General features: G+C 40.8%; 4 protein-coding genes and 2 long non-coding RNA genes across 13 annotated transcripts in view; 3 read left to right on the forward strand and 3 right to left on the reverse strand.

Moving 5' to 3' along the window:
* Positions 1-2,083: 2,083 nt before the first annotated feature.
* LOC135416530 (5E5 antigen-like) lies at positions 2,084-16,995 on the reverse strand. Its single transcript, XM_064659744.1, has 2 exons — positions 15,766-16,995; positions 2,084-14,258 (listed from the first exon to the last, which is right to left on the reverse strand). The coding sequence occupies exon 1, from the start codon at positions 16,993-16,995 to the stop codon at positions 15,805-15,807; it is 1,191 nt and encodes a 396-aa protein (XP_064515814.1). The 3' UTR covers positions 2,084-14,258; positions 15,766-15,804.
* On the forward strand, positions 11,078-91,417 carry PPP2R5E (protein phosphatase 2 regulatory subunit B'epsilon). Of its 8 annotated transcripts, XM_064659417.1 has the most exons (16): positions 11,078-11,224; positions 12,917-13,014; positions 19,290-19,453; positions 58,555-58,751; positions 70,713-70,814; positions 73,466-73,558; positions 77,957-78,087; positions 78,172-78,231; positions 78,864-78,972; positions 79,933-79,986; positions 80,088-80,138; positions 81,005-81,124; positions 82,206-82,333; positions 84,111-84,212; positions 86,139-86,204; positions 86,847-86,971. In XM_064659417.1, the coding sequence occupies exons 2-15, from the start codon at positions 12,917-12,919 to the stop codon at positions 86,161-86,163; spliced, it is 1,434 nt and encodes a 477-aa protein (XP_064515487.1). In that variant the 5' UTR covers positions 11,078-11,224; the 3' UTR covers positions 86,164-86,204; positions 86,847-86,971. The 8 variants fall into 8 exon arrangements, with proteins under 8 accessions (XP_064515487.1, XP_064515486.1, XP_064515481.1 ...); XM_064659416.1 differs by lacking the exon at positions 86,139-86,204 and having other exon boundaries at positions 11,079-11,224; positions 84,111-84,197; positions 86,847-91,417; XM_064659411.1 differs by lacking the exon at positions 86,139-86,204 and having other exon boundaries at positions 11,080-11,224; positions 86,847-91,417.
* A 3,768-nt stretch (positions 91,418-95,185) lies between these two features.
* Positions 95,186-97,057, reverse strand: LOC135416807 (uncharacterized). Its single transcript, XR_010431746.1, has 3 exons — positions 96,914-97,057; positions 96,244-96,384; positions 95,186-95,409 (listed from the first exon to the last, which is right to left on the reverse strand). It is a non-coding gene; the product is annotated as an uncharacterized LOC135416807 (long non-coding RNA).
* Positions 97,058-100,772: 3,715 nt separating this feature from the next.
* On the forward strand, positions 100,773-107,762 carry LOC135416808 (uncharacterized). Its single transcript, XR_010431747.1, has 2 exons — positions 100,773-100,839; positions 107,289-107,762. It is a non-coding gene; the product is annotated as an uncharacterized LOC135416808 (long non-coding RNA).
* A 993-nt stretch (positions 107,763-108,755) lies between these two features.
* Positions 108,756-112,084, forward strand: GPHB5 (glycoprotein hormone subunit beta 5). The gene is made up of 3 exons (XM_064660096.1): positions 108,756-108,775; positions 109,593-109,797; positions 111,671-112,084. Exons 1-3 carry the CDS (start codon positions 108,756-108,758, stop codon positions 111,857-111,859), a joined length of 414 nt encoding a protein of 137 aa, XP_064516166.1. The 3' UTR covers positions 111,860-112,084.
* A 4,957-nt stretch (positions 112,085-117,041) lies between these two features.
* The window catches only part of RHOJ (ras homolog family member J), a 62,113-nt gene continuing 35,530 nt past the window's right edge, over positions 117,042-143,624 (reverse strand). The window contains exons 2-5 of the mRNA XM_064659420.1: positions 133,820-133,878; positions 128,352-128,516; positions 127,168-127,263; positions 117,042-125,817 (exon numbers count right to left, since the gene is read on the reverse strand). Coding sequence (XP_064515490.1) covers positions 125,671-125,817; positions 127,168-127,263; positions 128,352-128,516; positions 133,820-133,878 — 467 coding nt within the window. The 3' untranslated portion in view covers positions 117,042-125,670. The remainder of the gene's footprint in view (positions 125,818-127,167; positions 127,264-128,351; positions 128,517-133,819; positions 133,879-143,624) is intronic.

Consider the following 143,624-nt stretch of genomic DNA (forward strand, 5'->3'; position numbering starts at 1 on the left):
GGCACCTTGCTGGGGCAACTGGTAGGAGTCTCACCTCTGGGAGAAGGTGGTGGTGGTGTTACTGTACTACATGTACCATGAACCTGCTTCAGACTGTGCTCACTGAAAAGGATTCCCTTAGTCCTGGGCTGCTGGAAATGAAATAATGAGGATTTCCAGAAATAAATCAGAGTTGGTCAAGCTGGCAGCTCTCACAGTGAGGCACAAATGATTTTGACTCAAAAGCCATCTCATCACTAGCTTATTGTGACAATTATACTCTCATTTTGAGGGCAGTTTCAGTGTTCAGTGAATGGAGTGGTGGTACCAGTGGCTGCATTTTACACTTACAGACCATGCAAAAGAATCTTACCTACTGTCATTTTCATCTGGGACTAAGAATTTCTCAGTTTCTTCCCCATCCTTAGCTAATGTAGCCTGACTTAGATCTAGACTTCTCTCCATAAGACAACATTTTCATAAATTTCAACATTGTCTAAATGTTTGGAGTAAACATGTACATTTCAGTGTCTTCTCTGTGTTTGTTTTACCCTTGTTTCATTCCTGTTGAAGTTTTGCATTTGTTGCTTCCTCCATAAGGAAACAGAGAGCGAGTGCCAATATCATTACATACCTGCAAGTTTGTCAATCCCGAGTTGGCTTGGAGTGTGCACACATGGCAACACAGCCAGCATTAGTAATATAAAAATATACACAACAGACTGAATTCTGCAGATAACTGTCCTTTCCCTAACTTATGGTGCTTTAACTGAAGTACAGTATATAGTACAGCCTTGTGTGCCACTGAAACCTACTTACATCCGAGAAACAGGAAACACTAAAATTAAGATTGCATTTTCTTCACAAGAAATGACAGCTATGCATTTACTGAAGCACCATAAATATTTTCATACTCATATACACTTGTCATATATTTAATATATTTGAGTATATTTTCATATGCTTATAAATATTTTCTTTTTTTTTTCCTCCTTAAAATAATTTCCCTGACAAAATGCAGAATGGGTCTTTTAACTCTTTGGCCAGGAGCATTAACTTGCATTGAATTCTCCTACTTTCTTTCCCCCCCAGTTAAGAAATAGTCGCTCTTGTTAATTCAGTTTAATAATTCTCTTAAAGGCATCATGCCTTCCTCACTCCCATAAATTCTTGGCTTTCCTTAACTTGAAAGATTAAATGTTAAAACTTCAAATACTTTAAAAAATGAAGCTATTTCCCTTAAAATGCCTGTGCTGGCCTGACCTTTCTAAATCTAGCTCTGAGAGGAAACTTGAGCTGCCAGATTGTTTCGGGACTGTGTGGGTGTGGTCCACGCTGCAGGTGCATCTCTGTTGCACTTGTTTAGTGTCTCTGTCATAGTTTTTGAGTACTTTCCATGATAAATCTACAGACAAGAGCTCTTCTGCCCAAAGGAAGGAGCCAAAGGAGCAAGTGGCTTCTGCAGCCACTTCCCTGTTGACTTGGTTGCCTTGATGGCAGCACGTCAGGGAAGCACCAACCACTCTGAGCAGATGCCGGAGGGATTTGGTGAGGACCAAAAGAGCAACTTGTGTAACCAAGGAGGGGAGCAACTACCAATGCAATGGCTGAGGAAGATGCCAGAACTGTTAGCAGAGAATCTCCACATGGAGTTCAGCGTGACCCTAAGCAAGAACACTCTGGGTTTCACCTTCCAGAGGAGAACCAGATGCTCCATCTGGAGAGAAAAGAAGATACATTATCATTTAGACAACTGCTCCAGAGATATCTTAATGTCACTGCCTCCAGCTGTCTATTGCCACCCTGGGAGAGGGTCAGCATTAGATAAGGAACTGCAGGAAAGGTAACACCTCAAATTTGGCTTTCAGAAGACATCTGTCTGTGCTCATGGTGAATTTTCCATTTGTTTAGCTCAGGTGTATCATTTACCAATTTTCAGGAAAAATCTGCAGTAAGTTTGTGCATCCTGGAACACAGGAGTGACCAGAAGCTGCTAAAGGACAATATAAGGGGCAGTTCTTTCCTCCCCAGAATGATGCATAAATACCCTGAAGGTTTTTAACTTGCATTTGTAACACAGATGAAAGCAGCAGGAACAAAGATATACTTAAATACATACTTATATATTTCATAACTGTTTTAAAAAGGTGCTAAAGAACAATAAAGTTAAGGGAGAAAATGGTTCTGAGAAAGAAAGAGAAATCAACAAATCATAGGAAGAGGAGAACAAGGAGGTGGTAGAAACTTGCCTGATAAATTGTGTATGACACAGTGAGGCACTGAGTGGTGTGGTTTTATAGTCTTGTACATGTATGTTTGACTGTGCTATTTTTGCCCCAATTTCCTCATAGGTTAAAAGCTGCAAAGAAATCGTTCTAAGCTAAAGAGAATGGAGAAATGGCTGGTATTTCTAGAGGAGAGGTATTTTCCACTTACTGGGAAGGCCTGAGAATTCTGCTTGCAACACCATTGGCCCTGGTTCCTCTCTCTTGTTTATATTTTGAATTTTCAAGTCACATACTGAATTATGCCAAGTGACAGAAGGGAAAATGTCTGCGTGGAGCAGAGTCATTGATCCCACAAGGAATTGGCTTCCTTGGCATATCAGTGTTTTCAGTGACCCTCTGAGTGAGAAATAGAAAGAGGAATGATGAGCCAGATTTTCAGACAGGCACACACAATTAAACACATTTGAATGTGCCTTATTTGCTCTCGTAGGGAGTTGTGTTTCTCTCCTGAACAGTTTGAGGCTTCTGTAACCTTCTTTAATAATCACACAGGTTGCTTCCATCTGCAAGGGCTGGATCAGCTGGACCTTGCTGTCCTCCTTTGTAGCTGTGGCGTAGCCCCTGCCTGGGTAGGATATATTTTGGGCAGCTATGAGGCACACACAGCAGTTATGGGGGGGGAAACATGAGCTAGATGTGGGATATACATGTGATGCAAGATTGTGTATGAGTAGGGAGCAAGAAGGTGAGAGGCTGAGTGTGTTCACTAAAGGCTTCTGGCAGTGTGTGTTCTAGGCTGTGACTCCAGTTAGCATTTTCTCCCACTTAAGATTTGCAGGGCTGTACACATGGGCCACTGCTTCTGAATACAGCAAAGATCAAGAGAAGATATGTATGGTATCACAGAATCATAGAATGGTCTGTGTTGGAAGGGACCTTAAAGATCATCTCATTCCAACCCCCTGCCGTGGGGAGGGGCAGCTTCCACTAGAACAGGTTGCTCCATCCAACCTGGCCTTGGACACTTCCAGGGATGGGGCATCCACAGCTTCTCTGGGCAACCTGTGCCAGTGCCTCACCACCCTCACAGGCAAGAATCTTCTTCCTAATATCCAATTTAAATCTACCCTCTTTTGGTTTGAAGCCATTCCCCCTTGTTCTGTCACTACCTGCCCTTGCAATAAGTCCTTCTCCAGCTTTTGTGTAGGCTCCTTTCAGGTACTGGAAGGTTTACACTTGAATCCAGTGTTCTTGGTGATTTTGGATGCCTCATTTGACCCCTGGTATCATTCACTGCAATTTTACTCAAGCCCACTTGTGCAGAACCATAATTTTTTGTACAGATGGAAAAGTATTAGGAAAAATTACTTTACTGAAAGGGTTGTCAGGCACTGGAACAGGCTGCCCAAGGAAGTGGTTGAGTCACCATCCCTGGATGTGCTCAAAAAATATGTGGATGTGGCACTTGGGGACTTGGGTTAGTGGTGGGCTTGGCAGTGCTGGGTTAAAGGTTGGACTCGATGATCTTAGAGGTCTTTTCCAACCTAAATGATTCTGTGATTCTAAGTTCATCTGGTTTTGTAGTACAAGGGCTTATATTGTTGTCCATCTTCCCAGATGAGAAGGGAAGTCTACATGCATAAACAGGTGTCCTACTGTAGCAGGCAAAATGGTTCACAGATGCTTTTGCTGAGTTTGAAAAACTCCGCGGAAAAGCCAAAGAGGCACCGCTGGGGGAAACAAAATGCAAAAAAAAAAGGGCAAGAAACAGATACAGCTTTGTGGTTCATACTTTATTTACAAACACCTCTGAGGGGGTCAGCACAAGCAGTTTTAATATCTTTCTTCTGGATTAAAGAACCAAACCAAGATCAGGAATATTGCAATTCGCAAAATATAATGAATTATTGGCAGAGTTCCATGACTGCAGGTAATCCACCTGATTTCAGTGCCCATCCTTCTGTGGCCAGGAAATATAATAATACAAAGCAAATGGAAACTCGTCTCTGTATAAGGGAAAATGTTGATAGGTTGTTTTTTTCTGTAATATTGATTTTTTTCTGAGCACAAGCTTTTGTAAAAAAAAGCATCTCAAGAAGGTCTTTGGCTGTGTACACCAGTCAATGACACTTAGTCCCATTAGTGGGAAAATGGACATAGCCACCTAGGGAGTCTCTCTTCAAGGAAACAGAAGCAGCTGTTGGAAGACAGGATGAACAGTTTCATCTCTTACTCCACCTAGTTAGAGATTTTGACCAACAGTGTGTTCTGTTTAGCCACAGAAATACCTGACCAAGAGGATGCTGCCCTTATGCAATATTACACAAAAAATATCATCACTGTGAAGAGAATGCTGGCCAGAGACCTGTAAAATCTCTGGTTTCAAAGTTCCTGCCTCCTGGGTTGCTCTGAAATGACCAAATAGTGAATGAAAGGGCAGGATGGCTAATGAGGAAGTGACTGAGCTCAATGGGCACAGTACAAAATGTCTTAAAATAAAATGAAATTGGGCTTAATAGCAGATGGTTAAAAAAAAACAAACCAATGAATTGTAAACAAAATTGGAAGTGTAAGAAACTTTGATTTAGGAAATAATACAGACTTCATGGGTTTTGGAGTGTGATCAGTCTACTGAATCCTTAATGGAAATATGCACTCAAGAGCCACTGGGAGCCTTCTACATTGGTGTGATAGAGGAAAATATCCCATGATTAACCATGTATTGGGTTTGCATCACCAGTGAGGTTCTGGCTGATGAAGGCACACAAGGATAGGTAATGCTAGACTAGACCAGCTTGCACTCAGCCTTTTTGTAACAAGTATATTTGGAGCAGAAACACCAGAAATTTCTTAGTTCTTTAGAAATATTTCCTGAATTTGATGACCTTGGAGGTATTTTCCAACCTTATTGATTCTATGATTCTAAACAAATGGCAGCATTTTTAGGGCCTCTGAATGCAACAGAACAGACATGTAGCCCATTGAAGATCATCTATGCCAAGAGGTTGTAGACAAGTTCTAGAAGAACGCAGGTGGTCTTTCAAAAGCCTTCTCCTTTGATGCTTAATACTCTTGACATGTGATGGAAAGCCTGTTACTCAGTGGAGGAAAGTTTTAAACAAGAAAAGATGAAGCCCACTCCCAAGCTGCCTTTCTCTCAGGACACATCCCCAACAGTGTTTTTAAGACCTAATAGAGGCTATTTGCTTGGACTTGCAGCCAAAATAACTCCCTTGTTGCTTCCTTTTAGGAAATCAAATGAGATGGAAATGGGTTCCTGAACACACACACACACACACAGGGTCAAGTCTAAGGCTGGGAACACGTTGCCCAGAGAAGCTGTGGATGTCCCATCCCTGGAAGTGTTCAAGGCCAGGCTGGATGGAGCTCTGAGCAACCTGGTCTAGTGGAAGGTGTCCCTGCCCATGGCAGAGGGTTGGAACTGGAGGGTCTTTAAGGTGCCTTCCAACCCAAACCACTCTATGATTCTGTGATTGCTGGACATTGAAATGCCTTTGATTCCAGACACAGGGTAAGCACAGCCGCACCAGTGAACTGTTGCTGCAGGGAACCAGGATAAGACATATGTCTGTGGCACACATCTCCTGAGTGCTACCTGAGGTGTAGAAAATATACATCACCTCCTGCAGATTCTGCCAGTATCCTGAGCAGGGACTGTCTCTGAGCATTAAGGAAAAATCCAGTCAGTTCTAAGAAATACCATTTCTCTCCAGGAGATACTTAATCACAGGGGACAAAAAAACATACGCAGGTTCTAACAAGGAGAGGTATTACACAAAGGACCTCGAGGTTGATGAACAAGGACCTGCAGGTGAAAGCTGCTACCAGTCCTCCTGCAACTTTGTGTGAATCAGCAATTTAGGGTATCCCCCACTGTACATCCAGTCCAAAAAGCAAGGGGGTCTGAGCTACGAAGAGTCGCCACATAGGACTGATTTGGGCTAAACCACTTTGTGGTTAGATCCACGCTGCCACCTTCAAGAATTATACTGGGTTTGGATTTCCAGAAATAAGTCTGTTGCATGGGAAATGTGATCCACCCTATTCCACACAGTTTGTCAAAGCAGCAGCCATCTGCTGGGGTTTATAGAAGGCTGAGGAACACAGGATGTTTACTTTCATTCAGATGTGCCGTGGATGTGCCTTGTATGAGCAGACTTGTCACAGTCCTAACGAAACAACTGGGACATTGAGCTCAAGAGAAAAGCTTGTTTCAGGGAGTAAAATTAAACTTGAACAAGACAGAAAGCATTACAAATATACATGCACACATGCATATACATAATCATTTAAGTAAAGGTCAGCAGAAAACAGGCCAGACAGAAATGCCAACAAATACAGTACCAACTTTGAGACTAAATTTAATGCTTTCCGAGGTGTTTTACTGAAACCACTCCCAAGAGAAAGAATCTACAAAAGGAAAGATAAGGAAGGGTCCAGCTGCAAAATAAAGCTACATGGCAAAATTACAAGATGAGATTAATTCAGATAAACGCTCTAAAAGGGGATTTGGGATTAATGACAGAACTGAAACATGGGTGTGCACAATGTGAATCCGAGACTTCTGAAGATGAGACAGAGGCATTTCCCTTATCAGTGGCAGTGATCACCAAGGCCATGTAAGAGGCTCGAGAGGGAACTGGGCTCAGGTGTCTTCAACTGCAGGAAAATGTCATCCACAATGAAAGTAACTTCAAGCTGCTGTGAATGTTGGCCACAAAGGGGAAAAATTCCCACGAGAGTCCAGAGGATGCAAGCAGAATTCTGCAAATGCAGAAAGAGAACAAATCCAAGAAGTAACCAAAGATGCAGATGGAGACACTGGCAACAGCATTAGCAGCCGCTAAGGTTGTTTTTGCCAACAAAGGAAAAAGTTAAGTATAGTAAATCAAATAAAATTAAACATGCAGCAGCAATAGATGCCCTACTTCTTTTCCTTCAAATGTCTTTTGCCATTTCTTTTTTTCCCAGGAGGTAATGAGGATTTTTGTAAATCTCAGTTGAAAGCAGAGAACCTTACTTGTATTTCTGTCTAATGGCTCGAATAAGCAGACAACACTTCAGACGGCAAATATTTTTGCAAACTAAAGTAAAATCAAGAATTCTGCATACATGGCATTCTGGTTGAAATATCCTGCAGATGATAACCAGCAGGACTAACACTACTGGCAATTTCCTTGAAGAAACCATTTGAATGGGATGATAGGCAACGGCACCGTATGACAGCTTTGGAGTGTCTCTTTGTTAGGATTCTGCCAATTTGTTAAAAGCAGAGCACTGAGTTGCAGTGGGGAGCAGGAGGAGAGTTAAATTGCTTACACAGATGTATCAAAACAGTTTGCTGAGTTGCAGTGCTACCAGGAATTATGAAAAAAACCCCCTCGAAGCGTATTCACTGTCGTGTATCAGAATGGTAGTGTGTAGCTTCCTGTAACATCCCAAAGAAAAATAGCTGGATCACACTGGGAAAAGGCCTGAGGTGGGTTTCAGTGGGGGTGGAATTACATTTGGTGCAATCAGAACAGTCTGAATGTCACAGAATGATATTCTGGATCAAAACCAGTGTACTTTGGAAGAAAGTTTAGTAACTCAGAAAGGATGTTTTATGTAGAAGATGAAGAAAATCTATTTTCACATTTTCCAGGATGTGACTTACATCATATTTTAAGATCTTGAATGAAGCTGCAGTGAGTTTTCAAGAAGGAACCCAAGACAATAATATGAATTTGACCTAGGTATAAATCAGAGAAAAGAAAAACAATTACATTTTAAAATTGTACTCAAGCAGGCATTGAACACCATTGCCCTGGAGTATCTCACACTCATGCGATGAGATCGTGATAAAATTTCAAGAACTAAACTCTACAAAGATAATGGAACTAAAAAAAAATCTCAAGAGCCCATCATTAAAAGCCAGTAACTGCAAGAAACTATAATTATTCTAAAACAAACTTGCAGGGAAGAGTTTGTCTGAAGGGCTCTTGTTAGCCATTTGTGTACTAAAAGCTTTCAATATTAGCATTTCACTGTCTAGTGTATTTTTGATGGACTTTAACACGTGAAGTACAGGTGCACACCTATAGAATTGAAGCTAGAGATTAATCTGCTCCGAGGTAGGAGCTCACCTAGACAGACACATATTAGAACTAAACATGACTCAGAAGCACACAATTCTCTTAAATATTTATTTATTTATTTATATTTGAGCTGAAATGGCTCAAGTGGGAGCCACAATTTCTGTGAATGTACTAAATATAGCTTAAGATGAATTTTCCAGGAGTGTCCTATGGCGCCGCTCGGTGCCTTAGCAAATCGTGGGTTTAACTTCTCCTCGTGCCTTCTTAGAAATGAAAATCTCAGTTCTGGTTTTGATCAGCTCTCACTGAAGTCTCGGCTCTTGATTCTTGCTACAAATTCTTCCAGGTCCTACCTGACACTGGATAATGTTGAAAATTCTCTTAAGTGTGGGGGCTGGACAGCATGTCAAAGAAGCCATCCAATAATGATAATATGCTAAGTATTATCATATCACACATTTTATATTGGCTCAAATTATTCTGTATTTACTCAGATATCTTACCCTAAATCTGGTGTCTAGACTTCTCTATAAAACCGATTTTTGAAGTTGATAGTGGTGCATTTTTATTTAGTGGTAAATAAGCTTCTACAGTCATTAATATATTGCATATGTAATGTATGTTGCAATTATGTTAAAGTACAAGGACAATTTAATCTCCTTGATGCCCTTGAGCATCTGGTTTGTAAAACTTTCTTTTACTGAACCTGTTCACACTTTTTGCCTTCCTAACAGGATGTGAGAGCTTGTAATATTCCATCTTGCCAGAGAACACAAGATCAAATAATACAAAGCAGTTTTGATAAATAAGTCACTCGTTCACCCATCTCCATTCCATCAAAGATCTTGACAAACCTCTAGCAAATTCAGCATGTTTTTTCTTCTGACCTCAAGATCCCCAGTGTATTAATCCTCTTCTTTTGTGAGAATTGTACCCAGCCATCTTATTTTTTGGCTTTCTCTGTATTCTCTAAATACAGTCCATACCAAATTACCCAGCATTAAAGATAAGGAAGGATGCACAATGGATTTGTACAATGGTATGATGACATTTTCTGCTTTATTTGCTATTTCTATCCTAACCTTGGCATCCTCTTCTCTTTCTGCCATGAGGTGCTGGAGAGGCTTTAATGCCATTCCTTCGCAGAATTTCCTAAAAATCAGTTCTATCAGTGCTCCTTTAAAGTGAGACAACCTCATCTCTTCAGCCAAGTTTTTCAACTTCTAGCACTTCCAGCACTTGCACAGAACACCAGTTTTGTTCCTGTTCCAGTCATCTATTTTTGTGTGGTCTGCTTAGTCAGGAGATTATTTAGGTGTTTCTTTGCTATTTTCTGTCTAAATCGAATCAATTTCTGTCTTCTTCTAAGATTTATAGCTTTTGGTTTTCAACTCCAGTTCCTCTCTCATGTGAAGTTCTTTCTTACTAGCCATTTATAGGGCATCTGTAATTCTTTTACAGGGTCATGACAGAACTACAACCTCCTTATTCATGTAATTATCTCAGTGGCAAAATTATCATATTTGTTTAACCCTGATAGTAGATCTGGGAAGGCTTTAGAAAATGCTCTTATAACCCTTCTTTTCCTGTCCTTCCCATTTTGGCAGTATTCATACATATTCATTCATTTGTACTGCAAAATCTGGAACCCATTAAAACTTATATTTTAAACTTGTTTAAGTGCTGTTAGACCCCCCCTGATGTTAAGCATTCCCTACAATGCTGAGCTTAGCTACTGACTACAGAAGACTCTCCCTTGCCATAATTTGAAAACTTTAAAAGTATCCAATAGGTTAAAGTTGTACCATGAGACAGAGATAAAGCAGGTTGAAAAATACAACACGAGTACTTGCTTGTTCTCTTTCATAACAAAGGGAACAAGATATCTCTGTCTCAGCCTACTCCAGCCTCAGGGACTCTGAACTTGGGGAAAATCTCAAGAGTTTTATCAACTGCTATAACCATGAGAGCTGCACCAAGCTTGGGAGGGAGCTGGTAGGTGCCTCACTGGAGATGTGGGAAGTGCTACAGTTCACACACTTAAAGCACTGCTGGGCACTTTCAACAGACATAGGTATTTTTTACTCATTAGCTCTTTTCAAGGTGTGATGTTGTAGGTAGGAACTTGAGCCTCAGTAAAACGTGCTCACATGAAGAGGATGGTTTTATAGCAGTGTATATACTGGCTTGTAATGCATTAAATGCAGAGATAACTGAGGAGACTTAGAATCACAGAATCATAGAATGGTTTGGGTTGGAAGGGACTTTAAAGATCATCTCATTCCAACCTGCCATGGGCAGGGACACCTTCCACTAGACCAGGTTGCTCCAAGCCCCATCCAACCTGCCCTGGAACACTTCCAGGGATGGGGCAGCCACAGCTTCTCTGGGCAACCCGTGCCAGTGCCTCACCACCCTCACAGCAAAGAACTTCCTCCTAATACACAATCTAAACCCTCTTTCAATTTGAAGCCATTCCCCCTTGTCATGTCACTCCATTCTCTTGTAAGAAGTCGCTCCCCATCTTTCTTGCAGACTCCCTTCAGCTACTGGAAGGAAGCTGGATCACAAAGCAAAGGAACAGAAGCAGAGCTCGTTTCACCTGGGACTCAGAAACACCCCAGTGGCACAGGGGGACCACGTCACACACGTGGCTGTGTTTCCAGGCAGCTTCAGGCACCAGAGGCAGCCCTGCGGGCACTGCCCCAGGAGAGAAGGGGGAGCACTAGAACCTTCCGAGGCAGTTGGGGGGTGACAGCTGGGGAGTGACAGTTGGGGAGGGCAGGGACAGTTGGGGAGGGCAGGTTGGCCGAGGAGGGCACTGCAAAGCCCAGGGAAGGCGGAGGTAAACAGGCAGCAAAGGAAATCCGAACAGAAAATTCAGAAAACTCGGCTTAAAGGAGTGCCTGGGGCCTGAAGGCAAGTTAAGACACTGGGGGAGGGGAGCAAAGTAGGAACAAAACCGTGAATTGGGAATCAGTGAGAGCAGTGTGGTGCTGGGAGGAGGCAGCTCTCCAGCTGCCAAGGCGAGCAAGCTCCTACTTATCTTGCCATGTTGACTAGAGAAACAGACTTCAGATGACGCAGTGTCTATAAACAGAGAGGAAGAATTAGTTCCCATTCTGGTAGTTGTGTCTATGACCCTAAAACGCTTACCCCCCCCCCCAACCAGGAATTCAGTTCCTGAAGGCACTGACAGTGTTATCACTGAGCTGATACGAGGAGGAGCGGGAGGCAAGGAGGAACAAGCACTTGGTTATTATGGCAGAAACTTGGTACAGCGATTACAAATGTCACCCAAAAGCCGGACATGCCACTCCTCCCCAGAACGTAGAACGTAGGAATCAGGAGTCAAGTGCAGGGTAAACAGACTGAGTAGAAATGCTTTCTTGTTACGTGTGAATTTCATTCAAAAGTAAACAAAAAAATCACAGATTGTGCCGTTTCAATCACGCTGATGGAGCAGGACAGTTACTTTGATGTGGTGTTCCACTGTGTTCATTTTTGTTAAAAGATGTATCAGAAAAGCCTTGTTCACATGCTGATTTGCCTCTTCAAACAGCTCTGCTGCTTCCTCCATAACGCTTTCTCTTTCTGGTCTTTTTCTTGCCGGTCTGAATAATTAGTTCTCTGGGGAGAGCAAGTCTTTTCTTGCTTACTAGTATTGGAACAGGGAATATCTGAACTAATCCCATGGTACCCCCGATAATGCTCCTTTTGACATATCGGAGATCCTTTGTGGAGCATTATGTGACCCCTCCTGTAGACAAATACATGTCAGATGTGCCATGGGAGACATTTACAAGCTCCAGCTAGGTCCATTTATGTTTATCACTCAACGGAGCAGGACTTCCATAGGGGTATCTCTGTAGCAATCCCGTTTGATAAGCTGCTATGTAGAGAGCAGAATGCCAATGTGGATGAGAGCTCCGTACTCCTGCCTGGGTGGCCATAACAGATGGTCTATAGTGGAACTTCAACCACACAAAATAACGTGAAGTGGCACAAATCTGAGTCACTGGTACAAAAATCTCTGTTTCGGAGGACTCTTGACTGCTGTTCTGACTGGGTGCTAAAAAGCACAGTGCTGAACTGGCAAGGAGCTAGCCCTGAAAATTCCTCTCCTGTCATTTTTTAAAAAGCCCTTTTGTAGGGGAGTAAGGCAATGCCACTTATGAAAAGGATAGGCTTGTCTTGTACCTTTGACAGCAGTGGAGAAACACTGATCAAAAGAACTTATTATTGCTTGTAAATCTCCAGGAAGGGCTGCAGGTACTGACTGTGCCTATATTTTCATATATATGCCCACACACTTGTACAGGAGATGTTGGTCATGTGAACTTTATCTGATGAAAGTCAATTTTTATTCTTGCAAATTGGTATTTATACAAACACATATATAAACATATACAGATACACATCTATGTAAAACACCTGTAGTACTTAGTTCTTCTCCATCTCTGCTTGGAATTCACTTATCCATTTTTTTTAAAAGTAACAATTTTTACAAAATGCAGAGTAAACAGAGAATAGGAGAAGGTCAAGTGCCCCTTCAAAATACCAGCAGTTTTACATTCATATCTTATATCATGCTCTTAAATCTTCTCACAGATGAGGACTTCACAGATTAAAGGAGGAAAAAGAAAGCGATCTGGAAATAAGTGGGAAGCCTACTCTGCAAAATCTAATGGCCAAGCGAAACAGAAAAGGTAAGATTTCTGTTTATTCACTGATAAAGCCTGTATTTGTCTTGAATTGTTACCATCCAAACATCACCTGATATAAAACACATCATAAAAATATTTTACACAATCAAAATGGACCAAACATACCACATGATGACCATCTAAGAAATAAACTAGCTGAATGCATTATTTACCAGCTTGTTCAGCTGTACTGAAGAACTAATTCGATAACTGTTACACAAAGGCAGAATGAGGAGTAAAAACCTCTGTGTGCACAGGACTTGGACAGCAGTGTTGGTTTTTATCCCTTCTATGGCACTTATTTTAATAGATACCTACATCAGAGGCTTCAATTTTAGATTTTTAGTGTTTTACAAAGATGGATTTCTTCTCATACTGGGAAGACTGAAGTACAATCATGTAAAATGACTTGCTCAACTGCACCTGAAGTGCCAGTGTAGCCATCAGGCTGTGCTAGAACTTCCCTTCTGCAGAGTATGCTGGCAATAACTTTCTGAGCTGCTCATTGCACTGTTCAGATCAAAAGCAGCACACAGGACAGTGACCAAAACTGAGAATGAAAGTATGTCACTGACAAACACAACTAACAGAATTAAGTACATAACAGCAAAACATGTTTTGTCCCTCACTGATGGGAAGCTACACTGTTTCTATCATATTTTACCTTATATTGGTATAACACCACCCTCTCCTTGACCTACATTCTTTGTTATCAATCCTTGCTTACAGTTACATTATTTTAGCTGCTTTAGTTCAAGTGAATTTAAAGTTTAAAATATTTACAAATATGTACAAATCTCTCTTCTAAATTTAGTTACACAACCTTTCTGTAACCGTGGCACAGTTCAATCTAAGTTTTGCTTTTTCAAATACAATTCTTGCGAGAAATGCAGTCAATTTACAAAGGATGACAAATTCTACAGTTTTCTGACTTAACATCATGTGGAATTTTATTTCAAAATGTGTTCTGACTGCTTGATTATCCAGCAATAAAAATGAGGGCATAGCATTAGGGCTGCTGCAGGAAGTAATTTCTCAAGTAGCATTACTGTCTACTTGAGGGAGAAATAACTGGCTTGGTAGGTCAGCAGAAATGGATGCGGGGGTAAGACAGGTCAGCAAGATTGTGGATAGATCAGACTGACTCCAAAGTATTTGTATTGGCACATGTACACAGGAATGTGGTCTGTGACAAGCAGGACAGCAGATGTTGAGGCCTCAACTGTAGCAGTGTCCAGTCTTGGGTGCTACAGTTGAAAAAAAGATGTGAATGATTTTGAGACAACACAGAGCCAAGAAATAAGCACTTTAAGAGGTTTAAAACTGTGTCACACAATGAATGATTGAAATGAACTGAAAACACTCTGTCTATGGGTAAAAAAATTTAGGGGAGGCCTATTTCTTAACATATGAAGAGGCATTTTGAGAGATGAGAGGGAAAACTGCTCACATCCATGAGTTACACTTCAGTAGCCATGAGCTTTTAACTAGTGTTCCAGGTTCCTCAACGTGAACTGGACCAGGGAACTTAGCTGCCTGAAAATTACCAATTTTGAAAGTTGTTTGACAACAGCTTACATCACTTTAAATCGAGTCTGACACAGTCCCACGCCCTCTGTTATGCCAAAAGCTGAGTCAAGAAGCTGAGTGGGACCACAACTAGGTATCCTTCGCAGGATTAGTAATGTTGAGAGGGTTCTGTACCTGCACTAAAAGGAGGGATGTGACTGATCCACCAAAGCAACCAGCTCTCAAACTACCCTTCTCTGTACCTCAGAGGGATTTGGTGATATCAATGCAGGAGGGCTGCTGCTCATATAAGTCACCTTTTTTTCTTTGCCAGAAATACAGGAGAAACAGTGGAGAGTATTTTCAAATGTAATAGCCATATTAACACTATTACAGAATCACAGAATCAATTATGCTGGAAAAGAACCTCTGAAATCATCCTCTGAGTCCAATCTATGACCTAATACCACTGTGTTAACACCACCTGAGTGCCAGGTCCAGTCTTTCCTTAAACACCTCCAGGGATGGTGACTCCACCATCGCCTTGGGCAGCCCATTCCAATGTCTAATCACCCCTTCTGTGAAGAAACGCTTCCTAATGTCCAACCTAAACCTCACCTGGTGCAGCTTAAGACTGTCCTCTTGTCCTGTCACCTATTACCTGTCAACTCTCACCTGGCTACATCCTCCTTTCAAGGAGTTGTAGAGAGCAATAAGGTTCCCCCTGAGCCTCCTTTTCTCCAGGCTTAACAACCCCAGCTTAACAACCTCAGCCGCTCCTCAAAGACATGTTCTCCAGTCCCTTCACCAGCTCCATTGCCCTATAGCCGTTTGCTGTATTTTGGGGAAAACAAACAAACAAACCAACCAGGACCCAAAACAAAACCATCAAACACCAAAGCCATCGGGTAGATAAGTTTAAACAAAAATTTATGACATTTAACCATACTATCTACAAGCAGTCGTTGTGCTGGTCTCTGGTTCCAAGTATATAAAAATACACTTAAGGGGGTGAAAAAAATAAAAAAGGGTGGTGCAGACAGCGATCACACACTGGGCTAAGAAACCCAAGGGTGCAGAGAGGAGAGGGAGGCTGCAGCCGCTGCTTCCCACTGCGGACAAAGAAGGAATTGCGGCCGTTCCCGCAGCGGGTCCCTCCGGCCGGACCCGGCGCGGCCCCTCGCCCGCTGCCCTCCCCGGGAAGGGGCTCTGCGCCCCGCGAGGGGCTCCGACGGGGGGCTTTACCTCAGCCTTAGCGGGGTTTTCCCTCAGCAGCGCCGGGTTTTACCGCTCAGCCGAGGGGACCCCGCCGCTCCCCCGGGCGAAGGATGCGAGGGACCCGCGGGATGCGACGGATCCGCGGGGCTGCGGGAGCGGCGGGGCCGCGCCGCTGCCGGGGGAGGGGGCGGCCCTTTCCCGGCGGTCCCGGCGGCCAAGGCGGCTCCGGGCGCCACTGAGGCGGCGCGTCCCGGCGGCGGCTCCGGTGGGCGGTCGGGGGCGGTCCGCGGTCGGGGGGCGGTGGCAGCAGCGCGCTCGGTTGTGAGCGAGCGAGTGTGTGCGAGCGAGTGCCATGGCCGGAGCCCGCTGAGAGCCACAATAGGACCGCGACCCCGACGCCCACCGGGACCCTCCACTCGCTCTTCTTCCCCCGCGCCAGCGCCGCCGGCGGAACCCGCGCTCCCCGCCCTGCCCGGCACTGCCCCCCCTCTCCGCGCCCGCCGCTCCCCCTCGGCTCGACTCGGCTCGGCTGTGCTCGGCGGCTCCCCCCCCCACACCACCCCGCCTCGCAGGGCCCTTCTCCGGGAATGTGAAGAGGCAGCGGCACCGCAGGCAGCGGGGAGTGCACGGGACTGAGCGGAGCCGCCCGCGCCTGAACCCGCCGCCGACGCCGCCCTGCGCCGGGGAGGCCCCGCCGCCGCCGAGGCCGAGGCCTACAGGGCTCCTGCGCCGCCGCGGCAGCGACCGAGCCCGGCGAGAACCGCACTCGGGCCGCCGCCGCCGCCGCCAGGCATCGGCCGCGCTCCGCCAAGGCCGCCGCCGCCTCCCTCCGTCTCCGGCTTCTCTACCCAGGAGCGTCAAGGTAACTCCATGGCCGGCCCGGCGGTGCGGGAGGAGGGCTGCGGGAGGACATGTTCCAGCTGCGGAGATCCCGTCTGGAAATGACAGCCGGGAGCGGATAATTGCGCCTCTGCTCCCTTTTCCCCGCCGATATCCGTCGGTATTTTCGCGTCTTCCACCATCCCCCCCTTCCCCGGGGCTGAGGGATCTGATGAGCGTGGCTTCGTATTTACCAAAATACTCGGGGAATAAAGCGGAGGAAGCGGGGAGCGGGTGGCCGGGTTTGCAGCTTTTCCCCCTCGCACACAATAAATAATCTCGGGCTTTATTCCCCCCCTCCTCCCTCCTCCCCCCCCGACTCTTGGTGGAAACAGAGTATTTCCCTGTGATAGTGTATGCAGGGCAGCGAATGTTCATTTGGGGAGACGAAAAGAAAGATCAGTGTTTACTGTAACGTTGTTAGGCTGGATGGAGTCTTGTTGAATTAGAATTAGATTTTAATAATTTATAAAGCAGGTTAGGGAAACTGTTACTAAATTTACAGCGGGGAAGTGTCAGTAAAGCTCCTTGCTGACACAATGATCCTGCAGTTTAAGTGATCTACTTTAGTCCCTGTCCATTATTATTATTTCTTTTTTTTTTTTTTTGTAATTTAATTTGGAGGGAGCGTGCAAACATTTCTGCAGGGATGGTTACACTTTAATGATGCACGTGATGAGGAGGGGAAGCTTTCTGATGAGATGAAATAGGGCCAAACCGATTCAGGTTTAGGGAATGTATTTTTTGCTGATATTTCCAGAATTTGGTTTATGTAACAGGTAACTTCGTGTTTGTATGTTTTTTGGCGGACTGTTGAAATCTTAGAAGTGGGTTACTAAAGTACAGGCCATTCTATTTCAGTTTATCTGACTTTTTTATTTATTAATCTTGGCTGGGGCCTGAATGCCCTGGTGATGGTGGCATTTTTTTTTTCCGCCCAGATGATAAACAAGACCAGTTTAAGGTACGGGTTCATGTTGCTGATAGTATATTATATTTAGAAAGCCTAAGCTGGTAGTGAGAGAATACCTCAGGAGAAATCAAAAAGATGGAATGAGATTTTTTCATTATTGTAATGCCAGCTGCACAGTTCACCTTCTGAGTGCTGCACATGCTTCCTCGAAGAAGCTATGGAGTTTATACTCCCATTTTTGATAGATTTAGTGCACCTATATGTGATTCTGCATTAAACAGTTCTTATCTTTCGGAGCTTGTTTACACTGTTGCAACAAATCATGCTTTCGAAAGCTTTTCTTACAAAAGACAAACCCAAATAATGTCTGTTTCAGGGGATTTAGTAATTTATGAAGCCTATGAGTAATCAAATATTTTAATAAAAATAAGTACTCGAAAGTGTTCTCTGTGTCGTGGAATCAACTTCTTGTAGCAAAGGAGTCACTTTGGTAATTGAAGTCAACAGACATTGAGGATGAGTAATGCTTTCCAAGGACATGTTCTAAGACCCTGATCCTGCAAATGCTTACGCCGATGCTTAACTTTGCACGAGTGTGTGGCCTGGCTGAAATCAACGGAGCTGCTCTCGCTAATGATCGTGTCATTAATGCAGATGGGGCTGCTGATTTCAGGGGAGCTGCACACGCTGGCGAAGTTAACTGTGCACAGAGCTGCTTGAAACATGTAGGCCTGAATTCCTCCTGTCTCGTTTCTGTTGAGTATTGCTCACGTATTTCATCAAGATCTGATGAGCCTTTATAACACGCAGGACAAGACTGGTAGATACAATAGGTGAATGCATTAATTCACTGTTTAAATGTTTCCTAGTAGCATGGAATCAGCTACAGGAGTACTACCAAGGCCGGTTTTATAGGAAGATGCAGTGCTTGTTGCTTACACCAGCTGAAGTTGGGAAACAAACAAACTTTTGCTTGCAGAAGCCTTTTTTGGCTCTCTGCCTCTCCCTGCAAACCTTGTCTGGCTTGTGCCCTTAGAACAGTTACAGCTACCACACTGCTGGTCCTACAGAAATGCCAGAATGTGGAATAACTACGTGTAAAGAGACTCACAGGAAAGTAACTGAGTATTTCTAAAATGGAGAATAAAGAAGCATTATGTAGAATTTGTCAGTGCTAGCGAAATTGTGAAGTATAACAGTACTTTCTGCTATACCTTCTTACATGTCTATAAAATCTGGTATGCAGGTATGGTAAGCAAATGGAATTTTTCTGCTGTCCTATATTTTTTTTTTTTTTGGTCATGCATATTGGTGACTTGAATGCCAAAAAAACATTTGTACCTTTTTGTGTATCCATTCTTTAGCATACATGGTCTCTTGCAGAGTGAGTTGAAATTACTTCATCCCAAAGAATACATAGTTTAAAGCAACAATCCTATGTCAGGTCTACAGGTGTATGAATTCTGTTGACATAATGATGTCAGCATTAGGTCTGAATTTTTCCCGTTGCAGGATTTTTGGCAAATGGGAGACACAGATAAAAAGGTGAGCAAGAGGAGTTATTACATTAAGGATTAAGCTCCATTAAGTTTATTCCATACAATGTGTAAATGTATCGATGGGCTAAATCTCTTAACAGTTTATGTGGGTGAGTTGTCAACAGGAGAGTGGTGCAGAAAGAAGATATTTGGGAAGTTTAGGCTAATCTTTACCCATTTCACTCATTTGGAATATATTTGTAACCTTTGTTTTCCTTCAGTAGGGATATGTCCTCAGCACCAACTACTCCTCCATCAGTGGATAAAGTAGACGGATTTTCTCGGAAGTCCGTCAGAAAAGCCAGACAGAAGAGGTCACAAAGCTCCTCCCAGTTTAGGTCTCAGGGCAAGCCTATCGAGTTAACTCCCCTGCCTCTGCTAAAAGGTAAGACCACATATGGGTTTTAATAAATAAAACAATTTTACCCTACAGCCAGCTTCTGAACTCAAAGTATGCTATTGTAAAAAATTGCAGGGAAGTTTTGCCAGCACTGAGAAATGTTTCATGCCAGAAATGTATGTATTTAAGCTTTACAGAATATTTTATCTGTGAGTTGAGGGCGTGGTAATTGTTTGCAATACTTTTGAAAGTTTTAGATGCTGATGTTAACTTGTACCATGCCTTGAATTGTCAAGGCACTCAGGCTGTGTGTGAGTGTTTTAGTTTGTGAATCCTCAGCAGTTGACACTAATGAGAGGTGATTTTGGAAAGGGTAAATGGGCTTGTGAGCAGAAAGAAACTGGTTTTAAGCATCTTTCATTGACGTGTGGATCTGTAACCTGTGACAGTGGTGCCAACTGCAGCCCACAGGGGTATTTTGATTGTCCTGCAGCAAGTGAGGAGGTGGGACCCCCTCTCATACCAGTTGTGGATGGATAGCTCCCAGCTCCTGGCTTCTGCTGGGTTTTGAAATCAAAAGGTCCCATGAGCTGCAGCCTCTCAAGGGGAAAGATGCTGCCAGTCTGGTCTTAGGCAAGACCCTACTGTTTTGAGATCCTGCATATCCCAGCTGGAGCTGAATTTCTGCTGGCAGATTTAACCTCTGATTTGAGAAAGAAAATTATGATCCAGCATACTACTCTTTAAAGAGCACCAATATCTCTGTGATATGTTGAATGCTTCCCCTAAATTCCAACTATCACCAAATTTCAGTACAAATCCAGGGGCCAAAATTGGAATTAATGTCTGTCTGGTGAGGAAGGGGAAATACCCTTTCAGAAGTCTTCAACATTGAATTCTCAAGCAGTTTATTTAGTTCTGTGGAATTTTTTTTTTTTAATGGCTATTCTTCATTTCTGCTATAAGTAGTGAAAATAAGCATGGTTGGTACTGATAATTCTGGAAAATAGCACATTTAATAGGTTTAATATTATGTCTGTGCCTTTTTTTGCTTTGTGGGCATGTATGTTTCCCACATTCCCTCATCTACCTGTTTGACAAATTTGTTAATCAGAGTATTTAAATATGTAATAAATGCATGACTGCACTTTGGTTTAGTTCTTAACCCCACTTCTTCAAAAGAAGATAGAAGTTGCAAAATAAAACCAAACCTGAAACCAACACCCACAAAAACACTTGTACCTTAATGTGTGTTTTTTAGTTTAATTAAAAGTAGGATTCTGGGAATAGTTCTAGTGGAATTATCCTTGAAATATTGTGGGCTTCTTCCTGTGGGCTCTCTGTAAGAATGCACGAATGGCCATCCTGGGTCAAAGGAAAGGTCCATCCAACCTCCTGCACTGGGCCTGATGGTGACTGGCTTGGATTCAGTGTTCCTCAGTTCAGGGTTGGTTGGTGCCAGTGGATTTGATTTAGTAGTCTGCAATGAATATTATTTGTGATTGTTTGGGTGGTCCTGTGCAGGGCCAGGAGTTGGACTTTGAAGATCCTTGTGGGTTCCTTCCAGCTCAGGATATTCCATGATTATAAGAAATTTACTTGTTGTTTTGTGACCGTACGATAAAGAAGCAAGTGCTTCTTCAAAACAGTTTTAAAGCTCAGTTTCACACTTTTCCAGGTAATTTTCGATATGCAGGTTACTTCATACCAATTGCTGCACCTCAGAAGTCGATGGGAGCTTATCCTTTGGCTTAAAGGACGGGATTATTTGAAAACATCAATATCGGTGTTTGTATAAATGAAGAAATTGATGTTATAATTGTGTCATTCTATTTTGTTGTCCCATTCAGGGAGCAAACAAGGCACGGGCACAAGCACAGGGAAAAATCAGCGTGTGTCTGAGGACCTGGCCCTGCAGTAACATGGGCACATGCAGGTGTTTAATTCGACTACTGCAACCAGTCCCGTGGATTGAGATATAAAACTATAATAAGATAAAACAAACAGATGGGGAGCAGAGGGTGTTGGTGAGATATTTATGATTAGTGTCATAATGAGTTACAGTGGTCCAGCTTCAAATTAAGAATCTGATCCTGTGAGTTAGTTTTCCCTCTTTGCCTTAATGCGGATTCCCAGAGGCACAGGGATCTACCTGTGCAGATTAATTTGTGGGATTTGGGTCTAATAGTCTATGAGAAACAACAGCAGTGGTATTGGTCCCTACTGAAGGGACACTGGCAGCTAAAATCATGCTGCTGTTTGGAAATATTCTTGACCTACATTAATATTTGTAACAGTCAGGATTACTGAACTTGAAATAAGTGAGGAAACTATTTTATCCTGCATTTTTCATACTTTACTTGGCCAATTGCATGGAAGTCCTGATTTATTTTTTTTTTATAACTCTTAGGTTTATACTTGCCTTCAAACAAGTGACCAGTCCTGTTCTCTCCAGTAACCATATGATTTCCAGTTTTATCCTTACTGTTCTTCTTCTAAACCAAAATAGAGAAGAGATTTCAGCAAAATAGCTGAAAAACAAAACTTAGTTTGGACAACTACAGTTGCTAAGCTTAAGCTTCCTGATTTGGGTAAATTTCGAGTTTAATTAAACCTCTTCAGAAATGTTTCATTACAGGAGATTTTTAGAGGACAGACCTTGAATTCATATTCATCAGATGTATTTCATATTCATGATGGAGAGGTTTTGCTGACAAAAACATATATGCTGTGCACCCTTCTATTTTTTATTTTATGACTCTGTTGCATATTGACATTGGCAGGCTGCCTTATCTCAAACAGCACTTCACGGACCTCAATATCTTCTCTGATTACAAGAATCATGTCTGCAGAAAACTGGATAACTGCTTGGTCCATTCTTTGCAAGTTTTTATACTCTGCCTGTCACCATAATGATTTGAGCACCTTCCAGTAGTGTATTAAGTGACGTGACTACACATCTGTCACATCTTATCTGCTCTCATTCCTTTCCCTGGGGACAGAGTCACATATAGTGAAATGGCTTGTTTTGGTAGTGTTTTAATGCAGTCTGTTGCCTTCTGTGAACATACATGCCTGAATTGCAAAAACAGATAAGGCAGTGTTGTTGTTGTTCATTTGGTAATAAAAATGTTTCAGGAAAGAAAAGTAGAAGAGAATGGTATGTTTTGATGCTGTGTGCAAGTCTGAAGGATAAGCTGCTATTTAGGAAATATAATAAGAACAACTGGAATTTTCAGTATTGCTTATTCCAGGAAAAAAAAATATGGAGAAATGAAGTTGTTCCTTTTTTTTTTTTTTAAAGTGTGTGTATGGTATCACTTTGTAAATAAACATTTAATGTGTTTAGAAAATAAGATGTGCCTTCTGAGGCTGTGTTGGGCTGAGTTTAGGCTTTCAAAAGCCCCAAACCAAAAAGCTGCTCTGTCTGCCTGCCATAAGGACTTAACTTTTCTGAAAATTTAATTATATTTTTATTTATTGTGTTGTGACTAGATCTGATTTGGAGTTGCCTTTTTTTAATACAACTATTGTCCAGTATAACACTTTAAACCCAGAGTTTTCTCCTTTGTTTCAAGTGTGAGGGAATGGGATGAGAAGTGCAAATTGAAGTTGTGATACAGTTGCTTTTTGTGTATGTGTACCCTCATGTGTGTTTCTCACATGCATTTTTTGATGTTTGCATGCTTTTCCCTGGTGCATCTTGCAGTGCATTATAGATTTTGGCTTTACTTCTGAAAAGGCTGATGGTTTCATCAAGCCTGGCAGGTGCCTTAGGTCAGTGGCAGGGCAGTCCTTGTGAAGGGCCCTTTTTTGGGATTGAGTACTTCCACCTCTGTGCTTTAGTGAAATCCCTCCCGAGTTTGTAACCCAAGTTTGTTGTGTGCCTGAAATCGGGCTTGTTCTATAGAGGAAGATAGGATTGTGAATGCATTGGATAGGTGTATTATTTATTGGGTGGGTGTATTATTTATTGGAGGGCTATTTTACTTTCATTTTGTGTAGCTGCTCTTTTTACTTGGAAGTCTCTAGAGGTAGATCAACAGCAGTGCAATGTTAGAAAGCATTTGGCTGGAAAAAAAGTGTATTGTAGTGCTGGACATGTGAAAACAGATCAATCTCAGTATTTACCTCTAAAAGGAGAAGTTAATTTGAGTTTCTGCCCGTGTCTGTTGTGATAGGGGAGTGTGCAGAGGATGAAGACATACATATAGATGATTAAAAACATCATATGCCTTATGAATACACGTTTAGCATCTTGAGAAACTGGACAGAAAACTCTCATGTAACTCATGATATTGTTCCCACCCCCCTCGCCCTCATTACAAATACAGAAGTTGGGTAAAGTAAAACCATCCAAAAGTAAGACTGTTAAATTTTAAGTAATTTGTATCTCATTTTTGTAATTTCAAGGCGTGCTTTTTTTCCTCCCTCTCATCCTTCCATGTTTTGCAATGATCCAATATGATTAGGGTAGCTTCATTTCGTGTTCTCTGCAACTGTTGTGTACTTCCGTTGAATACCGCTCAGAGTATGATTTTTATTTTTAGATAATTTTTCTCCTTAAAATAGGTGCTCAGAGCAGTTCTCTGTCAACAATACCAATTGCTTTGCTACCTCAATATTATGAAATTTGTTGAGCTTCTAATACATTTATCAGATAGTTTCCATGGCATTAAAGAATTGGTGTAGTGGCAACAAAAGAGCATTGCATAGTCGAAAAGGGAAAATCTCTTTCCACTTGCTGTTTGCTTTTGATCATTATATTATTTCCCTATAGCTGAGATTTTATCATAAGCTTTTCTTATGAATGCTATCTATAGGTCAAACGCTGAAGTTCCTAAATGGTAAAAAATCCTAACAATTCCAAAAGACTTTTGACTGAGAACTGCAAGATGTGCACCTTCTTGTTCAAATACAAGTTTCTTTTGGATTTTTAAAAGACCCCCTTATCATAAGAAAGTCTGACTTTTTCAGACTTATGGATGCCATCTAAAACTCTTCATGTGGGAAATAGGTATGATTTGAGTTGTAGAAGAAGGGAGATAGAGCTTCTGTTTTCTGTTGACTTTTATGGGGGCTGCCTGCTTGTCTTTTCTGTGCTGCTCTCCATTTGGGAAATTTGAAATGTTTTACAGATACCAGATACACAGATATCATTAAACTGTTAATAATATAACTAAACTAAATACTTCTCCTAATACATAAACAGGAATTTAGGGTCATAGTGGTTATGATTTCTCAAAATAAAATCCAGCTTTATCTACATAACTGGAAATAGATCTCGGGACTCCTAATTTATTGCATGAAAGAAACACTGGAACTTGGTTTGTGCTGCACATAATCAGTAGTGAATCTTGCATCAGTCCTGGAACTACTTCTAGGAGTTTTGTGTCCATTCTGGCTGATACAAATCTGGACATAGTAGGTCATCTCTGTGTAAGATTTGGGGATAGGGCCACGATCCTGAAAGGAAGAAGGAGTTAGCCTATTTAGTATTTTTTTATGAATATGTACCAGGTTCTTGTCATATATAATAAATATCTTCACTTTCTCTTGTGCTCTTGGCAGTGGTTTTTTGAATATACACTTAACTTTCCTTTTAATTTGTTAACATCTGTTGGTTGTAGAATATTTTTTTCCAATAATCTTAAAGGTTTCTGGTTGTTTCTGAAAGGGTATTTGTTTGATGGTGCTTAGAAAGGGCCATGCACTAATTGCATTCTGTCTTTCTGAATTTTTTGTTGCTTGTTACTGTCTCCTTTTGGAATGTAGTTTTGTAGGCCAACATTTGTAGAGAATGGGCAGCTGTAGGAATGCTGACTTGAAATTAAGATCATAGTAAAAGCAGTAGCCCCTTATCTTAGCAGTGTGTTAGTGAAACTGCAGTTGGGGAGGAATTCTGTCAGCTTACCCCTGATCTTCAGAAGTTTCCAGTCAGTTCCCAGTATTTATTTCTGAGTCTCTCTGGTCTGGCAATTTTCCTCCTATAAGCATGGTGGTGGGTTTTTTTGTTTGTTTGTTTGTTGGGGGAAGGTGGTTTGATTCCCACCTCTTCCTTTTCTGTTTTCTTCTTAATAATTTTTAAAGTGAAGTAACTTGTAATCACTGTGCAAAATGTATTTCTGTACTCCTCACAAGACTGAGCCTAAAATCTTGATAATTTTCTGCAGAACGTGTAGACTTCATCATAGAATCACAGTTACAGAATGGCCTGGGTTGGAAGGGACCTTAAAGATCATCCAGTCCCAACCCCCCTCTGCCATGGGCAGGGACACCTTCCCCTAGACCAGGTTGCTCAAAGCCCCATCCAACCTGGCCATCATCACCAGAAACTTTTGGTTTCAGTCTGTATTTGTGCAGTATGTCTTTATAATATGTTTCCCTGTAATACTCTAATAGTATTACCATTTTCTCTTCTGTGCCCAAGTGTAGCCCTGTGGGTCTGTAATAGAACCTCCTGTTTCTGTAATAAGTACCTCCTTTATATTCCTTTCCCAAAGTACCTTCAACAAACACAAGTTCTGTTTCAGCCATGCAATTATTTCTATGTAGTATAATGATTCTTGAAGTATAGTGCTGCCTTTATAATTGACTATGATATGGAGCTTTACTGTTGTGAAAGAGCACATTTTCCATATCTCTGGAATTATGTGTGTATTTATAAAATTGTGTTTGTGTATATTAAATGTGTATAATATCTGTCTGTGTATAAAGATGAGCTGTAGACATTTAATGTCTTACACAAAGTTTAGGCCTTGAGTTTATTTAATTTTCTCTTCTGTTTTTAAAATGGGATATTACTTCTGCTCATTGGTAGAGCTTTATAGTAAGGCATCAGTCCTTTTACATTCATCCATTGTAAGCTACTGCCTCCCTGAGAAAAGAGCACTTTCATTAATGCTTTCTGGGGAGTGGGAGGAGGACACACAACTATTTTTAGGTTCAGGGTAACTTCCTTTCACCTACAGTTTTTTCATTCAAGCTATTACCGTTGCTTTGGCACAACCAGGCAAAAATCTTCAGCAGTAACAGAGGAGAGGACTTGGGGAGTTCAGTGAGTTTTGGTGGGGTGGGGATTAATGGATTAGGGGTGGGACCATGTAATCCTGGTAATTGTCTAATTCCCAAATATCAGCAAATGGGCACACACAGACTAGAATCTCCTTTCAGCAGGATATGCCAGCGTTCATCTTAGTTTAAAACCTCGCTGATTGTGTCAGTGTTGGTTGCAGGTGCAGTGACATGAGGGTGTTTTCTGGTGGCAGAGCTGCTTCGAGAAGTTCCCAAGTGCAGTGGTGCCTCTCATCTGCTGAGACAAGTGTCTGTGGGGCCACAGTGTAAACCAGACTGTTAAAAACATTCTGCCTCCTCCTAATTTTGGTGATGTGCCTGATCCTCTGTCCTCTCAAACAGTTAATTCAGCAGATCTGAAACGGTGGTGGAATATTTATGTAGGGTTGGTGGCCTCTGTGTGTGTGGTTTTCTGCTTAAAAAAACCCTCCAAAACTAAACAAACAAAAAAAAGTAAAAAAAATGCAGCTACAGTCTGAGGATCTTTATCAAATGTTTCAAAAGATAAGGCAGCTGTCCAAAGAATCAGGGTAGAATACTTTCGTGCCCTTAGTTGTTGCACTTGATTAAAAAATTCGTGTATTTTGAACAAAGTCTTGAAGTCAGGTTACAGGGGAACCAGTTTTGATCAGGAGTAATAATGATTCACAGTAATAGAAGGTTTTTCACTAGTAGTTTTTTCTAATTGATGCTGATGTGTGTATAATTTTGAAAATGTATATATTCTTAGATTCATTCAATATAAGAATGTATTTTTGAATCTCATGTATCAAGTTTATTTTTCAAGTCACAGTATGTCTATTATTAACTGTTATATTAAGATTTATTGCTTGAAAACAAAGTATGTACTATAAGGATTTTATTTTAAAACACTACCATTTTAAAATACATTTAATAAAAAAAGCCCATTATTTTACATTTATTCCCTTTATTGATTTTTACCACATTTTTTCCTTTGTGGTATATATGACAGATTTTTAACTGTGGTATTTTCCTTGCATGTGAAGTGCATGGTCTTTCCCATGGTCTTTCCCATGGGATCTGCAAGAGTCTGGGGCAAAAAGGAAAACAATGTTGTTGCTGTACCTGGTTAAATGGGCAGAAGGTGAAAAAGTGCAATGGATCCTTTCTGGGCAGCTCCCTAAAATAAAATCAGAATAGCAGATTGCTGTAAAGTCTGTTGTGCATCACTGGACATATTGCCAGCTCTTCTGTAGCAGGAGCTTCTTGTGTTCCCTGAGCTGAAGAGATTGTTCTAATAACTTGATGTTGGACTTCAGAACTGCCTGAGTTACAAGAGATGTGGAGGCAAACAGTGTGCTGTTCTGATTATACAAGTTGGTACATAATTAGGTTGTGGTTTTTTTTCAAGATTTTTATGAATTGAAAAGGATGTACCTGCTGCAAAACATGAATCACAGACTCAGCCATCCTTACTTGATGGGTATTTCGCAGAAGCTCAAGTAAACCATCAGTGGTATCTCCAGGATGATGAATAAATGCTGGTAACTGTGTGTACCTTCTAGTAAAAGTGTCACTTTTAGGACTTGACCCCCAGTTGGAGATACGATTAAATACTCAGATACAGCAATTTTTAGTCAGAAAAATCAGATATCATCATGAAGAATAAGGTTCAGCTGAAATTGTACGTTGTCTGAAGAAGTACTTTACTGTCAGATTTTGATTAAAACAATGAAATAAATGTAACTGGCATGATTGTCCATTTTATGGCTTTCATCATGAATAGTGGCTGGGCATAAATGTAGTTTGGGTAATGGGGGAGGTGGTTCTTTGCATGTTCTTTCATCATAAACTCAGGAAGATCTGTCATTAGAATTGTTATTTTTAATGAATTTCTAACTCCTTGAGGAGCATAAGAAAAAAGGTTTAGCATCATTAAGAAGTAACTGTAGTTTGTATTGGATGTGGTCTGTAGTTTTCTGTGGGATTCCTGGAAGATTTTCAGGAAGTTTTAAGGATACATTGTGTGTGATTTCTTACTTTTTCTCAATACCTGTCATACCTACCTAATCTTTTTGTTGTTTGGTATTTCTGTTCTTCCTCACAGTGTCATGAGTTTAATATTACCATGACTTCTTGGCTTCTTTTTTGTGTGTGCTTGTACCAAACTTGGATTTTCAGGTTTTACAATGTAGGTGGCAGCAAATTTGTTTGTTGCTTTCAATGTTTTCAATATGTTGTCATATGGATTGTGTTCCAAAGGAAGTCTACCCCAAGTTAAATTTCTTAAATTACAAATTGATATCATGGATAGCCAGAAACTGAGAAAAGGATGATTCCAGATTTTAAAGGAATTAAATATTCTTATTTTTCTTTTATGTTACCCAGTAGGATGTACTGTGAAGGCATAAACTTTCATTAGTTTTCTTGGCAAGCTTTGCTCACATGCTCTGCACTTTCACATTCCAACAGCAGGACATAGATGTTATATGCAGTCTCTGTATAAATAAGAAAGTCTTTACCTTCTGATTTTACATAAGGTTAGCTGTACAAAACTGCTTATAGAGAATATGTTTTCCCATCTGTGTGGAAACAAAGATGCAAAAGGTGGTGATTACAGCTGAGATAGTACTTGAATCGCTGTAGAGAACGAAACTTATTTGTTGAATAATGTCAGTGTTACCAAGGGAGAGTAAATTTGGCAGCTTGCTCTCGTTGGTGTTTTCAAATAACATTTTTGGGATAGCTTTTTGAAGAAGTTGAGGTGGCACTGTGTTACTGGTCATCTTGGTTCTCCTTCACTTTGCTTTATTCCACCCAGCCCATACTTCTGCTGCTTTTTTGCTTATTCCTTATCACTGCCTTCCTTACTCCCACTTCTGCTTTTTCCTGCAACCCCTGACGGATACAATTACGTATTTTTCCACAAGAGGGTGATAAAACTCACGTGTGTATAAACGAGCACTCCAGGTGGGGGGGATTACAAAGATTATTGACAATGTTAATATAATAAAATTGGCTATATTTATATAGAAAAAAGTAGTCTGCTCACCTTAAGCTCCATCCATGTGTTACAGTGGTTGTTTGTCTGCACTTCTGGAGACAAGACTGGACCTGTCAGGATGGAGATCCACCCTGTGAGGAGCATGCCAGCTCCATCCTGCCTGTTGCAGTAATCAGACCTCACTGCAAGGCAGTCTTTCCTATTTGTAATTTATGCAATAATTTTCCTTGTCCTTTCTCCCCATGCACTCTACTGAGTATTTATTGCTTTTTCTCTCCCTCTCCTCCTTAGTAGGAAACAGAACCTCCTTTCCCACCAGTGCTGAGAAACTGCAGTGGTTGAAATTTCTACTCATCTTTAAAAAGTGCAAAAAGGATGAAGAGGCAAGGCAAAGAGACAGAGAAAATAGCTACTGCTGTGATTTGTCTTTAAAAGAGAATCTTAGTGAAAATCTGTATTTGTTTTTGGCAAACCCCAGACTTTAACAGGTATCTTACTCAGGATTAGAGGGCACTCCAGTGTCTCTTATTAATACTATAAAGGTTGGTGGAAACAAGTGGTTATTTAGTCCTTCTGAGAAGAGTAGCTTCAAAATTGTGTCTTAAGTGATGGAGATTGTGCTAAAGTTCTGGCATCTGGCTCTTGGAAAAGTGGTGTGGTGTGTTGGATGGCAAAGATATAGGAGAAGATCCATTAGTTATGTGGGGGAGGGTTGGGATTCAGGGATTTTTAGATGCACTTCGAGGAAAAGTTAGCATATCAAGGTGGTTGTTAGCCTGTATTTTGGATGCCATAATGTCAAAAGAAGTGTGTGTTTCTGTGAACTCTTTTAGAATATCATCTGAGCTGCCAGATTAAATCTGTTTAGTCACAAGTAAAAAGAGCTGCAGTGAGTCCTCTAATATTAGAGAAACAAGCAAATGAGATTTATACTGTGGGTTAAACATAAGCCAAGCAGTGAAAAGGCTCCTGGAAAAATTCTAGACACTTCATTGCCGTGAGTCAACAGGAGTTGTTGCAAGGAAGGAGAAAGGAACAAAGTACTTGAGGTTATGTTTACTCCATCCTCCCATTAAATGTGAAATTCCAGGTCATGGAGTGAAATTTCTCACTCTTCCTTAATTTCAGGAAGAACACACAAGTGTCCCAAATAATAAATTAAAAAAAAATCAATCTTTTTCTTAATAGACAACCACAGAGTTGATGATCTTTTTTCTCTTTCTAACAGTGGAAAATTGCAATGGCAGGAGAATTGTGTTGAAATTCCTAGGACAAGTCTGTTCCTTTTCCTGTTGTTTCAGTGTCCTGTTTGTCCCTAAACTACCACATCCATAATGTGCAGTCAAGTTCAACAAACAGCATTTGGAGCATGTTGCTTCATGAGCAAGAAGGGCCAGGTTTAAGCTTTGGTTCAGGTATCCCTAAACTTGAAGTGGGACAGAATCTTCCAACTAACACACTTGAGGGGAATTTCCCCACCCTTAAAGCAGAAAAAACAACTGATGAAACCTAAATAATTTCTGTATATGCTTCTGAGCTCATTCTGAGAGAGTGTAAGGGAATTGTAGAGATTCTGATTTCCATTAGCAACATGAAAGTATTTTTCTTAAGTTTTCAGTATGTTCTCGTACTGAAAGAATGCCATAATATCTAGAAAAACAAGTAAGGGGCTGGAACTAAGAAGATGAAGTATCTTTAAGCAAGTTTCTCTTACTTCCTGCTTGGTAGACCAGTCATTCCTATTGCAGAACCTTTCTCAATCAAGGATTTTGCAGAGAGGAGTGTTGCCATCCCCTGCAGTACAGATTCTGAGGTGACCTCATGTGACACGAGTGCAGCATTGCTTGGTCTCCCCTTGCTCTGTACAGTTGTTCCCAACATGAACAGACATTGCACTACAGCAGAAATTCATTTGAGAGCCAACAGCTTCAAAGTGATTTTGCTTGTGGTGAGATGTGCCAAAACTTCATGGTCGATAAAAAGCAAACGGTTTGGAAGTGAGGATATTTTCATATTTATTTGCTTTTAGAGAAGTAGTATACTTCTGGATTAGAAAGCTCTGATATTTCAAATATAACAAAAAAGCTCTACACCACCACATAATATACAATAAAAAAGAACAGTCTGTTTTTCATTACGCTTGTTCTTTTAAGCTCTAAAGCATTCAGTACTTGATAATATTTTTGCCTGTGCAGTTTTAAATGTCCAGAGGAACAGGACCTATCTCATGTACAGAGCTGCAGCAAAGACAGTGGAATAGAGCACCCACCTGTGTGTGCTTCATTTTGGGAGAAGAGTTAAATGGGTAAAAGGGGAGTAATTCAGCCTTCCTCTTTCCTAGATTCAGTGGCAAGACAGACACTGCCACCCTCTCTTTTGAGCTTGTGCTGCATTTGTGATTAATGCAGTTTTTCTGTATTGTTGTTTCCCAGGTTTCTTGTCCATATTGAGTATCTATATTTGAGATTATTTTTCCCAGCTGTATTAGCTGGTGTTTTTCCAAACTGAATTTTGCTTTATTTTCTGGCCACGTAAGGAATTTGCCTAGGTTCCTTTGTATTAGTTCTGACTTAACTGCTACTCAAAGTTCTCTGTTTAATATCCTCAGAAGATGTTATCTATATGCTATTTTAATCATTAGATCATTAAGGAAGTTATTAATGTCTGGACTAAATTGATTCTTATATCTCACTGGCATTTCTTTCCAGTTGGATAATTTAAGATTTTTATCCCTTTATTTCTAGACTTTTTGGCAACACTGTGCTTCTCAGCCTCTGCTATCCAAAACATCAGTTTTAAACACAGGACTTTCAGGGAAAACTGGAGTGTGATTCATGTTGGAATGGAGTAAACTTTGTAAATCCAATCACAATCGAAATTGAAACTGTGTTATAATCACTGCATATATATCTTCATGTGGATTTCAATATACTGTCTTTGTACTTTAATTTGTACAGTAGTAGTTCTTAAATGATAAATTATTAAGTAAATATTTTCCTAGTGGAATGTGCTTTCTATTTTTGTATATCATCTTGAGAACAGAATGTGATTCCTTTCTGTATGGTCAGCTATTTGAAATACTTGCCTGTGTTTGTTCTAACTGCATAATCTATAATCCTCAATATGTCTTTAATCCACTTTATCTCCTACAGAACTACATCTTCGGAATAGGGAAGAATATAGTGTAATAGAATCTAAGGGTATAAAGTTCAGGAAGATTAAATCAATTTCTGAGGTCAATATTGATAGATTTTGGCAAATAGCAGATAGAATAAATGACTTAATAAAAATAAACACTAAATATTTTCATGCCTGTGGGATGAACAAATAGTCAGTAACAAAGAGGTTTTGCAGTATTTCATATCTGGAAATAAGATAAAATTGAAGAAGATTAAAATCTTAAAAGTCTCCTGCAGTGTTTCTGGTGATTCTTTATGGTTCTTGTGTGAAGTAGAATTGAACTTAAAAATGTTTCCCTTTGTGTACACGACTAAGGCAGGAACCACAGAGCACATTTCTTAGCGCTGAGCACAGAGAGTGAGTGGGTGCATTAACCTGAAGCAAATTTAGCCGTGGGTTCGAGGAGGGGGGTGGGTGCATTTACACACGTGTTGAGGAGTCTGATTCTGGAGAACTGAGTGTGTCCTGGGATTGGTGAGTGTGGCTTTGACACTCAGGTGTGCTGGTTTTGTTAGGAATTGCACAAAGAGCTCGTGTTTGATTGCTTCCTTAGAGTAATGGAGGAGAAAAACTTCTGAAACAAATTGCCTGTAGCCTTTGTGTATTGATAGGCAAAATGTAACCCTTTATCAAAGTTATTGGTGCTGTTGGGGGTGTGTGCATTTTGATGGACGTGATAAACTATACACTTGAAAGTAGGAGAAGAGGGAAAACCAGTCATCAACAGTCAGCTATCAAAGTTTCAGGAGGGTTGTTGTTTGTTTTTTTTTTTAATTAACCAAGGACAAACTTTATGTAAACTCACTGTTTTTATGTGCAAATTATAAGTAGAGTATTTTTATTAGTATTGAAGCACTAGATGCAAATACAACTGGGTTTTTTTCCCCCCCAAGTGTTGGATTTGCATGATTTGGTAACTGACAGCAATTGAAGATCCTTAAATAAAACAACCTGTCAAAGGTCAGGTTTCTGTGTTTGTCTAATAAAGGTATTTGATGCCATTTGTTAGGGGATGATGGATTTCTCATTTCACCTAGTGACAAATAAATCTGATTTTACAAGGTGTTTGGGGAGTGAGGATAATGATCATGTTAAATGGCAAACTTGCACAGCAGTTTTTTGTTAGTGAAACCACACTGTGTGGCAGGCCTGGGTTCAAACACCATCAGTACTTCTATTTTTTGTTTTTAAGTAGTTGGTAATAAACAAAAAATTCCTGGTTTCATATTTTAGAAGTAAGATGATCAGCAGTTTTAAGTAAATTTGGCTCGTCAGTCCTAATGTTTGTTATTCTTACAAATGGAACATGCATAACACTGGAAAAAACCCCATTCTTATAATACTAACTACAAGAAAAAAGTTAGAGTGGAGTTTCAGTACTCTGTGTTTGTAAAGCTGAGGAGAACCTTGTGAGGAGACGGAAATTGCAGGGAAGTTTATTTACATTTATTTACATGAGTAGAGATTTCCTTCATAGAAGAAAAAAGTTACCCTGTAAAGCAACATGGCCCTGTCCACTACATGCCCTTAGAAATAATTCCTTCTGATCCATTCTCTGGAACGGATGGGAACTGGATAACACTGCAGTGAGTGATTCTGAACACTGAAATGTCTTGTTTTGCCACCTGCATGTGCCATTGTGATAACACCCACGTGGCTGAGGGGAGGGAGGGCCCAGTTTTATTTTTTCCGGTGAGGAAATAAGTGGGAATTCACTTTTTTTTTTTTTTTCCCTTTTAGACAACAAGAAGTTTTCTACCAGCTTCACTGCCTAAGCTCATATTGTGCTTTCTTTGCTGCCATACCATTTTCAGTAAAAGAGCAGTTGCATGGAGACAAAGAGGCTGCTGATTTAAGTCTCAATAAAGAAGTCTGTTAGACTTCAGCTGTGGGAGGATACTAAATGTAGCTAAGAGGTTGGCAGATGCTACCTGGACCAAAACTACTTGAAAATATTAAGCAGCTGTATAGTAGGTTTGCCTAAAAAAACATTTTATGACTGGAAGAATTGCTGGGACAAATACAACAGAGGAGTTTTGCTTCAAAAATGTACTTACTGCCTGGATGTAATTTGCTGTTCATGTTAAATAAAAAAAGCCAGAGTTAACCTACAAATACTTTGCTAGTGTCGATGTGAGGGGAAAAGAAATCCAACCCCAAGCCCTTTTTTTTCCCCCACTTGTCTTACAGTTTTTTTGGTAAATTATGTCAGTTTATGGGACATTTTGAACTGAATTTTCAAAGGGAATAATACTGTTTCTGAGTAAATTAGCTGAAAGCTGCGGGGTGTTGTCTTCTGAACTTTTCAGGAAGCTCTGTGTTTCTGCTGCTCTTAATGTTTTTCTAAGCTATAACACCACAAAAATTTACCTAAAGGGTTTATTTTGTGCTGCAGCCTTTGTTAGCACGATAAGGAAGCCAGAAGTGAGATGGTGGGACTGGGCCTGAATTTCTGCTGGGCGTGTGCAGAGTTCCTTGGATGGTCCATGAAGGGAAGTTTTCTTCATCCCTGCATGGGCCTCCTCTGCAGCTTGGATAGCCCTGGGAGCTGCTCTAGTTTGTCACCTTAATGCCAAGCCAGAGTTTAAAGGCCCTTTAGCCATATAATTTCTGACCTGTGAGATGCTGTGTGGGGCACATGAAATAAGCTACCCCGGAACTTTTTTGGATTTTTTCCCTCCTAGCAGGTGCAGAGGGAAAATGAAGAAGTTGTGTGAAGCTGTTTTACAGCTCTCTGAGTAAACACAGAGAGAAAGCCTAAGGAATCCATTGCTCAGGACCAGAGTAGTTGATTTAAACAGGGACTATGAACTCCTACTTCATTTCTAAGTGTGGTTCCTTTTATGACCTGTTCCCTGGGGAGAGTTGATTAGAGGAACTCTGTGCTGGTTCATTAAATAGTTAACATCAAGGGAGATAGTTTTGCTGCAGAAGCAGAGGTTTGCACACGTGTGGGTATAAGCGTTTCCAGTAGAGCACATTTGATACTTAACCTGCAGAATGTCAAAAGAGGTGATTAATGTTTTTGTGCCTTTGGAATAGGTTTAATTTTGTGTGCCTGCAGCTTCTAGCAGGTGCTATAGAAACTGGGGAAAAATATTATCTTTTCAGCATGTCCCACTCATAGCTCACATTGAGCCATAAAATAATATTCAAATGAACAAGAATCTCTTGTTTGAATCTAAATGGAAAATGCGCTTTTCCATGGCCTACTTATTCCAGAAATGATCAGTTCATTGTAGGCAAATATAACTAAAACTAGGAGAGTTCTGCAAAATTACACGAAAGAAAAAAATACTGTTCTCTTTTAAAGTGAGGCGAAGAAAATAGCAAGAGATTTTTCAGTCTATGTTGATCTGTCTCAGCTGCTGGTTCTGCTTCTGATAGAAAGGTTTCCAATTTTCATAAATATGTTCTTTGCTTTCTACTTTGTTACTACACTGTATAGTAACATGGCTAAAATTTCTGTGCACACAGTGTCATAACTTCCACATTGTTTTCAGAATTTTTAAAAATTTATTTCTGAAAGAGTGCACATTTGCCCATGTAAAATGGTTGCTTTAGAACTCCTCTAATGGTCCCTTGCTGTTTGTCAGGGGTGGGGTTTGTGCCTTCAATCAGTTTTTTGGTTTGTCGGTGGACACCAGCCCAAATTTGGCCAAGTTCTGAGACAGCAGAAGATTCTTTTGTGTGTAACAGCTAGATAGGGTTATCATCATTAATGATCAGGCATTTTAGCATCTGTTATTAACCAGAGTGTACATGTGTCATCCTCACAGAGCAGATGAGGGTGATTTGTTTCCTGTGAGGTGTGAGAGAGGCATCAGTGTTAGTTCTGTCTGTGGCACTGGTAAGATCAATATGAGGATGGATCCTGGGCATTCTTGAAGAAGCTGTAGGAGAGTAAAAGGGATGTAGACCCATTAAATGATTGAAAAACCATAGAAAATGTCTTATGCAATACTATTAAAAAAATATATCTTTTTGGATAATTTATTGAAAAACTCGAGAGCAGATATGGTCAGAATGTCTTATGGGGAGAAAATACCAGGCAAATACAAGAAGAACCAGTGCTGTCAGCTAAAGCCAGAAAATCATGTGGTTTTAATAGTCAGGAAGAGTCTGTGCTGGCAGGAACTGTTTAAAGTGATCATAAATTCTCTGTTTGTGTGTTTCCTAAAAGTCATGACTCTTGGTTTGTGAAGTTGTTTTTGCTGAACACACGTTGCCACATGAGTTCTCAAAGGGTTGCTTCCCTAGGAAATCTTAGGGACTGTTTCATTTAGGTTAAATCTGCTCTGGGAGCCCCTTCCAGCTTGCAGTTTCCTAAAGCTGTAAACCTCCTCAGCTTTACGCATTTCAGAAGCTTTGAAAGTTGTTGGAAAGGCAGTGAGGAATTTGGGGAGAAAAATGAGGCTTTCATGAGTTAGACTAGTTGGCTGTTTCCTTGGAGGAATTAGACTTAGTTGTTTCCTCTTCTCTGTATATCTTGGGTGAATCTCTGCTGGTTGTTGAGAACTGCTCGCTTGCTGGTTTTGCTGCTCAGCCTGAGACACTGGGTGGTGATTTACAGAACCGATGATGACTCAAAATCAAGTGAACTTGGTGGGAACTAGTCCTGAATACTACACAGCAATAAGTAAACATTCAGAAAAATCAGGATGTCTCCAGTTGGGCATTAAGAGTTAATGTATGCTTTTAATCTGACTCTTTATATATCTGTTCTTTTAAATTGATATCTTGTGAGTAATACAGCATAAAAATGACAGTCTTAAAAAAAATTATTATTGCTAGGTTTGAGGAAAAACAAGATAAAAATTACGTACAACACTATACAAACTCTTAAGATTCACTGCTTTTATTACAGCTAAGCAACCGAAAGATTGCTCTAATTTTATTTTAATAGAAACAAATCTGATTGAATTATTTCTGTTTTTCTTTTCAGAAATCAGACTGTCACAAACATTTTTAAAAATCTTGATTAAAGATAATGAAGCACCCTAGTGAAATTCAAGTATGATTCAGACTGGAGCAGTGTCTCTTCATTGGTTCGTCTTGAGCCTGAAGTCCCTTCTCAATCAGATTTTTTTTTTAGTAATAAAACTTGAAAATTAATTATTCTGGGTTTTAATTTATTGCATTAGTTCATGATTTCATTATGCAAAATTAATTTTTCTTCTGAAGACTACTGTACTGTGGGTTTTTTAAAACTTTTTTTTTTAACTGAAATCCATAGTTCATTTTGTTGCTTCACCAGAACTCTTTCTTCTCATTAACACACTTTAAAAAGCCTCACCAGGTTAATGAAAGGCCATAGATTTAAAATAATTTTAACCTACGATCCTGCTTAAGCTCTTCTATTTTCTCACCTCCTTCTGCCTGTCCTGACGGAGCACACCTATCTCTGTCTGCCCTCTCTCCCCTCTTTGTTTACTGCCGAGATCAAGGCTGATACCACACACACTGGAGATCCTGAAAAGAGTTCCCTGGCAAATGCCTTTTGTGTTCACTTGGTATTCCCTTCTTTGGGTCAGGATCTTATGGAATATTGAACAATGTCTCCCTACACTGTGAAGTGATTTTTTTATGGCATCAAAAAGTTCATCTCTTTGGTCTTTGAGTGTTTATTCCACTAATTTGGTAGTGTAATGTGCAGTAATTTATTGTTCTGTGTTACATGTCCTTACATTAACTTTTACCCTTCTTAGGTGTTTGCCTTCCCATTCCCAAACAAATGTCTTAAAAATAGTCAAGCAGAGCGTTGAGGGTAAAAGGCAATGGCTGCCCTTACAGAAATGAGCGAAACCTCAGTGGTGCTGATGATATGACTAAAGAAAGAAAGGGAAGGGGGGGGGAAAGAAGGAGGTTTCCTGGCTGTTTTATACAAACTCTGTAAGAGTTGCTCCTTGATTTACTTTTTAATGAATTTGGGAAAATGAAAGAACATGCTGATGAGTCTCAAATTCATGGAGATTTGATATATAGTTAAATATATCAAATGACCATATCAGTGTATATCAGTAAGTTGCTGAAATGAAAGCTGCTCAGCATATCTTGTTGGAAAATGATTCTGTGCTCATTGAAAACAAAGGCTTGTAATTCGAGTCTGCCTTTTTAAGGGTTTCCTCCAACGTTGTTTCAAGGTAGAGTTTGAAAGAGGAAGTAATTTGTAAACTGCTGAAATACAGTTTGGTGTCAAAGCAACCGGAGAACAAAATTACTCAAAATAAAAAGTTGCTCTTGTTTTGAAAGCGAGTCAGAGTGGAGGAGCTTGCTTTATGCACAGCTGCCATTGGCTGTACAACCCCCTCGTTTCTGCTGCTAATGATAGATAGGAATATTAATAATATAACTCATGCCTCGTCGTATTTTGCTGCTTAATCATCTCGTTTGGCACACCCCCGGTCATGTTCTGTGTGGCCATAATTCAGGAATGAAAGCGCTGGTATTACAGTCCAGTAATCAAAGAGGCTGGGATTATGCAGATGATGAAAGGACTGGCCAGCGTGTGTTTATCCACGAAAACTGGAGTGAAGTTAGAGCCAGGAAAGAGCCTGGGAGCTGCTTTCCACGCCGGCCCATGGCCGTCGCTCCTACGTCACGGCTGCCGTGCGGATCCAGGGTGGGTGAGCAGGAACCGGGAGTGCTCTGGGGCTCCCGAACGTGTGTCAGCAGGATTGCTTGGAGTTTCCGCCATGGAAAACTCCAGCTCCGACAAGTCTGTAGTAATATTGTCTTTCATAGGCTGTCGCTGCTGTCAAAAGTGGTGTTTCGAGGAGGTTGATAATAGTTTGTTACAAAACAATTAATTTATAAGCAAAGTTTCCTTGACGTAGATTGGAAAGATGAAGAGGGGCACTAGAATGAATCTGGATGTAAATAGAATAAAAAAAAAAGTAATTTTTTATTTTCTTTTTTCCCTTCTTTTCCTTTTGTTTTCCTTCTTTTCCTTTTGTTTTCCTTCTTTTCCTTTTGTTTTCCTTCTTTTTTCGTCTTTTTTTTTGTTTTCCTTAATATTTTCTTTTGTTTTCATTAGTTTTTTTTTCTGTTGACAACTACAGTTTTACAATGTTTTCCTTCTTTTCCTTTTGTTTTCTTTCTTTTCCTTTTGTCTTCCTTCTTTTTTTCTTTTTTTTTTCCTTAATATTTTCTTTTGTTTTCGCTAGTGTTTTTTTTTCTGTTGACAGCTACAGTTTTACAATGTAAAAGCTGAACCCTGTGACTTGCTTGTGGTTCAAAATGTCACTATATTAGTCTGAATAACTTTTTTTAAAAAAAAATTAGGAGTAGAAAACAGTTGCCTGCCTCAGCCTTGGAGGAGGTTGTAGTTGAGGGGCACTGTAAAGGACAAAATATAAGAGGATAAAAGGAAGTATCTAAAACAAATCAAAAGTTTGGTTGGATTTTGTTTAGGTTTTTTTGTTGTTGTTGTTGTGTTTTAGTTTTGTTTTTAAAACTCAAGAAGCCTTTTCCCTCTCTTGGTTTTTAAGTGGAGTTTGATCTTTAAGTATAGTGCAAGTTCTTCCAAGACAACCATGATTTTTTGTGAAGTGGTTTCCATGCTCTTGTCAATGCATGAATAACAAATAATAGAATGGGTGGGGAGGAAGTTGATTGTAATTTGACTTAAAAGCATGAATGTTTTGACCTCAACGATTGGCAGTTTGAAAAGAATGATTTGCTGTGCTGTTTGTGTGAGTGTTTGCTTCTTTGGTGTTAATCACCATCCAGTTATGAATATAATTCACTCGTTAGACAAGTGAATTAGACTATAGGCCAGTGCTGAACTTCTAAATACCTTCAGTAAGCACTTGGGTTCAAAGCAGGGATTTTATTTAGCGTGCTACACTGATGCAAAGAAGCTGCATTCATCTGGTGGAAATACTCATCTTGTGGATGTAATGAAGGTAAGGCTCTTCAGGTTGGAGAGATCTGAAAAAAAATGTTTTATTATAGTTTCTTATGTGGTTAAAAGCTGTATTGGGGGAGATGTTGTTTTTCTTTGCTTTTCTAGTTGTTTATGTTTTAGGCTCTTACCTTTTGAGTAGGATGCGTTTTGGTTTGGTTCATAACTTAAATCAGCTACTTGAGCAGCTGATATCAACATTCAAGAATATTCTGTCTATGCTTCCTGTAGCAAAGCAGTGGACTCAGAGACAGGCTGATCCTTATTTTTTTAAATGATACTTTTATACTTTTTTTTTTTTTTTAGAGCTTTATGAGACAGTGAGTAGAAATCAGATCCACATATAACCTGATCTTATCTGCAGAATTATCCTAACCTTGAGAGGCCTAAAATCTGAGGAAGCTTAGGATCAGTCTCCATGTTGTAACAGTGTTTCCTGTGTTTCACAATTAAGACCAGGTTTTGTGTTATTCAGAAACAAGTCTGATTTATATTAGCACTTTGCCTGATTAAGGATTGCTGAATTAGATTCACTATTTGAAAGGTGAAGGGAGGTGTGTGTCAATGTCTGTGTTACTCTGGCTGGTGTGTTTTGTGGTAACATTTTAATAAGGCAAGGGCTGATCTCTGTGTTGAAAGATATTAAGAGAGACTGTATTTGTATTTTAGTTTAAAAGAGATTCGTGGTGTACTTTATTTTTTGTCCATCTTTTTGCCGAAGTTAAGACAAATTTGGAAGTTGTCATTGAACATGCCAGGCCCTGAGTTGGTTCTCCTCCAGTGGGAGGTAGAGAATTATGTCCAGAATAAAGGTAAAATTGACTTTTAAAAGCAAATTAGAATTACAGTTTTCAAAGTGTTCATGTGAAAGTTATAAATCCAGAAGCTTTTGTACCAGTCATGCATTCTTAAATATTTCATAGGAGAAAAAATACTGTGTTTCAGTTTGGTTTAAGAAAGGACACCAGCATCGCTCATTAGACATAATAAAAAAGAAGCTTAATTTCAAAATACCAGTCCAGTGGGATTTTTGTACACCTCGTGTGTATTCTACCCCTTGGACATTCAGAAAACCTTAGGAGTTTCAGGTATTATAAGTCAGACATTTGTTGTGGGCACAGGGTTGTTTTGTTTTTCTCTTACCTCCCTAACATTTTCAAATAGTTCTAAAATTCTCTTTCCTACAGGTTCCAGTGAGTTCATTATGTATAGTAAGAAAAAAAGCTTCCTGGTTTTTGTTGCTGTTGCAGTTGATTGGTTGGTTTTTTTGTTTGTTTTAAAGGCTCAGGAAGCCCAGAAACCTGAAACGACCAACGATGGTTACCTTAGACCTACCCAAAAGTAAAGGGTTAATGGCAGCGTGGGAGGTCGTGCCAAAGAAGAGTAGGATCAGGGAAGGGGGAAAACTCAGGGAAGTTGTTGCTCAGTCACAGAATCAGGAAGCAGAGAGGAACTGGACAGACCTGTTGTATGAGAGGAGCTGGGCTGTATCAGGTGCAGGGCAGGGACTTGGAGCTCCCTGATACCAGAACTAGTTGGGTTGAGAGAGAACAGAGGAGCAGAGTGAGCTCTGTTTGAGCCCATTTATTCTGCAAGTGACAGGGGAGGGAAGTGCTACTGCTGGCAAACTGCAGTGTCTGAGCTTGCTCTAAAGCTCAACCACTTCTTCCTTAGCTTTTTAATCTGAGCACTTCATAACACTGGAAAAAGAAGAAAATTCAGAGTTTGCTTGGTATGGCATTACTTGGAGATAGCGAGGATGTGGAGTAGTTAAAATAAAATTTTATTCCTGAACAGGTGAAGTACATTATTGTACAGTAATACAGTTTTGTTTGCCTTACAATTACTTAAATCAAAAATACTGATTCGTAAGCTTGCATCTGTCTGCAAACTGGTGGGATTTTGGAGTAATTTGATTTTTTTCTCAGGTGATCAGAGCTACTGAAGGGAGGGCCAGGGGTAAATACTTGTACCATGAGTGCCCTAAGATGGTGCTGATGCCTCAAGGAAGGATTAGCTCAGAGTGGGAAGAGTAGTGCCCAAAGCAGAAGAACTTGCCATTTTCCTCTTCATTGCACAAGCAGCCTCTTTAATTTCCTCTGCCTTGCTGTATCCTGATCAAAACCTCACATTAGGCCAAGGAAACCTGTGTGTCCAGGTAAGGCTGTGTGCAGAGAGAGAGGAGAAACTGGGCTGTTCTTTGCACCTTACCTGAGTGAGGACAAACAGCTGGGGAGAGCTCATCCATCTGTGGTAGAGTGCGGGAGGTGACGCTGAAATGGCACAAAAGGTCCACGGGGCAGTAGGGACCTGTGAGTCCAAGGCACTCCAAGGGAAGTGTGCTGAGTGGATGCTTGCCATGGAAAGTGATCTGTGTCCTCTCCCGTGGCTGAGCCACTCAGGGCATTTGGACTGACTGGAGCTGAGTACAATCAGAGATCCCTTGGATCTTTAGGCTTGTCACAGATTATCACAGCTCTGAGGGCTGACTGACCTGCCTGACACGTCTGCCTTGGAGGAGATGGATGAGAGGAACCTCCTCTAAAATAATCAAAAACATCAGGCTTTTGCCTGTGCAAAAACTACTTGGATATACCTGAACATCCCATGCAGAGTTGGAGTATGTAACCAGGAGTGGCCGTGTCTGTCCCATCACAGTTGTGTCCACAGCTAGAAACTCCCAAACATTTTTTTTCCCAGCATTTTGGATGAACAACCATGAGGTTTAGGAGCTGGAGAAAGAGTGAGAGGGGTGCTCTTGAGCTGGGTTCTAGGGCCTAGGTTGCCTGGTGCTCCTGTGATGGGCTCTGCATGTCCTATGGGGGCTTGTTCTCCCTCTTTTCACTCTCCAGGCACTGAATGTCCCCCACAGCACTGTCACGGGAAATGGAGATTCCTCACTGGCTTTGAGGTACCATACATTTGAACCCAAATAGATGTGCATGCTGTTCTGTGATTAGTCCTTGCTGTATTGCTGAGTCCTCAGTCTGGACCAAAGTTGTACACAGCCCTACACAACTGTTTCTTTAAAAACAAAAGCAATCCCACCCAAACCAAATGAATATGAGAGGGAAGTAGGGATGTGCAGAGCCAGTGATGGTGATGGTTTGCAAGGCAAGGATTTTGCAGTCTGCTGTATGTGTTCATTCATTTTAGCAGAATCACATTTAAAGCAGATCCTTTTTGCCTTCATTTGAAGTGAAAAGAAGTTCCTTTCTCAGCAAAACAAACCATCATAGAAGCATTCAGTTACTGATTTGCAGAATAAATGATTTCAAGTTCTCTTGGGTCCAGCATGGAAAAAGTACTCCACAGTTTTACCGGATGCTGTGTTCTCCAAAACATCCAATTTTTTTTAAATGGCTGTTTCTTAATGATCCACAGCTGAAGGTCCTTCCCTTTACTCTTGGCAGCCCGAGTTGTCTTCATGGGGTGGAACAGGATCTTTCCTTCGTCCTAGGAAATAGTATTAATCCTGCCAGTATTTAACTGAATCCAGGATTACTAATCTGTCGAAGCTCTGCTTTTAGTTTTTACAGATGATATTCAGGACATCTGACAGTTGCATTCATGTCATCAAAAACGCATGCTGTGTTTGTCTGTGGTAACCTCAGAATTTCTAGAAGGGATTCATTATATTAATATTAAATGATTGTGGTCTTTATTAGTAACAATGAGTCAAGTTCCCTTAATAAAATGGTAATTTTCTAATTTACCTACTATACTTCTGAAGTAATGGCTTTTACATACTCAACATTTAAATTTGCCTTTCTAGTGGAATAATAAAGTATTTCAGTGGCTCTAAAGTAATTTAGAATGAATTCAGATCGTTTAGTTATTTGCTTTTCCCAGTGTTTTCCTAGTAAAAGCTCTCTAACTAGTCTGTCTGTCTTATGATTTGGTTTTTCCTGTTTGTGCCAATTTGGTTGATAACTGTGCAGAAGCGGAAGAGTTGGGAGGAAATTCCAAGATACTTCAACTTAACTTTTCATTAGCAAAGGGATTAAGAAGCAAACAGGGCTCAGAGAGTTGTCTGAAACATCATTTTGTAGCTGTGAAGCCAGCAGGTTCGTCATGTCTGTAAGAAAGAAGTCTGGTGGAAAAACACCTCTCCAGAACGTGTTACTTTTGTCTTTGCCTATTTCACTCTTTAAAAATCTAACTTTACCTGGGTTTTGTGCATTTCTTTCGAGGAAGTCCTTGGAAGTTTGCAAGTTTGTGTAGATAATATGTGGAGGTGGGGGGGAAAGACTGGTGAATAGGTACAGTGGATCTCTAGTACTACAGTTATCTCCTATTTTATATGGTGCTCTGTTACAGGATTTAGAATTTTAAATGCATAGAACTTGTGCAGGAAGGTCATTATTAAAAAAAAAATTGTGTTGGTGAAACTGCTGTGGAATCTTAGAAGGGAAATTCTGGTTAATTTGTACTAAACCCCGGAACAGGTTTACTGGAAGCTTCCTCGTCTGAATGAATGCAAGTGTGAGGCACACAGATTCCTCAATGCAGCAGCTCAGAAAGAGTTACACAATCAGGTTACTTTTCCAGTTGTGACTAAGGGGCCAATTAGCAGCATCCAGAATGAGATGGGAGCGCCTTGGTAAAAATAGATGGCATTTGGAGAAGCTGGGGGTTGTCTGGGAGAAGGACTTCAGCTGTAGACCGAGAGGAGGGAGAAAGAGGCAACCTTCGGAAAGGAGTATTACAGGAGTGTTACAGGCTGGATTGTGAGAGAAACTCCACGAACAGACAGAGGTAGGACAAGGAGCAATATGAAATTGGACTCTCAAAGTGACAGGCCTGTGCTGCCGATGGAATTCCTGATCTGGGCTCTTTGCTCCCATCTGACAAGAGCAATAAGGCTGGCATTGGGATGAAAATGAAACGAGCTGTAGCATCCTATGAAAATGACAGGAGCCACAGGAGTGGCTGTAAAGCTCGCTAGGTTGTTAGCTCTTATGGTAAGGATTGAATGCCTCTGTCAGAGGAAGGAGTAAGTCACACACAAGTAGTAGGTTTGCTGGAAGGCAATTAGTTGACTCCTGCTGACATCACTGAGACCAAATAATTAAGTAACATGCCCGGTACAGGGAGGAGAACTGGATGGTGTGGGATTTTGCTTTCTAGCCTTTACAGTTACAAAGTAGCCACAACAGCTCCGACGGTTCCTTCTCTGTCATTTTAGAGGATACTGAAGCCACTGGATTAGTATAGTTAAAAACTCTTTTGTTCCTCACTGACCTACTTTGGCTGCATGTTAGCTATTGGATTGGGAAAGGGCCATCTGTATATGTGCCTGCTGGTACACCCCAAGTGTAAAGAGAGCACAGAATGCTGTCTGCCTTCTCTTGATAAAGTTCAGTCCACTGGAGGTAATTACCTAAAATACTCATTATTATTGTAAATGGCACGTTCCACTTAGCATTTAATAATGTATTAGCGAATTTGATATTTTGTGGAAAAAAGAGAAGGCATGAAGGATGTACCTGAAGTCTAGTCTTTAATTACATAAAGGATGTGTGTAAGTCAAAGAATTCTTGCTAGTGGTCAAGTAGGGAGCCAACTACTTCCTAAACAGTGTGGGTAAGGTAGAGAATGTATCTGTGTATTCATATGGACAGCTACAGAGCATGTTTTCTGGACTATACTTCCTTTCTGGATTTGTACCTGCAAAGGCTCCATAAAAATGCCTGTAAAAAGTTATGCTAATTCGCCAGTAGTGTATTTGGATCACCTCACTTATGAAGAAGAGCTTTCAAACTTACCTTTATTTGTGTGAACCTGCGAAATACACACTTTTCCTGCTGAGTGTTTCTCCATCAATTTTTGTGGAATACATAACTGATGAGGTTGCTCTTCCTTTTTTTTTTTTTTTTCATTCTGCCAATTAGAGCAGAGGTGTAATCACAGTTCTGATGAGCCAGAGTAACACTCCCATCTACTTCAGTTTGGCCAGGACACCAGCTGAAGATGAAGTTTGTGACCACAGTACAGCTGGGGATAAATATTGCTGGTAATCTAATGTCAGTTTATCACCTTCGACAGAGAAGCATCTTAACTAATGAGTAGCTTGGAAGAGGTAGAGAGGGTATGATGATGAAGAGTATTGTTTGGTAACCACAGAGGAAATGTTTTAATTATATTTAATGCTTAAACTGTTATGTCTGGTTAATATTTGTAACAGTCTAAACTAATAGAGCTTTGCAAAGTGACTCGATGCTCAGCAGAGTGATACCTTTGGTTATGTTAGTTGCATGACATAACCTCATCCCTATAGTTTTTAATTTTCTCTGACTTGTTCTTGAGAACTTAATTCAGAACTCTTTATTTGTTATGGGTCAGATATATATTTTTAAAGGTAATATGCTGTTGTAAGCTGATAGTCATATTGCAGAGGGTCTAAGTAATTTCTGGAGAAATTCACTTCAGGCACCAAGGCCCAGTGGTCATCAGATACACTAATCTGTCCTGCAGCAGACAGCATTTCTCAGGGACAAAAACCCCTATGATGGATTTGCACATATGCAAGTAAATATGTTCTGCCAAACCCCCCTGCATTATTTTATTCAGTGTTTTTGGAAGAGGTCAGAAGTAAAAAGCATCTGAAAAAAGTCCTTGCACTGTTGTGGTAGTGAAAGGCTATGAAAAGAGTTGTTCTTTAGACAATTACAAATATTCTGAAATTAGGTCTCTGCTCTAGAACCTTGTGTTAGAGAGATAAAACGCATATCCCATTTAGGGTTCAAGCAGCAAAATAAAAGGTTGCTGTTAAAAAGAGAGAAAATACTCTACCTCAGTTAAAATTGCAAGTTTTAGCAAAAATACCTGGTTTAGGTATAACAGAGCAATGGACTCTAAAGGTGAATAATTACTAGTAAATGAGTCTCTCATTTACATAATTTTAAAACTGAGCTGAGCCGTTGTGTGATTGAGAAAATCCTATTATTTTTACGTAGACATATGTAATGATAATACAAATAGCATAAAATATCCAGCATGACACAGATTACCCAGCAGGTTATAGAAGAGTAATATATAATTGTCATGTTTTTTACTTCTATTGCTGAATTGTTCCAGATTCTGAATAATCTGAAGATCAAGAGGTTGCTTTGAAAGTGGTCTAGAATGTATTGGCAATGTATGGCAATGTATTTCTGTGCACCAGGGAATGTGAGAGAGCTCTCAGTAACTGCAAAAGCAAAACAAAATAAAGTAGATTTATATATTTATTTTCTGTCTGTGTACTGGGCTTGGTAATGTGAGAAAGGGTGTTCCCTTGACTAACAGCTTGACTGATTTGAGTTATTGTCACAAGGTGTTGAGTAACAGTTTGAGCCTTACAAATGACCACTCTCAGGGCAGCTGGTGGAGCCTGAGCACTGGGAGGTCTTTTGCAAGGAGTGTATCTGGAAGGAGGGACTGATGTGGAAACTGCCTTTCTTGACCAAGAAACCACGTGGATTGTTTGCGGATGCAAAGTCCTCACGTGGCATCTTCTGAGTGGTGCTTTTGAGTTTCTAAGTTGGCAGGGGGATGTTATCCCAGCGTGCAGATCAGGATGTACCTTCAGGTTTTCCTGTGGCTCAGCTGGGATGTAGTGGGGATAATGTTCTTGTGCTCAGGAATCACAGTGTCCCTGAGGGACTTGCTGCTGCAGATGCAGCATCCCTGGCAACCCCAGCTTGGTTTTGGGATGACATTGAATCCAGCATGAGGTGCTGATTCTGATCTCAGTGGCCTGAAACCAGTATTTAGGAGACTAAGTGCATAACAAAGGCCAAACCCAGTGATTTTATTGTTCTGTCATACTGGACCTTGTGCAGTGGAGTTGTGTATAACCAGGGGGATCCCTGTGGGGACTTTAGAATGAACTCCCAGCTTGTTTCCACATCTTCCATCATAACTTTGGGGCATTTTTATTAAATCTTGTCTTTTTTCTACACAGATGTAACATCTTACACATGTGCAGTTCCATAAAATTCTTACTGAATTACACACATTGCACCCTCTATGGAGGGAATGAGGGAGCAAACAGTTGGATTTCATAGTGCATTACTGGAAAATGCTGGGAGACTATTGTGGTAAATTAGCATAGAGTAGAATATATTCTTGACTAAATTTATACTACCAAATGAGAAGGGAATGGAAGTTGTGTTTTCAGGGTTCAATTAAACTCTTCTCAATGTATAAGTAGGGTTATAGAAATGTGTATTTTATATGTATGTATATTATTTAGGCTAATAAATGTGAATATTTTTAAATGTAAGCTCTTAGACAGTGGGTTGTGTATGTAGAATAGCTCTCACTTAATTACTTCTTTCAGTGGAGAATGAAGTACTCCTGTGACTTCTGGGATAAATTAGTGGGTCAGTATCAAGCAAAGTAGCAATCCTGGCACTTGCTCTGAGCCTGCTTGGATGAGAGTTATGTTTTGGGTTTCCTGTACTCTTGGTTCAGCTTTTTTGGAAGTGTCTGAGTGTTCCTGAATAAATTTCACAGGGCAACTCTGTAGTTGGAGCAAAATGAATGTTGCATATTTTTATTTGGACAGATGGCAGTTTCAGAGCACTTACTAAGCAAGATAGAATTTTTGCATTCTTACAGGAAGCATGTACAGATATATAATTTTATCATTATTTCATTATGTACTTAATGAACTGAACAAATGAATTGCAATGCAAATCCTGAATGCCTTGTGACCGCAGTTAGAGTGGAAGGTAAGTGTAAGATTGCTGTGGCATGTTTGTGTTCTTATATTTAATGATCATTACAGAGCACAAGCTTCTCATGTCATGCAGAAGAAAATTGTGATCTGATAAGAATCTTATCAAAAGGAAGACAATAATCCTCTTAAGGATTCTTCTGTCTTAGGTCAGCAGGCCATCGTGGGTTTTTTGCAAAGGTATTTCTTAGTGTCTTGGAACTTGTAAACATTTTTCTGTGTTTTAGATTTTTTGCCATCTAGGGGACCTGGAAACAATGTACTGTTTGTTATAAATGGCTGGTCTCGCCATATTCTGCTATTTGCCACTAGTTTACAATGCAAAAAACCAATAAAAATAAATTGTACATGATGTAGCAAGATAAAGCTGAAGCTGCAGTGTAATCCATCATTCCCTCTAAAATTAAGAGAATCCAAGTCCAGAATAGAAGTGACACGAGCATAGCATGACCAAGTTAAAATAATGAGCTGAGACTCGGTGTCTCTATTGATGTTTTGGGTTCCAGTGCTCTACTAAGAACTTAGGAGTGGATGGAGGATGGCAGGGTCCTAGAGACGAGCTAGGCAACTAAAAATACACTGAGAAGCAGCCTGAAGGACTGTTGAAGATTTTACAGGAAAGGAAAGCAGCAGTAGGGTGATTCAGTGGAGCATTAAGTTACTGTTGTGCAGCTTTGCTCTATGTCCGGTATTTGAGAAATCCCTTGGAAAATGAGATGGCTTTGTTTACATGGTGTTTTTGTCTCTGATCCTCGTGATGTGGTTTGGGGTAGAGCAGCTGAGCACATAGGTAAGTTGAGCATATTTTGCATTTACGTTTGCCCTGCCTGTAGCTTTTGCTATCAAAATGTCTACAGAAAAACCTGAGTTTAATTCTGGTGTACAGCTCCTCCTGGTAAGGGCTGAAAGGAACCAGTGGAGGGTGGCATTACCAGTTAGAACTGAGCAAGGGTGTAAGGAGTAATACTGATTAATCCTGGAGTCTCAGGAAACAGAACTGCAAGGGGTTTTCATGTAGAGTTAACCTTGTGTTTGGTTACAAAACGTGATGCTAAAATTTGGAGATCTTTAAGTTATTTGAAATTTTGATTCTTAGACTAAGGATGTTCTAACACAGCTCTGGGAGCTCCAAAGCTTGAGCTGTGATTGTACAGTGTTTTAGTGTTGTCTCCCGGGGTTTTTTCTACACATAAATCAACCAACCAAGGAAAAACTCACCACAGATACACTAAGTGGAAATATGCTTATGTTTATATAAATGTAGCAAGTAGAAGACAAACAGTGGGGACTTTTTTGTGTGGTTTTTTTTTTTTTTCCTTTTTTAAAAGAACATTTATAATCCATTGCTTTTTTCCCCCCTCTTTTTGGAGAAGTCTCTGAAAAGCAACACTCAAGTGTTTCATATCTAATGGTAGAAGGTGTGTTAGGCAGAAGGTGTGTGGCAAAGGTATCCTGATAATTTTTTTGCTACCTCATGTCAGTATTTTCAAGTGGCAGGACAGACATGAGCAGCAGCTCTCTCTGGTGACTGTTCAGTAAACTTGGTGACTTCAGCTCTCTGAAGGTTAGCTTGTACTTTGGAAGTGCAGTTCAGTAATAATCTACTTAAAACAACTAGCATGAGCTTTCTGAGCCAGTGTTAAAGAAACTTGAGTCAATCCAGGAAATTGGCCACAGTAACTCTCAGCATTTCAGCAAAGTATTTTTGTCTTATTTTGAGATTTTATGCCACGTATTCAATTTAGGAAATTGAAATAACATGTGTATTTTTACCAACCTTTTTGCTTCACTGAAAAAAAAAAAAAGAAATCACTAATAATTGGTTTTGAAATATTAGTAAAAATTGGGGGGAGGGAGAGGGAGAAAGCAACCTACAAAACCTGTGATCTGCTTGGAGCTAAAATATAGGTGTTAATTTGATGTCTAGGCAAACTCACCATAAATAATGTAATGGGATATATTAAAGATGTCAGAGTGTCAAGAACCTCCAGATATGTGGCTGCTTAATCATATCTAGCCCCTAACCACTAACTCATTAATTCTTATTTTGCTTAAACACTTCGAGCTCTCATTTTTTCCCTTTTGAAATATTCTGCTATTTCATGGTGCTAGTTACTGTCCAAACAATTTTTCCTCTCTCTCTCTGTTCCAAGTCTCCTGCTCCACCTCATCCTCTTTCTCTCTTGGTCTTTTTCAATAATGCTTTGGTTTCCCTGCCTTCTTTTGCTTCCCACTCTGCCCTCTTGTCATAGGATTCACAGATGCTTTGCTGTTCTTCCATCTCTTCTGAAATTTTTTGGTACACTCATTTACCTGGTCTTTTCCCATCAGTTTTTCTTTGAAGTCTTGTCATTTGAATCCTTTTCCATACCTTCTCTGTTATCTTCTTTGATCTGGATAATTTTTGGCTTGTGGGTAAAATAGGTAAGGTTTGACTGTCTTGGTTTACTCCATTAAACTCTCCCCATTCCTTGAAGAACTAATGGGGAAGTGTTGAAAAGTGTTGTCAGCTTGCCTAAGGAGGAAGGCATTGCTGCTTGATTATGAAAAGACATGGTTACTTCTGAGTGGTGATTATTAGTACTAGCATAAGGGATGCTATATATGGCCAAATATCTTGTGAGTCTCTATTTTCAGGGGACCTAGAGCAGCAACTGGTGTACTGAAATGCCCTGCCAATCTTGTCTTCCATTAACTGCTCAGGATTTCTCACTATCCACTATGTATTTCCTTGATTACGTATTATTATCCAAAATGTTTGATGTAACTGTTTCATAATCAGATTCCTCGTGTTAGGTTAGTGATGAGTAAGAGTACCCAAATTTGTAAAGCCAGGGCACCCTGGAAGCTCTCTGCTCACTTGAGGGTGCACATCATTTATGCCAATTTGCACCAATAAAGTCCTTTTGCAACGAGTATTGATGTAATAATGTTCTGCTGTGGCTAATCAGTAGCTTTGACAACCAAGCTTGTGGTCTTGGTCCACTTCCAAACTGAAGGATGTTCACAGCACAGACATCATTAATGGGATGAACAACTGTTGGTCACAGATTACCAAAGCGTAGCCTGGAGGAATCTTTTCATTGAAACTTTGGCTGCTGTGGCTCTGGATTGAGGTCCATGGGTGAAAAAGTGAAGAGGTTTAAACTATTGCCTGCACCACGCCTGCTGTGAGAGTAGGCAAAAAGTTTAATTGAAGCTTCACAAAGTTTAAAAGTATGGCTTTTAAAAATATGCTTTCTTAAATTCTTTTTATTGTCAGTTTGGTTTTAATTCTTGGTCTTGTGATGAAGGAAACAGCAGGCCTTCATCCATGTGTTCTATTCAGAGTCTGAAGTTTGTAATATTTTACATACATGAGTAAAGGCAGAATTTTGATTAATATATTTAAAAGTATATCTGCATTATAAAATTTTGGCAATGTCTATGACTAAGAATATAGACACTCCTGTTAAGGAGTGTCCCCTGTTGCTTGTAGTGCTGCCACATCTGCATTCAAGGCACTCAAATGAAATGCTAGATCTACACTGAGTTCAGAATACTCACTCTGGTAAATAATGTTTGTTGGAAACCTCTGTGAAATGATCAGGGAGTGTTGGCAAGCAGTAGAGGGAGTTCCAGATCCAGGATTCCTGCATAACTACCCAGGAGATTCCCACTTAGTGAGAACTTGTTCGGTTTGATCAGGGAGAAATTTATGGCTAAGGAAGTAATTCTCAATTTTGTGACTGATTATCCAAAGAGGCACAGATTGTCCGGAGATTGGTGCATTATGTCCCGTGTTGCATTTCTAATTGTGCAGTTCCAACGTGCTGGAAATGGGGTGTTAATGTCTTGCTTTTCTTGTGCGTGTTCACTCATGAAAGTCAGCTTGAGTTTGTCCCACTGTATTTATTGCTGTGTGAATAATTGTACTGGTTAGGTTTTTGGAACACAGTGCCCAACTGCTGCCCTGCCTTATAATTATTAAGTATAGAGAATGGGTTGGGAAAAAGCACCTATTGTAAATGAATGATTACTGACTTAGCAAAGCATTCATAATATTGACAGCCAGGCAGGAAAATTAAGTGAATACCATCAGGATTGTGATTATTTTTTCTCAAAAAATGTGTATGTAAGAAAAAGAGGGCAAACATTTGTACTTCTTGAGGTCTTATGACCAATATTGTACTGTGAGAAGTGGCTTACTCTGTATGACAGGACTGTGAGTTAGTTAGCAAAAGCTTTGAGCTGGGTGTTGCTAGACCTTCTCTTGAAGTGAGCTGCTCAAGGAAAACCAGAAGGCTTTCAAATTCAAATCTGCAAGTTTTACTTGAATGAAAAACTCAAAAGGTAACTTCTTACAAAATAAAATCTCTGCAGTGATTTGTGAAGAATAGATGTAGGCAGAGATTTATGCACAGCTCCTGCTTTGTGCAGGTGTGTCCTTGGTGCAGGTTGTGTTGAACGAGGTGGCTTTGTGAGTGGCAGGAAAAGGAGAGATATTTGTTTGGGGTTGTGGAGCTTTTTTGTCACAAGGAGATTTTATTTAACTAGAAAAAGAATAGTCCTAGGTTTATTTAGTAACTGGAAGATGTGGAAACGGGAGAAAAATTGAGGAAATACTTTGCCATTAAGTTGAAAGGGAAAGCAGAAATTTTGCCATTTAGTTAAAAGAGGAAACAATCTCAGAAGTGGAGTGAATACAGAGTTCTTAGATGTTGGGACATTATAAGGAAGTGCTTAAAGTTAGCATGAATAAGAAAGTTACTATTAAACTCTCTTCCCCATTTTGGAGTTTGGTTTTAGTCTGTGTTTTTATTTTTTCATGTTTAATGTGGTATTTGCTTTTACTGTCATACAAGAAGATGATGCAGATTCTTTATGCAAATGTCATCTTCAAACTATTGAATACCAGTAATGTATATACTGGAAGAAGTAGTTATTCTGAGGGCATTTTGATTTTAACTATTCATAAACGTTCTGATAGTGCATGTGTGGGTGCAGGGCAGCATGTGTGAGTGTCCTCTAGTTGTGTTTAATGCTTCCTATGTAGTCTGCATCATTTGTCTCCTTTTATTCTGACTCTGGGCCCTACACTGCCCTGTGTCTGCAATCCCGTGGCTTTTCCTCACAGTTGCTGTGCTGTTTGGTAGCTCAGTCCCTCCCCCCATCTTCACTTCCCCTCGTTATACCCTTCATTGCAAACCTACACGCTGGAGTGGATCAGGGAACCGATCCAGGTGCTTCCCCTTCTCTCGGTTGTTCCCTTGCCAGGGAGAGGAGAGCCAGAGCTCCGTTCTCTGGATGCAGTTTCTCTCTGGTGCACAGTTTGCTTTTTGTGATCCAAAATGAGTTACTTGTGAATTACTTTAATTAAAGCATGAATGCAGTAAAAACATTAGTATGTTTTTATTGATGTTTGAGACTTGCAGTGAAAGTGTGCTATCAGGTTTTATGTCTTTAGTTGATAAAAGGATGCAGAAGACAGAGATTTATGAGAAGGGGTGGGCTGGTTGGATTAGGATTATTTTGGGAAAAGGCTATTAAGAGAGAAACGGAATTGCTTTGGCCATTTTGGAATTAGTACTTCAGCCCTTGCAGTGAGAATTGTTAGTCCATGTCTAAAAAAAAAAAATACAGCACTTTCTGTCAGTTTTTCTGATAACTTTATAAAAACCTGACATTGTTAAGGGCTCTGATTCTGTCTTGATTATCATTGTTCAGATGTATTAGTGCTTGCTTTCTCTAAGCCAATTTCCCTTGGATCTGTGAATATTCACTGTATTTCAAAAGCTCTGTGCAGTTTTAAATGGCTAAAGAGAAAACTGACAAGCTTGAAAATTAAATTTCAGAGGACCTTCTGAAAATGAAAAAGAGTTCTCACAAGTCATCCAGACAGAAGTTTATCTTCCTTTAAATTTTGATTTTAATAAATGTATACTCCTTTGTGCATTGGACATAAATCACACATGCCACTTAATAGTGTCATTTTTATTTTATTTTACAGGCTATTAAAGTGTTATATGTGTTTACACAGATTTATTAGAGCAGTTGCTCAGTTTTCAGTTCTTTCATCTGAAAGTAGATACAATGGAAATTTTGGGACCTGAATGTTTCGCTGCCGTTAGGACAGGAGTAGAATGTTGCAGAATTCATTGGAAGCTCTGAGTGTCTGCTGAGAAGAAAATGATTTGCTGTTTTTCATCAGCTCCCTGAAGACATCTGTAAGGAACTGTGTGTTTATTTCAAGTGGTTGTGTTGAGGAGCTCAGCTTTGCTGTGGGGCTCTGTTGGTCTGTACCCCAGGTACCAGTAAAAGAAAGCCCCCCCCAAAACCCCAAACCAACTAATGGCATGATCTCTGTGGGAAGGCTGGAATTATGGAATACTGATTTTATTTATTTATTTATACTGCCCTTTTCTTGTCTTAGGACCCTCTAATTTTTTACTCCCCTTATTTTTTAATTTACTTTTTTATTCCCATACTTGTCCTGTTTCCAAGTCCAAAAAACCCCTAGGCATTAGGTGTTAGCCTGTTCCCAAGGCACCCCAAATTCCCAAGAATAATGAGAAAAACTACTGAGTGAAACTTCTTGCAGTTTTATTCTCTAGTGTGAGTGGTAACTGGCTTAATAAAGAAAAGCCGATATGACCAGAACAGTTGGTTTGTGAGGTTTTATTTTGTGGGGCTTTGAGGTTGGTTGGTTTGTTTGTTTGTGGGTTTTTTGGTTGGCTGTGGTTTGGTTTTTTTTGTTTGCCCCTATGGTTCATATGGCTTGTTGACGTAGTTAGACTCCATGAATTTCATGGAGTGTTCTAGAGTGGTTTTTCTTGAGCAGAACTTAATTATATTTTTCGTTTTGTTCCCACACTTCCATATACTTAACTGGAGAAAAACAAACAAACAAACTTTTATTGCTTATTTTAATGCTTCAGTAATTTTAAAATTTTTATTCAATACCAACTCTGTTTAAAATGAGTGTAATCTTGAGTCATATATATGGGTCTGGTTTTAACTTGTGCTGGGTTGTATCTTAATGGATTCCCATTTGATCTCAGCCTGTTTTTCTTTGACTGTAATGTCCTTGTTGGCCAAAGCAAACGTGTACAGGTCATGTAGAACAGTGCAACCAAACCCCTGTTGTGGCCATGTAACAACAGAGATTTTATTGATACCTTTTACAGCTTTTCAAGGTCTATGGTGTATTATAGATAGTATAAGAAAGAGTGTAACTTTTAAAAATAATACTTTTGAAATGTAACCAGTTTCACTTTCATTTCCCCCCCTCTTCTTTGCAGCTTGTATTTAGAGTCTGTCTTTTGGAAGAAACTGTTAATTAAGTAACTGTTGCCTGCTTGCTAATAACAGTGGATTCTGAAGTCCATTCTCCTCCTCTGTATTATTTGAACACATGTAGTTAAGAAAGTAGTCACAAGGACTTTGCTTCCCTAGGCCTTTTATCTTCTGTAGGGCTGTAACCTTAGAAGGGTCTTGAAGAAGTGCTCTTTTTTGTAATGGGTGAAGGCTAATGAGTTTGGCTCCCTGGCTCATCTTAGGTTTCAGCTCTGCCTGCTCTGAGCATCTGAATGTGTGAGAGAAACCTGGCCAGTGGAATGGCTTTAGGGTGACTTGGTTTGGGGACCTTCAGTGTTCTGGAGGTGTCTGGGGAGGATTCTTCTCCCATGTAGCTCTTGTTGGAGTTCTGCAGGACCATGTTTCTTGCATCTGCTGTGCCACAGGTGACTGTAGCCTTTGGGACTGTGGGGTGAACAATTCTGATGATGTGACATGTGGTGTCATAACTATACCACGTTGCCCCCTACACCCTAATTTCCTTTGGACACAGATGTCACAGAACTTACCCAGGCCTAATGAATATGAGATTGGTGTGTGCTGCCCAACAGCATCAATTAAACTTTACCAAGATTTTGGTGGTTCTTTGCAGGATGCAGTTCACTACCTTTTGAATCACTACTGCAGTGCTGTAAACAGGGAAAGGTTGAATAAACCGTTGCATCTTTATTTGTACTGCAGTCCATGTTTATTCCTTTCAGTGTTTAAGCACTGTTTTTAATTAAATTTAAGCACTGTGTTTAATTAAAACAGATTCATGGTACTTAAACCTTAAAACTACTTAAAACTACCATACAATTACTAAGAGCTTCCAGCGTTTACCAAGTATTACCTTGACATATTCTTGTGTCAGCAGTAAGAAATTCCATCTTAGATTGGCTTTTTACTGGTATGTCCAAGTTTTAAGAAATAAGCATCAATTTTTACTATTACAATTTTTCTAGTTGAGATCAACAAAATTTTTCATTTGCATGTTATGTTGTGACTTGGAAGGTCATTTGCAGGATTTTGGTGCTGAGGCAGGCACTGATGTCTTAAAAAAAAAAAAAGGCAGATCAAAGGAAGTGAAGTGCTCCCCAGTCTGAGAGCAAACTTGCAGAGTAAAAGTATGTATTTCATTCCTGCAACTTTCTGCTATTGTTAGCCTCTTGTGTGCATGAACATTGGAGAAAGGAAGCTGTCTGTGTATTCTTTTGATGCATTTGGTAAACTTACCAGCCACTAAGATGCTGACATTCCTTTTATTATTGTATTAAGTCTTTTTATCTACTGAGAATTAAGAAAACAGAGCAAAAGTAGTGAATAGTACATTCTCCTTAATTCATTGGTCAAGCACATACTATTTTTTGTGAAAGTGTTCCTAGTGATGCATGTTGTGTGTTCATAGTACAGCAAAAAAATCCTCATTGTGTTTCAGTGCAATTGATTTTGCTGTGAAAAGTGTCAACGTGGGGGTAATGATTGAATCTTAAAACTTGTTTGTGGAATTATAGTCTTGCTGTGTATTCATATATATGTATTCATGTATATTCATGTAGGGTTATAATTGACGCACTGTTTTTAGAAATATAAATTAATCAAGCTTGATGTGTTTGTCAGTTCTTTCATCCTTCTTTGGAGTGTAAGTTAACAGTGGTGAACACCAGCCTCCAAGTAGTGGTATTTTGTAAAATTAAGTCTTCAATGCTGTTGTGTTTGCATTCTCCACTTAAGCCTGGACTTTCTTGGTGAACTTTATTTTCCTAATAGCCAGTGGTGACTAAATTTCTTCTACAGTGTGTTGAAGATCTCAAACACACAGTGGTAACACAGTTCCCATAAGCGGTTCGTATGTTAATGTGAACTCTGTTTTACAAAAATTGTATGAATGCTGCTTTCCTTTGAAACTGATCTTCAAAAAGAAATCCTGTTTTGTATAATAAGATGCCAGACTCACAAAGATTTCCTTTCTTGTTTCATAGACGTTCCATCTTCAGAGCAGCCTGAACTGTTCCTAAAGAAACTTCAACAGTGCTGTGTCATTTTTGACTTCATGGACACGCTTTCAGACCTTAAAATGAAAGAATACAAGCGCTCCACTCTTAATGAACTGGTGGACTACATTACAATAAGCAGAGGCTGTTTGACAGAGCAGACTTACCCTGAAGTAGTTAGAATGGTGAGTTCCTTCTTTCTCATGGTCTCTTTAAATCCACTTGCAGTTCTAGTTACGTGTTGTGGGCGAAATTGAACCTGGAGTAGGTGGATTAAATGAGGCCTTTGGTTTGTATTTGCTACTAGACATCACTTGGGGATAATTCTCCAGAGACAAAAATGTTAATTTTTATATATTCTTAATTAAATCCAAGGAGATGATGGTTATTTATAATCACAAACCTATGAAAAGAAACCTGGATTACTTCCTGATGGAGAAAACCAGCAGCTATAAAATGGAAGTCCGTCACATTTCCCCCCACCTGCCCTCCCTCTCCTCCCCAGTATAAATAATGGAATGATTTTTGCAAGTTTCTTATCTTTCTTTGAACCTTCTCCAAGTTCTTGAGTGTCTACTGTAGGCAGAGATAGCTTGAAGCATGCACAGATAATAATTTTAAAATAATAAATGCTAAAAATATTGTATAGAATCAGTGTGAAAATTTCCTGGTTGTGGTATGTGGATTTATTAGCAGCTGTTGTTAGAGTGAGCAAGATTACTCAGCAATAAAGCCATACCTTGTATATAGAAATGGTCAGATAATAGTTTTTCAGTGTAAAAATGGATACAGTACCAGATGCTACATGGTGAAGGTTCATTGGATTGGTAAAATCAATCACTGCTTTAAAGTGTTTGTTCTGTACTACCAAACAGAACCCTTAAAACCCATTACCTAAATGAGAAGGCAATTAGTTAAATATAGATTTGGTGATGTTGGTTTCCTAATGATGCTGTGTGATCATGGAATCCACTGGCTATGTGCTGTAAAAAGAAAAACACGAATAGATTTTACACTGCATTATATATGCTCCTCACTTCTTTTCTGACACACAGATACGTGCTGTGCTGCTCGTCTGTAATACTTAAAAATAGCTGTAAATTGTGGCAGAACCACCAAGCAGTTAATCATGAAAGGGAAAAAACCAGAACTTAAGGGTATATGGAAAAATCTTAATATGGCTTCTCTGTGTGTGTGCATTGTCAGAAAGCCTATAATTATGTGATCAGATTCTTCCCCTTCTCCCTCACCCGCCCTTTCCTGCTTCTGCACTGGACCAATCTTCTGAATGAAGTGCTTTTCAGTCTGTTAGGTTATTTGTTCAGCATGTGGTCTCATGCACCATTCAAATACTGTCAGAATACAGAATGACTAGTTCTTTGCTCAGTTCTTCAGCTGGTGCTGCATCTAAATGGTTTGTGAATGTTTTAATCTCCTGTGTATCCCTTGTGATGAACAAAGTGTATTACACCCTTTGCACGGACAGAAAAATGGGGGCCTTTTTCACTTACCTCTTCAGAGAATTTGGTAATTCTTTTTAGCATTTCTGTTACTGAGGTTTTATTCTCATGTTGACTTTGTTTATAGTTGTTTACTGCAGCAAAATCTGTTGAATAAAAACTCTGCAAGTTAGTGTTGTCTTAGTTTGGGCCCCAAGAAACAACAAGAATTTGATTGGTAACTGCTCATAAAGTTCAATTTGAATCATAAATTGTAGTCTATGAAACAATCTGATCTTGAACTGTGAAAGAAATGCAAAACCCCTTTGGTAGTATGTCCTACACTGTCCCTATAGTCACTTGTGTTAATTCACACAACAAGTTTTATCTTAAGGAAATTATGCATTGCCTGAAGAGTTTGAAAAGCATGGTTTTAAATAATTTCCTTAAATATAGTCTATGTCTATGATATGGAGGAGTCACTGGAAATAAAGATACGGCCTGAATGTGTCAAGTGGATTTGGTTGATGTTTGCTAATGGAGCTTCAGGAATTCAGTTTCAACTTAGCTCATTTTTGATGGAAAACTGTACTCTCTTCCTTTCATTCTTCAATCTGCTTTCTTCTGCCTTGCATTTGGGCTCCAGTGCTGAACCCAAGCTGTGTTTCCTCTTCATTGCCATGGTACCAAAGCAGGGCAGGACTGCGAATATTCTCCAGTCCTGTGTCTGGCTACCCAGCGACCCTGACTGCCCAAACCTGGATTTTTACAAATAAAAAGATGCTTAAGTATTTAGGGAAGGGGACATGTTTTTTCCTAAAGAATTTCCTGAGAGTGTTGTAGCATTTAGATTTTGTGAGAAGCTCTGGCTTGCAAGAGCCACCTGTGCTTTGATGAAGGTGTAAGCTCTTGGACAGCTGGAGTCCCCTGGTTGTGCCTGTGGTTTTGGTGCATGTGCTGCACCACTTTTTGGCACTATTATGTGCCAATACTTTTTGGTTGTATTCTGTGTGAGCAGGATGCTGTGCTCTGGTATTGAATTTATGTGAGTGAATCCATAGCAGATGCATGAATGATTTTTGTCGATCATCCCAACGAATGCTAATGCAGCATTTCTACTAAACCACATCACCAGGACCTTTGTGGCTTGCAGGTTTTTTGTATTTTGCAGGTATAGGCTATCTGGTAAAAATGCTTTTTTCCCCTCCTTGTCTTTGCCAATAAAAGCAAGACTTCTCCAGCATTCTGATCACAGTTACATGGACTCTACAGGGAAAGGTAGGGCTGGTAATATTATACAGAGTAAGTTTTCACCACATACTGCCTGATGAAGAGACAGCATTATTCACTTTGTCCTGAAGCCTTGTGTTTGGTGTAACCTGTTCTTTGTAGTAAGTGCAATTCTTGTTTCAAGCAGATTTGTGCCCATGATCTGAGACAGAATTAACTGTGCCCAGTTGACTTTGTGAGTGCAACTGCTGCCTTTGTCTGCTCTTGGGGATTTTCACCAGGGTCTCCAACTGTGTTCACAAAAGAGCTGTCACGTTGACAATCTCAGACCTGTCATGATAGTGAAGAAAACAGCAGTATCAATGTCCTGACCAAATTAGTGTCCCCACTGACTGCCTGCCACAATTGTCATGGGAGTGTTTTGATTGAAAGACCAGGATCTTAAAACTGATCAAAACGGAGCCCAGGTGTTCTTCGTCTCTTTGGAAGGTCTCTTCCCCTTATGTGTAGTGTTTTTGAGTCTAGGAATTCATATTTCCTGCTTGACCCTTTGAGCTACTGTGATTTGGAGGTGAAGGGGAAAAAAAGAAGCTCTTTTGTGAGTTTTGGTATCATTTAAAGTCTGGGGGAAAAAAGGGCCACCAGTCTGAAATGGATATTTTTAAAGTTACTGATATTTGTGGAGAAGGATTAATGGCTAATGGATTTTCTCATCTTACTTTTTTGAACATTTTAGATAATTAATAACTGTGGAAGAGGCTTTTTTTGTTTTAAGGTTTTATAATGTACATGTATGTTAGTGATCTCTGTTTGTGACCCAACAGGAATTTGGCTCTGTAGACACTGGGCTAGAAAAAGATTACCAGTAAAATTCTTCAGAAGATCTGAGACTTTTAATTGCTTCTAAAATGTGGTGGTGTTTTGACATAAGGGTTTGAAAAACAGTCATTTGTGGTAGCCAGCATAACTCCTGGGTATTTTTTATGCCAACCATCTGAAACGTGTGCCATTAAAGCCTTTATCTGTATTTGCAGTATCACATATTTTCATCTTGTTCTCTTGAGCATATGATATGATGTTGTATATAGCTAAATGTGAAATCACTTGGCTCTTTGCCAACCTGTGTGCAAATCTGCTTCTTTAAACCTCTCTGGTTTTGGCATGTTAATTGTTATTTAAAAAAAAAAAAATAATTGGATTTCCTAATGGCCACCAAAGCAAGTTGCAGTGGCCTCATCACTGTCATCAATACCAGTTGATGGGAAGAGGGATTGGGATTTGTGTTAATGGCTGTGAGCTGGAGAGATTTATTCAGGAGGGCATTGCTCAGCACGCTTCCCCTGCAGTTTAATGTGTTGTTCAGAAGGGCAGATGACATTGCTTAGAATTAGGTAAGTCTCAGGAAAAAAGGCCGTTTCCAATTAAGCCACACTCTGCTAAGAAGGAAATGGCAGTATTAGGACTTTATGAGCCAATAATTGGACACTTAATCTAAAATTTGTTCTTGTCCAAGCAAAATGTGGAGGCTTAAACTAATGGTACTGATTTTGCTGGTAGATTAAGCAATGGTAGTTGAATGAAATAAATGTTTGTTATTATCTGTGGTATCCTAAAGGGTGTCTGTAGTAGAGCTGTTTTGTGTTTTCTGGGTGTTAAGACATAGATTGAGGAAACTGATTTATTTCATTTAAAAAATTGGATGGGACAAATTGACAAGCTGTTAAACTGAGAAATCTGGATGAATTGTTGGTGAGCAACCTTTCAGCTCTCCTACTTGATTCTTCAAAAATTGTAAACCCAAGCCCTGACATTTACTGGGGATGTTTACAAAACATCCAGGAGCGATTGCCAGCCCATAGGAGATGGGGAATGAAACTCTTTTGGGATACACCTTTTAGAATGGTTCTGAATTGTTCTCCTCTCTTCTAAGTGCTGAGATGCTTTTGGCTTCCCTTTTCATCTTTATCTTTTCTGTAACGACAAATCAAGTAAAATAGGACTGTAATTTCTCTACAGCCAAAGTGAAACATCACATGTCATGAGGTGTAGAAACTGTGTTGAGCAACACAGGGAGATAAACTTGTTTAAATCAATACCTAAATAAACACAAAAAAGTGAGTTTTAAAGGTCAGATTCTGCTTTTTTTTTTTTTTTTTTTCTTTTATCTCTCCTTTCTACTGGCATAAATCTAGAGGGATTGCATTCCTTTTACTGCAGGTTTGTCTCAACAGATGTGAGGGCAGAGCCTGTTCAGGAGTTTGTTTGTGACAGACCTGTTAAACATAAAAAATATCTTGTTAAGCCATGATTTTTTTAGCATGTTAAGGAACCTATTTTTAGGAAGTGTTCTGGCTGTAGACTTCATAGGCATTATGAATCTTTTTATTTTCTGTAGCTTTAGCTGTATCTTATGACTAAGTATGACATCTTGGTTGCTAAATGTTCATCCTGTTTAGGATTTTCTGTATTAAAATGTTCTTGGATAGAGATTTTTTTGCAGGGCTACCTATATCCAGTCTTACCTTTTCAATTTACCAAAACTCCTGTGCATATATTCCTGTTGGATTTTAAAGTATAATACTGAATGTCATTTTGACTCTTAAGAGAAATAAATTAAATCATAGACTCTCACGAGAATTGACAAATAATGTCTCATTTCTAATAGAAATTTTATATCAGTTGAGGACTTCTGTAAAATTTTAGAAATTAATCTTAAACGCAACTTGAATCAGTAGAAGTGGAACAGATTGTTTTGAAGCCATCTGAAATACTGAAAGGAAAATCCAGTATCTTTTGACACCCCCCAAATGCATTTTGATTAAACACTGTTGTCAGGTACGTGCAGCAGTGATGGAGCAAGCATGCTATTGTTAAAAAAAATAGGTAAAAATCACATAGTATTTTCAGTTCTGTTCTTGTTTCTTTAGTGTGAGGGTTATCAATTCTGTAGAAGGAAGAAAAGAATCTAACTTTGATTTCTTTTATGTATTATTTCCAAATACCTTTGTTAGATATTTTTGTTATTCACATTCTTTATAAACCTAGTTCGTACAAACCCCACAATGCTTATTAAAAGAAGTGGCTCTGATGTTCTGTGCTCCTCTCAAAGAATCAGTTGGAAGCAGCTCCTCTTGAAGCAGTTGTCCCTAATAATTTTTCCTGACAGTGTATAATTACATTTACCTGTATCCGTTATTCCTGCAGTTGGTTACTTAGGCCTTGCATCCATCAAACTTTATCTGCACAGTAATACAGTGACTAGGTCTAGAGCAAAGAAATAAACCAGAAAAAGAGTTTCTTGCTGCAGAAAGTACTTATATAGACTGCAGCTATCTTCTGTTATTATTATTATTATTACTGTTATTATTATTATTCCTTTATCTCCCCACACCCTATTTTGGCCGTGTCATCCTCTTACGTACCTTTTGAGCATTGTGTCTCCAGACAAGCCAACACGAATCTTCTGGGGGATTGTTTTGCTGGGTTTTGAATTGTTTGTTTTTGTTCTTTACTTTGGAGTCCAAGACAGTATGAGTTTTGTAAGACTGTCTAGAGTTCAAGTTCCTGTACTGGCAGGCTTTCACTTCATGGGGTGCCTGCTCTAGACGTGAGGGGCTCTTTCTGCTGGTCCTGTGCTTTAATTTGTCCAAGATACTTGAGCTACTGCTATGATACGCTAGTTTGTATTATATAGAATTAGCTGGGCACACATTAAATAAATAACTCTTCCATTGGATCATCTCAAAACTTAGGTACATGGAGATAGATGAGTGGGGTTACTAGTAGAGTACCTTGCTATGGTCAGGTGTGGGTCTGCTCCAGTTTCCAGCAGCAAGAAGCTGTACCGGAGGTGCTGCCTGGGGATGGATCTGGGCTTGCCCTTCTAATTCAGATCATAAGTGTCATAATCCACTTTGATTCATGTGATAGAGAACAAGATTAGAACACGGGGTAATGGCTTTAAACGGGAAGAGGACAGAGTTAGATTAGATAATAGGGTGGAATTCTTGACTGTGGGGGGGTGAGACCCTGGCACAGGTTGCCCAGAGAAGCTGTGGATGCCCCATCCCTGGAAGTGTTCATGGCCAGGTTGGATGGGGCTCTGAGCAACCTGGGATAGTGGAAGGTGTCCCTGCTCATGGCTGGGGGGTTGGAACAAGATGATCTTTAAGGTCCCTTCCAACCCAGACTGTTCTGTGATTCTATGAGAAGTATCAGGGTTTGCAAACTGGGTTCATTTTAGACAAAACCTCTACTGCTGGAGTGTAGCTAGTGCTTTTTTCAGTGCAAGAGATTATTAGAAAGAAACTCCTCCTTCCAAACAGACACAGTGTGGACATTGCACCTGAGCACCAGTTCTTTTGTTCTACAAACTTGTTCCTGTTGCCTTTCCCTGCCAAGAGAAGCATTGCCCAAGGATCTCAGGTTTGCTGCTTGCTCATCTGTGTGGATGGAAGCTGCTACCAACCACCAAAGTGGGTGATGGTAAACTAACAAGTGTAGGAGCCCTGATCTAGAGCTAAATTGTTGCACATTATTCATTGAATTTTAAAAGACTTAAAGGTCAAGAAAAGATGAGAAGGATTGTTTTCCCCCCAGCCTGTGATCTGGATTGTTGACTGTGTTCACAATCCAGTGTAGTTCATTTTAATGCAGCCAAGTCAAAAGTAGTGCTGCTGGGCAAAAAGAAAGCACATAATAGTAAGCCCTGAAAGACTGTATTCAGGCAAGCAGTGGTGCAGAAAAGGACCTGAGCATTGTGGATTGCTATCATGAGCATCTTAATATGAATTTGTGGTACAGTGCACTGTTCAGAGAAGTGAATGTCAATAAATTAATACAACAACATGCAGGAAAAAAGAGGGAGATGGTCTGGCTTTTTGTACATACCCCAGTGCACTTGTGCACAGGTGGGAGGTGAAAGGAAGGAAGCAAAAATTATCACAGCATTAAAAACAAATGGAGAAACCAGCAACTACCTGGGTTTAGGAGCTCCTGTTTTCCATTGAACAGCACAGAGGTTGAGAAGAGTCACGTCTACGTAAGAATACCTATATATAGATAGACACATACTGCATATGTAAATATGTATATATATATATATATATATATATACACAGATGTAAGAGTGATCTGGTGGTTTAACGAGAATCAGCGGGAAATCAGGCAGATTCAACCTTGAAATCAGAGGCAGTGCTGTAGTTAAATAGTAGTAAAACTTTAGGAGAAGAGCTGGTGGAATCATTTACAATCTTTTAAGATAAGATTAGATACTACAGTTTGTAAAATGTACTTTAGTCAAACTCCTGGGAACAATTCAGCGAGTTTTATAGAGAGATTATAACTGAGTGACTGCAGTAGTTGCTTCAGGCTGTAGAGCATGTAAATCCATAAACAATATTAAAAAAACCCACATATGCAGATATGTTTCAGAAGGACAAGTTCAGTGTCTTTTGCAGGGGCCAGTGTTGTCTCTGGGTTAGCATGGCTTCATGTTACAGCTTAATTACATTTTATTGTTAATGTATGTTGTTATTATGCACAGCACTTTAAACACTGTGTGCAGAGATACTGGGTTTCAATTTTGTATGTACGTGGGGTTTATTTGGATGATTCCACATATTTTTAATTGAAGAACAGGTGTTCCCTGTGAGCTACATGGGTATTCACTTACCCTGGTTTTGTACAGGGAATATATTAAACTTCCCAGTGTTTGTTTTCATTTCAGGCTTCATTCAGGAAAACTATTACTGATAAAAATCTTTGTTTCAAACAGCACAGAGTAGGAGTGCTCAGCTGCAATTGAATTTGTGAAGTGTTTCTGTTACAGCATTATCATTTTTATAGCACTCCAATGAGGGAAAAGAGAGGACTTCTCAAAGCATGCATTTTGACTTCAGACTTGAGCCTCTTAGTTCTTTCTTAAAGGTATTTCAAATATAAATGCAGTGATAAAACCAGAGCTTTCTCAAAGCTTTATACTTTTAGCTGTATATCCATCATTTTGTAGTTCTGCATTGCGAGGTACCAGTCATCAGATCTGCTCAGAACTTGCAGCTCAGTCTCTGTGGGGATATTGGGAGCCTTCCTTGTCTTTTTTTGTTTTTAATGAATTGACATTGTATTGTAATTGCCTGGAAGAGTTTTTGTCTTGCTTCTGGTTGGAGTTAGATCAGATGTTAGGAAGAAATTCTTTACTCAGAGGGCAGCGAGGCGCTGGCACAGGTTGCCTACAGAAGCTGAGGATGCCCCATCCCTGGAGGTGATCAAGACCAGGCTGGATGGAGCTTGGAGCAACCTGGTCTAGTGGAAGGTGTCCCTGCTCATGACAGGGGATTGGAATGAGATGACCTTTAAGGTCCTACATCCAGTTTGGTGTGTGCTTCTGAAAGGAACAGTCATGGAGGACAGCGTGCAGATGTTTTTGAGGACAGAGGGGAAGATCTGTCATGATACAACTTTATAGAAAATAAGGAGTTCTGGTTTGCCTTACAAAAATATCATCTGGGCTTGGAGATATTCCTGATCCAGTGGCAGATGGAAGTCAGTATTGATCCATAGTCATTTGTGTTGGCTATGGGAGAAGAATCATCAGGGACTGTATATTCAGGCTGGCAGGGATGTCCTTTGGCTTGATGATCCAAGAGAGGTCAGAAGAGAAATGATTCAGCTATCCAGCTGAAGGAATTTTGGCATGCTGCTTGGGCCCAGGGATAAATACTAAATAGGTACCTTATGCCTATCTGAGAAAAATTCTTTCCAGATTCGATGTAGCGTATTCCCGTCTTGGTGTGGTGGCTGTCAGAGTCTCCAACGTACAGCTGGGCGGTTCATGCATGGAAGAACTTGTTGCCTTTGGTTTTCCCTTAGAGGGTTATAAACATTAACCACCCAGAGGCTACTGATTTAGATAAGCATGCTATAAATTGACACTGCATGTAAATGAGCTGTCGTGCTGTGTTGTGGTGATTAATGCAACTGTAATGGCACACATTATCTTTTAAAGTTATGATAACCTGGGGAAATCACTTAAAGATAACCTGTTCTCTCTGTTCTCCTTGGGAGAATATCTGCATTTTGGCTCCATGTAGCTTATCCTTACTTCTAATGCAAAAAAAGAAAATTAAAGAGAGCAAAGTGTCTACTAAGACCATATTCTAGCTGTCATTGCCTTTACTCCTGCATGTTAATTTTCTTATGCAAAAAACCTGCTTTCGAGTTGCCTTGAGACTGGAGGTTTTTAGTAGGCACACTCTGGAAATCATACTGGTTTTGTTCCAAGCTCAAGATCCAGGTGTCAGTGCTGGCACTTAACTAATTGTTGCTGAACCCTTCATACTTTTGGCATGCTGGTAAGGCCCTGGCACTAACTGCCTGAGGCTTGGTTTGACTTAAATTAAGTCTTATAAGAATTTGTCTTTGTTTGGCTTTTCATTCTGAAAGTATGTACTTTTCCTTGCACGTTTTGCTTGTGCCATAATTCAGTATTTGTCCCAGTTCTAAAAAAAACAGCTACTCAATACTTAGGTTTTCTGTGATCTGGTTAATGTATGTATGGTTATATTACATGTATGGTTAAATTTGCAGAAAAATTTCTTGTTTCAAATGAAATTTAAAGCAGAAAAGAAAAAGTTGTCTTTGGTTTTCTTAGTTTCCTACTTTGGTCCAAATCCTGAGATAGCTGAGATTTTTTTGACTGTGAAGCATTAACCAAATATGCTTGAGTAAGTATTGTAGAATGCCACATGCTTGGATCCAAGGTACATTTCCCCCTTTTTACTTGGGAATCCTTTGAGCTGTCTACCCTCTTTTGCCCTGTGCTCTACCAGAGGAACAGTTCTGTCTTCCTAATTCTGACTGCTCTCCCTGCTCTTTTGTATCAGTGATAGCAGAAGGACGAGCTCAGGAATCCTTGAAGAAAGACAAACTGTAACATGTGTATTCCTGGAATAGTTATTTGACCTCTCATGAGACTAGAAATGTCTTTTCATGGAGGGGCTCTTGAGAGAAGTGAATGAGTCGGGGAAGAGGATGGAGAAGGGAGAAAAGGAGCTTCTCCTAGTGATTGGTGGCAGTCACTTGGCAGGTGTGGATACAGGGCAAGTGGGGTTCAGCATCCATCAGCTCGGGCTGCAGCAAGTGCTGTATCTCTTCACACTGAAAGCCATGCGGCTTGAAAACACGAGATTTACATACAGAGTGGGGGCTTCTGTGAAAGCCTGTGGTGCTGTAAGTGCAGTGGCACACACCCTCTTGTGGCAGAAGGGAAAAGTCCCAGCACAAACCAGCGTGGCGTCTTTTATTTTCTCTGCTCACTGGTTTGCTTTTCCTACTCTTCTTTTGTCTTTCCCTTGAGTTCAGTGAACATCCTTACGTGCTGTCCTGCACTTTTCTGTTTCATCTTTCTGTTTATGCAGCACCCGAATCTGCTCTGTTTGTCTTGCAAATTCTAATATTTCACTCTATTTCAATCTGGTTTTATCAGTATTTGGAGTGTATTTAAACTCTGGCTTTAAAGTGCCTTTTCTTACTAAATTGCCAACATATTGAAAATATGCCTTACAGACTAACTTTAAAGCATATGCAGGAGCAAAAGGCTGGAAAAATAAATAATGATATTCAAAAGCATGCTAGTTTTGTTTTCTAAATAGCTTAGTTTGTCTGAACTATTGTGAAGGGGTCATGTATAGATTAGGAGATAACAGGCTGCTTTTCCCAGCTGTTTGATTAACCAGCTTAGGATGGGTCAAATGCGCAGGAGCAGAGTGCAAGGGAGGCACATCATCACCTTCCAAGTGCAGGAAGGGCCCTACAGCACGTTTGCAGTTTATCAGATTTGCTGCATAATAAGCTGTACGCTCCATTCAGCACTCTAATTAACCCAGGAAAGCACTCTGCTTCAGTCTTTGCTGATAGCATGAACCTCACAAAGCCAAGCAGTCTCACCAAAGTACCTCTAAATAAGATTAAGCAAAGTGAACCAACCATGAAATAAAATGTAGGCTAAGTGTCGAGCAAATACTATTATTTGCTTTCATTTAGTACCAAGTACTGTACTTGGCATGAGATGTCCAGGCATTTAATGTGTGAGTAGCATTGGCAGCTCTTAACAAGTGCTGACAGATGAGACCTTAATCATTCATGTTTTCTCTCCACAAAGAAAAGTAACCAAGTGTTGTATGAAAACACTTGTAAATGCATGTTGATGGTATTTCCCACAACTCCTAAACAGCCCATTGGTACTCAGCAGAGTTGGGAATCACATGTTGGTGGGCCCCTAGAGTGTGGTGACAGACCAGCTAAAACTGGGATATCAGTGGAAAGAAGAAAAGCCAAGATTGTGGTGGCAGGTTTGTAAAAGGACAGATTCCTCAGCCCTGTTCTGAACTTTGTTAGAGTGGGCACAGACATACACAGCCCTCAAATCTAATGCCCGTTTGAAGAACAGATCTCATCTGTCTTTCTTTCACTTTTCAGGTATCTTGCAATATCTTCAGAACTCTCCCACCTAGTGACAGCAATGAATTTGATCCAGAAGAAGATGAGCCCACCTTGGAGGCATCGTGGCCGCATTTACAGGTTTTTGATTATTTACCTCAGAGGAAATGCTTGTCATTGCTAAACGTATCTCATCATTTTCTCAGCTTTTTTTTTTTAACTTGTGAATCAGACCCTGTTAGTCTGTGAGACACTAACATTTATTAATCCTTTTAATGGCTATAATATAGTACCTACAGAGACAGGAGAGAACTTTCTGATATTTGCAGAATATTAAAGCTTTCTTTAAAAATTCTATTGATGTGGTCCCTCATATATCCTGTTTTCCTTCACTGATTTAAAAATTATTTTGTTTTCCAAACTGCTCTGATGTGCAAGGCTTTTTCAACAACTTCAGCAAGAGCATCGTGGGGATGATACTGCTGGCAGTTTTGCTTTACTGAGGGTAGATTATATTTATACAAAAGTGCACAGATTTTGGCAGCTGCTCAGAAAAATGAATGATAAGCTACATCCCTGAGTCCTTCTTCCTTTTCTTGAGTCAAGGTTTGTTTTGAGGTATTTGTATAGCAGGGTGCTCACTGCTGAGTGTTATCCCTTCCTCTGTATTTCAGTTGTCGAAACAAGGTGTTTTGAGACCCCCACCTGGAGCAGTGTGTCCAGTTCTGGGGCCCTCAACACAAGGAAGTTGTGGACCTGTTAAAGCGGGTCCAGAGGAGGGCACAAAGATGATCAGAGGACTGGAGCACCTCTCCTACAAGCACAGGCTGAGGGAGCTGAGATTATTCAGTCTGGTGAAGAGAAGGCTCTGTGGAAACCTCGTTGTGGCCTTCCTGTATCTGAAAGGGCACTTATAAAAAAGAGGGATAGTGACTTTTTACATAGACAGATAGTGCAAGGGGGAATGGTTTTTGTACTAAAAGAGGAGAGATTTAGATTACATTTTGGGAGGAAATTCCTCACTCAGAATGCACTGGCACAGGCTGCCCAGACAAGCTGTGGATTCCCCATCCTTGGAGATGTTCAGGGCCAGAGGTTGGATGGGGTTTGGAACAACCTGGTCTAGTGGAAGGTGTCTCTACCCATGGAAGGCAGTTGAAGTGAGATGATATTTAAGGTCCCTTCCAACCCAAACCATCCCATGATTCCATGATTTTGAACCAGGAACATAAACTAAGTTTGGAGAAAGCATCATTGATATTAAGGCAGTAATTTCCTTTATTGAAAACACAGATGCAGATCCTTTGTGTGTTAGTCAGGACAATGACTTGCAGTACTAGTAAACTGAGAAGTTTGACTGAGTAACATCAGTTTGTGGAGTCTGGGAGTTTCTGTGAGCAAAGGAGCACAATTGATCTCAGCCTGAAACGAGGATTGTATTTTACAGTTGCATGCACAATCCTTGCCTGTGAGCTGTTTGTTTCACTCTTTTGTGCTCTCTCATTTAGAGTCTGTGGAAATGTAGGTTCATCCCTCATTTATATTTAAATTTCACAAAAAATACGAATCTTAAAAGCTTTGAGGCAGCTCTGAAGAGCTCTGCTCTACCTGCCTGGAAACAGCACAGGCACACGTGTCTGTTACCTTGTGTTAAGTGACACTAGTGCTGTGGTTTTAAAAGTCATTACTTACATGGAAATGATGGAATTTCTTATCCACCCGATGACTTGCCATTGTCAGGAAGAAATTCACCAAAGTATTTGTGAGGAGTCGATGGAATTGATTTCCTGATGATTCAATGTTAGTTATGTAAGCTGTCACTTTTTCCATGTCTTATTTCTGAACCTCTCTCCCCCTTTTTGATTTCCTATTGCTTCCTTGGAGAAGTCAGAGAACACTGACATAAAGTAGCAGCAGCAGCAGTTTTGCAGCATATTGTTGTCATGGAAAAGTTTAAAACTGTTTAAAAATGTAATTTTTAAGCTTCCTTTCTCCTTTCAGTATCGATACTCAGACTCACTGAAGGCAGAAATGAGCAAGTTTTCAATGGCTGCTCTTTATGAAAAGGTTCAGCAAAGAGATTTGCTGGCTGGTAGCTCATTATCAGTGACAGATCAGAGTTGCTGTCTTTTGAGGCCACAGCAGTCTCTGTTTCACTTCACTTCCTTGTTGCCTGTTTTTTATACTCTTCCTTTTCTCCACTAAATGAAAAGTCTGTTGCTGTCCCACTGAATAGTTTAGGTAGAGATGGAATTGCATGAAAATAAGCAGATTTTCTCCAGCCCTGAGGCTAATCTTGACTGTAAGTTAGGAACTTCTGAATAAATTCTGGTTTGTGTTCTTCTTCTGTGTGTCAAGTTGTAGTAGAACACTACTCTAAGCAGTTTCTAATTTAATTTAAATATTTCCAACTGTTTCACCAACCCTTTCAGAATTGTAATGTCTGTATTTGATGTGACTTCAGCAGTTCAGAGGGCAGTTTAAATGTGCTTTCCAATTACTTAAGGAAGCTTTACAAGATGATAACTGGCATTACAAGATGGCAGTGCCTGTTCTTGGTCATGAAATGTCTTTGACTGGAGTTAAATAAGCAAAAGCAGCTTAAAAAGCTCGTGTAATTAATTCTAACTAAGAGGTAGCAGTTGGATAAAGGAGGAAAATCGTTTTCATTTTTTAAACCTTTGCTCTGTGGAAAAATAAGTGCTTAATTTTTTAACAAAATGTAGGGAAATACTAAAATATGAAGATTAATCAAGTCATAAATTAACCACTTTTTTTTTTTCCTTTTGCAGCTTGTATATGAGTTTTTCATACGATTTTTGGAAAGCCAAGAATTTCAGCCCAGCATTGCCAAAAAGTACATAGATCAGAAATTTGTATTGCAGGTAAGCTGATGTGTTTTCTTTGAGGCTTCACGTTGCTTTTGAAAGAAAATTCCTTTAAAAAGGTTTTGTTTAGAATTCAAAAGTGTAAGTTTATTTGCAAAAGAAAAAGGCTATACCAGCATATACAATGGAAGCTTTCAATCTATGGAGGTGGTGGAAATACATGTATGTGTTTATATGTCAGTCTCTGCTGCTATAGGTGCATAAAATAGATGTTTTGGATCCAGTTTCGATACCTCAGTCAAAATATTGGACTTGCTGCTTATGAGAGGGAGCTGAAACAGTAACTGTTGAAAAATGAAAGTTTTACCATCAAGTCTCAAAGTCCTGCTATCTAGAGAGTCTACTTAAATGCCAGTTTTAATGTGTCTTAATATTGTTAAAATGTTTCTGTTGGAAGCGGAGAACATTTCTCCCGTCTCTCTGCAGGAAGGGGCAGAAGTTCATTAGCAAAGCTATTTCCAGCATGGTACTGAAACAGTGAGACTGTAGTGTTTGGGGAGGAAGTAAATCAAAAGGCTGTATCAAGCTTGAGGTCTATTAAAAGCGTGGAAGGAGAAGCAGCATCAGTAATAAACAACATGGGCAAAGAAGAGGTAGCTTTATTTTTGTAGTTTGCTTGCCATTGCTGTGGCTAAAGGGAAGAGATGACTTTCAGCTGCTACCCAGATATTTTACACATGTTCAATCTTCCTTGATTTCTCATGTGCTTTGTTACTTCACTGGAACTGCAGTAGCTGGTCCCCTCTACTGAGAAGTTTTTGTCCAGGCCTTGACAAACACCAGAACAGAGGTGGTTGAAGGAGGTTGTTTTCTAGTATAAGCCAGGACGTTCCACAGATACAACTCTTGTCTTTGGCTCTTGGGGATAGGCCTGTCTCGGGTTTTCTGTTCCCATGGTGAATTTTTTGTATAACCACAAAGTCAGAAGGAACTTCATGTTTGATGCTGCCTATAGCTTGCTTTTGAAATCAGGGAAATTTAGAAGGATTCCTTCTTAGTTAGAAAAGGGAGTTTCCTTGCGGGCTGACACTTGAATAAGAAACAAATTAGGAGTGATACTCAGCATTTCTGAAGACCTTTCTCTCACCCCTTATCATGGAGCTTTTATTTTTTTCCTGTAGTGCTCAGGAAATACAAGTTTTGTTTTTACTGTTCATGTTTGTTGTTTGTATGAAGAATACCTGGAAAATGTACTTTAGAGAGCAGTTTCTGTCCTTACGCTCAAAGATTCAAAGAAGGGACTTCAGTTTCCTTCTTAGTGCCACAAGACCTTTTTCGCCCTACAAAAGCAGTAGGATGTATTTATGGTTTTATTGTATCCATCTTCTAAAAACAAGAGCATTCTTCATCTGGATCAAACCTCTTGTGGTTTGCTTTTTGTTCACCTCAATACTGATTTGAACAAGGAGGTGCACCAATCTGATCATCCAGCACCTGGTGGAGATGTAAGAAGATGCATGATAATCACTCTCTACAGGTTTTTCCAGGCTGATTTTAATTTCTTTAGATATAGCAGGATTGCATTGGAATGAATACATGTGCACACGTTCAAAATCTGGTGAAAATAACTCTTAGATGCTCCTGTTATGTGCTGCTGAGCTTGGTCATGACTGGCAACATCCCACTCATGCCCTTTCAAGGCATTCAGTCCTGGCACAGTTTGGCACAGGAGAATGGGTCTACAACAATGATTTTTTTATTTTTATTTTTAAATCCTGCTAGTTTTTATTAAGTCTACTAAATGAAAGAATGGTATCTCCTGAAAAAGAGGAATATGAGATTTTAAAAACTCTGTACCAGAAAATGTATGATGTGACAAAAGGTCAGAAGAATTCTGAGGATTCACGTTCTTGACACGTGGTTCGGTGATGCCCATTTATAAATTGCTGTGTACAGTGTGCCAATTTAAAATCCACATTTTCCTATAAAAAGTTCTATTGAGCTATATATATTATAAGCAAGGAGTTGTATTTCCACATGTGTAAATGTTTGTGTTTAGCCTGTAGGAACTGGGCTGTCCTTCCACTTTCTGTTATTCTTGTTGTGTGTCTGGAGCAACTCCTGAGAATCTGTGACCATAGATCACTTACATGGGAAAGTGATTTGAGACTAAAGGTTCATTAAGCATGTTTGGTGTTTCATGACACTGACAACACAAGTGTATCAGTCTTTGAAATCAGCTTTCTCTCAAAATTAATTTTTTTTTTAATTTTATGAACTTTATTGAGGTGTTTCTTGTCAGTAAGAATGACTGTATGAAAAAATGATACATTTTAATGCACTTCTTCCCAGGCTTTTTCTTGTTGGCTTGATTTTTGCCTTTGGTTTTTTAAATATGTCCATGTTTCTGGCTTTCAGCTGTTTTAATAAAATGCTGTATGTACCAGTGTAACTGTTCAGTTCTCAAGCCTGCTTATATACAGTCTGAAATGGTTGGCAGTGGTTGCTAAGAGACATACTATTCAAATATATCCACGAGTCTCTGTGTTATGTAGGTTGCTATTTTGGAAAATTTATTTCCCTTTTCTTTGTATGTTTAGAATAGTCACATAAATTATGGAAGTCTTGCAGCTTGTCCATAAAAATAAGACTTTATTGTTGAAAACTGATAACAAATTGGACAGAGCAAAATAATAGTCTTATTTATTTTTTTTAAAATGAGAGACTGAGCCTTAGTTTAGCAGTGTTTCCAGAGAGGATCTGTATAAGAGAACTGGAAATACAAATACTTTGCAATCCATTAAGAAGATGAAACACGTAAGTGTTTCCAGCTGTTTGCTGTCTTAGGGTGAAATGTGCTATTTGGGGAAGGATGAGGTGACTATTTATTTATTTAACTGTAGAACTAATTGAACAAAGCAATGTGTTTATAACCTCTGGAGGGCAGATGACAAACCTCATAGTTTCCTCATGAAATCCCCACCACAGATTCTTACTGCAAGGAAAACACAGTGAGATCTCATTACAAGCTGCAGAAACATCCAAAACAATGAAGAAGAGTATGTGCATCAGTCCTAGACCTGCATGTTAGAAGTCAAAAATCCCAGACAGCTTAATAACTTTTAATCATATTTTTCTGCCTTTTTTCTTTCTCACCTCCTCAAAGTTGTATAGCAATTTAGCAGAGATGTATGTAGCATACATACACTGACAGATCTACTTGTAATAGGTATTTATAATTTATCTGTTTGTGAATCTCAGATAATTTTGCTTTCTGCCATTCCTGTAATAATTTTCTGACAGCATCTAATACATTTGTAAGACCTCTTTGGAAACTGTCTTCGTTTCTTTTGCAAGACAGGTGATGGTTGACAGTTACTTTCTTTTTCATGCAAGAGAGATACTGGTTGCTTATGATTACTATCTAAAGTTCCCTGTTTTAAATCCATTTGGTGGTGGTGATGGTTGAGTTTTTTGTTTTTAAGTAAAGTTTACCTTCTCATTTTTTTTTTCAAATTTCCACCAGAATAGCCAGTGTTGTGGGGTGAAAAACTGAAGAAAGTGGCTAAGGGAAGCTCATACTTTTGTGGTATAAGCATCAAGGGGAATAAAACAAAGATCTGCAGGTGCTATTCCTGCTGCTCATTTCATGTCTTAATTCTTAGAGACAACTTCAGGTGTCAGTGTTTTGGGATATATTTTGTGCAAGACAAGACACTGGAATATGTTTTCTTTTGACTGAGTCTCACATAATCATTTTGCTGTTTTATAATCTTATTTAAGAGCTACTTAATAAATGTGGGTCTTCTGTTGTTGGGTGGTTCTGTTGGTTTTTTATTTGGTTTTGCTGGTTGTTTTGGTTTGGTTTTTTAATTGACATTGACATTAATATTAATTAATTAATTCCCCCAGCGCTTTGATTTGTGTCAATTGGTGAAGATCCTGTAACAGCAGACCCAGTGCTGGCATAGACCTTCCCTGTTGAGTCTTTCTACAGCATGAAAGCCATGCAATCACTAGGAAGGCTTAAGAGCTCATCATATAAATTACAAGCAATTAGAAAAATGTGACCTTGACACAGTGTTGTGAGAACAAGAATATTAGAGCAAATGAGGATCTTTTAGTTCTGCAGAGTGAGGGAAGGGTGGATGTTAAAAGACAGGTTGTCTTCATTTATAGATATTCCAGCATCTAAGAACTTACGTATTTATTTTGGGGAGAAGGAAGAAAAGCAGCATTTTGGAGCCAATTAATCAAAAATTTATTAGTCTGAGTTTTGTGATGATATACTGGGGTTCCAACAGATTCTTTTAATACTGTATATCTACACCTTGGCTACCATGGATGTCACATTTTGCATGCATGTGCTTTCATGAATTTACTTTTATATAGAAGTCTGTGTGTCACACTTGTCAAATGTCCCCTGTTTGAGTTCTCTTTTTCCTTTGAATGCAGCTGTTGGAGCTGTTTGACAGCGAAGACCCTCGAGAACGAGACTACCTAAAAACAGTCTTGCACAGAATTTATGGCAAGTTTCTGGGTCTTAGAGCATTTATCCGAAAACAGATTAATAATATTTTTCTACGGTAAGTTGTGGAAGAAGGTACTTTTCTCTCATGACCACTTTAGGAAACTGATATATCGCTTATATTTAACTTTTCTTTTTTTAGATTTGTTTATGAAACTGAACACTTCAATGGCGTAGCTGAACTGTTGGAAATTTTAGGAAGGTAAACGAGTCTTTATTTATTATCTGTCTCAGACTTCCCTTCTGGACACGTCAGAATAGTGTCAGATTTGGAAAAAGTATTATGATAAGCCCTGATTCTGAAAACAGATGTGTGCACATGCTCATCTTTAAGCCCACATGCAAACCTCTGTCACATCTTTGCCAAGAATATAAACTAGATGCAGGTTACAGCCAAGTGTTGGATTGATTTTTACATGTGTATGTGCATTACATTTTGTGCACTTCACCCTGACATGATGTAGAATTACTTTTTTTTTTTTTAGGCACACTAGCAGAGTTAATCTAATTTTGGTAGGTTAATTACTCCAAGACCACCTTGCTTACATGAATTTACAGACAACATAGACAAGGTCTTATCTGTTTGGCAACAGGTTTGTTCAGCTGTTTATGTGATTATTCCTAAGTTGGAGCTGAATTGCTACCTAAACATCTTGTACCCTGCTAATATAAAGCAGGACCAAAGTCAGCACCAGTTTACAAATGGCATGAGCCTGCTATTTGTAAACAGGTGCCTACTGCTAAATATATTTTAATCTAGAAAGTGCTTGTTTGGACCTCCATATTGTTTTCTCTGATAGTGACACTAACAAATATTTCTTTTCTGATTTCTAGTATTATCAATGGTTTTGCTTTACCTCTGAAGGCAGAGCATAAACAGTTTCTGGTGAAGGTGCTGATCCCTTTACACACTGTCAGGAGTTTATCACTCTTCCATGCACAGGTAGACATTATAAAAATATTTTCTGTTCAGAGTTATATTTTTTTAGGGTTGCTTTGGAAATTTAATTATGTAGCACATAAAAGGTGGGGGGAAAGTTCTGAAATGTGGAAAAAATGCAATAGATTTTTCTAAAAAATTCATTTGATGTGCTTTGTTTGATAGATATCTTGCTTCTGTTCTGATTAGGTACTTAAAATTGTTAACATACAACTCTAATAGTTTGGAGATTTTACTTAGTAGTTAAGCAGTCTGTAGGTTTTTCTGCTGTTTTCTCATTCTCACAAGTTTGCCTTTCCCATTCTCTCTCCCAAGAGAATGTTTGGGTTTCCTTAGTCTGGTGCTGTCAAGGCTCTTCTTCACCCTGGCAACTTTCTGAATAATAATACCCACATTTTTGCATGATCCCTCACAGATTTCTTAATACTTCATTTATGTTCTCAGATATCTTTTTATACCTTCATAACATTATTTTTCCTCTGATAAGTGCTGCTTGTTGCCTTTCTGTCTGACTTTCAGATAGTGCAGTATTTCTTATGCTGATAAAGCTGTGCTTTCTAAATATGTGATTCCAGGGTTTAGGTGTTGGCTCATCTTTCAAGAGTTCTCATGATTCTGCTGATGTATAAAATGTGTAAAAAGACACAGTTTGAGAGAGTAACAGAAGTTTCAAAACATTGGTTGTATGACTGTATTTAGAATTGCAAGTTGCTCTGATTTTAATTGTATGTGTTACTTTGTCTCTCTGACTGTTTTCATAAAGTGTCCTGTTGTTTCTTACCAACTGAGCTTTCAGAGCACTTGCACAGTGCAAACTGTGCATCTCAGTTTGAAGTCAGATGCAGTTTGAGAAAGCTGAATAGCACCTTGCCTCGAGTGTCTCTTTTTTTAAAAATTGGGTCCTTGTGGTTTCTTTATAGAAGTGTTCTGACTTAATTCTCTTAAATTCTTACCTCTTCACAGCTGGCGTATTGCATAGTACAGTTTCTGGAGAAGGACCCCTCGCTCACAGAACCGGTAAATATTTCTTTTGTACTTTTTTTTTTTGCCTCGTAAATGGTTTTCCCTGTTGAGAGAAAAATAAAAAAAATCTGACTTTTTTTCCCCTTCTAATTTAGGTCATTAGAGGTTTAATGAAATTCTGGCCAAAAACCTGCAGTCAGAAAGAGGTAAGCGGTGTGCTAGTATAACGAAACAAAAGAATTATTTTGCTCTAAAATATAATAAGCAGGGAATCTTTAAATATTTCCTGGTAGTGAGCACGTGCTGTGGTGAATCTTGGTATTTTTTCTTGGAGATGATTTTTCTCTACTTGAATTCTGGCTTTTTGGACAATTTCAATTATGAAGAGAAAAGTTTGATAACCATGGTTTCTATTCACAAAATTAGCACTGGTACTTCTGAAGAGAACTGTTATGGCTTTTTTTTTTTTTTTTGAGAGGAGAAAATAAACATAGTTGAGGATAGGTTGGAAAACTCTGGTAGACTTGGAATTGTTTGTATGTGAGGGTAGTATTTTTCCAGGGAGGATGAAAGATATTTTACTGTCTAGTGTTTATCTGCTATACATGTAAATGATGCAGTTAGGCCTTTGCATTTTTGTTTCAAATTCTTGATGCAAATCTGAGTTTCCCTAATGAGGTTTTGTGAAAAAACAAAACCATAATTCTACCTTGTTTTTAGAAGCAATATTCAAAATAAAGAGACTCTCCTCAGTTAGCAAAGTTTAAGCTTTGGTCAAATTCTTCGTATGAGGCAAAGTTTTGAGAATTGAACCAGTATTCCTTGCTAATTTTATTGTAAAGGACAAGTGCTATATTTGAAAAGACAGCACTTGAACACACTTGTCCTTCTTTTAAGAGACTGTATCCAGAAGCTGCTAAAGGTAGAACTGATCATATTATTGGAGAGGGTCTTGCTGAACTTGTGAGGCTTCCATTTCTCCCTCAAGCAGTAGAATTTGAGGGTTACCAGCATTTTTCTGATCGAGATGATTTAGAGGTTTTATATTTAATGCTTTCTTCCTTGTCTTTAGGTCATGTTCCTAGGAGAGCTGGAGGAAATCTTGGATGTAATTGAACCATCACAATTTGTCAAAATCCAGGAACCGCTGTTTAAACAAATTGCCAAGTGTGTCTCTAGCCCTCATTTTCAGGTCAGTGGTAGAGGTTATTGTTTGTACAGGAATGTATAGTCTCAGTTTCAAATGTAACACCCCTGCAAATGTAATTATTGTTTTATGTTATGTGGTTTTAAATACTCGCCTTCTGTGGAAGAGGATATGTTGCAGTAGAAGTTTAGTTCTGAGCTCCGTGTTAGAGGTATCTGGGGTTACAGCCCAGAACTTGCTGTTCTGAGCCCCACATAAGGCCTAAAAACTGCATCCAAGCAGACTTTGAGGCCTTCTGACTGTGGGTGACAGGTCCCTGCCATATAGACCATGTAGGATGTACCTGCTCTCCATTTTTGGTGCAGTATTGTTGTTTTCCGACTTACTTCCCTCTGTAACCAGGAGATGTCTGATTAGAGGTGACAGAAAATTTATCATCACATTGCATAATGGGAAGAAGGGAAATGAATAGGATTTAGGTGGAATCATACATGAAGAGGAGGTAGAGTTCATGGCCTGTGGTGTCTCCATATTAAGCCTGGTGACCTGTCCTGGCACAAAGGCAGATGTGACTTTTCAGCTCTTCCTTGGGCTGCATTTATTTTTAGCATAATTTAGATCAGCATCCTCCCTCCTACTCCCCAGCTCCTCCCCAAGGTGATCACTGTCATTGTTACCTTCCCCACAGGGAAGGTTTCTCCTCCCTTGTTCAGCCCAGCTATGGAGCCTTTCTCTGTCTCCTTCCTCTGGTATCCCAGCACTAGTGTCTTCCTTCTGACTGCAGCCTTCCTGACTTTGAGGGAAAGGGGAGATGGGAAGTCTCTCTGCTCTCCCTTCCCCTCCACAGCTGCAGCATTAATGCAGTGTCTGCACCTGGTCTTCAGTGAGCAGCAACATATTGCTCAGGGGAAAGAGAGTGTGGATGCTGTGGGATCAGAATTATAGGATAGAAACTTAATTCCATTAATGGATGTTATGCTACTGATTGGAGTTGTTTAATTCCAAAACTAATGACTCCTGTTAATTTGTCTTTGTGAAGTTTTTCTGTGATTTGTTTTTCCTTCGGAAAATTACAAAATTATAGGTATCTGAATTCCTGTTAATAATTTATTCCTTTGACTCAAAGGTGGCTGAAAGAGCGCTGTATTATTGGAATAACGAGTACATCATGAGTTTGATAGAGGAGAACTCAAATGTTATACTTCCCATCATGTTTTCCAGCCTTTATAGGATTTCTAAAGAACACTGGAATCCGTAAGTTTTTTGTCTTTACACTTTATTTTACTGTTTCTGAATGGGAGAGATCCAGACCCAAAGCTGGTCTGAGCAAGTGCAACTCTGTTAATGCCAATATAAATTAGTCGGTACTTGAGCTTGTCTCAGAGTGGTTTTAATTAACTGGTATGTGTACAAAAATCTCTACCTTACGGGATAAAAATAGACCTTCTCACAAGCTGGAAAAAAGAGAAATTAGATGTTACATTGTTATTGAAGAAAAAGTGTTGCTCATCAAGCTTTTCTCCTACACAGTTTTTTATAAACTGGTTGACTCTTAAGCCAGATTGTAAATTGTCTAGAGGAATATCACTTGGCATTAATAAAGCTTTGTGGCTGTATCATGGACTGATACCTCTGGGAGACCTCTGGAACTGGTATTTTTTAAACATCTGTGAAGCATACAGACATCAGTATATTCTTCTTGGGTTGTTTTTTTCTAAATTTATTTAAATACAGCTGTTCTCTGTTACAGTAATTGAACAGTTACTTCATATTGATATTCTGATAATTAGGCATTTTTATTTTAAACTGAATGACCTAGTAGAAAGTGTTTTAATGAAAAATACTATTACAGTTAGATGCCATGTATTCCATACTTGAGTGGAAAAGTTTTTCTAACTCAAGATGGTTACCATGTAGTAAACCCAGTATTTTTAATGAGCTTGTGCTACATTCAGGTCTCAGTTGTTTTAAGACCTTACTATACAATATTTAATCTTTTCAAACATTAGTCTTTTTGTTCTGTACCTAGGTAAGCTCTCAAGTTTGTTTGCTTACTTGACAAATCTAGTGCTGCTGGAAAGCTTCTGTAATTAAGACTGGTCACAAAAAGACACTTTCCATGGCATTACCAGTCTCCAACATGCCCCTGCTCCTGCCTAAACCTTTATACTGTGCACTGGGATGCTTTTGGTAATGAGAATACTCCAGTATCCCAGTTTGCAGGTTGTTCATACCCACAGGAATTTTGTTTCTTTGACACACAAGCCAGGTAAAGAGACACGTAAAATAAAGAATATAATTTAAATAATTTTTATATTTATAAGAAAATTTGCCACGTAGGCAACGAAATTAAAAGTGTATTGAAAGAAGTGAAAGAGAGACAGGGGTATGTGGGCAGTGGCACACAGTTTGTCTGCTATATGGATTAGCTCCAAAGGTTCCTGGCACTTGTACTGTTGATTCACTGCCTCCTGGCTGAAGTGCTGTTTCTTAAGCAGCTCTGGGTCTGAATATGACAACCATAGTAGTGGATCAGGAACTGTGAAAGGGAAAATGAATATGAAATGTATGAGTACAATCACTCTTGAAATGCAGCCTTGTATTTTGCATAGAGGCAGTGAATATTCAGCTTCATAGAAAAGTCATAAGGAAATATGAATCACTCTCATTTTGTGTTTGAATTCTATTCCTTCTGCCAGCATTGATGATTTGAATCCCTGAAGTTGCATTCAGAACTGCTCCACAGCATGAGGGAAGAGTCTGTAGTTATACGTAATGGCTTTCTGTTGTTACCTTTTACCCTGGAGTTTTGGCTTTCTCGATTTCAGTAGTCAGTAGAGACAGGAAAGCTGATTCTCACCTTTAAATATGTTAATCAAAAGCAGTTTCACTGAAATCGAAGAATTTACATAATCACACTTGCAGGAACAGAACTGGTCACAGAAAGGCCGGGAAGAGAAGACGCTTTTATTTCACGTTTGATTTCACCTGCAACTAATGGACTCCTTTCTTCTTTTTCAATTTCTCACAGGGCTATTGTGGCTTTAGTCTACAATGTGTTGAAGGCATTTATGGAAATGAACAGCACCATGTTTGATGAGCTGACAGCCACTTACAAGTCAGATCGTCAGCGGTAACTTTTTAAAGCTTTTTTTTTGTCAGCTGTGCATAAGGCCTGCTGTTTAGCTTTTCCCTTACACTCAGGTGCAGTTGCATAATCTCACACATGGTAGGCACAGTGCCCCATTTTTCCCCTTGCCTGCCCACTAGCCTTCTCCTTGTAAGGTGGTAAGATTAGATGTACAGGTTGCTATTTACCCTTTATTAAATACAGTATCTGTTGCATTGCTCGGGAATCCACATTGTTCAAGCAATTCCTTTTGACTCCCCGTTCCAGGAGACTGAAGCATATCAAGGTCTTCAATAGAAAAAAGAGTTTAAGGATAAAGACTTCACAAAAAAAAATTTACACTGAGCTTTGGAAAGAGACACAAGGGAAACCCCTAAGATTTGTTTTCCAAACTGCTGTTTGTAGGCTGGATGTGGTCTTAAAGCAGAGAGGCATCTCTCAGCCCTTTTATTTCTTATTCAGAGGTCTTGCTCTGTATCTGAGTCTTTTAGCATGCAGGATCCATTAAGTACACCACTCATAGAATCGTTAGTTCTACCCCAGTAGCCTTTTATCTTTTGTTTTCCTTAATTTTCATTTTCCAATTACAGTGCAGCATCTTTTCTCAAAAGTTTTGCCTCATGCAAAGTGTCAGATGAAAAAAATGAGGAAATTTCAGGAACTCTGAACAATTTGCAACTTCATTTAAGTCACACCTTGTCTGTGACTCAGGGTTTCCTCCAAAGCAAAGCAAAGGGCACTGCATGTCAGCAGACCTTGTTAGTACAGTCTGGAAAGTCTCTTGGAGGCTGTTTTTTGGCTTGTGTGACTCCAGTCAACACTGGCCTTTTGTTTTGCTTTGTTTGAATTTTATACACAAAAAATCGTTCATTAATATAGTATTTTACCATAGTTCACTAATATGGTATGGCAGTGGTAAAAATAGTCCATTAATGTGGTATTTTACTTTTAGAGACTTGGAGATATATTTGAGCAAAGATGCCAGATCAGTTCTTGATAGGTGTTGATAGTTAAGGTTCAATCTGCTGGTGCAGTTGAGACAACAGTGGTTTCTTAACAAACAGGCAGAGAATTTTGGGACTGGTCATCAAATCCAGCCATTCACTGAGGGAGGTTGGTAACTTAAGTCAATTTGCAGATGAGAAACTCTGCTCTTAACAGGACCAGACACTGAAGTGGAGCGTCCCATGGCTGGATAATGGGGAGGTTTATTGGCTGAACTGCACAAAGAATTTTTCTTGCCCCTGCTGACGTTGTATCTCCTGTTCAGGGCTGGTGCTAAGCATTTCACCATTTCTGTTTACTGCTTATAATTTTAAAACATGCAAATACCTGAAGGTATAAACTGCTAGGATGTTTACCTTAATGTTTCCAGAAAATCTTTAGCATTTTAATAAAACCACATATCAGAAGGGTAGCTATGATACCACTTAAAACTTGAGAAATATGTTCAATATTAATGACTAGGAAAGGTCAAATAGGTAAGTTGGATGAGGTGATCATCCTCTAACAGTCTTTTAGGTAAGCAGGCATATATTTCATAATGATTAGAGGATAAATATTGGTAGGTAGCCTGAATATGTAAGGCTATTTCACTTATTCTTGTATTTAATTTTAAATACTTTTAGTAACAATGGCCTCTTTTTTTTTCCTTTACTGTTCTTTGGGGATTTGTCTGAAAGTTGTTTGTATTTTTTTTATAAGTTTAAAATACTCTTGGGAAATTAAAATTCCAAATAAATGAGCCAGATGCTGGTATTTTGACTGAATCAAGATGTGCAGAGATGTTTCTAATCCGCTGAAATATTTTTCAAGACTTCTCTAATGTGACTAGCAGAGAATCTGTGTTTCTGTCATTGTTAAGATTTCCATTTCCTCTAAACCTATAAGGTGATGTAATAGAACTTGAAAGCATTTTGTACCTTACAGTACCAAGGAGATTTATTCAAAGTAAGCTATGGCAGAGACAGGAAACTTAGAAAGCAAACAATGCAGGTAAAGTAAATGTTAGATTTGCTGTTTAATTTTGTCAAATCAACCATTAAAGTCTGTTGTTAAAGCAAATGCTACATAGGTCTTGTAGGAATTTGGTGTGGAAAAAGAGTGACTCAGTGAACAAAAGGCAGATCTTTTAGCTTGAACTCTGCCTTGGCTGGTGCCTAAGCTAAATGGAAGCCACCAGTCAGTTAAGTAAGAATAGCAATTCTAAAAGAATCAGGGAAAGCTTTTTCTGGGAAGTGGCTGTTATTTTTAATATTAAAAATGCCATGCTTACATAAACAAACTTGAAAATAATTAAATAATTTAGTTTGTAATGTTAATTTTTATAATCTTAGTCCATTAGGCCCAAAATAAAAGTCCACTGCATTTTTTCTTCCTCATTACAAATTAGTGTCTATGAACACTATCACTTTGCTCAGCTTATGTTTTATGTTCTTCTCATACTGCTTTTAGTTATATTTTTGTAGGTAACAAAAAGGAAAAAAAGAAAATATTTTTTAAAATTAAATTTATTGGGAAAATTGCAGTTGTGTTCTTGAAAATCAGTGCAGCCAATAATGTCAAATATATATATTTTAACATAAATATTATACAGTCTTCTCTCCTGCTAACACTTTGTTTTATTTCATCTGTCAGTGAGAAGAAGAAAGAGAAAGAACGCGAAGAACTGTGGAAAAAACTGGAGGATTTGGAATTAAAGAGAGGTCTTAGACGTGATGGAATAATTCCAACTTAACAAAAAAACAAAACAGCATTATTAACCTGTGGAGTCACACATTTATGTAGTAGAAGATGGAGCAACAGTTTTCTGTATTGTGCAACTTTACAGTAGATTTCACATTTGTTTCATTATTACAACAGCACTGTATATACCTGTCTCTAAGTAAAGGAAAAAAATAAGGACTTTAATCCAAAGTTTGGACAACAGATGGACTTCTCAGAACTTTGCAAACATAATCATTGTTTTAACCCTTCTTTAAAACCAGTCTTCAAAGATCTGTTGATGAAAATTGCAATGTCAAATTCCATTGTCAGGACCTGTTCCTTATTTATCATTAGCAGAGAGTATAATACAACTTTCAAATGTGAACAATCTTAAAATTTAGCTTGTCTTTCTGCTAAACTGTTACGTGTATTTATAGTAAAAGAGAAAAAAGACTGTCATTTCCTTATGAGTTTGTGTAACATCCTCCTTCTCTGGATAACTTTACTGTAATTTGACTTTTTTTTTCCTTTTGCACATCTTCATGAGTTGAATGTCCATTCAGATCAGGGCCATGAAAAACATTGGTCCTGAATAAAAGTTTTGTTTACTGGTGTGAGAATTTTTTTAGTACCAGGCTGTCTCTGGTGCTTCCTTAATTTGAGCATTAGGAGTTAAAAAAAAACAAGTAGGTGATAAACATAGTAGGAAAGGGAGCTTTGGATTCATGCACCTTTTTATTGCAAATCCAAATTAGTGTCCACAATCCTTGAAAAAACGGGCAGTGGTAACACCCTGAACTTCAGTACCTAACCAGTATTAGTGATGCAGCATTGGAGACACGTACCAGAGTTGGTTTAGAAACACTAATTGCTAAATTATTACAGTATGTTTTTATTGGACCATTCAGAAAGAACACACGTGCTAAACAACACAAGCATGAAATTGATCTCCAGTGGTCACGGATCTAATTGGAAAATGAGTTGAGATAGCAGTTTGGACAGTTTGGAGTTGTTGCCTTACTTTTTAATATGTATTTATAAAGTGTTCCAGCAAAAGAGGATGTAGCCTCTAAAAAACATACTCTAGTGTTTTTGTGGTTCTAGTACTATTACTCATCACAGTACCAGCCCTGTGGTCTTAGCTGGAAAGGATTCTGGATAATACACTTCTGCATTCTCATCTGGATGCTCATTCCTAACTACTGTATTTGTTACCAAAAGTGGTTCTACAAATGCTACTGAAAAAAAAAGAATTCTGGAAATCCTAATGTTCTGAGTATTAATAATAAAGTTTAAAATGCTTTTATATCAAAGGTGCATTGTGACCAAATTGTTTAAAACAAAAGAGGAAAAAAAAATTACAAAGAACAAAAGAAGAGGGCTGTATTATAAGTATACATTATTGGCTATCTGCTTTGTATTTGAAAGTGGAATCTTACATCTTTGGTAGGTAAAATGCTGATAAGACTTATGTACAGTATATATTTAGCTAATGCAGTTGCATTATTATATACCAGAAGGTATGTGTTTTGGGATTTTTCTCCAGGATGCTTTTGAACTGTTATAGACATATGACAACAGTGAATTGATAATCCTAAACCATCAATCCAGCAGTATTTACAGTATAAAACTGAATTGGTGTTCATGAGTCTTTGTGATAGTTGCAAACATGAATTTATGACCTGTTGCCATTGATAGAAATACAGTATAAATACAAACTTGTATATTTTTCTTCCTACCATTTAAATATACAGTAGGATTTGAAGTTTTCTTGTTTTCAGGCACAGAAAAGAGGTAAAAAAGGATTCCCTCCTAGACTACTGACTGTTTCAGGATTATCAGGTCACAGTTTGTACTCCTGGGTCTGCGCACACAAATGTTGTAAACTCAACGTTTTGTAAGAACTTGACACTGTTAATTCTGGAAAAAAAAAAAAAAGTGGAACTAGTCATATGCAACACCAAACACAACATGGTTTTAATGGGATTAATATGAGCTTCTTTTAAGAACATTGACTGGGACGCAATGTAAATTAGGCAGTTACTGTCATAGTTGAAACATTTTATTTTAAAGTGCTGAAGCAAAGGTGCAAGCTGAAATACTGAAGATTAAATAAATTTATAACAAATCATGTCCCTTAGCCCATTGATTTTGACAGTCTTTTATTTCTGTTACCAAAAAAAAAAAAAAAAAATTTGCTAGTGTGACTTCTGTGTGAAATGATCATACAGTACAAAAGGGTGGACTCAAACTCATGCTCAAAGACTATGTTCCATTGTGAAAAACTGAGATAGAATGGAGGACTAAAACTTCATGTTTTTCACCTGGTGGAGTAAAACACAACAATGTGAAATTAGAAAAAGCACCTTGTCCTGTACTTAGAGTTTAGGTGAGTGTTGTTTGTTCATAACTATTTTTGGTTTCTGACATGTCATTCTGCTATTGATCATACAAGACTGACGAGAACCTGATGGGTTGCAATATTTTGTTACCTCTGATTGTTACCTCTGATGTGGGGATAGTGGGGTGTATCTAAAGTTTATAGATGACTTATCACTTCCGAGAAGGAATGTTTAACGTGAACGGGACGCTGTGATGTTATTAGTCACTTGACTCTAAAGGCTCTCACGGCAGTAGGTTTGCACTGTGCGATGTACCCAAAAGAAGCACTTGCCACAATGATACGACCGTACCCCCGGGACCCACAGGCTGCCGCAGTCCCAACGCCATGTCCTGCCCTGCACAGCTCCCACTGCTGTCACTTGGAGCTGCAGGCCAAGAAGGAGGCAGCACACGGGCCCAAGTGTGATCAGTGCGTCTGTTTTAATTAACGCTTTTCGTTCGCTTCTTGAGTTCCAGAAACTACCTTTGTTTGTGTAAATGTTGTTGTTCGCTGCTCTTCCGGCAGTCGTTGGGTGGCCACTCGTGTCCTGTGCCATATTGGTTTCAGGAGAAAGGATTGGATGCTGTCTGGTCAAAGGAAAAGAGCCGCGTTTTCGACACTAGGGCATTGCATCGGGTCATGGGGATGTAACAACTGTAAAAGTAAAGTTCCTCTCATACACTTTAAATTGAGCACACGTTGCTTTCTTCATCCTGCAAGTCTCCCTTACTGTTTTCCTTTCGTTGCTTTTGAGTGTTTTTTGTCTCCCTTCCAAAGGTTGGAATGCTTTAAATAAAAGTATTCTAATGCCGTTGGAGCGTTCACTAGCAGGCTTACAGTAAATTTAATCCTGATTTTGTTAGCATAAATAAAAGGATTTAATTTATTTTTTTATCTACTCTCATATATGGAAAAATCGAGGGTGTTAGAGCCAAGAATTGCTTGAGTAAGAAATGGAGCAGCTGTACTTACATTATACGTGCATAAGTACAGCCTCAGGCTATCTCACTCTGTGGAAAAGAAAATATATTAGGAGCTCTAAAAAGCTCTTTATTGTTTTGTGAGGAGCAGGAAAGACGAGATTCTTCTCCCTCCAAGTAAAACTGAAATAGTTTGCTTTTAGTTCTGTCTTGGAAAACAAAGATGCCCTTTTCTCTTAATTGTATGACAGCACCATCCCAAAGCAGTTGCCCTAAAAGAAGACAAAGATGAAAATGCTCAAGATTGAAGAATGTTTTTATTTACATGTGGCTTTTTTATTTTGGCTCACATGCTTCCCTTAGCAGCTCTGGAGTGAGCCATGAATTAGTTTTTCCTAGTTGGTATGTGCAGCATATTTTATATAGCCCAGTTTTTCGTTTTGAAGTCTACAAAGCAGTATCTTGAAACAGAATGGAACTGATTTTCATTGAAAACTTTTATCCAAGTGTTGCTTCCCATCCACAGAAGCGTACGCTTTTTATCATGACCTCTCTGAATAAGAGTTTTTGTTATTTGGATCACTTAACTGTAAATATGTTGTATTCATAACCTTATGGACCCATGAGGAGTTTTCAAATATAAATAGTACCGATACATTTCTTGTTGTTGTCCTATTTTTGACTGTAGTATAGCGAATGACCTGTCATGCTTTTTGTTTCAAGGTTAGCATTAGATTCATAGATCTTAATATTTTAGCATTTCATTGTTTAAGCAGGAGAGGGCAGCAAAAGTTCATTTTTCCCCATAGGAATGCTCTGGTCCCATTACTGTTTTTAAACTTAGTTGCATTTAACTATCTGTGGGTAGGGGGGAAAAATGAAACACTTTTTATATATATTAAAAGGTGCATATGAAAATATATAGACTGGTCCAACCAGACTGTGAAAATGTCTTCTACTCTACATCCAAGTAACAATAAAACAAAAATATCTTCCACCTCTGGATAAAGTACAAGCAGGTCTTAAGCTCTTGGATTCAAATGTCATTCTTTGGAAACAGTTTACTTTCTTAAAAATGGTATCAAAGAAACTCGAACTCAATGGTGCTCCCAGCTATAAATGTGTAATCTTCCTCTTTTGCACTTGCTAAAGAGGCTCTGTACTGTGGGTGCATCTAAATAAAGAAGCAATGAAGTGTTTTCCAGGTGCTTGACTTTTTTTTATCCACCTCCTCCCATCTAAACTTCATGTAACTTTTCAGCAGTGAACTTCCAGCGATCAGATACCCATCTGCATGTATTAGATGTATTAAAAGACACTTATCTGGAAACAAAACCCAAACAGTGAGGTGGTAATTTAAGCTTCAGCCAGAATTACCATAGTAAACACTTGGTTTTCATTAAGTTCATTTTTTTAAAGATCCTCTCATCGTGGTGAGCTGCACACAACCCCACCTGTGAGAGAGGTCAAGAGCAGAGGATGCAGAAAAAAGGCATTAGAGCCACACGTTGATCTTCAGGATCTCTTTGAGCCTTACACTTTGCAGCTGGTGAAGGAGTTTGTTCTTTTGTAGCACCGTTCTCCTGTTTCAGTCCTCGTGCTGTCCTGCCTCACAGTTTAAAGGCGAAGAGAAAAGCTTAAGATGGTCACATGCGTGGGGGAAACCCTCTGGAGAGGATTGTGGAGAGAGCCTGGTAAGGGGCAGTGCTGATGAACTGCTTCAGCAACAGCACAGAACATATGGTTGCTTCCGTAAGACTGGAGAAAATATTTATTAAACATCTGATCTTTAAATACCACTTTCTTACATGAGTTATTCCAATAGTCTAATTCTTAATTCCTTCCATTTTGATTTTTTCCAAATTACATTTTCAGCAGTTGGATCTTGCTTGCCTTTGTTAGAAGAGCTCATTATCACAAATCTCTTTAAGTACTTGTAAGACAATATTTAGATCACTTAACAACCTCAAATCTCTTTACTTTCTTATTGCAAGGCAAGTATTTTCTAAAGAAGTTTAAAAAAAAGAAAAAAGATGAGAACATGCAGTAAGTTAGCCTTCAGGGTAGGATTTGTCTTCTTGCTTGCAAGCTGGGAAACAACCTTTACAAGATCAGAATTAAAAACTTAAATTAGTTTCCTACTTTCGGTAATGATAATTTGCTTTGCTAATTTTTCATCTTTGTCTTTGCTTCTCAGGGAAGTTTTGGTTTCTCATATACTAGCAGAGTGCCTGGTTTATCTTATGTTAGGTTTGGACCCTAGATCACAAGTCTGTAGCCTACAAAAGTAGCTTTGTGTGCAGATAAAGGGTGTTCCCAAGGCTGTATTGATTAGTGGAAACAAATACAAGGTCTTGCATTGTGAGTTTGGAGTGATCTATGGTTTTAAAGATTTTATGCTGAAACCAAAGCAAATATCCTGAATTTGTTAGAAAATACCTTGAAAACGAGTGTTCTAACCCACTGTGAGCAGTGGCCAAAGGCTTTCGTGCAAGTCTCTATCACATGAAAAATGGTCATACAGAAACTTGATTTTTCACTATTTTTATGTCTGGTTGTTTTTGATTTCTCCCCTGTCCATTTTGTCTGTTCAGTACTAACCTCTCTTGAAATCACTGGAGGCGAGAGAAGTTAGGGGTCACTTGGGAAGGATGGAAAGCTTGCAATGCATTTAAAGAAATGTATATTTTTTTATACAATGGTTCATACCTTTTATACACACTTGAAAGGTCTGGGAACTTGTCATACCTTTGATACACAGTTGAAAGTGTCTGGGAACTTGTCTTGCATTATACCTGGGTCTGGGAAGGTCTTCCGAAAAGAGGATGAGAAAGGGATATTCTATATGCCTTCTCAATCTTGTTTCCAGAATTCTTACTTTGCACCACCAGGGACAAGTTTTTTCTTGGGTACAAAGCCTCAGTGCTTCCCTGACAGAAAAAGCAGCAACCCAGCAGTCTGTGTTCATGGAGCACTGAGGATCCTACACCAACCTTCCAGCCACAGCAGGAGCACACTCAGGCATAACTGCCCTGACAGCAAGGAAGGAAAGACCTTGTGTTTGCATGAGGATTTCTGCAACCCTCCAGCAGCAAAAGGCCTGAAAACCTTTTGTGAACTGAGCAGGCTCAGGTCAGTTTTGAATCGTCACCTTCTGGTGAAGCACACGTGGTTTAGCTGTGTGAGCAAACTGGACAAGTGGTCCAACTCAGTTTTAGGTTTTAATATTAATTGTGCAAAATGTACTTAGTAGGATTATGTCTTATGCTCATCAGTCATCCCTAAGACCATGCAATGGCTCCCCTGCTTTTCTAGATCTTACTTTGGCTTTGTACATAATGTGCATAAGTGGAAAATCACTGTATATTTAACTATCTCAAACCCAGATGGGCATCTGCGTTACAAAGTCTTCCAATTCAGCCATCCTGGAGGAGACAGGCTCAAGTCTGCAGTTGGCAGATCTTGGAGTAACTTGGCAAAGCACACACTTGATTTCTGGAGCAAGAAAATGTGGAATTCAGACAGTGGTAATTAGTTTGTTAGTCCACAGACTATTTCACAAACACAAGGGGTTATTATTGCTCTTTGCTCTCCGTGACACTCATCAGGCAGTAATTGTCATGCTTAGTGGTTACGAACATTTCGAACACCAGTTCTGGCCAGACAAAAATGACTCTGAGGAATACAAAGGGAAGAATATTTCCTCCTGCAATGTGGTGCCCCTCACTGCCCCCTTTTCTCCTGTGCTGCTGAGTGATGCACCTGCTGCACCGAGGCTCTTGCAAACACAAGTGTGAGGACTTGAAATGGGCTAAATTTAAGCAAAATGTGCTGTTCTAGTCAAAATTGTCATAAGGGGAACGTAACTCTGGACCCGTGGGCATCTTAGCCTTATCCAAGCAAATGCCTTTCCATGTGGTTAGCTAAAGAACTGGGACTTTCGAGGAGGTCCTGTGGATCCTTGCAGTGTAGTTCTGCTTTAGCAGGAACTGTACAGAACCTTTTCTTTCAAATGCAATTCTTTCTAAAATTACCTTCAATCTATTAAATCTTCTAAAATTTTGAATGTGAATCATTAAAAAACTCTCTCCTGCTTCAAATCCCATTGCTATCTATTTGATTATTCAGGGTTTGTTGGTAAAGTACTTTGAGGATGTTGAAATCTATAAATTTGCTCCAATATTTAGAAATGCTTCTGCAATAAATGCAACAGAATGGCTAAAGATGGTTTGGGTTGGAAGGGACCTTAAAGATCATCTTGTTCCAACCCCCTTGACATAGGCAGGGACACCTTCCCCTAGACCTGGTTGCTCCAAGCCCCATCCAACCTGGCCTTGAATATTTCCAGGGATGGGGCATCCACAGCTTCTCTGGGCAACCTGTGCCAGTGTCTCACCACCCTCACAGTAAAGAATTTCTTCCCAATATCTGATATAACCCTGCTCTCTGTCAGTTTGAAGCCATTCCCCCTTGTCCTGTCACTCCAGAGCCTTGTAAAAAGCCCCTCTCTGATCAATATCTGTGAAGATCTGATCCTCACAGGCTGCATAAACCTTTTGGATTCTTCTGGATTCAGTTTAAACAGGTCAAGCACATGCAGGAATTCTTGCTAGTTTGTAGTTTTTTGTCAGAATTTGGGAGAGCAGAGGTGGCTGTTTTTCCCTTGGAATTTTAGTCCCTCCACTTTCAACTTTTTCAGCTTCTTTATTCTCTGAACTTTCATCTGTTTTTATTGCAATGGGTGTGTGTTAGTGACACTCTCTGCAGTTCAAATGCACTTTAGTAAGAAAGATTAGACAGTACCAGGAGCAGCACAGCTACAAACACTTGGTTTACTGTGTCTTTCCTGTATGGCTTCGTAGGAATGGCTTGTGGGAGACAAGTCTGAGACACTGACTTCTCTGATACAACTTAACTGGGACAGAAGCTGCAGAATGAATTTCCAGGAGTCAGGTGCACATGGCATAACAACACAGAATTTATTTCCTTAGGAAACTGCCATAAAGGGATGTTGGTCTCCTTGCCTGGATTATGGGAAGTGCTATCCCAACAGCAGCCCTCTGGTTTACATCAAATGCTTCAGATTTGACCAAGCCAAGAAGGGCCCTGGCATTCAAGTGTAGGAGAACATTGTCTTCCAGCAGGTATCAGATGTGCACAGACACTACCCTTTAGGTCATGATTTCAGTGTCTAGGAAAAGAGATTAACTAAATTAGATTGTTAAGACACACCACACCCTCCCTTTTTTCTCTCTGCTTTTAATCAAGTGTAATTTGTATTGCTGCTAAATCCACCATCGTTAAACTGCTTCTCTTTTCCTATTCTAAATTACCAACCCCCTTTCAAATTGCTGGCAATGAAATATATGCAGTATGTAACTTAATGGATCAATATCCAATATATTACTGGGATTGGAAATCTAGTAATTAAATTTAAATGTTTGAATTCATGATCTCAGAAAACAGAACCTATAAATAAGCCATTTAATGTCATACTGGTTTGGGTTTTTTTTTTTGGTTTTTTTTTTTAATTGGGTGTCAATTAGTCACTGACGTAGAATATCCTGTTTTGGTCACTTCATTATTGCAGCAGGGAGTGTGGGCATGGAATCAAGACCCTGCAGTAATAAATAACAACTCAATTTCTAATGCTTAAGCTGTTGTTTCTGCATAACCTTGATTTCATGGGAAGACTGTTGGACCAACCTTCATTCATTATGGCAGGAGGGTTGCAAGGCAAAACTGGGCTCAGTATTATTTCTCAGTGCTTTATTGACCAGAAACAGGAAAATCAGATGAAAGGGCAGCATTTCTCTTACAACAATCATTTTTAGTAGCCAGGACGTGCAAAACACAGGTAAGGCTTAGGAGCAGTGGTTTAAGCTTGCTATGGCAATACCAGTAGTCAGTTAAACTTCTGTGACCTTACTTCCAATACTGGCTTTTCTCCTTCTGTGCTGCCTGACTTGGCAGCAGTTGAAGTCCCTAAAACACATCTTTGAAATGTATTTTCCTTTACTCCAACCTTGAATTGTTTTCCATGTGTTCGAATTCTGTCATTCCCATCCTGTATCCTCATCAGTTTGTTTGTGCTGATGCATTTTCTGAGGAAGGTCTCCCTCTCTGGAAATGTCTCTCTTCAGAGTTGAGGTCGTTATCTTTTTGCCTGCAAAAAGAGGAGTGGGCAGGTGAGAGGAGAAGAGTTTCTGGCATCCCTGTGCCAGTGGGATGAGAGTGTGAGTGATGCAGGGAGGACATCCGTGCTCTGTACAGATAGGACTCCTCCCCGCCCTGGGTCCCAGGGGAGAGAGGGCCATGGGATAACTTTCACCCACTCCCGCTGGAATCCCCAGACTTTAGGTTTTCCATCCCATAACACAATCAGTGCCTCAGTGAATGGACACCTCCCAGTCCCTCCTTGCCTGGCATGTGCCCTCTGTTCTTCAGTTTTCCTTTTCTTACTCATATCAGAAACCATCTTTCACTCTGTCCTAAACTCTTCCCTCTCCCGCAAGAGGCAGCCCTTGCTCCTTGTTGCCAAATCCCCTGCAGCCCCAAACTACACACCTCTGACCTGGGGCTCATGGGGGCTCCAGCCCTTTTGTCTGAACCTGCTCCTCCTGCTCTCCAGGGCTCGTGCCCTCCTTCCCCACCCTTCTGTGGGATCCCCTGACAAGTCAAGTTGTGCTTCTCACCTGGCTCTTCTAGAAGAAAGACATTCTCCGTCTCCTCTGCCAACATGAGGATCTGCAAGTCAGTACTGACCCCAAAGCAATCAGATCCTTGGAGGGGAGGATGTGTAGAAAAAAAGGTGTGTGTTAGTCCAGAACACAGTTTTTCCCTCTGCAGAAGGGGATTCTGTTTTAGTCTCAAAGATAAATCAGATGTTTTTCTATCCATGGCTAAGGTTTGGGTTTTTTTAAAAAATATTTTATTATTTTTACCTTGACTACACTCACATGTACATGAATAATGGAGATCTTCCCTTTTCCAAGTACAGAAACACGATGAGACAGATTAAGTACAGCTCTTCTGTAAACTGCAGGACTTCATTCTCTTCCTGCCAGAGTCAATGATGGAAGTCCTGTTGCTGTCACCAAAAGTAAAATAAAGACCTGTGAGGAGATTGGACAAAGCTGCTGTGTCTGTGGGGGAAACTGGTCAGTACTAACAGGGGTGATGTGGACTCATTTCCTCTTCCTGCAGTAAATTGATCCTATTAATATCATCTACGATTGCGTGTATAGTAGCTGGGTGACCTCTAGAAAGCTTTTATGGATGTAAAATTCAGAGAGAATGTGTGATCCTGGTTTGCTTCCTGCCTGTTTTAAAATGATGCACCCATCAGCTCCAGAGAAAAACTGAATAATTTGTGCTGTGTTATTTGTGGTCAGTACCTGAGCACACCGGTAAATGCTTCAGCACATACAAAAACCCCGACACCCCCCAACACTCCCCCTCCCTGAGGTTAAGTAGAGGCAGTTTTTTTTAAGGCTGTCTAGACACAATGTCTGCATACAAAAGAATTTGCTTATGAACAGGGCAGCATTGTTCAAAAGATGCTATTCTGCTGCTGGGGAAATTGAAAGGAATTTTTTTGCTTTCAGGAGCAGGGAACTGCCCTTTCCTGGTGCAGTTGTCATTTCATGACCACTGTTATTGAAACACTGTCTTTTCTCCTCTGAGACTCTCTACTATTGTTACTTATCTAAAACATGCAGTCTTGAGGAAAAAAACCTACTTCCCTAGTCTTTGATGTGAGAAAAAAATGAAAATTAAGCAGTTTAACTTTACTTTCTTTGTCTGGACAATACCAATGCATACATACAGAGCAGTTTTTGTACAAACTGCAATAAATGTCACTGTGATGCTGAGAAGCAAGTTGTGTGCTGTCTGTTTTGGCACCCTGTAATGGAAGTGGACTGGCATTTTGAAGGCCGTGGAAGAAGGTAGCTTGCATGAATTGTGTTGCTCTGATCCAGATCTGAGAGTAGAGGGGACACTGGGAAAAAGTGTGGGCTTGGAATGAGGTTTTATAACTGGAAGTGCTACAATGAGGTGAAAGTGAAGACCAGTCAAAACTCACTCAAACATTTATCTTCCTTCAGGGATGATCAGATGTTTAAGAAACTGGAGAAACAAGTAATTTTTAATTGTGTCAAATGTGTCTATGCTTAGTAAAGTGCTTTGCTCCTATTGCCCAGTGTATCAGGATAGGGTTGTCATGGCCATGTCAGTCAAAGACTGAGTCAGTTCAAGAAGGCCAATGACATCCTGGCCTGTATCTGAAATAGGACAACAGGACCAGAGCATTGACCTGTTTGGGAAGCCTTTGCTTGGGCACAGTCCTGTGCATGCAATCAACCAACTGAAATGGGGGAAAGGAACAGATTAGCCAATTTTAATCAATCTGTCAACACTGTGGCTCCTTGGATTAAAAAAAAAAAAAAACCCAAAAAAAACCAGAGGTGATTTCTCAGTTGAAAAAACCTGTGCAACTGTGATGTACAGAAGCTGTCATTGTCACCAGTCTTTTTAGAGACACATTGATAGTTCCACCAGCATTGTCCACACTGTGCAGAGAACATCACTCAAAGCAGGAAAATCAGCACATGTTGGGCTGAGGCCCTGGGGTTTGTACGAGGACCTATGGTTTTTTGGTACTCTGGGACCAATCTCTGTGGGGAGGGTTTTCTAAAAGGAGTACAGAGTACAGTTTTCCCCTTTCAGTGTCAGTGGAGGTTTGGCCACTGCCAGCCTTTGTACATTTATCCTGTAGTGCACATTGCTCTAGGGTGATGCTGAAGGGTTCAGAAACTGAAGCCTGCAGGGCAACTGATCCCTGATGCTAATTAAAGAGGCAAACCTTAAATTTAATTTTCTAGCCTTACATTTAGGATCAAATCCAACATTTTATTAGCTTTCCAGCTTAATCTGTGAGTCTTTTGTAATGCACTTTCCTTATAAAGCAACATCTGTGTGTTGTATTCTTTACATGTCAAAGAAGTTCAGAGTCTTTCAGTATTTCAAGTTGAGTGGGAATCCCTGGGGTACAGTTTGGCACACTCCTCTGAAAACATACCTTTTAGTCGTTTCACTGCTGAGTTAAAACTCAAATGGATGATCGAGGATTTAAACAGCTGGATTTCAACATCCATTTGCCACATGCCAGCTGCAAGCAAAGCAAGAAATTATTGTACTCGGCCATGATTTACATGTTTGACCTTTGAACATCAGAGGATGTAGCTGACATTGTCAGAACCAAATTCAATATGAAGCTGTGTGAAGTATGAAATTTGTCTTGTTAGACTTTCAGATCTGTATAAATTAATCTCTAGTTTGAAAGTGTCTTTAAATGACAAAAGCATTTTTTTAATCAGGATTTATCTGTCTAATCTAATTAAAGTAGACATAGTTTACAAAAGACTGCAGAATAGAAAGCATGCTTGAAGGAAAGCAGAGGTGTGTAGCAACAGCACCACAATATTGAATTTGTGATACTCTTTGAGTTAATCTCTATCGATTAATCTATATGCAGAGGAGCACAGGCTCTGACCCGAACTCTGGTATGAAATTGTTACTACTGTCACATCAGAATTTGTAAATAAGTTGCAAATTATAATGAGTGATGTTCATCAGGAAGAAATTTTTTCTTGTGAGGGTGGTGAGGCCCTGGCACAGGTTGCACATCTGTGTCTGCCCCATCCCTGCAAGTGTTCCAGGCCAGGCTGGATGGGGCTCTGAGCAACCTGGTCTGCTGGAAGGTGTCCCTGCCCATGGCAGGAGGGTTGGAATCAGATGGCTCTTAAGGTCCCTTCCAACCCAAACCATTCTATGATTCTACAATTCCGTGTCCTCCCAATAGCAGAGAACTGCTCCCCTTTAGGGCAGAGCAGTGTTTCAAAAAGCCCTGTAGGTACCAACCCACCTCCGTGGTCAGGGCATTTGTTCTTCCTGTGCTGGAGCTGACATTTCCCAGGTCATGGCACGTGTGACAGCATGAATGATTTGCTGTGCAGTAGCATGCCTACTGTTTGCTTGGTTTATAAGAGTGGTTTTAAGATGAACTTTGACTCAGGGATGATGTTTCTGGATTGTTTGTTGCTAGTGGTAAAAGAGGGGTGCTGTATGACCCTGTCATGGCCTCCATGTTCTGCTTTCACAAGGACCAGGCTCCCTGCAGCTGTGTTACAGCAGGGTTAAAACAGAGACCCTGCAGACAGGACATGGGTGTGATTGCAGTGAAACAGTTACAGTGTGATGTGGCTGTGGCAGTGATGCTCACGGGTCAAAGGTGGAGCTTTGTTATCTCTTGCTCTTCTCTTCCTTCCCTGGTGGTTCTTCAGTTGCTGACAAGTTGGTGACCCAAGATAGACAACAGAAAACTGGCCACCCTCTGGTCACCTCAGCTCTCTCTGTACAGCTGTGGGGTTTCTTTCTCAGGGGCTTGCTGGAATCTGTTTTTCTTTATGACCTCTGTGAGTCCTGCTGGTCTTGTGACATGGGATGACTCTGCACCCACAAGGAGCTTGTTAAAGTCAGTGGGATCAGGGTAATGGACTTAAACTGGAAGTAGTCTGAGGACTCAAAGTGTTGACTGAGATGCATCTTTCCCCAGAGGGTAAAAAGAGTTCAGGCTGGAAGATTTGGTTCTATCTTCTGCTGAAGCTTCTTGCCTGTTACTGTCTGGGTCTGTCCTGTGCTGAAGTTTGGTTTGGCCACGTGCCTCTCTGGGGTTTGGGACTCTAATCATATTTGTTTTTCTGGCTGGATTTTGATTTGTTCAGTAGTTCTATGAGTTTATTCTAACAGGGTTCACAGGAAGAGACGGTAGCTTTGTCTCAGGAGACTTAATTTCCAGCTTTGTCTAATTTTCAAACTTCACTCATCACCAAGGCAATATTGGAAATGGAGCATTAGCACTGGGGGTGATGTGTCTTGAGACAAGGTGTCCTTTTTCCAGTGCACTGGACATGAACAATAGGGAAATTAATGAATTAAGATAATGTATCTTTGAACTTCTGTAGTTTTGTAGAAGCTTCATCTTCAAATTCTGAGCCCAAAGGAGCTGTGCCATTGCCCACTAGTCTATCATAAACAACTAAAATGTCTTTTTAAAAAAGACTATTAGAGGAAAGCTATGGAGTGCAGAAGTGACTTGAGTTAAAGTGGTTATTGTCAGTCACATAAAGTTTGCATAGCATCTGTATTTATTGGAGAATCTTTTTCACATTGCAATGAACTCAGAGCAGACTTCCAGGCAATTCCCCAGTGTACAATTAGAGAGCCCTGTTCTCGCTGACATCAATATTTAGCCAATTCCATTGGATTTGAATTCTTAAATTCAAATTCTGGGCTGAACGTGCCTAAAACAAAGCATATTGTGTATCAGTCTATCAATCACCTTAATTATTTTTATTTTTGTCAACCCCTTTGGCTGTTTTTAGCAAATTTGACAGCATGATAGTGCTTAGTATTTTTCAGGTTTTATGAATATTTTGGATTTATGTCCATGTTGCTATCCTGTTGAGCAAAAGCTGCTTTACTGTTGTTACCCCTACCAGACACCAGGGAACCTGTGTCAGTTTTGATACACACATGCACAGGAGTGTAGCTGTAGTGTCTCTGTCATCACAGAATCACAGAATGCTTTGGATTGGAAGGGACCTTCAAGACTATCCAATTTCAAGCCCCATGCCATGGGCAGGGACACCTTCCAGCAGACCAGGTTGCTCCAAACCCCATCCAACCTGGCCTTGAACACCTCCAGGGATGGGGCAGCCATAGCTTGTCTGGGCAACCTGTGCCAGGGCCTCATCACCCTCACAGGGAAGAATTCATTCCTAATGTAGGAGTGTAGCACATTTTTAAGGTAACCCTACCTTCTTTCAGTTTAAAGCCATTCCCCCTTATCCTGTCACTCCATACCTTTGTCAAAATTCCCTCTTCAGCTCTCTTGGAGAATCTTTAGGTACTGGAAGGTGCTATAAGGTCTCCCTGGAGTCTTTTCCAGGCTGAACAGCCTATCAGCATAGCAGAGGTGCTCCAGCCCTCTGAGCATCTTTGTGGCCTCCTCTGGACCTGTTCTAACAGGTTCACATCTTTCATACTTTGGGGAACCCAGAGCTGGACTCAGTATTCCAGGTGGGATCTTACCACACCATCTCTGGGGCAGACTATTACCAGCCCCAGGGGAAAGGGTTTTTTTTCCAAACCACCACAATTGCGAAGCCATGCTGGCTTTCATCAATCACCTCTCAGTTTTCCATGTGCCTTAGCACAGTTTCCAGCAGGATCTGCTCCATGGTCTTGCCAGGCACAGTGGTGAGACTGACCTGCCTGTAATTCCCCACGTCTTCCCTTTTCATATATCATATAATAGCATATCCAAGAATATCATCACTATATCATATCTACTCATAGAATTGTGTCTATAACATGATACCTATATCTATATTCTGTGCTATAGAATAACCCTTTTTGTTACAAATGGTTTCAGATCAGTTAATGCTTTTACACCCAGCATCATAACGACATATCAAAGATTGTTTATAACAATGATTTCTTCGCCCATTTGCATATCTTCCTGTTGCTCAGGAAGTTTTCCTGGTTGAGTTTCTCCTGAGACAGGGTGACATGTTAAACACAGAAGAATGCTAATCTTGGAAGCTGCCATTTATGCCATTTGTTTTCACACTCAACCACGTATTGCCTTGCCTTGCCTTGTAGATGTCAGAAGGGCTGAAAACTTGACAGGGAGTTACTCAAGGACTTCATGCCAAGCAAAAGTCTCTGTTCTTTTGGGAAGTTTGTACATCTCTGTATTGAGGACTACTTTTGCATTAATTAGACCCATTTTTTTACTATTTCAGGGCCTGTTAGTCAGCCTTGGTCAATTGCGAATTTATGTGGTGCGGGTTGTTTTCAGACCCTGATTGTACCTTTTTATCTTTGGTTTTAAATTGAGAGTTTATCCCAAGCTCTGATCCTATAATGTGTTTGGCATTGGCAAAACAAAGAAAGCAATCCAATTCTCCCTTAATTAGTGGTGTTTTATTCCTTATTACTGGGAGCTGTGCCTGACAAATACACCTTTCCGGTGCAAAGAAATGGTAGTCTTAAGAAGGGAATCTCTTTACTTTCCTAAGGACCATGAGAGAGGAGTTTCTCAGCCTAGGCTTGTAGTTGTGCCTTTACTTTCCTCCTCATCCATTCCAGATATGTGTTTTTCTGTTTTTTGTTCCCCTTATCATTGTATATATCACAACTCCTAAACCTTTGGGGAACTCCCCAAGAATGTCCCCCTTGCAAGTAAATTCTTTCTGGCAGTCAGTCTTTGATAAATGTGTCTTAAGCAGTTCTTAATCCTTACAACATGTAACTTCCTGCTTCTGTAGACTATGACTCCACAATCAACATTTGCACTACTCAGACTGGGACAGGTATCAGTATCAAGTCTTTTATTTTAAATTGTTGCTATCCTTCACCATTAGGTCAGGATGCATTTTGCTTTGCACAAAAGATGTCTTTTTCTTGATTACAGAGTCTCTATTTCCTATTTGCCTTTATACTTATCTTTCTGATTTTTACTTTCAAAGCATTTTGCTCAGAGTTTAAGGTTTGAGAAATTAGTTTTTCTGAGGTCCCCTATATATAAGCATGTAAAAAAGGAATTTTAATAAAAGTGTCCAGTCTATAATACAGAGTCTTTGTCCATATTGTATAAAATCAGGTTATGATCAGGTTCTGAACTGAACCTGCAGTTCTGCTATGGATTTATCTTTATTGGAATTAGCTTGTTTTGGGTGCAATACCTGTATGTTAGAGATTCTCACTACCAATTTTCAGAAGCTTCAGCTCTTCTAGTGGCTGTAGGAGCTTCATTAGTTCTCTTCTGGATTGAATCCATTATAGCTACAGGCCTTTTTTAGCAGAATAGAGTTATCTCACTGGGCTAGATGTGCCTCAAGCAAACTATGGATTAGTGTTTTTTTGTTACTGTTAAGCCTCACCCTGAGACTTCACTTTCCAGGTCTGATGGGTAAGGAGGAGATGAATAGTGTCTGACAGTTCTCTTATAACAGCCATGCCAGTAAGGCAGTTGTGCTGGAGCAGCTGTGATATTGCTGCTGTTGGTGCTGTTGGTGCAGAGCTGTTCCACAGCATTTCAGATCTCCTAATTTTACAGGTGTGTTCATTGGGCTGTTCTGCCGCTCATAACACAGGTACCCCCACAAGCTGAAAGGAATATTTATCTCCTCTCTAAGATGGGTCATCCCCCTAAGTACTGAGTGTGGTGTGATTTACTGCCACGGCAGCCTCGAAAAATCCTCTTTCCTGACTACATTCCTCTCACCCTAATGCTCATTCAGCCGGTGCCAGTTCGTGTTGTGTTAAGCTCAGGAAGCGAAATGAGCAGAAGGTCTTTTAAAGCAGAAGTGGCTTTGTGTGCCTGAGACCTTCAGCCAGGACTGGTGTCCCATTGTTAGCAGGGAGAGTCCACACTTATCTAGTTACCACCCGAGAACACATTTCCTGACGGCCGCATTGTGCTTTCTGTGCCTGCACTTGGCAGTATTTCTATCAGGGCTTTTTGATGAGCTTTACTCGCTTCCTTTGATTTTCATTTACAGATCAGCCATGCCCTCTCAAGGTTAAACCTACTTTGTCTGTCCCTTTACAAACCAATTCTTTGCATTCTTTAGAAATGTAGCAAACGACAGAAAGTCACACTCCAAGACAAATACGCAGCTGCTGTGGGGATGGATTAAAGAATCATAATGTACTTGTTTGAAATGCTGTTTTCAGGACATAAGGGTTATCTTTTTTTTTTTTTTTTTCCCCCAAAACTACCAGCAAAGAGTAAACAACCTGTTAAAAAAAAGTCTAATGTTAGCTTGTATAGGGAAAAGTGATTCTGGTGTTAATTTTTTCAGTGAGTTCATCAAATTACATCTAACACACATAGCTTCACCTCCTACCTGATAGTTTCATGACTCACTCTGTTCTAATCTGAATTCTAACCTCTCTTGGATGCAAACTCCTGTGAGCTTGGTCAGCCAACCCATAGCACCTCGTTTCCTCATCCATTTTTCTTTCTGTCTTCTTCTGAACTAGCACCCACCCTTCCCAATCTCTCTTGTATGCAGTGCATTAAGCATCTCCTGTCCAGTCACTGTCTTTGCTTGCCTGAATGGATAGCAGGTTCTTTTTGGCCTGTCACTGCCTACGTGTTTTGCTGCAGTACTTACTATGTGCAGCCACTCAACGTTGTTATTTCTCTTGGTCTGTCTCATTAAATAGCACATCTCAGCTCTTTTCTCATGACCAGTCCAATTTGAAATCCTCGTGGTATATTTATTAACTAATTTAAATAAAAAAACAAAGCAAAACAAAATCACAAATCAGCAAGCCAGCAAAACTCTGTGTGGGAAAAAGCCAACACTCAAGCTTTTCACCTGACAGTCCTTCAGCAATTGGTGTCTGTTCCACAGACAGGATATTCTAAAGATAAAATGAGAGTCTGCAATTTATCTTTTGTTTTACTTTATAAGACTGTTCAGTACAGATGGAGACAAGAGAACAGAATATTAGTTAGCTGAAGTCACCGAAACTAAACTAAATTACACAAAAAGTCCAGCACCTGGTTTTCTAATCCATAGAAGAAGAGGGATCTGTCAAAGCTGGTTCATCTGCCATCTGGCATGTATTTCCTGTACCTGTCTCTAATCTTGGGCTGATTTTTGCTGGCACATTTCCAGAATAAAATAAAGGGAGCTTTAGCTTAATATTTTCCCTTTTACCTGCTTCCTCTGCAAGTCAGGAACATTTAAACTGCGTATTTTTAAAAAGCCCTTAAAAATTTATTTTCTAGCTTTATTTTTGGTCAGGGAAAATTATGGAAAAGTAGTTTAGGGTTTTTTTCGGTGGAAAGTTGCTGATAGTTTTAGATCAGTAACAAGACTTCGTCTGTTCCTCTTGATCTCCCTGTGATACAATTTGTCCTTGAATCTCATGCTTTTCCCAATTGGTTTCAATGGGGTAAAAAGGCGTCCAGGACGTGTCTGGTGATCTCATCTATGGAGACATTTACAACACCTCCATTCAGTATTCCTCCTCCAATGTCCCACCTGATCACTCTTCACTTGAAGCTGGAATCCTTTACTGTGAGTGAGACCCTGAATAATAATGAGTGAGAGTACTGGGACAGATTTTAAACATCTCCTCCCTCCTGACTTCAGGACAGCTTACAAATTTTTAGTTAAAATTCTGTTCCCTTGTTTTTGTTTTTGTTTTTTTGTTTTGTTTTGGTTTTTTGTTTTTGTTTTTGCTTTTTTTTTTGTTTTTGTTTTTTATTTGGTTTGGGGTTTTTTTTGGTTTTGTTTTTTAGTTAAGTGAATTAATTTTCTGAGGCAGTTGTTTCCCATGTCATGATGGCAATATGGCAACAGCACTGAATGCCTTCTGCTCTTCTGTGTTTCAGGCAATTCCTTCCCTCTTCTCCCAGTCACTGTTTTCTAACTTAAGCAGAAAAGGCAAATCTTGAGGGTAAATAACCAGCCTTTTACACACCAGCTTGTGTGGCTGCTCCAAGCTGAACAGTGAAGTACAGCAAATGCTCTGGGCTTCCCAGGAGGCTTGAGCATGAGTGTGAGCCCTGCTGCTGCACCGAGTGTAGGCTGTTGACCTTGGAAGTGAAACAAAGATCTTGAGCCATGGGTTATTCATCCCAAAAAAAGGAGAGCACCTCTGTGATGTACCTTGTTTGACCCTGAATGGTTCAATATCACATTTCCTCAGTGTCTATTTGCTGGTTTCCATAGCTTAAACTACAAAAAGCCTGAATACAACTTACCAGAAGAATGTATTGGATAATTGTAAGGTAAATTAACGAACTCATAGTAATTACTGCTTCATATTTGATGAGATGCATGTTCTGGACATCAACAGATGCTGTTTTGGTTGGTTGTTGCTGATTTTTTAAAAATCTTTCTTTTTTTTTTCCCCTCTGAAACATTGTAGGATGGATTTTATTTGAATCAAGGTTTCCTCTATGTTTTCTATTCTCAGGTCTGGATTGTATTGCTGTGGCCACTTTTAGCAGCATCATCCCTAGGGGTGCATAATCCCTGACACTTGCCCTGCCTTTTCTGGACGTGCCTGGATACTGGAGCCATCACTGCTGGGAAGTCACCGTCCAGCCACGGTGGAAAGGAAGGGAGGTGACCTTCCCCAGGTCACTCCGTGAGCTTATGGCTGCTCTTCTCTCTCCCACTCATCCTTTATGAACTCACTGACCAGCAAGTTCCTCAGGGAACCAAAGTTCCTCGGCTGCTCTCCGTCCTGTGAATAGCTGAAAACTGTGTTTGCGTGGTGAAGGCAGTGGATACGATTTCTAAATTTCCTTTCACAGTGGTGCTCACCTGTGTGACAGCTGCCTGGCTCGTCAAGAGAACACTTGCTTTCCTTGCAAACTCACACCTCCTCCCCCTATCCCTTGCCCTTGCTTGTACAGAGCAATCAAATAAAAAGGGTCTAATGCAACTGGCAAAAATCCAGGTGTTTTTTCGCACAAATATCCAAAAAATCTCTCTTGAGGATGTTTACTCAGGGCTTGTTAATTAGGAGGGTAATGATTTCAGAGCCAACCTCCAATCCCCTCACAAAGGTGTTGATATTCCACTGTGGAAAAGCAGATCCATTTTGCCCCAGTGCATGCTCATAATTTCACTCACTGAGATGCTCCTTTTGTTTCAGGGCTGATGTTATGAAACAATAACCTACAAAAACAATAATTCCCTTGAAGATAATCGCTGTTGGAAAGGGGAGCCTTGCTTTACAGTCAATGACTTTGTGCCTTGGGTAGTTCAAGTAAGGATCTGCCTTGATTGACAAGACCCTTTCTATAAATTTGGGCAATTAAACAACCCAGTAGCAGCTGCTGGGGAGATCCACTGATCACAAAGCTGACAAAGATTGCTGTGCAGGTCTCCTGCTGCTCACTCTGACGTCCTTAAACATCATCTGCAATTTAAAACTGCAAAAGGAATTCTGACTCCAACAAGTTAGGTGAGTGTGTGTCTGTGTTTGCTCCCCGTCATGGCTCCAGCTCATGAATGAAGCAGCAGGGTTTGCTAAAGTGACCAAGAATATATGTTTGATTTGTTCAGAAGTTTTTCTATTTTGCACTCATATGTCTTCCTTTAAAAATATAGAATTCTAGCTTTTTTTTTTTTACTCTGTTGAAGCTTATATATAAACATCTTCTCATTTAATCACATGTAGGACTTCAGTGTATGCATGGTGACATATGAAGCAAGCATCGTGTGCTGATCTAATGCTCTGATTTAGCAAATTTAAAGCATTTGGTTTAACAAGAGCTTAGAGACTCAAGCATCAGCCAGGGAAAAGGCAGGCCCAGCTCACTTAACTTTGGTCTATCCAGCTGAGGACACAGGCCAGTGCACACCAGTCTGTGCCCTGTGCAGTAGCTGACTTTCTCAAAATGAAGTGTCAAGTCTGGGTGGATATATTTGAATGCAGTGCAAGTACCTGAAGTATAAAATGTATCTCGTGGCTTAGAGCTACTTTCCAGCTCTCTTTTTTTTTGACAGAGAAAGTTTTTCAGAAAAGCCAGTTGCTTTTTTTTACTGAGGCAGAAGGTCAACAGGTATCAGAAGGTCTTGGTGGATGCTGGGCTGCTCAGGTGTGAGGAGTTCAAGCCTCCTCTGGTCACCTTGGCCGTGTCCCCCCTTGCCTAACCAGCTCTAATCACTGGTTTGGCAGCCTCAGTTGGGTCTGAGCTGGCTGTAGGGCAGTGTGTGCCAAAGGGAAAACCAGCCCCCCTGGCTGCAGCCCTGGGAGATGAACAGCACGAGTCCAGTGCTCAGGGTGTTGGTAATGGCAGCTCCAGGAACACTTTTGGGAGATGCTGAGATTATAGTACAAATTCAGGGATGCTTGGCTCCTAACTACTCAGCTATTGGCCTTGTGTGAGCTCAGGGCAACCCAAAAGGGCTGGTAGAAAGGCATCTGCTGCAAAGCAACCCTGAAATATGGAGATTTCAGTGGGACTGAGGCACTAGCTGGTGGCTTTATCTCTTCCAGGCAAACTCCCACTGCTCTGCAGGGAAAGTCTTCACTCTGCTGCTTTCTGTGGCAGAACTTTTTACTAAGATTCCCCACTTCTGGGAGTAGGTGACCCCCCCTTCCTCTGTCTGCCCATCTTCTCTCAGGCTGAGTGATGATGGGGAACAGTGTGTCCAAAGGCATGAAGGGGTTTCCCAGCTCCATCTTAGCCTGCCCACTTGCCCTTCTTGCCTCCTGGACTGTGCTGGCTCTCCCAGCCCTCCACTGCTCTCCCTTCTGCCTCAGCATGAAGCTCCACTGTGTGATCCTGGGCGCTCTCCTTCTCCTGCTGCTGGGGGGCTGTGGCAGCACACTCAAGACCTCTGCCATCGACCTGAGGACCTTCATTGGCTGTGCCGTGCGAGAATTCACCTTCCTGGCCAAGAAACCCGGGTGCCGGGGGCTGCGGGTGACCACGGACGCGTGCTGGGGGCGCTGCGAGACCTGGGAGGTGAGGCTGCAGTGGTGGGCACTGACATCCCTGGGTGCTGCTTCCTCCCCCCCAGAATCCCTCCACAGAAACCCACCCAACATTAAATAGCTTGTAGGTATCTACTAAACAGTCAAGGGCTGTGTCCCACTCCAGGACCCCCTCGCTACCACTGACAGCAGTGTTTGTGTCGGTTGTTCCCTCCCTCCTTCCCCTGCCCCAAAGGGGGATGGACGTCATGTGATGACATCAATGAAGCCCTTATGTAAAACTCTTACTGCACAATCTGAAAGCCTCTTAAAGCTTGAATGCTTCAGGAGAGAACTTTATTACTTTTCACTTGAAAAAAAAAATTCCTTTGAGATTAAGATGGACCTCCTGATTGATGGGTGATATATTTTGTTCCAAAAAGGGAATCCCAAAGATAATGTCTGTTTCTAATTTGGTCCTGTTTTAAGTCACAGTGCTGTGTAAATATGAAGTATTTAAGTTTTAGGGGTGTACAGGGGGAGGAAGAAAGAGCATAAGTACATCTACACTCAGGTCAGAGAACTACTTTCTGGCTGTCTTTGCCTTTCTGACACTGGAAAGCTCAAGGGGCCAATCCCCGTTTAATTTATTCAGGGAAGCCTTGAGCCACTCAGAGGGATTTTGCTACATGAAGGCAAGGTCTGCCTAGGTGACCAGAGGAGGAGGCAGGGTTTGTGGGACAGGTCTGACTGCCCTCCTTTTGTGACTTGGTGAGACAAGAGGGAAGGCCACCAGTGGCCAGATTCCATGGTGGGATAAGGTTCCTTCGAGGGACGTCTTGACACCTGGTTTCCCCTACCCCCAAGCTCCTCTGGCAGCACAGACTTTTCAGACTCTCTTAGTGTATTACAATACCACTGGGGTGTAGTTCAGCTGAATTCATCTGGCTGTAGGCTCAACAGCTTCTAGGAAGCAGCACGATGTGCTTGGATGGGGAGTTTGTAAGAGGGAGGGTGTCTGGATATCTTCTTGATGAGATATTGCATCTGTTCTCTTCCATGCCATCATTCTTGTTTTCCAGGGAGGGCTCTTTACGCAGCAGAGAGTGAAAGAAAGAAATTAAAGTGTCTTCTGGCTGTGTTATCTTATGCTGTTTCCCATCTGTGCAAGTGAGAGGATAACAGTGGACTCCCACTGCTGTGTGCGCTGCCCCTTCTTGGAGTCTTTGGAAAATGGGTGTCCCTGTTAGGAAAAAAAATAATTTTTCAGCAAAAGCAATGCCACTGTGATGCCACATGACAGTGTGGGTTTCAAGGCCTTCATAATCCCATCATCTCCTGATGGCTGAGGTCTCTGGCCAGGCTGTTTTTCTCAGGAGGAACTGCAGGCTTCTCTGCTGGCTGCTGTGCTGAGAGCTTTCCTCACAGTGTGCACCCATTGGGCTTTGTGAGATGTGCAGCCTGACTGGGAAGACTGGTCTGGCTGAGAAAAGCCCAGCCCTTGGCACCTGAGTGCACCCCTTCTCTTAGTCAGATTGCGCACATGGAGGGGTTTCCAGCAGAATGTGTTTAATGGAAAATCAATGCTTTTGGAAGAAAGCAGATGCTTTTGGCAGCATTTGGTTGAAACACTTGTATTCTGCTGAAAACCAGGTTTTTGGATAATCTTTTGTCTTCCTTCAAGCAGTTTTTAATTGGAGCTTTCATGCTTTAAACAAACTGAAACACGCAGATACACCACCCCCCAGCCCCCCATGGCAGGGCTCCAAAAGGCAAGTGTTGAAGGATGCAGCCTAAAAATTATTTCCATGTCCCCTTCCACCTGATGTAGTAGCTCCTCTATTTACACTAAATCCCCCTGAGGAAGCTGGGACTCCAGATGTCTGTCTTGCCTCTTGCCTGAGGCCCTCATTTCTCCCCCGCAGAAACCGATCCTGGAGCCGCCTTACATCGAGTCCCACCACCGGATCTGCACCTACAACGAGACCAAGATGGTGACGGTGAAGCTGCCCAAGTGTGCCCCTGACGTGGATCCCTTCTACACCTACCCCGTGGCCATCCGGTGTGACTGTGACATCTGCTCCACCGCCACCACCGAGTGTGAGACTTACTGAGCTCCCTCCACAGCTCAGGCAGGGAGGGGCTGAATTCTCCCCCAGCTTCACACCCCTGGTACCTCCAGCGTTGCTGAGGATGTAAATCGGTCCTGAATTTGATCTCACCCTCTAATGCTCCTAATCATTGACTTCTCTGGGCAGATGAGGCTTAATCTCCTCTCCTCGTGCTGTTCAAAGCATTATTGCTGTAGAAACCTAGTGCACAGCCTTACAACAGCAAACCCTGTGGTAAAAAGAAGTGATGCAGTTTCCCTTCCTCATGAGCTTTTCACGCTGTGTGACCTTTTCTCTGTGTACAAAGTGCACCCGGACTAAGCAGTCACTGGGGGGTGGAAACAGCTCACAAAGGCATTGCCTTCTCTGTAACAGCCTCCTTATTCACCTGGGGTTTAACTCCTTCCCAGTAACATAAATGCAGTTACCACCATTGCCACCACCTCACTCTCCCGCCCTCCCTCCATTAGTTATTTTTCAGGAATAACAGTCAAAGAAAAATGCCTTAAGGCCAAAGAAATGGAAATGAGTATCCAAATCACTACCTTGAAATTAGGGTGAGTGCATACTCAGCCCTGACTCAGCCAAGTACTTAAGCTCATGATTAAGTGTTTTGCTCAGTATCAGTGGACTTTTACAGTTAAGTAGGTATTTGAGTGCTTTGATTAATTGAAGTTATTTTTCTGAAAAAAAAATTTTGCCCCACAAGTGACAATTCCTTGAAAAAAGAAAAAAAGAGAGAAACACATTAATGTGTAGAACCATCTGCTTTCATCCAGGGATTGGAGGGGAAATGGCTTCATGCAGAATCAGCAAGACTCTGCAGAGCCCAAGGAGTCTCTCCTGACAATTTCCAGAGTTAGAGGGACTAAGCCAAAATGCAACGATCATGATTTGGTTTCAGCGAGCCCCTGGCTGAGATGGTGGGAAAGAGGGGGCTGCAAAGGGTGTTCCCACAGTTCCCTGCACTGCCAAGTTCCAAGGAGACCCGCTCCTCTGAGGATGCACAGAGGGTTGGGGGACAGCCAGATGTACTGACAGTAAAGCTGTGGAGTATCCAGTAATGCTGGGTGAGACAAGCCCAGGACAGGAAAGAGAGCAGACAGGCCAGAGGACAGTTCACACCTCCTCAGACCTAACTAGGGGGGACATCTGGGAGCTGCTGCAAGAGCCCCCTGTGACCACAGCCACAGAAGTGCCTTTGTCCTCTGGTTCCCACCTGCAGGAGGACAGATCCACATTCATCCCTCATTTCCCCCCTGAATAAAATGGGAAATTATGTGAGCACAGGAAGATTTGCCAAGTGGGAGAGGCTCACAGGAGCTTATGAAACAAAGACACCTTCTCAGATAGCCATTAGGAGAGAATTGTTGCTGAGAGTAACACCTGCACCTGCCTTCCCCCCATACAGTGCCTTGTCTTCTGGATGCAGTCACCTTCATTTCTGGGGATGCATGCTTGAAAATTCCCCAGGTGTACTGTCCTCACTGAGACAGATCTAATTTAACCTTCAATTTATTAGTTGATGTCATTTTTTTCTGTCAGTGGAACTGGAAAAGCTGCACTGTGACTGAGTAGGAAGGAGGTAATTTTATCACTCTGTCTTCTCTAATTTTGAATAGAGACTGCTCTGTCCAACAGCAGAAGTTTTCTGCTGATGAAGAGTTTAACTAACCTTCCTTTAAAAAGTCCTCATGTTTTGTTTCAAATTGCATCTCACAATCCCTCTGATGTTGTTAACTGGCATCACAGTTATTATGGAAAAAGTATAAATTATTTTGTGTCTTTAATAAATCTCACCATTGTAGCATGAAAGCAATTTAAAGCAACGTGTCCCTCTTTATTTATGCATAGAGATTTCTCACGTAGAATATGTATAAACTCCTACAAACTCTTTGCCAGAGCTGTGAACACCTGCAAAACATCTCCTCGATGTGAAGTCATTTCCTTCACTGGGTTTCTCTGATGGAGTCTGGCTGTGCTATAGTCTCAGGATTAGAGGTAGGGTTAGAAAGTGGCAAACTTACTTCCTTTGCAGCCAGCAGGAAATAAGGGCTGTACCCAGACACGGTGAGACAGTAGAAACCTCAGCAAGGGATCAGACGAAAACACTGCAGGGCGTGAGAAGAGTTTTGAGTGATGCAGCCAGACTGGGGGGCAGAAGAGGAAGGTGGGAAGGATGTACTGACTGAACCCAGTCAGTAAAAGACCACTTCAAGAGGGTCTTTTAAGGAGAAAAGCCAAAGTGTCTGCTGATGCTGTGTATTTGCCCTGAGCGACAAAAGTCCAGCTGACACCAGAGCCCAACAACCCATTTTCCATGGAAGTGATTGCTGGAGGGATTTAAAAAATGTATAAATGTGGCACCTGGGGACATGTTGTAATTGTGGGCTTGGTGGTGCTTGATTAGTGGTTGGACTCAATGATCTTAAAGGCCTTTTCCAGCCTAAATGATTCTATGATACTGTAGTTTGAGTGGTGCACATCCCCCTTCATCCAGCTGTGCTGAGTTCCCACAAGTAGAGAAACAACACTGACTTTCGAGAGACCAACTTCACTCCCGCCCCTGGGGCTTTTTTCTCAGAAGTCATTACGGTACTAGGTCTTCATTCTGTTAAATTCCCACTGATTTTGATACTTAAAATCATTGAATGGTTTGGGTTGGAAGGGACCTTTAAAGATCGTCTTGTCCAAAACCCCCACAATGAGCAGGGACATCTTCAATTAGACCAGGCTACTCAAGGTGCCTTGAACATTTCAAGGGATGGGGCATCCACTCCAAGCAACATGTGCTAGTGCCTCACCACCCTCACTGGAAAAAACTTCTTCTTTATATCTTGTCTAAATTAACCTTCTTTTAATTTAAGACTATGACCCTTTATCCTGCTGCAACAGGCCCTACTTGTGACCAGGTCCCCAAGATTTCACATTCTTTATGTTGCAGCTGGTATGGTATGTCCTGCTTAGAATTTGCAGGCAGTCAACATAGCCTCTATATTTCAGAGGATGAGAAGACCCTTCCCAAAGCCATCTTAACCATAGTGGGAGTATTTTAACACTCCTTAAATCCACAGATTTAAATCTCATCATCCCATCTATCCAAAGCAGTTAAATGACCCTTCTGTTTTTTGGTGCATGTTTGCAAGAAGTGTTTGTGACAGAGACTGTCACATCTCAGGTATTATCTCTCCCATGAAAATCAGTGGATTTTTTTGTGCCTCAATTTCTCTTCTGTACACTGGGACATATACACATATACATGACTTTTTTTCTTCTCTACTGTGTGCTTTGGAGTGTAAGATCACAAGGCTGTAAAGTCCTTTGTGATCAGTCATATCCGTATCCTGCACAGCACAGTGTCTCAGGTTTCTTGTCACTCTTTTAACCTGAACAGCAACAGTCACTATCATGCCGTGCTTCGATTTGTCACAAGACTTTCCTGTTCTATGACAGTGACAAAAGCTCAGCTCCCCTCATTCCCATGCTGCAGTTGGTGTGCCCCGCCAGACTGACCATGACAGAAATCAGCATATTTTACCCCGCCTCCAGACCTGAGCTACCGTGAGAAGGAGGGCAGGATGCCTCCCTGGATGGGTGTTTCCTGCACTGACTGGATTTCTCTTAGGGGGACAGGACAGGCAGCTCCCTCTGCTCTCATTGTACTCCTGTGAAAACAGAGGAACCTCCGCCCTGGGTCAGAGCAAAGGGCTGTCTCGCCCAACATCCTGCCACGGACAGTAGCCAAGTGTGGATCTTCAGGGAAATGTGAAAGCATCAGGGCTGTACAGAGATATCCTTCTCTGCCTATATCCACACAGATTTATCTGGCAGCAGTTTAGGAAGTTTCTGCTCTGGGGGATGCCTTCAGCACCTTGTTGTTAACCCCAGATGTGCAGGTCCTTCCATGCCACTTCCTCCCAGATAAAGTCTGGCCATGGAAGTGTAGTGAGTAATACCATCTTCCTCTGGGGACAGATAAATCAAATATATTCCAGTGCCCTCTTGGATTGTCCTGTATCCTTTTATAGCAGCCAAGGATTTGAGCTGCAGTGCCTTTTTATTAGGAATAGACCTTGATATGCTTTGTCTTTGCTCTGCGAGTGAGTGCCCCAGGCAGGGGCTGGTTAAACCCACTGAGGTTCACAAGCTGCAGAAACACAAAAAGAGCCTTTCTCTGGTGAAACTTGCTTTAGCCCAATCAGTATAAGGGACATTGTTCAGAAATGGTGGGATTTATAGCCTTAACCTAAAGACCAGACCAGCTGATCAATGGGATTGATTCTGGTCTTGAAACAAATTGTAATGAAGACCTACATAACGAAGGCACTATTTTTTTTTTTTTTTGTTTTTAAACAAGATCCACATCTCTGCACTGAGTCCCTGGAAGACTGGGGCCAGTCATATTCTTAATTTCAGTCCATCAGTGCTGTCTTTCCTCATGTAACTTCTTCATCCCTGTAAGCATTTCACTTTCCCTCCTGACTCTATACCTGCCCTACCTGCTGGACCACAGGTAACACAACTCATTATCTTCCTTGCCATCAGCAAGAGTTTATTGGGAGGGTTTGTTATCCATGTGTTAGGTAACAAACTCCCCTCAAAAATCCTAGGCTAACATTTTTCCACCTGCTTCACCAAGAGAGCTGCTGCTAGGCTGCCGTACGCTCTCTTCTCTCCAAAATGCTTCAGATTTCCATTCAAACAAGGAAAAAAAATCTTCTTATGGTGCTGTGATAACACAGTGGAGACCACAGACAGAAATTAAAAGCAAAATGAAATTTTAACTGACAGAGCAACAACCAACCACCTTAATATTGATGGAGAATGGAGAACTAACTATCTCCAGGCCAGTCCCTGAGGGATACCCTGGGACCAGAGTAAGCTAAAGGCTATGTGCCATCAGGGAGCCAGAACTGCAGTTCCCACACTTCCACCTTTCTGTGTTTCCAGGCTGCAGGGGATTTGGTCAAGCAACAGTTTCCCAAGAGGAACATGCCCCAAACAAACCTGCTGTGTCACCTCCTGTTTGACTTTCTGCAGGAAAGTGCAGGTGGTTTCAGGACAATCCAAAAGTAGCCCTGTATGTTAGTACAGGTTTTTCCTACCTGAAAAGTCCTGAAAGGTGTATATGTGATCAGCATCTGGGAAAATAAACACAGCACCACACACCACACCTTCTCAAAAGGATGCTGTCAAAATACTTAGTAATACATTTATTTTGTTAAAATAAACTATGTACAATAGACGATATTAATGTGCATTACAATATACAGTAATTACATGTTTAAAAGAGGATAAACAAAAGAGTACAGAATTATGTGCTGTAAATAGGAAACTAATACTGTTTACATGATTTTTAAACTATGCAGAACAAAATCGCTGGAAAACCGAATTTCCTTGGTTTGAAATTGTATTGCTTTGACGTGAATTCTGAAGATTTGGTTAATCTTTAAAAAGAAGACATATCACTCAAAAGTCAGACATAATGTTTTAGTGCTCATCCTTTGGTTTCACCAGCCCCAGATTCCAGCAGTATTGCACACAGCAACTTTCAAGAGAGAAAAATTCAGTTGCTCACATCAAGTAAATGACTCCTTTTCTCAGCTGGCTGAGATCTGACTGATGATGCATTAGGTCCTGATCTGTGCTGAGGTCATTACATCTGATTCACAAACTCAATTATAATAACTCGTTGCACTGTTACTTTTAAGCATTGCTTAGCGAACACTTTTGAGTATCACTATAAAGTAAACACAAAAAGGAGGGAAAGAAATTTCCTTGTCTTTGTGTTCTCAGGGGAGCAGAGAATCTCTGTGCAGTGAAATGCCTGTATTTGACAAGTGCATCAACATCATAACAGGTTAAACTGGATTCAGTTATCATTGCACTGCCTCTCCCTGCTCCTCTCTGCAGCCTTCCTTGAAGTCCTCCCAGTTCCAAGGTGCTGCTGAGCTCCAGGTATCCTGGTGTGACTCCACAGAGGCACCTCTGAGCCCTTTCACCAGGCTCAATCCATAATTTTTGGGGAAGCATGGACAACATGCTTTGCCTTGCTCTGTAGCATTTCCCACCTGGCAACCCGTGCTCACCACCTTAGGTCACTTCTGCTCATGAGTGAAGAAGACTTTGCCAATGTCTTTCGCCTCTCACATAACTTTGTGTTATTGCTTATTAATGAATTAATATTTGCAAGTTTGGGGAGAGTTTGGGCTCATTTACTCCATACTGACAAGGCAGTTCAGTGCCTGCCGGGTCTGTAATGCAGTTAAATAGAGCAGCTGCCTATTTTTGGGGTGAAGTATTGGGAGAGATGATGTGACAGTCATACTATGGGTATGTCTTACACCCAAAGTTCTTTGACAGGCATGAGACCAAATTTTCTATATGTTATCAATACAAATAGCTGTTGTGTTGGAAGATCTGGAAACTGTAGAGTGGTGACAACTGTTTACTCTGAGTTCATTAACCTCTGATCAAAGTCAAAATTCACCAGAGTTGATATCAGTGAGAGCTCAAACTGATCTTTGGCAAAATCAAATTGAATCTGGCATCCTGAATGGGATGAGATGAAATTAAGTGACAGCAAGGAGTGCAGTATCAAACTCAGCAAGGAAAACCATTTATCTTGAATATTACACTGTTAATGTAACTATTTTCATCTTCAGCCTAGTAGTGATAGGAACACAGAGTTTCAAATCCAGCCTCCAAAGATCAGATCAGCAAAGTCTCCAGATGCCCCATCTCCTTTCAGGAGTCCACAACCAGCAGCCAAAAGGTATAAAAGATTCTTGGACCTGGCTCAGTGTGTCCATGTGCTCAAAGCTTGGTTGGCCAAAATAAAAGGTTAGAAAAAGAGGCAATATAAAGACTCTCAAACGTTTTCCACATGAGCCATGTGTGGACCCCATTGAAATTTTCCATTGCTTTCATAAGAATTGAAATGAAGCCAAAATACGGCATCTTTGAAAATCCCACCCTAACATTATAGTTAGAGGCAGCCAAACCCTGCATTATGTTCTGCACAATCTGGAAGGGGGTGGGGATCAGGCTCAAAGTTTTTTTTGTTACAACATTTTCAAAGCTAGAGATTTTTAACTATTGACAGCAATTCACATGGTTTTTGCTTCTTGCTCTGTGATATATGAGTTTGTGAGATCATTTTCTTTCTACAATGAGCATCTGATTATTTTTGCTGTTCTGGTGGGGTTCCTGGAACTGCCCAGAAAAAATACATTCATGGTCCCATGTTTTTGCAAGCTTTAACTGAAACAAAGAAAAGAGAATTGGAAGTTTTGTTTTCATTCTAGTTATGGGCGTCCCCTTAACACCTTAAAATAAAATTCAAGTTTTAGGATCAAACTGACTAATTGTGACTCTGGTCCCTGATTTTGCAGCTCTCCTCCAAAGCAGAAGTGTAGATGTGATTCTGTTGCATTCGTGACTTCTAATTGGTGATTTTGTCCCAACTTTTTGATGCAAAAATACTCCTGTTCCTGTTTTGTTTTGATAGGTGAAGACAGCTGAGATCACAAGCCACTACCGAAAGCAGTGGGAGGCTTTTTCCTGCTTTCAGATGGTCTTTATTCATGAAGAGGAAAATAAACATTTATAGTGGAAATTTGTCTTCATTTTTTACATAGAGCTCAAATGTGTCTAGAAGTTATTTGACGTAGGTCTCTCCATGCTCACCTCCTGTCACAGCAGATGCTCCTCCAGTCCTATAGAGTTGTGAATCAAGAAAATGTTCTGTTATTTCCAGATTTGCTTTTTTTTATGTGGGATAAAACACATTACAAATTCTCCTCAGGGGAAAGGAAAATACATGGAGAAAGGCATGTGCAGCCAGATTCCTGCATTCTACCTGTTTGTTGAACAAATGGTCCCAGGGCCAACATGAGCATATGTTGATTGCTTTCCTGGAGAAGACAAATGTGCTTTTAAACAATCCTGGCTTGAGACAGAGTGATGCCACTGCAAACTATTTTTAATCCAGATGAAGTTCCAGTACGGTGAATCAAGAGGTATTTGCTGTGCCACTTGGGGAAAAATGGTACAGAAAAAGTCATGGGCTGTAAGCAAGATATAAAAGCAGATGGGCATCTTAAATATCTGAATTAAAGGGAGAAATAGACTGCCTAGGGAAGTAGTGGAGTAACCATTCCTGAAGGCATTCAAAAGACATATAGATGTGGCACTTAGGGATGTGGCTTAGTGCTGGGCTTGGCAGTGCTGGATTGATGGCTGGACTTGATGATCTTAGAGGTCTTTTCCAATCAAAATTATTCTGTGATTTTTGTGAGGACAGGGCAGCTTGCACAGTGAAAATGCACCTGCTGGACAGATACCATTGGTGTGACCAACCACTGTGTCACTGCTGTATGTGAGGCTGGGTGCAACAGAGGTGTATATGAGGGGAGGCAGCGACAGAAATTGCTTGCAAGGACTTCTGCAACGTTTTTCTAAGCTCCTGTAAAGGGTTCTCAGTTTGCATCTCTGGAGTCTTGGGACAATATCTTGGATGGGATCTCAACAGCTTGCCGTCGATGGGAAGTGAAGCCCATGCATCCTTGTCACTGCATCCAGACAGTCACCTGTAGAGAAATGTTTGTTCCCTGTTGTTCTCTGTTTGCTACAGTGGTTTTCCCACCCTTGGTGTGGCTTTCAGCCTCTTGATGAGAGTTGTAATGCAGTGACTGTTTATGGGGGAGTCCCGCTTGGTTTGTGTGGTAGCACGGCCAAGGCTTTTCTCCTTTCCCAACTAATTTCTTGGTTCTCCTTTCCCAACCCATTTCTTGGTTCTTCTCCACCACTCTTCCTTAGAGATGGCAGATACCCCACAGATCATGGTGCTTAGCATGACAGACCAAGTGACTTGTAGAGTGTGCAGGGAATGGAAAACCATGGCTTTTTGTGGAACACAGGCCACCAATACTAGAGCAGCTGGAAGAGATTTTGTTGTAGGTTAACTACAGGGCAGGTCACAATGGCCATATTCAGCCTCCCTCCTTTATATGAGCAGTGTCAGTGGGATTGAATGAGAAATGAGGAAGTTGGAGACAGTTCCTTGTGAAGTAAGATTCTCTTCTGCAGGAGGAAGACTGCCAAAATCTGTCTCTTTAATAAAAGTATTTGGAATAATGTTATTTCATGTCAAGATGCAGCAGTATATTTAATTCTGTGTTTATTGTGAATTGAAACAGTGCTTTGAAAGACAAAAAAGGTGAGAAATATCAATGTCAGCTGCTGAAATGATTGTTTTGATTGTCATTCTGGACTTGGAGTGAATTCTGTAGTTTCCACCAGCAAGAAGAATAATTTTATCGGGACCAGTGCATGTGGATATCGAGGGAAAGACTCACATCCTGCCTCATGCAAGGCAATGAGAGGCAAGAGCTTGTAGTTGGTTGTTCTCTCTAAGCTATACATTACTGTAACAGTAGTTATTTATATTAGAGAGAAGGCCTGGGACCATATGGCACATAGGAGAACCAGGGTGAGCTCATCTTGAGAACTGCTCACCACCACTCCTGGATGATGTAAGTACATGGGATGTATATCCTGTTGAACAAACAAGGATGGACCTACGTAGGGTTGGAGCATTGTTTCTGTATTCTCCCCAGGTTTTCTGAGCTCTGGGAGGCACAGGACAAACTGTGGAAGTCTTTGTGGGACCTCCTTCAAGTCATGCTGGAAGTGGCAGGATTGTCCCAGTTCCACCAGCCTGGTGTTTTTGCAGGGCTCTGGAGGGCAGAGGCATCTGTGGGTTGTTTAATGATGATATATGATATAAGGTTTTGTGTGAGATATCTCTCAAATACGTAATACCTCTAATATCTCCTTGCAGGAGTTTGCATGAAAATACTTTAGGAACTCTGTTTGGAACTGGAACTTCAGGTTAAGAACTCCTGGTAGAACATTATGGTTTCAGAAGAGGCTAAAGGAGATGGGTTTTACAGGATCTAGCAGGTTTCCTGTAAGTTGTGAGTGCTTTTGAAATGACAGGAGACTATTAGCAAAGGCAGGTCTGTCAAGAAAGGTTTTGACATCAGCTGCAATAAGAGGATGTTGTCGAATAGGTTCCAGGGATGGTTTATAACCTTTATGACTCTCCTTAACTGTGTTCCTTTGAAGGTGAAATTGGGATCTGATTTCTAGCTCATCTTACAGTGAGAAAACCCATCTGCTTCCACCTGGCAATCCTGTATTGATTTTCTTTCCTTGTTACTAATGGCGCTTGAAAATAACTTCGAGTTTATATCTGTGGCCTTATGCCTGTGCTTGCACTGTGTCTGGTGTTGTGATATTTCTGAAAATAAGCTTTGCTGCCTGTTCACACACCATCTGTTGGCTTTTAGAGAAGGTATTAGGTATGACTTGCCAGAGAGTCAATGAATCTCCTTACATCCTACAATCCCTTTCTAAAGCCTATTGACCTGTGGTAGCTCTGCAACCCCAAAATAATAGTGTAACAGGGCAGATCCTTAAGTAAGTGCCACATTCCATGGACAAGTGTGTGTACGTAACCTAAGACAGCAATAACGTTTATGGGACCTGCATTAACCATGGCTATTTTTAAAACATTTATTTTTGTTGGAAGAAAAATTAAAAATAAATGGAGTGCAGAGGCCTTTTCTCAGCGGACTGTGATCACTCTCCCTCCCTTGCAGCTCCCAGATGTCAAATTTTGGTCAAGATCAGCTTGAAAAACTTGAAATTTTAGTGCCTCACAAACTTGATATGCTCCATTTTTTAAGTGCAAATAAACCCCTGGTTAGCCTTAACATTTTTGTATGCATATTAACACTTTTCTATCTACTTTCTCCATGCAATGATGTGTTCAGGGTGCTGTAGATTAACACATTAGGACAGTAGCATTTTAGCTTCTACATCACCATATATTTTGTAGTTAGCTTTCCTCAAATCCCATTTGATTTTTGATTCTATTCTCAATCCTATGCCATCCAATTAGTATTAATAACTATCCCTGGTACTTAGTGGCACACAGAAGTACCCTTTGATTATTTGTGGCTTTCCCTAATGCATGCTGACATGTTATATTGTGCTTTTGCAGTGTGCTCATTATGTTATGATGAGATCAGCTGTCACTCTAGATTTCTATTTCCTCTGCATTTTGTGAAGCTCTAAGAATACCTGGCAGCTCCAACCTGAGTGCTTGCATTGTGCTCCAGCTAAACCAGATTTCACTTACTTCAACCAGACACTTGTACATGGACTCTACAGCAACCTACATGAGCTAAAACAATTTCCCTAATTTATTTCCACTGAAGTAAATGGCAACACAGTGAAGATATATTTTTTTCTCTGAAATGTGTTGAAAGCTTTTTTTTTGGTTTCAGTGGATTTCTAGTCATGTTGTAAGCCAACAACCATTACCTAAATATTAATTTCTTTAATCCACTCCTAGTTCTCCTCATACTCTCCTAATATCTCTTTACACGTTACAGTTCAGCTGATTGCCAGTGTCCTGGTGGGGTGAACACTCACTGCTCTGCCTGGGGATGGCAACAAACTCTGTGGCACAGCACAGATCCCTGCACTGGGCTTTGGCACTGTCCTTCCTCTGAGCTGGGCTTTAGCAGCTAGGCCATCTGAAGTAAATGTTTGGGAACAAACATAAAAGCAAACATAAAATATGCACAAAAAAAAAGCCAGCAGTGAGGACAATTTTCTTTTGTCTGCCTTTGGTTTAGCACAGCTGTGCTTTCATCCATGTTTGTGTGCAGTGGGAAAGGGATGGTGAGTGGAAGCCATCAGGTAACAGCAACAAGGCATTTACCTTGAGTGTGATTGCTTTTGTCAGAGAGAACTGCTGATTTATAACTAGAAATGTGTCAGAGCTTGTTTCTGTAGGTGTCCAGGGTAAATTGGGGGTGGAACTAAATGATCTTTAAGGTCACTTCCATTGCAAACTGTTTCATGATTCTATGAAATGGAATTTGTGCTAAAGGAGGAGCTTGGATCCATAAGCCTCGATGACAGCAGGACTGGGCACTGCATCAGACTTGGCCCCTTCCCTGTGCTGAGGGTGCAGTTCCTGTTGTCCTGCTGAAGTCACTCATTACTCCAAGCAACACCAAGTCTGTAGTTCACCAGCTTTTCTGGTGACATGTGTGTACTCAGCTGCTGTGCTTCCAGAGACGAGAGGGTTGGCAGTCCTACAGGACAGGGTGTGTGGGGGCACAGGGTACGTGACCCCAGGCTGGGAGGGTGCACTACTGGTACTTTCTCACTCCAGGCACTTCTGGAAATGCTGGCTACTGCTTTTGCAAGGAGTTACATCAGACACCTTCAAATCTGTATGTGCTGGTACTGTGGTTTCCTGTTTGGGGAATGAAATCCATAACAAGACAGTCTCATGGCACTGCCCAGGTACCCGAAGGCAGCTGCAAATAACAAGATAGGCTTTGAGTTCACCTCTGAGTGCCTGTGTTGCTGTGATGTGCAAAACTACAGGATCTCTGGAGAGGTTTTAGCAAAAAGGCAAAGGGAGTTCTCCAGCAGCAAAGGGAGTTCACAGGCATCTTCCCTTCTCTTTTGGGCTGGACTTCCCATCTCCATGCTGCTGGCTGTCATTTGCCACTCATGGGAAAGTTCACTCCTGAGGACTGCAAGTCATGCTGCAAATAAAGCATCACTCTCCTTGAAGATGGAAAAATGGGAAGAAAGAAGCAATCAAAGGGAGGAGGGAAACTACAATAAGTCAACGTTTGCAATCACTTTGATGAGGTTTTTTACAGAAATGCTCCACAAAAAAAGATAGTCATAAGGCAACTGGATCACCTTAAAGCACTTAAAGTCAGTATGACCTTTGGCTTTTTGGTTATTGCTATTTTTGGCTGTTGGGTGAGATGTAGAAATCCAGCTGATCTATAAGGTAAATTCTCAGTTGCCATGGCAATGTGTCTCGTTCATGTTCTCAGCTGGAAGGGAGATTGTTCCATGCTGCTATTCCAGGTCTAGGGCAACGTTCTTTGGTGGCAGAATTTCTTTGTTTCAGTTCATTAATGCTACAACTCTGTTCTTCCTTTCCCAGCTTATGGAAACATGGCTCAGCCTGAACGTTCTCCTGTAAAAATACAGTTATTTGCATTTTTTTTTGTTATAAGAACATTCCTTAAGTCTGGAGGTAAATGTTGGTCCATTTTGGTAGCTTGTGTGCAGCAACATCCTGATGCTGTGAAGTTTCACCATTAAGTGAAAATAAACTGGAATCACTCCACCTTTGCTTCCATGTGGTTTGAACAAACTAAAGTATCTCTTGAACTAGATAGCAAGTCTTATAAAAGAAAAGTAATTTTAAAGTACATCCTACCTATGGTGTATATCTTACATATTAGACTTCTACAGATCTCCACGTGCTTTCAGTCAATTTAGATTTAATTCCTAAGTACTGCAAATTCCTAATTTTGATCAATTCTTACTTAAGGCCACAAATGGAGTTTCTCCTGTTTCTTTCACAGCCTTTAATTCTTTGTTTAGCCACATGCCACCTTCACCTTATTCCTAAGGTGAAGACCCAGGCAGGAGCAAGCATCCTGGTTTCTGTTGGCTCGGTTCAGTCTGTAGTAGTGGGAACAGGCTACGTACAGCTCTGGAGGGTTAGGAAAGCACAGAGACATGAGTTGGCCTAGTGTGATACAGCTTGGAGGTTTCACAGAATGGAGGGTTCCTGTATTTGGGTAAGAAGGACCCTTTTCTGGTCATGTTCCCCATTTCAGTTGCATGTGACCTTCATTGCCTTTCTAACCTGCTTGGTTTCATTGAACTCAGCTCGCTTCTCTTTCCCAGCGACTTCACACGAGGGTGCAGCATCTGTGGCACTTTGCACAGCGCTTCTTCTTCTTCTTGGGGTGGAAAATGGTCATGATTGCCTCGTCAAAGACAGTCTTAAGGCCTTTCTGTGTGAGGGCTGAGCACTCCAGATAGCACTGTGCTCCAATCTGAAAGAGAAGAGGAAAAAGTGGAGTACCCACTGCTGGGAAAGACAAAGTGACTGTTCCAGCATCTTTCTATGCACACATGTGTCCTGTCTCAGAGAGAAGCCAAGACCTTTAGAAAGGGGGTCAGGCCATTGTCTGTTTTATATCTGGCTGCCTGTGAGATGAAGGGACAAGGCAGGTGGTCATCCTGAGCAAGGGAGCAGGAATAAGCATCAACAAAAGTCTCTCGCCACAGCGCATAATGGGGAGCAGGAATTCCCTGCACAGCTCTCCAGAGGGAGTTGGACCAGGAGCTTGGCCTCCTGCCTGTGCAGCTGGGGAAGGTTTCAAAGAGACACTTATTTCAAAGAGATGCTGAACCCCTTCATATACTTGGCTCTTCTCCCCTGACTTGTCACTCTTATGTCCTGCCTCCTCCTCCAATGCCAGGGAGCTGTTACCTGGTGAGGACTTCCAGCTGGTTTCTGGGAACAGGGAAGCATCATTTTAAGATGGGATTCTCCTGGGGATGCTGGCATGACACAAACACACACAGTGGCCTGGGAATGCAGCCTCAGCTTATTCAGCAACCTTGTGGCTTACTCATCTTGTTCTGCTGTTGGATGCTCTCGCTGGCCTTTGAGGGCCAGGGCCAACAACAGCAAGGGGACCATATAAGGTGGACAAGGCTGGGGTCCAGAATCCTGCATTCCAGGGCTTGGGGAGGGCTTTTATCCCTCTACATTCCTGGGGGAAAGGTGCAATATCACAGAAACCTTGGGAATACCTTCTCTGCTGCTTGAGGTGCAAAGGATAAGTGAGAATCAAGTTGCCTGTGCTTTTGTAAGGGATAGGGATGAGTTTGACGTGAGGTGGCTGCAGAGAGGGGTTTGCCATATGCAGCCCCTGGCAGAACCCTGAACAGGAAACACTTGACTTAAGTAAAATAGGCAGTAAAATCTGTTTTGATGCCCATTTGCCACCTGCTGCCCTGTGTACCTTGATGCTTTGCTTTAGAGCTGGGTCACAACACCAAGCCTGACAGAATTCAAGAAATGTTTGGACAATTCTCTCAGGCACATGGTGTGATTTTTGGAGTTGTCCTGTGTATGGCCAGGAGCTGGACTCGATGGTCTTTTTGGGTCCCTTCCAGCTTAGGATGTTGTACAATTTTTTGATTCAGCTGGGTATGGCAGCAGAAGTGCAGGCTCAGGGGTTGCAATGAGTGCCTGGGTCCAGCCTGCTTGAACAGAGGCTTTAATCTCTGTCTAGGACCACCAACACGCCCTGGAGAAGTTCACCTTGAATAAAACAAACCCAGTGGAAAAGTGTGATCAGTGGATTTCATGGGACCTCAGGAAAAGCTCTTACCTCCTTTGCTAACTTCACCCCGTGCTCGTAGGTGAGTGGTTTCTCCTTCATGTAAAGCAGCCGTGCCAAAGTTTTGGGATCATCCCGGAGATCAATCTAGTAGAAAATACACAAACTCTGTGCTGTAATTCTTAAGGCAGATATTCATAGCTTTACAGACCCAGATAAAGGCATCTGTCCTCTCCCAGTGCATCTTGGAAAGTGTTGGGAGAAGCCTGAGCCCTACTGGCAGAGGAGGCTGCTGCAACCCTGCACTGCATCACCAAAAACCACCCTGACAGGCCAGACAGACACAGCTCAGTCTGACTGACTTGAAACAAAATCCTTTTTTTCCATGGAAAACATCAAAGTGAAGTATTCTGGCATTTCAAACCCATCCATTTTCAGAGTGTGTGATCCAAAGGGTAATACTTTTATTTTTAAATGGGTGTTTCAGATTATTATTCCAGTTTAGAAAACAAAGCCAGTGTTTGAATGAATGACCTTTCCTATGGCATGAAGATTTTGGTTTTGACCAGAATTTGATCTGTTTCTCTAACTTGGCTTAGGTTACTCTCCAGTGTTCTGGCATTTTCCAGAGAGTTGTATCCCTGCTCTCATGTTCTCTAGTCGCTCTGTGTCTTGGAAGCAAACCCATATTTAAGGGATTTTTATTTGATTGATAAATTTATAGATTTTAAGACCAAAATAAAGTGGTTTGATCATTCAGTCTAACAATCATTATAACACAAGCAGGATGGTGGTTCACTAGTTGCAATGTTGATGTAAAAGCATGAAGGGAGGCTACTTCCTTCCCATGTCTCTAAGTCATTTGGTTAATTATTCCCATTCTTAAAATTTGGTTTGAAGTTTAGCTTCTGCTTTTAACCACAGACTTTGATGTTTTTTTCCCCTCACTGAAGGCCTGTATGAAATCTTTTCTCCCTATAGGTATTTATGCCTTGTTGCTACATTAATATACATTTGAATAAAAAGATGAAATGAGTTCTGCCCGTCCAGACATCTGCATGTTGGTTTCCATTCCCAGTCCCTGAGTTTTCCTCCAATGGGAAAATCTGGCTACATTTCACATAAGACATTCACAATAGGAGACCTTTTCACAGAGCTCAGCCTCCTGCCACCCCTGGGTGGAGTAGGATCACCCTCTCCCTGAAGCCTCCCACAGTGCTCAGGAGAAGAATTACCTGTGTTCCTATGAGGACATAAGGCACGTTGGGCATGCAGACTTTCAACTCAGGCACCCACTCCTCCTGGACGTTGTGGTAGGAGGCAGGATTCACCACTGAGAAGCAGATCAAGAACACGTCTGTGTTGGGGTAGGACAGGGGTCTCAGCTGGTTGTAGTCCTCCTGCCAGAGGAGAACAGCAAGAGTGTTATGAGGTGGGGATGACAGCAGATGGGGGCATTGTGTTGGCTCCACGTTGGCACTTGATGAAGTGTTCAACAGTTCTAACCTTCAGGTAGCTGCTGGGGGGGGAACCACCCTTTGTGAGATAGGGGAGCTGATTTGTCAACATCTTTATCCAAAAGAGCTGAAAGTTGCCCCCTTCCTGGAAGTGTTTAAGGCCAGGTTGGACAGGGCTGTGATAACCTAGTCTAGGGAAAGGTGTCCACCTCCACGGCAGGGAGGTTGGATTTAGATAATCCTGGAGGTCTCTTCCAACTAAATCATTCTTCGATTCTGTGAACACGTTTTGTTTGGGTGTGTATTATCCATGGAGATGATGGTGCAGAGGCTAAATGTTAAATGTTAGTGCATTTGGTACCATCACAGTCCGCTGCACCAATGTGTCAGTCAGCAGAAGACAATTGAAAGCAGATCAAATCCAGCCTGTAGTGCCTGGGTACATCACTGTGGGAGATTTAGTGTTTCCATGGGCCATGGACAGGAGAAGGAGAGATGTTTTCTCTATGGGCTAGTAGCAGAGAGGGTAAATTTTCAAACAGCTCAAAGCACAGCTGTGTTGTGTCATGAGCTGGCTTTGACAGCTGAGTTTCAAGGAGGAATTTAAGTCTGTTTTCAGGCTTGAGAAGTTGAGAGCAAGCATGTGAAAGGGGTAGTCTGACACTGAGAGCATATGTAGCTGTGTCTGGTGGGTACTGTTCAATGAAACCTGCTAGAAAGTTTGAGTGCAATGAAACAGATGCTTTTTGAAGGGGATACATCTGTTTTGAAGGCCTTTTTGGGAGGTCCAGGTTCGAGAAAGGGGAAAAGAACACAAAGTTGGAGTGTGGGAAACAATAATACATGCTGCTGTCAAGCCTGACTGAGATCTAGATCTGCAGTTTATAGTTTCTGCATTCTGGGCAAGTCTCAAATCTCTGCAGTCTGGTCGCTTTTGTTTTTAACTGTATGAAAACTCAACGGCTGCAGATTTGTTTTGCAGCTACTAAATAGTTAATAAAGGAAATAAAGCTAATAAAAGGGTGAAAAAAAGACACCCAGGTGCTGTTGCCTAGAATTGAGAACTTTTATTCTAGGTAGGAAAAAAACCACATTAGGGGCAGGAGCAATACAAGCTGCTCTCTGTCCTGCAGGAGAAGGTGATGCAGGGCTATATCAGTGTGTGCCCAGATGAGATGGTGTTTTAGTTCAGCCTTAATTCTGCCTTGCTGTGGATGAGTCAACAAATGAGAGGGTTTAATCCTGAGTTGAGACTGGAAAATCTTCTTTCTGAAGTATTTTGTTCACTGACTATACAGTCATAAGTTGACCCATATTAGTTCTGAATGGAAACTAGTTTCCAAAATATACTCATGAATTATGTAAAAAGAGTCTTCTCCAACTGCTTCTAAAAAAACCATCCAAAACCTTATTTTTTTATTCTGAAAGGAAGTATGAGGCCAAATGTAGCTCTGTCTCATTAAGAAATTTAAAGAAGCATCCTAAAACACAAACAAAATATTTTGTTTTGTTAAACTGAATCTTCATTGTCCCAAGCCCACTTTGACAGGAAGAGTAAATTCCCAGTTACTACCTCCAGCCCTCACAGACACAGTATTTGGGGTAAAGCCAGAGTATTTTTCAGCTGACCTATGTCTGTCTTTCCAGTGGCATAGAAAGTGTTGATCTGAAGAAGGTTTTACAAGAAAAGAGGAGGTGTTTCTGGATATATCACCTCCAAAGAAAGTGGATTCTCCATGTTCAGAGTATAGTAAGAAAAAACCCTCAGAGATGTTTGTGGGAATATCAGTGCTGCAGTTCATGAAGAAGTAAGGTTGGTGAAAGGAGATGTGTATGAGGCTCTGGAGATGTCACCCAGCTCCCAGCAGAGGAGTTAATAGAAGCAAAGTGATGGGATGGGATCAACAGAGCAATTGCATCACAGAGATGAACAGGTTTTATGTAAATATTGTGTGTTAGGAAGGCCTGGCCTGATTAGGGAAAGTTACTTTAATCCAGAAGATCCAACCTGAGATTAAGTATGTTTGTGGCTCAGCCAACACAGACTGATACCGGCAAAAGCCTTTTCTGTATTTTCTGTTTAATTGCTGCAAATCAGGCTCCTGAACCAGCCACACGATGGCAGCAAGCCCTCAAGAAATCCTCATTTAGGATTTTTTTGGAAAGAAATTGGCTAAATATAGACAGTTTCAATATTCCAGACGTGCATATTTAGATGGGATGGAACTTACTGTACCATTAAAATTACAGATTAAAGCCATGAGTGCTCTGCCTGGCTGTGACAGCTACAGGAGCACACATTTAATTTTATTTTCCTTGTTCCTTTGGAGTCCCTAGAAAATCCTTTTTTAAGGAGGAGCATTCTTGATTTGAGCTATCAGCACAGAACATTATATAAACTGTAAGGAGGGACAGCCACAAGTCACGTAACAGAAGTCTTGTCTCCCACCAGGGCACATGGAAACACAGACACGTTAAAACACAAAGGCTGTGGATAAGAGTTGATCTGGGCTCCTGTGTCTGTGGGCTGACACCAGCTTCCAAACAACATCAGACAAGGACGTTGTCTGTCTCTGTACGTACCTGCTCTCCAGGAGAAGGCTATAACACCTTGGACTGTGGCACTACAGTGTCATTTCTCAGTCAGAGATGGTCGAAGTCAAGCAAATAAATAGCATAAAAAAGGGACTGGACATTTGTATGGGTAAGGGGCATATCCAGAGGTACTGCAGTGAGTGACAGTGTGTTTGGGAAGGCACGTGAGTCCTCACAGGCTTGGGCTGTGGCTGATCAATAATTTATTTTCCTCGCTCCTGCTTGCATTGTGCTGCCTGCTCTTCAGGGAGCACAAGGCTTCCCAGTTAACACCACTGGTTTGGCATGGAAATGTCAGTGCCACACCTGGCCTTGCTGAGTTACTGTCTGTGACTTTCCAGGGCTGAGATGCATTGACTAGTGTTGCTCCCTCCCCTCTTTTGCTGCCATCAGCTCAACAATGTTGGGGCCCCCCAAAAAACCCCCAAACTGGCTTTTTTAATGTTGCTGCCAAATACATTCCGTTAAAGCACTTTTGCACCTGAGTCCAGCCTGGGGCAAAAAGACCAGTTTTTTTCCTCCTAGGACTGTTTGTGCCAGGGATATAGAAAACCAGATACCCCAAATCTGGGGTCTCTGCCAGCTCTCCCTTCAGGCTGACAGAGGGTCCTGCTGCAGGAGTAAATTTTCCAATTGTTATTTCATTAGCATATGTTTTATAGCATCGTAATGTCAGGGGCTATTTCTGGCTATGACTTCACACTGATGCCTTTGGAAAGCCACACAACACAAGGAGAAGGAGGGAGGAAACAACCCAGATGATCTGTCGTTATAGCTGGAGCATGTGGGAAGCATCATCCTTCCAGCCTCCATGGAGACACAATCTAGTCATCAAGGAGTGATTCATGCTCTGAGTTTGGACTAGATGGCCACGTCCTCCAGACCAAGGTCTGGGAGGGAGATGAGCCTGACAAGTTAGAAATAGGGCTTAGAGGCAGGTGTTGATCCGGTCAGTTTGAAGCAGGAGATGGCAAAATGATGTGGAGGAATAGATGGAGGGGTGAGGTTTGTCAAAGAGACAGATTAATGTTCCTTCTGGCTCAGGAGGACAAACAAGAGGAGGTGTTGCTGAGAAAATTGGTGGCAGGTGGAACTGTCAGCCCTACAGAACAAGTTGAAATATTAAGGCACTGAGTGAAATCTGACTGAGCAGTGAATATAACTCCAGTCTCACTTGTGAAGTTCTGCAGGTCTGCTGGACTGTGACACATGCTCCAAGCTCTGTTTTTATGAGCACAGAAGATTGAACAGGCTTTGGACATGGAACAAGGACTTGGGTCATATTTTGGGACTGGCTTTTGGATCCTCTGTTTGTGCCATGTCAATAGAATGGATGAGTGGACTTTAAGGGCCACCAAGCTAACTATGAAATGAGTGTTGCTGCCTTCAGAAACATGATAGGAATAAAATTAAAGGAAGTGAAACCCAGAGCATCCAAACCTCAGTCCTGCTGAGTGCAGGCTTTCTGGAAGTGACAGTCAGTTCTGGTGTGGGTTTTTTGATCTCTCTGCATACTGCTGCAAAGTATATTCTGGAAGAAGTGGCCTTTTGCAGACAGGAGACTCTGGTTCTGTATTGTCTGTGCATTTCATAGCAGTCAGTCATGGCCAAAACCAGCACAGCCAAGAAGTGCTCCTCATGAAAGCAAAGCCCTGCATCCAGGGTTAGCGGAAACAAGAGAGAGTAAAGTTCCCAAATCTACTTTCTCTCCTGCTGGCTCCAGTGCCAGTTCTGACTGGAGGAGCTGGTGGATGCAGGTTATAACCTCCCCAGGGTGTGAAGGATCCGGAACCTGCTCCCTCCCCTCTCAGCAGGTGATTTTCTGCAAGGTTTCTGTGCAGATTGTGGCTCTTTCTTTATTTTGCCTGTCACTGGCACTTGGAGGTAGGAGAAGGAAATATCACCACAAAAATCTGTTGCTCCCTGAACCTTCTTCTGCCCTTCTACTGGCAGAGCAAAGCATGAGAATTACTTTTTCCTCCTCTCCAGGGGGTGGAATTATTCTGCAAACTTTGGGTGCAATCACACCATATCAGACCATGGACAGTAAAAGCATTCTATATGTAAGTAAACATGGGATACAGACTCCCCTGTAATGGACATCCTTGACCTCGGAGAAGGATAGTGGGATGGATGCCAATCTGGCTGGGTTACCACTTAAAAAGTCAATAGCTGGTGACTGATAGACTGGTGCTGTATTATATTAGTTTTCTGATCTTGGAACTGGGACTTCTCTGTGTCTTCAATGCCACCATGTGGTAAAGGTAAGAAAACACTGAGTATATGAAACATCATGTTTGTAGAAGAAGGTGGATATATGGGAAGCTGAACGGCCTCATTCAGAGGAAATTCAGTCTCAGGGATGAATGTATTTGTGTGTGTTTTATAGGTGAGCCAGAATGAAATGTAGAAAATGAGAAATGTAGAAAGGAATGTAGAAAACGAGAAGGTCAGCAGTTCAACCATTGCAGCTCACAAGTGGTTGTTAATATTTGTTAAAAAAAACCCCAAACCCACAAATATAATGAACAACAAATCCCAGTATATGGTAGTAACAAAAAAACAAATCAAAAGAAGAAGAAGAAAAAAAAAAACCCACAAAACAAGAGCACATGGGAAAGGAAAATGATAAATATTTTGCAGTAATTTACCTGCCCGGCAGTGTCATAGAGTCCCAGCAAGTGTTGTTGTCCTCCCACAGTCACTGTTACTGAAAGGAAGAAACAAGAGTTGTTGTTTATGCACAAGTCAATGGCCTCATTTTTATCTGCTTTAGTCCTAAAATGCCAATAGACCCTTGTACTAAACATAGTAGCACGTGTCTTACAATGGGCATCCTAAACCAAGCACATCTATTCAACCCAAATTGAAGGCAACCTAAATTCACAACAAAAGCAAATTCTTTATGCCAAGCTCTTATATCTGTAAAGGCAAGCAAGGGTGACGAGCTGCACACACGGCTGCCATCAGGGACAGGAAACATTTGCTTCTCTCTCTTCAGCCACCAGCTGACCACCACGGATTGAAAGCACAGAATTCCTGTCTCCCCACCACAGGCATTGGGGTAGGTTTGTCATGGATCACTGAGAGGGTTTTTTTATTACTTTATTTCTTCCAGGCTGTGAAATGATGGAGCATTCAGCAGTGGCTGATGTTTGGTGGGTCTCAGTGGAGGTGAAGCCTGTCCTGCCCTTCTTCAGGCAATCGCAGGCAAAATGGCAGTGCTTAGAACTTGGGGCTGTGGTGGATGCGTTGAAGGACAAGAAGGAAGAGAAGCATTAATATGTGCAGGGAAGTTGACCAGATTCTGTTACAAATGATGGAAAGCGTGGCTTAATTTATTGATCACATTTGGCACATTTACTCCTCTTGCAGAATTCACTTTGAACTTCATTTTGAGCCCATTGACACATTTTGAGCCCATTGACACTGACAAAAATGTTTTCTCATTATCTTTGGATGAACCCCATTATTAGCTGATCTCTTAACCAGTGTTATTTTGTATAAAGGACATGATTTGGGTTAAGGACATGATTTGGGTTAACGACGTTTAGTTAACCAGTTAATCTGTTTAAATCTTGCCTCTCAACTGGAAAGAAAGAAGGACAATCCAGTTCCATCCATTAGTCAACAGGAACTTTTAACATTCATCAGGAAGGTTGCTTAAAATAATGGTATTTTTGCAGCATATGGACTATCACATTTTATTTAAACCTGAGGGAAAAATGCTGGAATGAACACAGAGCTATGGCTGGGGTAGGGGGGCTGGGACTGATGCCCATCATCTGATCACAACTTGCAATTAATGAGGTCTGGGAATGAGTAATGGTTACTTTGGGCAAAGAGGAGGCTTGAAAACATCACACAGGCTCTGGCTGATTTTTTTTAGCGATAAAAGTTTTGCAGGAGAAAAGCACCTACCAATTTATGGAATTTAATAGCTCCTGCACTGGGGAACAATGTCCTGCTTGAAATCTCTTAGCCTCGAAGCCTCTGTCAGTGTGACTGGACAGGCTGATTATTCAGCAGCTTTACTTGCTTGCAAAGCAACACAGTGATTTTGCCAGCACATAAACAGAGCAAACCTGACATCCTGGAAGCACCAAAGGCTCAGTGAAGACCAGACTTGCTGATGAGAGCAGGATGGGCTGCACTCACCCGCTGCTGGGGTTGCCTTGTGATGTGCACTGAGAGAGGAGATGGGAAAGGGGCCGAGACCCCTCCTCCCTCTCTCCAGTTCAGGAGGCAGCATGTGCAGCTCCCAGGGGAACTCAGAATGGGGCTGGCTGTTAAGCATGGATGCCCAAGGGTGGAAGAGCCCAGGGAAGAGGTACCAGGGTGGGGAGATGGGTCTCAATGCAGACAGGAGATAATCCACATGCCCCATCCCCTTCCTTCAACCTGACTTGAATAAAGTAATTTGAACTAATCCTCCCTGCAGCCCTGGTTTTCAATTTCTTGTGGTGTGGGAAGTCCCAGAGTGTCCTAGTAGAGGTATGAACTGTGTATGTTTACTGACCACATGCTTGCTTTTCTTAGCTCCCCTCTCAGAAGCAGTGGGGGTTACAGGTGGTCCGGCACAGCTCACTGGAGGCAGTGGGAAATGTGCATTTTTTTCCCAGTTGCAACCTTGGCCGGCCTCCAATCTGCCCCTGTGCCAAGAAATGCAGGAACCAGACCCGTTCTGCTGGTTTTACTCTGCTCAAGGACCAGCTGTGGGAAGATGTAATGTGCCCTTCAACTGAAGGCAATTTTCCAGCTGCAACGCTCAGCTGGCCGAGGTGGTGTTTAGAATTATCCAGTTCAGCCTCTCCTGCTGGCTAACCCTGAGAACAGCCAAACTGAGCTGGGTCCTGCTTGCAAAGACCAGCTCTGCTCTTTAGTGTTTTAAAAACTTAAAAGTCGCACTTAAATTTACTCTGCTGTGAAACTTTGCTGGCCCGTTTCTTTCTTGGTGGCATCTGACTGACAGAGCTATGCTGGCAAAAAGCCCTGGTGCGGCTACAAACTGCTGCCTTGTTCCAGTAATTAATATGGTTTGGAGATAAGCTGTTTTGGTAGAGGACCAGTCTGTCTCTGCTGCCAGAAGGATATAACCCCTAAACTATTATCTGTGTTTTGTGGTCCATGAAGTCACGGTGGATATTTTGCAACAGGTCTGTGGAGCCACACACTGAGCAGTGATTGATAGTTTGTGCAGTTCAGTTTGGCTCTTGGTGACCTCTGGGAAATGCTGAGGGGAAGAAAGAGATAGGTAGTGTCCTCCCATTACTCTTCCCAAACACAAGGACTAAGAAATGCAAGGGCGTTTTGAAAAATACACCCTAAGTCTACCCAGCTTGCATATCACATTTTAATTCTCCTTATAGCCTCCTCTCCTGCCTCTTACAGGCCCTGCTGTGATTTCTGTGTGGTACCAGTCCTATATTTTTATTTTTTATCTTTTTTCTTTTTATCTCTTTCTTTTTCTCCTTTTTATTTTTTCATTGTTTTCTTTTCTTTTTTTCTCCTGCTTTTTCTTTGGCCCATCCACCTTTTATATTTTCTTTCTTCTTGTCGATTGTTCTGTCTCATCCTCAGAAGGTATTCTTCCTGTCCATATCACTTCTCTGAGTTTGCAGCTACCACCGCAGAAAAATTGTCTTGTTGGCTAAACTTCAGCAACAGGCAAACTGTTGTCTTTGGATCCCTGGCTGTGAATGCAGTGGGGACCACATGGCTCACGCTGGCAAATCAAATAATCCCTGGATCTTGAAACAGCGATGCCTAGATTAATGTATTGGTGCTGAAATTTCCACCACACTTTCAAGCAGGCAAAACAGATGTCAAAATAAATGGTTTTTGCCTGTGAAAACTTCATGGTATTTTTTTACGAAAAGTTTATCAGTCTGCCTCTGTCAGGCTGCTCAGAGTATCCACTTGGTAGGTCGTATTTACGAGCTGAGATTGCCCTGCTAGATTTGTAGGTCTTACTTTTGGCTTTATTCCAGTTTACTTTTACTTACCCTGTTAGTATCTTTTCCTGTTCTCTCAGTGACCAAGCCTATGGGAAGCCAATGCGGAATTCCTTTCCAGTCACTGGGGTAATGCAGGCTCCTTTACAGGCTCGTGAACTCGGCTTTATGAGCAGTCTTGGAGTAACAAGACAAATATGAACACTCCTTGCCATTTACTGTCTATATTGATATATTGATTAAGCACTGAAATGATCTGGCCTTTAACACTGAGTGCAGTGGGGACTGCAGTAAAATGAGGCTGAATTCTTGCACAGTCCTGGCTCTCATTTGGATCCAGTCTGGGTTGCATCAGATGATGCAACAGGGCAGATGTTCCCCTCCCTTCATTAGGTGGTGTTACCAAGTGCGGGATATGTCAAACACTGCTTTTAAAATGATAGTTAGATCATAATTTAGCTCAGTATTGCTTGCTACAGTTTGAGTAACTGTCTTGGGTCACCTCCAGGGCTTTGTTGCAGGTCTGTATGCCTGGGGGTTCTGCTAATGGGCTTCAACACAGAGCTTGAAGACCACAGCAGAAGGGCAAGGTGCTAGGTGGAGGTGTTGTGTGGGATGGATCCGGAGTGTGGACCATGAACTGGTCCGAGCTGGGAGCTCTCTTTTGAAATAAGTGGTCAGTTTGTGTTCCTGGGGACAATATGACAATTCTCATTGGTGTTCTTCATGCCCAGATTGCCCCAGATCCAGCTGTCTGTGGTCAATCTTTGCCAAACTCTTCTCTCATTGGGCTTTGTTTGCTCGTAGCAAAACCCTGGTGACTTTGTGGGTCGGAACTGTAGCCATGGAAGAGCCCTTCAGCCACACAACAGCAATGTTCATAGTCTGCACTGACAGAAATGGGAAACATAATGTCTGCTGCCCTCACAGATCTTATGTTTGACTGATAGTGCAAAACAACACATGGCACCAAACCAGGACGCAATTGTGGCACAGGAGAGTGGATGTGCACATCACAGGGAATTTTTCCATGCCAGTGAAGAATTGCTTGCAGAACCCAAAGACTGTGAAACCACTGACACAACAGCTAAGCAATGTTTAATAGGACACCACATGGGAAGAGTGATCTATTTATTCTAGTGCCTTCCTGCCAGCAAATTAAGGTCCAGATGCTTTGGAGAGAGATGCCAGAAGCCTGAGAGCAAGCAGAGATGGTAGCACCTGCCTGGATGGAAAGACTTCATCATGTTTTTGGGTAAATTAGTTTGCCTTAAGCCTCCAACTTTCACAAGGGCCATCTTCTGCCCTAGTCAGCAAGCTCTGAGTATTAGTTTTTACATTTGTCTGTTCACTATGATTATAAGCACCAGATGAATGTTACTTAACACAGACTAGTCACAGAATGACAAAATGGCTGAGTTGGAAGGATCACCTAGTTCCAACCTCCCTGCCATGGGCAGAGACACCTTTCACTAAATCAGGTTACTCAAAGCCTCATCCAGTCTGGCCTTGAACACTTCCAGGGATAGCCATAGTATGAGAACAATTGCAATTCTGGCTGACCTGCTGGCAGTAGAAATGCCCAATTCGGTTTCATTTACAGCTGGGAAAAGGTAAAATCAGAAAATGGACAAAAGAGCAATTTTTGGTCAGCTGCAGTGAAGTTTAGATGGAAGTTTTGTATTCCTACTGCTTTAAGTGCTGGGCAGACACTTGACCAAATTTTTCATTTCCAAAAAGAAAGTTCTTTGCATGTGTGTTGTGTGTTTTATAGATTTCCTTTCACTTCCAAAGGTGCTGGTGCATACAGACCTCACCAAAGAGCAGTACTTTTTCAAACTCTTGGCTTCAGCTTGTGCCCAGTCTCACAAAACTACTTCAAACCAAACTTCTTTGCTCCTCTATGTACTTGTCAGGTGAAGATCTGCATAAAACTTAACTGAATCTGATCAATGTATTAAATAAGGGTCAGATATTAAGGAGGAGGGGTAACAATGAGAAATAATACGAATAATATTTTTGCCTCTACAATACAAATGCGCACACATATGCAGACATGTACTTTATGTATAAAATACACAAATGTACATATGTTTCCAGTTTCTAGTTTAACAAAATTTTCAGCTATAGAATGAAATGTTTTGCTTTGACTTGGGGTACCCTAATCATGCCTGAAAGGGGAAGGATTCATATTCACAGAGGAACACAGACCTTATTGGAAAAAATAATGGGAAACCTGCTGCATATTCAGTGGCAGGGACGGGAACAACAGCGTCACCTCGGAGGACTAGAGCAGCTCCCAGGGAGGTAAGAAATGAATCTCCTTCTCCTCAGTCAGGGTACTAAATGAAGAAGCTGGTACACCTTCTTCCTTGTTAGCATACCCTAAATCTTCTGCAACACTAATCTATAAAATCAGAACATTTTCAGCAATGCCAGAACCATTCATTCTCAGTTTCCTCCATGTTCTTTACCAGATTTATTGTTGTTCATGTAAATAGAGTCCATCTGCAATTATGAGGAGTTTTTGTCCTTTTATAGGTGCTTTCCTCAGCAATGATTTGAGGTAAGAGTTGAGATTCTCAGAAATGGGCACCAGTCAATGATTTCCCAGGATGTTCCCAGCATGTTCCCCCATTCCCTCCTTCATGACAAACAAGATCTGATTACAGCCAAATTGATGTTCTACCTCAGCCTTACCCTGCAGCTTAGCAACATTCTTCTGAAAAGAAAATCAAACTGATGCTATTTTGCCCCGTAATTGGCCTAAATACTGCTCTTTAGATGTAAATTGTACTAAATGCTTTTAATTGCTCCTGTAATCATCTACCACTAGTCATACAGACCTCTGAGAGACAGAGTTTTCCAAAAGAAGGGCTCTGAGTAAACCTCTCCACTTTCTGTCACCTCATCAATGGAAGAGATCCATGCTCTGCTGAGCAAATACTTTTGCCCATCTGATATTTACAATATCTGAAAAACATTTCCAGTCTGTTCTCAGTGGTGGGAGCACAGAGAGGCCTCCAGGGCTGGGATTCAGCCGATTTCATTCCGTGAAGCTTTTGGTCTTAATGAGGTGGTGAGGAATTTGCTGCTTTGTCTTTAGGCCACAGATATTTAATGATTTTAAAGCCAGATAGAATTCACAGCATCATTTATTCTGCTCTAAATAGCTTATCTAGTGTCTTCCTACAAGGCATATTTTCTTATTCTTGTATCATTCTTGTAGCTTTTTTCCAAATTCTTTGTCAGGCAGTTGCTGTGACCAGACAGTGGGGTCTAGCAATGGTTTCATTAGTGATCTAGCCAGAGGTAACATGACTTTCCTATTCCTACCTGTCATCCCTCAATGGCTGATCTAAAGCTCTCATTGGTCGGTTATTCCCATTATTTAATGAGCCTTGCAGTACTTTATTTCTGTCTTAAGGCTAAAGTCCAGTAATTCTTGGCTTCTGTATTTTCAGGCCTTTTTATTACATTCTTTTTAGCTCTGTTGGTTGTGTGGAAAATCTGGAGACTGTAACTCAAAACACCCACTGATGGCATCTCACGGAAGGGGAGGCAAACAGCCACGATCCTGTGATGCTCCCATAGCATGAAAGTCACCATTAAGGGCTTTTAGAAGTCTGGGATTGTCTGTGCAGTGACAAGCTTTTTCAACAGAATGTCTCAGGTCAGAGAAGCGATATCTAAATACTTTCCAATGTTTCTTTTCCAGACGTCTCTCCACTGTCTCTAGGGATTGCTCTTCACCTTGAGCTCTTATCTCTCACATAAGGCAAGGGGCACCCCCTCCCCTCTGCCTTGTCCATACAGGTTTGAAGATTCCACTGGAATTAGTGGAAAAATGCCCAACCCTGACTCATGTTGCAGCTTCATTGGGGAAGCAGGCTGACACCAAATGACAGCTCTATTGTCTCATTTTGCGAAGGCAACAGATTCATCTAGACAATGTCATCCTAGAGAAGGATTTATGACTTGTTGTATGTGGGTTTTTTGCATCTTGAGAGGAAAAACGCAGCTCTTCACAGCTGGGTATTTGCTACCCAAGAGACAGCAAACAGAGGAGACGTACCAGTTCACCAATCATTTTTAATCAAGTAACTCGTATGAAATGTTCTAAATCTTTCAAAACACGTTGAGAAGTCAGACTTCAGCGTTGTCCAGCTTACATGACACAGAATACAAAAGCAGTGGAGGTTGATTATGAACATGAAGCAGAATGAATCTAGTCCAGAAATGGATAAAAGAGAATGGAAACTCCCAAAGCTTTCAGAACAAGCACAACACTACAAGATGAGCCAGCTTCTTCACAGTCTGGGACACTACTTATTTATAGACAGCATGAATGAAGTTCATTTATCGGAATCATCGACCTCTTTGTTTGTAAAATCAGCACTGGAGGATTTCCCCTGCATCTCCGTGAATTATTGCTGTACTAATCAATCCTGGAACAAATTCAGCTTTGCTGATAGCAGAGTCCAAGAATCTCGGGGTCTCTGTTTACAAGAAAACCATGCCCGGCTTCTCCAGCAATACAAGTACTGAGGGAGCTCTTGAGACCTCAAGATTATGTAAAGCTGTGATGGACAGAAAAGCCGAACACGATTCTAGTGCTTGGGGAATTGAAGAACAATTGACATTGTGTCTAAGAGAGCATTTTCTTAGATTCTGTTCTGTCTTAAATGGAGGGCTGTGCACTGCCACAGACTGGGAGGTGCTTCCTGAGTGTTTCAGCTCACTGTGCACCATCAGCTGTCCTCACGGAAGGCAGTTCTGCTCCAGAGTTAGAAACTAATAATAACTGCTTAGCTAAATGCACTAAATTTGCAGTCAAATAGACTCTGACGTATGCATTTTAATGATAATCTGACTGAAGGTTTTTTACTCTTTGCTGAAAATAACAGCACTAAGTCCAACCAAATGCTAAACAGAGAAACAACTGTAGCATTAAGCAATATAAATAGATAGAATCTGAACATTTTATTAAAAATATTAGGATTGTTCATAAACAATGAAGAATACTGGATATCTTCTTAACCCAGATGGAGGGGGAGTGCCCTTTATGAGACCATATGATTGTGTGTGGCGTTGAGATGCATGAAAGAACAAAATTTTGGCTATGGCTGGAGTGTAAATCTATTAAGAAAAAAAAAGGCAACATGTAGATTATATTTCATGTTTTCAGCTTTACTAAATATTTTAGTTTCCATCATCATAGCACAGTATTTAAGAGTATCTATTTTTCAAGAGCTGGGCTTAGGACTTAAGTAAATAGCAAAGGCAGTAGAGCTCTGAGATTATTGAAAGTAACTGATATTTGAAGCAATCTTATTAGTATTTTAACTAGCTATGCTGACCTGACCTGTAAAAGATCAGATACTACAGCATTTTCAGTTCCTTTTAACACAGATAAAGTCAGTCAAGATTCTTTATCAACTACTTACTGAAACCTAATGCTGAAGGATGTATTTGGAGTCTCCTAAGAGTGATGCTGAGATCATGGTAAGCAAAGCAAAAAGTGTGAATTTTACTCCAAGGAGAAGAAGTGGAAATAAAGTGAGAAAAATGTGGAAATAAATTGATCTTTTGCCTATTTTTCTGGCTTCTTTCTCCCGTCTGTGTGAGGGAAAAGTCATTCCTTTAACTCAACTGAGTGCTGGGGAAAAGAATATCTCCAAAGTTATGTCAGGTATCTGGTTATCGAGGGAGTATGAGACTTGGTAAATAGCATCAGAATAAATAGAAGATCAGTGGCAAACCAAGACAGATTTCACTGAAATGTATCCAGGCAATACACAGGATGTTTCCCAGAGCATGGGAGGACAAGTCTCTCTGTGTGGCTGGGAGGAATCAAGGCAGCTCTGCTCTACACTTCTTGCACTGCTCAAGGATCAGAGCTAGTGGATTTTTTGCCTAAAAGGGAGAGGAAAGCACTCTGGACAGGCAGTGCTGCCTGACAGCTCTGTCTCTTTGCTCTACATATCTTTCTAAAACCTGTGATGATCTGCCTTGGTGTGGGTCAGGTGGCAGTGGGAGCAGATAATGCTGATGGAAGGGCACTAAACATCTGCTCTGCAGTGGATGGGTTGCCCTCACTGTGGGCTGGATCTTCAGATGATGGAGTAACTCTATCACAGTGACTTATACTGGCAGAAGGCTCTGTGCTCTGTACTTCACAGAGATTCTAGGTTCTTGATGAGAAAGAGACCACAGTAGAAGCAGTTTAATATTCAGCAGCTACAACATTAGTGGACTGAATTCTTTGAGGATTTTGAGACTGAAAAATTGGGGTGCTTTCATTTCTTGGGCTCCCAAAGAGTTCCTGGCTGAGTGACCAAGGGGAGACAGTTTATGCTGGCCAAGCTGGTTCTCAGTATCGTCCCCATTAATCAACACTGGTAATTGTGGTGGAACAGCCAAGGAATGAGGGTGTGGAACTAAGATGGACTTCCATTAGATGCTGTGTCAGGGCTGGGGAGAGATGTTACCCCAGCAACAT

Source organism: Pseudopipra pipra, chromosome 6 (assembly GCF_036250125.1).
Source record: "Pseudopipra pipra isolate bDixPip1 chromosome 6, bDixPip1.hap1, whole genome shotgun sequence".
In the NCBI taxonomy this organism is placed as follows: domain Eukaryota; kingdom Metazoa; phylum Chordata; class Aves; order Passeriformes; family Pipridae; genus Pseudopipra; species Pseudopipra pipra.

Coding starts and splice junctions, on each gene's coding strand:
- PPP2R5E (XM_064659411.1), top strand. CDS start 12,917: ATGAGGACTTCACAGATTAAAGGAGGAAAAAGAAAGCGATCTGGAAAT. Junction 73,559..77,956: donor ATCAGAAATTTGTATTGCAG/GTAAGCTGATGT, acceptor CTTTGAATGCAG/CTGTTGGAGCTGTTTGACAG. Junction 79,987..80,087: donor ACCCCTCGCTCACAGAACCG/GTAAATATTTCT, acceptor CTTCTAATTTAG/GTCATTAGAGGTTTAATGAA.
- LOC135416530 (XM_064659744.1), bottom strand. CDS start 16,995: ATGAACATTCGCTGCCCTGCATACACTATCACAGGGAAATACTCTGTT.
- GPHB5 (XM_064660096.1), top strand. CDS start 108,756: ATGCAGTGCAAGTACCTGAA. Junction 108,776..109,592: donor ATGCAGTGCAAGTACCTGAA/GTATAAAATGTA, acceptor CTTCTGCCTCAG/CATGAAGCTCCACTGTGTGA. Junction 109,798..111,670: donor GGCGCTGCGAGACCTGGGAG/GTGAGGCTGCAG, acceptor TCTCCCCCGCAG/AAACCGATCCTGGAGCCGCC.